The sequence below is a fragment of the Ictalurus furcatus genome, chromosome 9, assembly GCF_023375685.1.
Source record: "Ictalurus furcatus strain D&B chromosome 9, Billie_1.0, whole genome shotgun sequence".
In the NCBI taxonomy this organism is placed as follows: Eukaryota; Metazoa; Chordata; class Actinopteri; order Siluriformes; family Ictaluridae; genus Ictalurus; species Ictalurus furcatus.
This window is the reverse complement of record NC_071263.1, coordinates 11,026,486-11,170,664: the sequence shown is the minus strand read 5'-3', so window position 1 is coordinate 11,170,664 and position 144,179 is coordinate 11,026,486. Positions and strand designations below refer to the sequence as shown.

Sequence of the window (144,179 nt, the reverse complement as noted above, 5' to 3'; positions counted from 1 at the left end):
AGCTCTGTGATTGCATTTCAAAGTGGCACTGATGCAATATGAAATTGAAATATAATGCAATAGAAAATTACATTAAATTAATAAAAAATAATAACCCACTGATAAGCAACACCCTGGAATGTTCTCTATAACACCTTCACTTTTCATTTTTCTTACTGTTAAGGAATGTGAAACAGGAATTAGACCAATATTATTTTACAATCCTGACTAAACTTACAAAAAATTTTGATAAAAAAATAATCCATCCATAGTCTTTTTCTTTTGCTAAATAATACATAAAATTCCATTCCCTGCCAGAAATACATGATATTTGCGCTTGATGCATTTTATCTGTTTATGTTGTTATCAAAGTACTTTAAAAAAAAAAAAAATTAAAAAAAAGTATCATATATTTTAATTTGGGTATCTGTAGGTTCGGTGTAAGCCTGGTAAAGATATGGAGGTTTCATTGGCATGTTGTCTGCCATCCATGTGTGCCACATAAGGGCCAAAACTTAGCCATATAAATATTCCACATAAGTTCCAGGCAGAAGCGGATCACAATCTGTAAAAGTCTGTTTAAATTCATGCAGCAAACTACACATACAATCAAATGAAAAATTATTGGCACCAATCATGAGAATGGGCAGGAGAATGGGCAAAGATTGCACACAATGGGGCTGATTTATCAATCTTTTAGTAATGCTGTGTGTAACTATTTGTATACTACACTCCTGGGCAAAAAAAAAAAAAAAATGGGCAAGCCCAAAATGGCAAAATGTTAAGCTGTTAATGGCCTTAACAACAAATCATTGTTCAGGAAATTAGTAAGAATTAAACAAATATGGTAAATGGTTCACTTATATAGCTATATTTTATTTATTTTATAGCTTTTATCCAAAGCACTTTACACTGTGTCTCATTCATCCATTCACACACACACACTTACACACCAATGGTAGCAGAGCTGCCATGCAAGGCGCTAACTTGCCATCGGGAGCAAGTTGGGGTTCAGTGTCTTGCCCAAGGACTCTTCGGCATGTGGAGTCATGTGGGCCGGGAATTGAACCGCTAACCCTACAATTAGTGGACAACCCGCTCTACCACCTGAGATACAGTGGCACCATAGATAAAGTAACATAGTTTGGGATAGCTTTTCCCATTGATTTCTTTAAATGTTTAAGCCTTATAGGTAATCTTGTGGACAGCTTTTTATTTTATTGAATTTTTATTTTATTTTATTTTACTTTTGCTTTATTTTAATCACGTACACCCAGACATGTGTTAGTTTGAATTTTACATCAAACATTTTAATCATTATCATGATTTTACCTTTGCATACAAGAAGATCATATAAGTGAATTTCCCTGTTTTTAACTTTTCCCCAAACAGTTCACTGCAGCAAAAGTAAATGAGCAAATGGTGCTACAGGAGGTCTCAGGAGTCCATTTGTTTAATTCTTGCTCATTTTCTGACCAATGATTTGTCGTTAAGGCCATTTTGGGCTTGGCATATGTTTGTTATTATTTTTTTGCCCAGGAGTGTACAAACTGAACAAAAAATTTCCGCTGGATTTCCAAAGTTTTTAAAAGCACTGATTGCGAACCGTTGTCACGTCTCGTGACGGAGCGGAAGATAAGGCGGATGCAATCGCAGTTCAAACGAGAGTTTTATTTAAAGTAAGACAGGCAGACAAATCCAAATCGTAATCCAAAACGAAATCCAAAACATGCAAGGTCAGACGATCGGCAAACAGGCGTTAACTTGGGCAAGGTGGAGATCAAGGTCGTGGTATGGAAAACAGGGTCGATAAACAAAACATGAAACGTGGCATACAGTGAGGGACTGGTAGCGGAGAAACCAGTAAACTAAACTAACGAGCCTAAACATGAAACTGACTATGACTATGACTATGGAACGCATTAAACACATCTACTCTATACTAGTCTAATATTCCGCATTGAGTGTTGCGAGGCATGCGGTATATATGCTGACATGATTACCCTCGCAAGTGCTAACAGCTGAGGGTAATCCGGACACACGTGACATGACAACCAATGACAGGATGGGGAGGAGACATGACATAAACAATAACAAAAGCACATGTTGAAATGTCACTGCTGTCAACATTAGAAAAGCAGGTGCTCGCGCATTCACGCTCAGAGCACGCTGCTTCAAGGGCGAATCATGACAGAACCCCCCCCCCCCCGCCCCCCCTCAAAGGCACTCCTCCCGGAGTGCCCCGAGACATCCAACTTCTTTGGCGGCCCCGGCCCCCTGGGCAGAATGTCCCAAGCAGAGCCAGGCCACCGCACGGTGTTCTTGGCGGAGCAGGGAAACAAAGCACTGTACTCAGCAGAGCAGGGAAGCAGGACGACGTCCTCGGCGGAGCAGGGAAGCAGAGCGACGTCCTCGGCGGAGCAGGGAAGCAGAGCGACGTCCTCGGCTGAACAGGGGAACAGAGCGCTGTACTCAGCAAAGCAGGGAAGCAGGGCGACGTCCTCGTCGGAGCATGAAAGCGGAGCGACGTCCCCGGCTGAACAGGTAGGCAGAGCGACAACCACAGCCGGGCAGACAGGTTGAGTGAAGTCCTCGGCGGAGCATGAAGGCAGAGCGATGTCCTCGGCGGAGCAGGAAAGCAGAGCGACGACCACAGCTGGGCAGGCAGGCTGAGTGACTTCCTCGGCGGAGCATGAAGGCAGAGCGATGACCATAGCTGGGCAGGAAAGCGGAGTGACGTCCTCGTCGGAACAGGAAAGCGGAGCGACGTCCTCGTCGGAGCAGGAAAGCAGAGCGACGTCCTCGGCGGAGCAGGAAAGCGGAGCGATGTCCTCGGCTGCACAGGGAAACAGAGCACTGTACTCAGGAGTGCAGGAAAGTGAAGCGAAGTCCCCTGTAAGGCCAGGGAGAGGAGTATGGGTCTCCGTGAGGCCAGGGAGTGGAGTGTGGGTCTCCGTGAGGCCAGGGAGAGGAGCGTGGGTCTCCGTGAGGCCAGGGAGAGAAGCGTGGGTCTCCGTGAGGCCAGGAAGTGGAGTGTGGGTCTCCGTGAGACCAGGGAGAGGAGCGTAGCTCTCCTCGAAGCAGGAGGGGGGAACAATGTTCGCCATGGAGCAGGAAGGCTGAGCGACGACCTGAGCCGAGCAGGGAGGCTGAATGACGACCACAGCTGAACAGGAAGACTGAGCGACGACCTCAGCTGAACAGGAAGGCTGAGCGACGTCCACAGCTGAGCAGGGAGGCTGAGCGACTTCCACAGCTGAACAGGAAGGCTGAGCAATGTCCACAGCTGAACAGGGAGGCTGAGCGACATCCACAGCTGAACAGGGAGGCTGAGCGACGACCTCAGCTGAACAGGACCGGGTCAGTAGACTTGGGCGTGGGCTGCACTTGGTCAGCAGGTTTGGACTTGAGCATGACTTGGTTAGCAGGCTTGGACATGAGCATGACTCGGTCAGCAGGCTTGGACATGAGCATGACTTGGTCAGCAGCCTTGGACTTGAACGGAACTTGGTCAACAGGTTTGGACTTGAGCATGACTTGGTTAGCAGGCTTGGACATGAGCATGACTTGGTCAACTGGGTCAGGAGGCTTGGACGTGAACATGACTTGATCAGCAGGCTTGGACATGAGCATGACTTGGTCAACTGGGTCAGCAGGCTTCGACGTGAACGGAACTTGGTCAGCAGGTTTGGACTTGAGCATGACTTGGTTAGCAGGCTTGGACATGAGCATGACTTGGTTAGCAGGCTTGGACATGAGCATGACTTGGGCAGCAGGCTTGGACATGAGCATGACTTGGTCAACTGGGTCAGGAGGCTTGGACGTGAATGTAACTTGGTCAGCAGGCTTGGACATGAGTGGAACTTGGTTAACAGGTTTGGACTTGAGCATGACTTGGTTAGCAGGCTTGGACATGAGCATGACTCCTGGCCGTAGTGTCATTGGGGCTTTTCTGTGTGAACGTTTGTGCTGACGCCAGCTGCTCTTGAAGTATTCCTTGGAGCAGAAGAAAGCTTCCTGGAGGCCCAGCTTCTTGCAGGTGGGACATTGAAGCTGAGTCTCTTTCCCGCAGCCCTCGGTCATACATCTCGGAGAATTCTCCCCCGCATTGGCCGGAACCTGAAGCGGATCGCTGGTTACTGCCCTGTCCATCTCCTCATAATAGAGGTTGAATGGCGGGTCCGCCTGGGGCTGTCCATTGACTCTCCACCTCAGTAAATCAAGACCACAAAGTTGTCTGGGCTGTGAAAACTCCTCCATAAAAAGTTCTGAAAATTGTGAGACATCATGGAGGGCTGAGGACCCAGCACTCTCCAGCTGTTCCGCCCAGTCACGGGCCGGACCGCAAAACCGGGACACCATGAACCCGATCCACTGTCTCTTATTAGGTTTGGGATATGTCAGGCTGCAAAAATACACCTGGCAGCTAAACAGAAACTCCAGCGGGTAGCTCCCCAATCCCGCTGTCTCTGGCGGAAGCTCGACGTCGTACCTTTGAGGAAATTGCACGGACAAAAAACGCGGCCAGTAATCCGAGCGTTCCCTGATGAGGTATTGTCCAATTACTTCCATGGTTTCTGTAGCTTGACCTCTCTCTCGTCCTCGTGCTGCATCCATGGTGTGGCGGAATATTCTGTCACGTCTCGTGATGGAGCGGAAGATAAGGCGGATGCAATCGCAGTTCGAACGAGAGTTTTATTTAAAGTAAGACAGGCAGACAAATCTAAATCATAATCCAAAACAAAATCCAAAACATGCAAGGTCAGACGATCGGCAAACAGGTGTTAACTTGGGCAAGGCAGAGATCAAGGTCGTGGTACGGAAAACACGGTCGATAAACAAAACATGAAACGTGGCATACAGCGAGGGACTGGTAGCGGAGAAACCAGTAATCTAAAGTAACGAGCCTAAACATGAAACTGACTATGACTATGACTATGACTATGGAACGCATTAAACACATCTACTCTATTCTAGTCTAATATTCTGCATTGAGTGTTGCGAGGCATGCGGTATATATGCTGACATGATTACCCTCGCAAGTGCTAACAGCTGAGGGTAATCCGGACACACGTGACATGACAACCAATGACAGGACGGGGAGGAGATATGACATAAACAATAACAAAAGCACATGTTGAAATGTCACTGCTGTCAACATTGGAAAAGCAGGTGCTCGCGCATTCGCGCTCAGAGCACGCTGCTTCAAGGGGGAATCATGACAACCGTGTGTATGTTGATATACTAGGCATGTGCACGGCACAGCTGATTTGCATTTGAGATTACCCACAAACTCCATAAAAGGTAAAGCTCACTTCAGTAAAATGATGAGTAAATGGCAAAAAAAAGAAGAAGGTAGAACTGGAAGTTATTTTGACTCTGACAAAAACTATATTATTTAACACTGTAACAACCTTTTGAAAAGGCCAAAATCTGAAGCCGAATTACAGAAAAGGTTTATTAGATCTGAAATAAGCGAGGTGACAAAATGATTTGACATGAAAAAGGGAGGAAAATAAATGTATGTGCTTTACCCAGGTGATCATGGACATGAATAGCAAGAAACTGCTTTAAAAAAAATATTCAAATCAAAGTGTCTCGGCAACTCTTTGTCAGAAATCTCTCGCACACCCATGCCCAATGCTGTGTTGGAAAAGCAGGAGGTTATATGTCATAGGAAGTCAATGCTGGCACACAGCACACTTGGGAGTATACGGCAGCTTGAACCATACCAGATCAGTCACTTGTCTGTCACTTAGTGCTGGCTTAAAGTGTTGCACAGCATTAAAAGAAGATGCCGTGACAAATGGAACCAACTGACGCACCACCTGAGCCGTCACAGCCCATCCTCCTTTTATACAGTGACATTCATAATTGTATGACTTGTATTATTTGTCTTAATTTATGGATATTATGTTGGCTTGCTTTCTTTATTATCCCCCCCCCATATTTAATATCTTTACTTAATGCCTTCAATATGAAATGACTGAAACTTCACAAAAGTTTCTTTAAATTTGCGTGTAACTGAAATGCACAAGCTATTTTAACTTGACAATGTATTCTGTATATAAAACTACAGTGACTCATCACAAATTACAATTTGAAGCTGATCAACTGAGGTTTATATTAGTTAGTCTTCTTATGTGTACATTTTCACACACTCAGGAGCACGAATACGATATGGACGTTTTGCCAAAATGATGGGGTTTTCATGAATACCAAATTTCTTGTGTAAATCCTTATATAATTTATGAATTTAAAAAATGAGGTAAAATTCTTGACACATGTAGACAGCATTAATAATTACAAGCAACTTGTCATCCCTAAAGAAGTTATATATTTTTAATTGCTTCCTGTCCCCTTGTTCTCTGTTGTAGCTTGTGACTATGTACTTCCCTGGGGTATTAATCAGACATAAAATCCCCACGTCATCCATCATGCTGGGGGAAAAACAAGAATATTTCAACACAGAAATACAAATGGTTGTTAAATACAGCTGAATTACTATTGAGCACATTCAGGGAAATAATAGAATGTTTCAGAAGTCTGGAACAATTAGAAATGTGCCAGGAAGAGGACCCAGGAGCATACTGCCCTCACACACAGTGAGGAGGATGCTGAGAGAGACTATGAAGAACACAAAGATCACCATTTCAGAATTGCAGTTTTGTTGACTCTGGGGGTTTCATAGCCTCCACCGCCTTAACAACAAGCTGTTTGGAAGGGTTGCATGAAAGAGGCCCTTTCTAAAAGCAACACACAAAATGCAGCACTTCAAGCATCATTGAAGCTAAATTATGTGTTGTGGCCTTTTTGGCTATGTTTGCTATCTGGATGTTTGGAGAAAAAAGGGGAATGACATAAATAAAAGCACAGAACACTATAAAACATGACGATTTGTTGTGGGCTGTTTTGCAGCTAGTATCCCAGGGGCTGTATCCCTGAGGATGGCATCATGAATGTTTTATGCCATATGTGCACAATATGTAATGATCTGATAAGTTCATCACATATATAAGTTGTGTTGAAGTAGAACTATGCAACATTGATGTTAAGCGAAAATATCTTTAATTGCATGTGTTATTCATTGTGCTAATATTAGTCAAGGTTCCCGTAATTCCATACTTGATGGTATTTGTAGATACCCGAACAAGTCATCACAGCATGCACTGATCTAAAGGGAGACTGGATTTGTCATGAGAAAGTCCTAAATGGGTTTTCCAGAACTAAATTGTGAACTAAATTTGGTCCTGTATTGTACAACACAAGCCAACATAAACACAAACATTACATCACTGAGAACATGTGCATTTTATAACCAGTTTTTAAAATGTAAGTAAGTTATTCAATACTTAAGAAATTGTCAGGGAGAGCCATTGCTCCTCTGACTTGAGTGGAGTGGAGCCAGTTGAAGTGTTTTGAGCATATTACAAGGATGGCCTCTGGTCAGTTGTCCCACTGGACAGAGACCTCAGAGCAGACTCAGAACCCCACAGGACAGACTATATGTCTCAGTTGGTTTGCAAACAAGCTGGAATCTGTGGCTGGGGAAGAGAGAAGCCTGCGCTTACCATCTCAGCCCGATGCTACTGCAACCTCACCAGTAAAAGTGGAAGGAAAATAATGAATAATAAATGAATGAATGAATGAATGGAATTTTCACTCATCCTTAAATGTAAAGTCAGCAGGAAATGAAGGAAAATATGTAGTCATGGGCTGTACAATCACAATCTAAACACGAAATTTCAGTAGCCTGAGAATGTTATTTTCATGATTTATTAAAGAAGTTATACTGAAGTATAGAGTATCTTCTTCTCCAACCGCAAAAGCAGGTTGAGGTCTATTTCTCAAAGCATCATTTGTGACTTAGCTCGATAGCACAAGCTGAGATTCACCAAAAACCCCAAGCAAAAAGAAAGGGAAAGATGGCTGTATGTCAGCAGTATTTATTGCCCATACATGTGATTTTGTTTAAAGCTCTCAGCATGTGTACGCACAAGAAGGTAACTAGGTCATTTTCATCGCCCCCGGCAGTTAGTAGGGGCGAAACAGAACTGCCAAACTGAGGAACTAAAAGGAACAAGTACAGATCAAGTAAAAAGCTAGTCCTATAAAATATGATAACAGTGTCTCTAAATCTAAATATCAGCAAACTAAGGATTTTAATATTTATTATTTATAATATTTTTTTTTATTTATACTGAAGCAAAGTTGCTCTTTCTCCTGTTATAGTCAAGTTTTGTTAGATATTTACTCCATACAGTATACAGTATATAGGAGTGTATAGGTAAGGTGTAGCTTTATCTATCAATATTTATCTACAGTTGGTTCAGACAATATTCAGACCCCTTCATTCTTTGACTTTGTTGTATTATACAACAAATACAAAAAATAAACAGGATGTCCCAAAAGTCTCCATACATACTATACGGGAAACTAACACTTTTTATACTTAGTTTATATATATATATATATATATATATATATATATATATATATATATATATATATATATATATTTATTTTTTTCAGACAGCCTTTAATGCCTTTGACAAAAGAAGAACGTATTGAAATCATTCTCATGGAAGGATCGGGAGGCTGTCACAAAGTTGTGATGGACGACATCATGACAAGCTGTCACAAGGTTACAGGAAACAGCACTGTTGAAAAACCTATTAACAAATTCAAAAAGACTGCAAGTGTTGCGGAACAACAGAGAAGTGGACGTCCACAAACATCCACTGAAGAACCGCCAACGTGGTGCTGGCAAACATAGTCCCTATGTATGGAGACTTTTAGGACACCCTGTAGATCTCATTTTAAATGGATACTCTACACAATAATCCATAATGATGAAGCAAAAACATTTTTCTTGAAATATTTGCACATTTATTAAAAATCTAAAACAATCAATCTACACACGCAAAAAAAACCCATAATGACAAATCAAATTTCATTACTGATTAAAAATCAATAACTGAGATCTAATTTCGATAAGCATTCAGACCCTTTATCCAGTATTTTGTAAACACTTTGTAGATTGATAGCTAAAAATGACATTTATTCCAATTTAAATTAAATTTACAGGATGTCCCAAAAGTCTACATAGATAATGGAAGTTAACACTTTTTAGCAAAATGTCTTGTAAAATTTTTCACACTTAGTTTATATTATAAGATGCTTTTAGCAAAAGAGGAACGTATTGAAATCATTCTCATGGCTGTATCGGGAAGGTTGCAACGGAAATCTATTACATTTATAACACTTGGTTGTTAACACAAGTTCATCATGAGTGGGAGAGATGACTGTGAGTGTGTTTTTACAAAGAAATGGTAATTGTATAGACGATGTTTTGTAAGTAGTTACATTTGGCAAAAAAATGGTTAATTTCCATTATGTATGGAGACTTTTGGAACACCCTGTTTAACACCATAAAGTGTGCAAAAACTAAAGGGGTCTGAATGCTTTCTGAACCCACTGCCAACAGCCAATCATGTGGTAGCAGCACAATGCAGATACAGGTCAAAACCTTCAGTTAATGTTCACATCAAACATCAGACTGGCGAAATAATGCGATCTCTAATGTTTCCCGTGACATGGGGTTATTGGTGCCACACAGGCCGGTTTGACTTTTTTCCAAAACTTTTTACACAACAGTCTCTAGAGTCATGCAAAAAACAAAACATCCAGTGAGTGACAGTACTCCTTGAAAACAGAGGTCACAGAAGAATGACCAGGACCTGGAAAGTTGAAGATTGGAGAAATGTTGCCAGCACCGATTAATTTTGATTTCTCCTGCAATATGTGGATGTTCAGGTCAGAATTTGGCTTCAATAGCATGAACTCAATCTGCACTTCATCAACAGTTCAGGCTGCTGCTGGTGGTGGTGGTATACATTATGAGGCACATATTCAGCCTCGTAAATACCAATCTGACCAAACTGCAACGATTATGTGATACAATCATGTCAACATGGACCAGAATCTTAAAACATTTCCAACAACTTAGTGGCAACACGTTTCCATGCCACAAAGAACTGAGGCTGTTCTGAGAGTACACACACATGTACATAGGAGTAAATAATATTGCCATCATTCATACTAATTAATTTATGGAAACATGGAAAGTGACCATTTTTAAAAACAGCTGGACAGATACTGTTACATAAGAAAAAGGACCCGAGCATAGAAAGAGAAACGAGATCCAGCATTTGTAAAAAATGAAAAGACAGTTCAAATTTCTTTTAATTCTACAACAAAGTGAGTCATGGTTATTGAATTGTGCTGAATGAGTTATACACGTTATGCTCAGAGAGCACATTTCAATGAGCAAAACTCCTTTTTGCCACAAAACAGTAGCCTATTTGGCTTTAAATAAAATGTCTAACAGGATTTCTTTAAGGCATTTATTAAAGACACCATGACATACAAAATACTTTGCAACTAACAATTGCATTGAAAAGACACCACAAAAAACCCATTCATATATATATTACAAGGTGTACAGACAAAAAACAAACAAACAAACAAAAAAAGATTTCCCAGATTTGTTTTAGTGCTTTTGTTTAAATCACATACATTCTGGTGTGAGTGTGATAAATCTGCTTTATAGCATATAATTTTTCAAGAACATTCATTTAGAATGTCCAGCAATGCATTTAGCGCTGCTAGGCTTGTAACACATACTATGTGAAGACTGGGATTATTAATGGTTCATGAAGTTTCCCCTACTGGAATTAAATGTATATGCAGAACAGTCTTCAATATCTGTTCTGTTGTATAGCACCCTCTAAAGCATTCATCTGACAAGTTTATCTCCTTGCTTAATCCGTGCATATTGTAATATAACAGAAATTTGTGAAAGGCATCAAGCAGATAACTGATCGGATGCAGTCTTACTTGAACATCGCATTGAAGCCCCTGCCAATAATCATCCTTCGGACCTCGCTGGTGCCTGCGCCAATCTCGTAGAGCTTAGCATCTCGCAGGAAGCGGCCCATTGGATAATCATTAATGTAACCGTTTCCACCTGTAGGTCCAAACATGCTGTTAGAGTCACACAGATGTACTAGGTAAGCATAAACCAAATACCAATCCAATACAAGCCAGTCATTTTCAGTGTTTAAAACCTCTTACATGATTTATATATATTTTTAATTTTTTTTTTTATGAATTATAGATTTAATTCATTTGACAAGCATTAGTTAAGGGTAGATTCAAGGATATACATTGTATAACAAAGCTAAGTTAAACACTGCAATATCCCACATTTTTTTCCTGATCTAAACTGTGAATACAACACTTTAGAGTTGAAAAGTTTGTACATTCATTTAATATGTCTGAATACAATATTATGAATTTCATATCTTATCATCTTCTCATGAATACTATAATATTGTTAGATTTATGATATAATTCAGTCCCTCCAGGATTTTTGTGATTGCAGAAATTAATGCAAAATCAAGGAAACTCTGCAATGTTCAAAGGAGCTTGCCATTTCTCAAACTTATAGATTTTCTGCAGATTTAGGTGAAGACAAATCATATGACATCATCACAACACAAATTCAGCCAAAGCCCTCTCAAAGTGGCTCTAAAAATGTCTCATTTACCAACAACCATCACTGCAAAAAACACTGTAAAATTGCAATGTCGCTAATTCAAATAGTTTTCAGCAAAAAAAGAAAAAAAAAAAAAAAAAAAAAAAACTCTACAAGCTGAGTCACAAATTTTTTTTAAAAAAAGTTGCAGCAAAATCAAGCAATTCTGTCCACAACAATCACCTAAAAAAAGTCCTGTATGGAGTATTAGCATTTATACGTATGTATCACCCTCAACTGGATCGTAACCTTGATGTGGTGGAAGGGCTTGTGTGAGTCTGTGAACCTTGGAGCTATGTTGTCTGGAGGCTAGTACTCCTGGTAGGGTTTCCCTTGGCAAAACGGCTCTAGGCGAGGCTCCAGACGAATAACGACCTAAAGACCCCCATGATGGTGACTATTAAGACAGACAGAACCTCACCCAGAAAAGGGATACTGGGACCCACCCCTGGAGAAAGGCGATTTACATAACCCGGCCGGGCTCAGCCTGAAATGGCTGCATAGAGTTGCCTTGTGGGCCCACCCGTAAGGTGAAGGGTGGAGGTCGCATGCAATAAGGATTTGCAGCGGTAAGGATAGACCTAGATGGACTGGACCTTGGCGATGGAGACTGGCTTGTGGGATGTGGAATGTTACGTCACTGGTGGGGAAAGAGCCGGAGCTTATGGAGGAGGTGGAAAGGTACCGACTAGATATACTGGGTCTCACCTCCACAGGTAGCATTGGCTCTGGACCCAATCTTCTCGATTGGGGTGGTCTCTCTCCTACTCCAGAGTGAAGCTATGTGAGAGGCCCCAGGCAGGTGTGGGGATATTCAAGTCCCAGGCTGGGTGCCGCACAGGTGGAAATTGTCCCTGTAGATGAGAGGATCTCCTCTATGAGGCTTCGTGTTTCGGAGAAGACAACTTTGACTATTGTCTGCCAAAATGCGCTAAACAGCAGTTCAGAGTATCCGGCCTTCTTGGAGAAGGTAGGTATGGTCCTTGATAGGGTGCAGCCTACCAACTCTGTAGTCTTATTAGGAGACTTCAATGCGCACGTAGGGAATGATGGAGATATTTGGAGGGGGGTGATTGGGAGGAACGGCCTCTCCGATCTGAACCTGAGCGGTAAGTTGTTATTGGACTTCTGTGCTAATAATGGATTGTCCATAATAAACACCACGTACGAGCACGTGAATGCTAATAAGTGTACTTGGTACCAGAGCACCTTGGGCCGAAGGTCGATGATTGACTTTATAGTTTTATCATCAGACCTAAGGCCGTATGTTTTAGACACTCGGGTGAAGAGGGGGGCAGAGTTGTAAACTGATCACAACTTGGTGGTGAGTTGGAGCCGACGAAAGGGACAGATAGACCCAGGAAACACAAACAAGCAGTGGGGGGCTGTTTGACGGGGAACGTCTGACTGACGATGCAGTGAGGAAAGATTTCAACTCCCACCTCCAGACAAATTTCTCTTTTATCCCAAGTGAGGCCAAGGACATTGAATCTGAATGGACCTTATTCAAGACCTCAACGGTGGAGGCAGCCTCAACAAGCTGTCGCATGAAGGTGGTTGGTGCCTATCTAGGTGGCAACCCCAGAACCCGCTGGTTGACACTGGCAGTGAGGGAAGCTGTCAAGTCGAGAAGGAGGCCTTGCAAGTGATGCTCATTTATAGGTCTCCGGAGTCGATTGAAAGGTACTGGCTGGCCAAGAGAGCTGCAGCAGGGAAGGTCACCAAAGCGAAAGCTCAGGTATGGGAGGAGTTTGGAGAGGCCATGAAGAATTACTATTGGACGGCTTCAAAGCTGTTCTGGCAAACCATTCAGCGCCTTAGGAGGGGACAGCAGGACGGCGCCCAAGCTATTCTCAGCAAGGGTGGGGAAACACTCTCTACTACTGGGGAGATCATTGAGAGGTGGAAGGAACACTTTGAGGAACTTGCCCTCCATGCAGGAGGCAGTGCTGGATAGTTCTGGAGAGATCGGATCTATTGCTGTAGCTGAGGTTGCTACAATATATATATTGCTATAATATAGTCTGAAAGCTTACAAAAAAGTGTTTTAAAATTAAAACTTGAAGCAAATACAGCCCCTTTTTCACCATTCCTCTACATCCATGCCCCCAAAGTGTAACTATGACCAAATCAATACAAGCATTTAAATGCAAGCTTTAAATGCATTAAGCATTAATGTATTAAACCTTATCAACAATCACATATTGAAAGATACACACCCCTACTTCCATTTTTTTGCTGTGCAAACTGCAAAACACTCACCCAGGCACTGAATCCCATCCAAGGCAACCTGAGTCGCGTTCTCAGCAGAATAAAGGATTATCCCAGCACAGTCCTACAACAAAAATCAATACAGCTACTACAATGCTGTTGAAAGGCTGCATGCTTCAATTCAAAGAAGGGAAAATGATTTTAACAAACTCACCATGGCACTGAAGTGGCCTTTGTCACACGCACGGGCCACATTATACACGTACTGCCGACACGAAGTAAGTCGGGTGTACATGTCCGCCATCTTTCCTTGCATCAGCTAGCCAATTTTATTTGAATCAAAACAGAAGACATGCATTACTATCAAAGTCTGTAATCCAAAACCAGTGTGATCAAAACACGTTTTGCCTGCTCCAATACACTAGATTTAACTCCATTACTTTCAAAGCCCTTCATAAGTTGAATCAAGTGTTAAAGCCAGGAAACCATTGTGCAGTTCAGTGATCCCAAAGCACTTGGAAAGAAGAAAAAAAAAAAAACAGACTAAGCACTTTCACCTATACTGAGTGTATAAGCATACAGCTTTCTTTCCTTAAATTGAGTTGTTTGCACTGAAACTGCACCTTTCTTACAATAGTGTTCAATTTCTATGGGTTACATAGTTAAAGCAAGATGTTAATAATAAAAAAGTTTTTCTTTTTGAGGTTAAGGGATGATTCATCACCTGCTGTATATTGTAGACCTTCGTACAAGAGTACTGCACTTGGGTCAACAATTAACATTACAGATCAGTCAGTACAGGATTTTGCAGAGCTTTTTTTGTGATTATTGCAGACAAAAATTGACATTTTTTTTGTGCTTTTTTTTTTTGCAGAAAACTAGTGGAATTGTCGAAATTGCAATTGCACAAAATTGTTTTGCACGGTCTTTCGCAGTGATGTTTGTTAGTCAATGAGACCTTTTAGCTGTACTCATGTTGGACGCACGTGAATCCAAGAGGGATTTGGCTGAATGGGTGTTGTGATGTCACATGACGCATCTTGGCCCAAATTTGAGGAAAATCAGCAGTAATTTTGAAAAAGTGCAAGCTCCTCTGAATATTATGGAGTGTACTTGATTTGCATTAATGTCTGCGATCACAAAATCCTGGAGGGACTGAGATTTTAATATCAGATCGATTGATTTTTTTTTAACTTAAATTATTTAAAAAACAAAAACAAAACATTAACCAGAAATTGTTACAAGAACCAACCTGGAAGTGGCCGATCTTCTGCCCAAATGCTTCTCGGACATGCAGATAAGGAATAGCGTGGTCGAGCACAGCTTGCATAATGCTGCAGATGAAAATAAAATGTTTCAACGACCTATTCAACAAAACAGGAAGTCTATTTTAATAAAAAAATAGCCACTGGGTTTAAATTACCCAATAGGCCCAGCCGAGAGCACAAGCCTCTCCAGGTCAAGTCCACTCATCAGTACGTACACTCCTTTATTCAACGGTCCCAGCATGTTCTTCTCTAAAATTAGCAATGATCTTTAAAATAATGCGGAAAACCCCAACAGAAACAATTTGACTTTGCTTCCTTTATTTCTACACTGGCCCGCACAAACACAGACCTGGAACCTTGCAGTCTTCAAAGACGAGCTCACACGTGTTGGAGCCTCTCATTCCCAACTTATCCAGCTTCTGTGCAGTACTGAAACCAGGCATTCCCTTTAAGGAACAAAAAATGAATTAAATCAACACTGTTGTTAGTAGGGTTGCATGGTATACTGGTACTAATGTAGTACTGCGATACTAAAGATTCAAAATACCGCTGTATTTTTGAACAGCAGTATGATAAGTAATGTTGAATGTGTGGCTAAAACAAAACATCTCACAAAGGTTAGTGACACTTCATTTAACCTAAATTCTTCACTCTAATTTTTAAAGCTTTTCTGTTTGCTGTGTGTAAATACTAAAATTAGCAGAGTTTGCTAGTAAGCGAGCTCCTAATGTTGTGATTTTTTTTTAGAATTCGTTTCCCAATTCAGTTATTTATTCATAATGATGTGCTCATTATTAATACTCTGAGTACAATTAACATTTGCATGATTTCACTGATCTAAGGAACAATAGATGAAATATGTGGCACATTGAATTAGTTGCTTGCCAATTGTATGACTGTTCTTGAGTTTTCCCAATATCCAGTTATTCTTTCTCATTAATAACGTATTAAGAGGAAAATCTAGTTTGTCTGTTTTAATTTCTATCTGTGTATTTCTGTAAATTTGGTTCATTTTATAGATTTTGTAGAATTATGAATTAACCCAATATTGCGTGGTATCATGATACTACTTGGTATCATGATACTTCAGCTAGTATAGTATGGTAAGATATGTTGTTAGTGACTTAGTGGGTGTTGTTATTTTTATTGTTTTTTTTACAGGATGCAGCTGTGATTCAGCTGGAGGTAGAATAAGTTCAAAGTGACATGTACATCTCAAACCTTTTCTACAATAAAAGCGGAGATTCCACGTGCAACTGCATTTACATCTGTCTTCGCGTACACAATGAGAACGTCCGCATCGGGTCCGTTGGTAATCCAGAATTTAGTACCGTTCAACACATAGTGGTCACCTTAAAGAGCACAACAGATCAAAGCAAAAGGGAAGGGAAACATAACTCTTATGTTATGAGCCTTATAAACTCATAAGCCTTCCATGCGTACAAATGCAAAAGAGGTTTGTTTCAGAACTACACTGATGACATGTTTCTGAAATATTGTGGGGGAAATAATGATTGGACCCACCAAAATTTTTTCCAGTAAATATATTTCCAATGAGGTTATTCACATGATGGTTTCAATAAACTTTGATATTAACTCATGAAGTCCACACATTAAAGTCCATAAACGAAGTTATGTGTGTGTAATAAATCGTAATGACCCAGGAAAAAAATATTGAACATGCTAACTGACATTTATTTAATACTTAGTGAAGAAGCCTTTGTTTGTAATGACAGCTTCAAGACGCTTCCTATTCACGTGTGATTTTGGCCAATTCTTTTAATCATATCGTCTTTAAATCTTGTTCAATTGGATTCAAGTCAGGTGACTGACTGGGCCATTCTAACGCCTTAATATTTTTTCTCTGAAACCAATTGAGAGTTTCCTTTGCTGTATGTTTTGGATGGTTGTCCTGCTGGAAGGTCCACCCACGTCTCATCTACATCCTCTTGGTGGATGGCAGCAGATTCTTCTCAAAAATCTCCATTCATCATTCCTTCAATTGTATAAAGTCTGCCAGTACCATGCGATGAAAAACAGTCCCACACCATGATGCTTCCACCTCCGAACTTCATTGTTGGTATAGTGATTTTAGGGTGATGTGCAGTGCCATTTCTTCTCCAAACATGGTGTGTAGTATGACAGCCAAAAAGTTAAATTTTGCTCTCGTCTGACCAGACTACACTCTCCCTGTATTTCATAGACTTGTTCTAATGAGTCGTAGCAAACTTTAAATGAGCTTCGACATGCCTTTTCATTAGTAATGGAGTCTTGCAGGGTGAGCGTGAGCAGTGGAGTGCATTGCCTATTGTTGTCTCTGTGACGATGGCACCTGCTGCCTCCAAGTGTTTCTGGAGCTCTTTCTGAGTGGTCCTTGGCTCTTGGGCTACTCTTCTGACTTTTCTTCTGACTCCCTGGTCAGAAATCTTGTGAGGAGCTCCTGTGCGAAGCCAGTTGATGACATTGTGATGTTGCTTCCACTTGCAGATAATGGCCCCAATGGTGCTTACTGGAGGATTCAGAAGTTTTGAAATACGTCTATATCCGATTCCATCAATATGTTTCACAATAAGGTTGCGAAGGTCTTGGGAGAGCTCTGTGCTTTTACCCATCATGAGATGTTTCTTGGGTGACACCTTGGTAATGAAAAGCCTTTTTATAGACCATCAATTTACTAACTCAGCTGATATTAATTTGAACAGATCGGACATATAATTACTTACTAATTTCAGCTGGTTTCTTGCCGTACGTTGCCTTTGAGAACTGCTTTTTCTTAGTGTGTTCAATACTTTTTTTCCTGTGTCATTCCACTTTACGACACATAACTTTATTTATGGACCTTAATGTTGTGAATTATTTATGTTTGCGGATTTCTTGAGTTAATACTGATGTCTGGTGAAAATTTCATGTGAATAGCCTCATTGAAAATATATTTACTGAAAAAAACATTGACGTGTTCAATACTTATTTCCCCTCACTGTATACCATATCTAAGGGCAGGTAATGCCATGAGTGCAGGTAATATTTAATATTTAATCTCCAGCCATATGACCATAAAGTGTGCCATAAAATAATATAATACAATAACCAGAGTCTAAATCAGATTACCAAAATGTATTACAAAACATTTTGGCCGGAGAATATCGGAAGCAAAAGGCCACAGCTCACCCTCTTTTCTTGCTGTCATTTTCATGGATACTACATCAGAGCCAGAGTTGGACTCACTCATGGCCAGGGCTCCTACATGTTCTCCTGTAATTAACTGGAAAATACATAATCATGTCCTTATCTGACTCTCAATAGCAAGGTACCATTTTAATAAAGAGAATTAATTTTATTAAAGCAGCAGCTGGGGTGATTACATTAATAAGGGATATGGTTGTCATTCAAGGTCAAGCTAGCAAGTAATCCAAGAAAAGCAACTAATTTGCTGTGATCTTCTCATTGTTTCTGAACATTATGTCAGCTCCAGAATATTGTCACCCTTGGTAAAAAAAAATGGGTCAAACTAAACAAGGGTATTTGGCCGCTGTGTAACCTCATATTTATACCCCAGTAACACAAGACATCATGGATGAACACTTAAGAGCTTCTAAACACTCAAGTGAACTTAAAGTAAAACATAAAGGGAACTTATATGGAAATGAAACTGTATTGAAATGGGAACATGCTTGGGTTACATTTTGGTCATAAGAATGTCTTTTTTGGAGTGCCAATAATTGTCACATAATTGAGTTGTTTTTTTTTTTTGATAAGCACCATTTTAAAATATTCTTACAATAAATATAACTTGAATAAAGCTAAAAATGTATCTTATATTTTCAGTGCGAGATAAAGTTAATTAACCTTTTTTTTTTAACTCATCATTAATCATTACAACAATTCTGGAGCCGACTGTAATTAAACTGATCCAGACTGAATAATACACTTGATGCAGTGTAATTTATGTAAAACAGATGCCTGGAAGCAAGTGACGAAGGGGTAAATGTGAGAAGGAGAACAGAAAAGAGGGGGGGGGAGAGAGAGAGAGAGAGAGAGAGAGAGAGAGAGAGAGAGAGATGGGTAGGAAAGAAGATCTCTATTTGTGGGACTGTAAGCAAGATTTAACCTCCTACCTTTGAGAGGTACTTCTCTTTCTGTTTATGGTTGCCATGGCGCACAAGCTGATTGACACAGAGGTTGGAATGTGCGCCGTAGCTGAGGCCTACAGCTCCTGACACCCGTGATATCTCCTCCATCACTATTACATGATCAAGATAGCCTAATCCTGTGCCACCATACTCCACTGCGATCAGAAAACATGGCTGAAGATGACGTTTCTTTGATGACTAAATTTAGAGGCTACTTCTATTTTTGTCAGATACACTCAGGTAGCTGACCAAAAAGATTATATATATATATATATATATATATATATATATATATATATATATATATATATATATATATATATATATATATATGAAAGTAATAATAATAAAAAATAAAAAAATTCTTGCCTGGAGCTGTGATCCCAAGCAATCCAAGTTCACCTGCCTCTTTCCAAAACTCCTTAAACAAAAATAAACACATAGGATATTTCTACATGTAAAACCCATTGTTTAATGATAAACGCTTAGAACTGTGGTTTCATGACATTTAACTGGGATTTGTGTCGGGACTTACTCTCATGCGTGGAAACTCATTTGCCTTGTCTATTTCGTCAGAATAGGGTGCAAGCTTTTCCTGACAGAACCGCTGAACCGTCTGTCTGAGCTGATGTAAAACATGAGTTCAGTCATGAGGTTTGTGCAGCAGCAATCACACAGCTCAAAAGTAACCATCAAAAACACAAATTCTGACCTTAAATAGCCTATACATGGTGGCAGGCAGCAGTAAGAACCCTTCACATGGTCAAATTACAATCATTTTGTACTACATGTAAGGGATAACCCACAGCTAGGTGTGTGTTACACAATTTTAATGCATAATGTAGAGGCAGAGAAGCCACCCTAGTTGCCTCCGCGTAGTGCATTAAAATCGTGTAAGGCACAACTAGCCGTGGATTAACTCAGCACTGACAAGATAAAACGGTCATTGATGTTTGCAGTGCAAAGTCCGACTGAAAGGATAAAAATAACGGTAGTTATTTTATATAGCCTACGGGTCATTAGATCTGGAATTCTGCCCACTCTAAATCATACAGAGATAAAGTAGTGTGATAAGATTACATTTATTTGAATGAATTATAATAAATAGTTATTAGAGAGAGAGAGAGAGAGAAAGAGAGATTGTGCGTGTGTGAATTACCTGCATCTGTGACGAGTCTCTACTAATAATGAAGCTGTGGGTTTAACTACTGTATGCAACTGCAGCTGTATGTCACTATGGTTACAACTGTTTATAGGCAGCTCATTAATTTAGAACAATTATTAAACTGACTTGAACCACCGTTTTTTTCATTTTAAAACCTACTGACACCGAAAAATCAGAAGGCAGAAAATATCACATTTAAAGCTTCCATTCCAATACCATAGAAAGACACAGCACATACCTCTACATCTACTATTTAACCTAGTTAGTAGAATAGTGGGGGGGGGGGGGCATTACTGCCATGTTTTAAAGAATTCTATGTTTACATACCTGAGGTCACTTTAATTACAATTAAGCACAAGCCTCAAGCTCTTCGTTCAACTGATCTATATCGATTTCTCTCAGTTTCATTGTTTTAACATGCGTTATTAGGGCATTTGAACAACTTAAACATAAAAAATTTGTCCACTCTCACCTGTACAGAGTGTATAAGCATTTTTCATCTGCTTTGATTACAATGTGCAGGAGTGGTATCTGATTACAAACCAAACTGATTAAGCTTATCTGTTTTGCTGTATTTAACTGTCAAAAAACCATCAAACTGAGAGGAAATCATACTCCACTTTACATTCAGCTATACATCTTTAAGGCAGACTTGACAGAATTTCTGCAGCGTTTGTTAAACTGGTTACCAGTCCATACAGAATTTCACGCATTTCTTTTGTGATCGTTGCGCCCAAAAATGCTCGATTTTGTTGTGTTTTGTTCCCCAAAAACATTTGCAATGCTGTGTTTTTTTGTGCTTTTTTTGTGTTGGCAAATTGAAATTGCAAAAAATTATTTTGCACTTGTTTTATCTTTCGCAGTGATGTTCGTTGGAAAATCAGACATTTTAGCTGTACTTATGTTCGACACGTGAATCGAAGAGGGCTTTGGGTGAATGCATGTTGTATTGCCAAAATTGAGGGAAGATCAGCGGTAATTTTGAAAAACTGCAAGCTTCTCCGAATATTGCGGAGTTTGCTCGATTTTGCGTTCATTTCTGCAATCGCAAAATCCTGGAGGGACTGCATTACCCGATCTTCGCAGCCAGAAAGTAACCTAATAAAAAACAAAATCTGACAGGTTTTTACAGTCTGTCTCACATTCATTATATGGCCAAAAGTCTGTGGATACCTGACCATCACACTCATATGTGGGACCCCAAACTCTTGCCACAAAGTTGGAGGCACACAATTGTATAGGATGTATTTGTATGCCATAACATTACAATTTCCCTTCACTGGAACTAATTTCCCTTACTGAACACATTTAGGATGAACTGGAACGCCGCACCTCAGGCCTCCTCGCTCGACCTCACTAATGCTTTCGTGCCTGAAATCCCCACAGAGATGCTCCAAAATCTAGTGGAAAGCCTTCCCAGAGGTGTGGAGGTTATTCTAACAGTAAAAGAGGAGACTAAATCTGGAATGGGATGTACATATGAGCAAGATGTTTGGGTGTTCACAAACATTTGGCCATATATTATACATAAACCCGACATATGTCATGGCCTTTACACGCAAGTATTAAAACCTAGCAGAGTTTCAAAAACAACTGTACAAGCACATAATTCAAAGATTGAAGCAAATCTCTAGTGTTAATTATGTCATTATAGATGCATTTTCATTATGCAGCCAGTTTACTCCAATGGGTCTGAAGGTTAAAAGTTATTTCAGCCAATCAGAAACGGTGTTCCGACCACGCCCCCTGTGGGGGAAAAGGCGAATCTGTAGAAACTTGACACTCCCACCACAGGGGGCGTACTACTTACCCCTACTACTTAGTATGGTCGTGTGGATGTTTAGACATAGACTATCGTGTTTAAAGCACCGATGATGATAATTGACATAACCAGAAGTACATGTAGTAAACTATTCGTGTTTTCATGGCTGTATTCCTTCGACACACTACATTAACGAGTACTGTACAAGGTCAGGAGTGACGTCTCATGTCGACCCTGGCTAAAGCTAAGCTACCCGGTGACTGCTAAACTAGTAGTGTTTATTGGAGAGATGGCATGGCGGTTACTAGCATACTTTCCAACAAGGGGAAAAATAACATTAGTACCAAGCCGGATATGAAGCAGTGACTTGACACTGAGTGGTGAACCCTTTAAAGACTGTTATGTCTGTTTGTTTTTATTAATACTGAGAGACAAGTGCAGTCTCAAACTACACGCATTTTCTGTGCAGACTTGTAGAGATGTTGCACAGTTAGCTAGCTAGCGAACTTCCATTAAACTCATCGATATAACGACTGCTTCTCAGTAAATAAAACTCCGACATCATTCTGTTTAATGCACCTGAATCTGCTCATCTGTAAGTCCGTTTACGACGTCGTCCAGGGGAACAGCACCGGCACATCCCCGCCGCGACACACTAACACCGCCCAACCTCTGGGCGAGCCGCAACAGTCCTCTGGCTGCAAACATTTTAATGCCAAAAACCGCAATGTTAATAAGAGATTTTTTAAAAAAAAAAAAATAAAGTGTCGGTACAAACACACCGACGACTTATTTAACTGCACACGGAGAGGTCACTTCTTCTTCGGTTATAATGTGAACACTTGACACTTCACTGCCATCTACTGGACAGGAGCGATTCATTCAGCACGGGGGTTGTTTCGCGAAGTTCAAAATGTGGACCTGTACTCCAGCCTCGTTTATGTAAACTAGGGAACTGGACTGGTCACGTGGGTGTTGATTTGAGGTGAAATCAAAATCAAACTGATTTGAAATTGAACCCTTGAAATATGCCTTGCCGCCCCAGCTTTGACATTCACAGACATAATCCAGTAAATCCACATGAGGAACTATGAAGTAAAGAAGCACTGCATATCTGCTTAGCCATACAGTATTTAACTCTAGTCCCCTTTCTGCCACATGACTAAAAGCCTGGATGCAAATAATACACACATGGGTTGACACCTTAATATATTTTGGCAATTATAATTAATGTTATTATTACTAGTACAACTATTGTTGTACTATTGTTTTGTGAGGGAAGCATGGTGCCAAAGGAAGCATTGCTGTCTCACAGCTCCAGGGTCCCTGGTTCTGTTCCTACCCATGTGGAGTTTCTGTGCATCTCTTCTGTGTGTCCAAGTGGGTTCCTTCCAGGTTCTCTGGTTTCCTCCCACTACCTAAAACATGCTGATGGGCAGATTGACTACTCATAAATTGCTCCTAGGTGTAAATGTGTGTGCATGATGTCCCATACAGGCTGTATTATTCCCACCTCAGGCCCATAGTTCCAGGATAGGCTCTGTATCCACTGCAACCCTGAAGATAAATGAATGCACTCTAAATGAATGATTGAACGTATTTTATAAGATTCTATATGAATCGAGGTCATGGTCACAAACATGGGTGGGCCAGATTGGATGGTGCTACCCTTGAAAAACAAGCTGTCTATCCTGTATATGGTGGTAGTAGTAGTGTTTTTGTTAGTAGAAGCTCAGTGTTTAAGATGTTGGACTACTGATTGGAAGGTTGTGAGTTCAAATCACAGCACTGTTAAGCTGCCACTGTTGGGCTCTTGAGCAAGGCTCTTATACAACTGCTCAGTTGTATTAATGAGATATATGTTGCTCTGGATAAGGGTGTATGTCGTAATAGCAGTAGTGTTGTTGTTCGTAATAGTGTTTTTGTTGGTAGCAGTAGAAGTAGTAACAGTAGTGTTTTTCTTGGTGTTGTTGGTAGTAGTATTAGTAATAGCAGTGTTGTTGCTGGTAGTAGTAGTAGTAATAGTAGTGTTGTTGTTGGTAGTAGTTATAGTAGTAATAGTAGTGATACTGTTGGTACTAGTAGTAATAGTAGTGTTGTTGGTAATAGTAGTGTTGTTGTTATTGTTGGTAGTATAGTAGTAATATTAGTGATATTGTTGGTAGTAGAAGTAGTAATAGTAGTGTTATTGTTGGTAGTGGTAGTAATAGTAGTGTTGTTGTTGGTAGTAGTAGTTGTTATTGTTGACAGTAGTAGTAATACTAGTGTTGTTGTTATTGTTGGTAGAAGTAGTAGTAGAAGTGGTAGTAGTAGTAATAGTAGTGTTATTGTTGGTAGTAGAAGTAGTAATAGTAGTCTTATTGTTGGTATTAGTAGTGTTGTTTTTATTGATGATAGTAGTAGTATTAGTAATAGTAGTGTTGTTGGTAGTAGTAGCAATAGTAGTGTTATTGTTGGTAGTAGTAGTAATAGTAGTGTTGTTATTGTTGGTAGTAATAGTAATAGTAGTGTTGTTGGTAGTAGTAGTAGCAGTAGAAGTGTTATTGTTGGTAGTAGTAGTAATAGTAGTGTTGTTATTGTTGGTAGTAATAGTAGTGTTGTTGGTAGTAGAAGTAGTAATAGTAGTGTTGTTATTGTTGATAGTAGTAGTAATAGTAGTGTTGTTGTTGGTGGTAGTATTAGTAATAGTAGTGTTGTTGGTAATAGTAGTAATAGTAGTGTTGCAGTTGGTAGTAGAAGTAGTAATAGTAGTGTTATTATTGGTAGTAATAGTAGTGTTATTGTTGGTAGTGGTAGTAATAGTAGTGTTGTAGTTGGTAGTAGAAGTAGTAATAGTAGTGTTATTGTTGGTAGTGGTAGTAATAGTAGTGTTGTTATTGGTAGTAGTAGTTGTTATTGTTGACAGTAGTAGTAATACTAGTGTTGTTATTGTTGGTAGAAGTAGTAGTTGTTATTGTTGACAGTAGTAGTATTAGTAATAGTAGTGTTGTTGTTGGTAGTAGTAGTAATAGTAGTGTTGTTGGTAGTAGTAGTAGCAATAGTAGTGTTATTGTTTCTAGTAGTAGTAATAGTAGTGTTGTTATTGTTGGTAGTAATAGTAGTGTTGTTGTTGGTAGTAGAACTAGTAATAGTAGTGTTGTTGTTATTGTTGGTAATAGTATTGTTATTGTTGATAGTAGTAGTAATAGTAGTGTTGTTGGTGGTGGTAATATTAGTAATAGTAGTGTTGTAGTTGGTAGTAGAAGTAGTAATAGTAGTGTTATTGAATAGTAGTGTTGCTATTGTTGGTAGTAATAGTAGTTTTGTAGTTGGTAGTAGAAGTAGTAATAGTAGTGTTATTGTTGGTAGTGGTAGTAATAGTAGTGTTGTTGTTGGTAGTAGTAATTGTTATTGTCGACAGTAGTAGTAATACTAGTGTTGTTGTTATTGTTGATAGAAGTAGTAGTTGTTATTGTTGACAGTAGTAGTGTTAGTAATAGTAGTGTTGTTGGTAGTTGTAGTAATAGTAGTGTTGTTGGTAGTAGTAGTAATAGTAGTGTTGTTATTGTTGGTAGTAATAGTAGTGTTGTTGTTATTGTTGGTAGTAGTGTTGTTATTGTTGATAGTAGTAGTAATAGTAGTGTTGTTTTTGGTGGTAGTATTAGTAATAGTAGTGTTGTTGGTAATAGTAGTAATAGTAGTGTTGTAGTTGGTAGTAGAAGTAGTAATAGTAGTGTTATTGTTGGTAGTGGTAGTAATAGTAGTGTTGTTATTGTTGGTAGTAATAGTAGTGTTGTTATTGTTGGTAGAAGTAGTAGTTGTTATTGTTGACAGTAGTAGTATTAGTAATAGTAGTGTTGTTTGTAGTAGTAGTTGTTATTGTTGATAGTAGTAGTAATAGTAGTGTTGTTGGTAGTAGTAGTTATTGTTGATAGTAGTAATAATAGTAGTGTTGTTATTGTTGGTAGTAATAGTAGTGTTGTTGGTAGTAGAAGTAGTAATAGTAGTGTTGTTATTGTTGGTAGTAGTGTTGTTGTTGGTATAGTAGTATTAGTAATAGTAGTGTTGTTGTCGGTAGTAGAACTAGTAATAGTAGTAGTTGTTATTGTTGACAGTAGTAATAATAGTAGTGTTGTTGGTAGTAGAAGTAATAATAGTAGTGTTGTTGTTGGTTGTAGAAGTAGTAATAGTAGTGTTGTTATTGTTGGTAGTTATTGTTGATAGTAATAGTAATAGTAGTGTTGCTGTTGGTAGTAGTAGTTTTAGTAATAGTAGTGTTGTTGTTGGTAGTAGAAGTAGTAGTTGTTATTGTTGACAGTAGTAGCATTAGTAATAGTAGTGTTGTTGTTGGTAGTAGAAGTAATAATAGTAGTGTTGTTGGTAGTAGAATATTAACAGTAGTGTTGTTGTTGGTAGTAGAAGTAGTAATAGTAGTGTTGTTGTTGGTAGTAGTAGTAGTAATAGTAGTGTTGTTGTTATTGTTGGTAGAAGTAGTAGTTGTTATTGTTGACAGTAGTAGTAATAGTAGTGTTGTTATTGTTGGGAGAAGTAGTAGTTGTTATTGTTGATAGTAGTAGTAACAGTAGTGTTATTGTTGGTAGAAGTAGTAGTTGTTATTGTTGGTAGTAGAAGTAGTAATAGTAGTGTTATTGTTGGTAGAAGTAGTAGTTGTTATTGATGGTAGTAGAAGTAGTAATAGTAGTGTTATTGTTGGTAGAAGTAGTAATAGTAGTGTTATTGTTGGTAGAAGTAGTAGTTGTTATTGTTGACAGTAGTAGTCATAGTAGTGTTGTTATTGCTGGTAGTAGTAGTGGTGGGGGTGTGATTGCTGGTGGTGGCTCACTGGTAGAGGGAAACCTCAGTAAGTGAGATTCAATAGGCTAAGCGCGCAGGTGCTAACGAGGAAATGAGTGAAACAAACGCAGAATCAGGAAGCAGAAGAACAGAGAGATTGAAACGCGGAAGATCCCGTTTGGCCAAGTGAACCGCGCTGAGGTTAAGAGTGTCACAGGGCTTCCCCACTGCTACTGCACTGAGCATCCTGGCAAACGTGACCAACTGGACTACAACTCAAGACTCTGTACTATCACTGTGACGGACTTGACTTTAAAATCCGATGATTAATGTGTGGAAAACTGAATACCGATCGATCCATCGCGGTGTAAAAGTGCAGCACCATCTCGGATCAAGGGACGACGATTTTCCTCTTTAAAAAAAAACAGTCCATTATCGATGCCAAAAGAGAGGCGGAGGTCTCTGAAGGAGGCGTTGACCTGTAGCTCCTCTCCCCTCAGCAGTGGGAAAGAGCGCCAGGGCCACTGCTCGTCCTCGCAGGTCTGTGATGAGTGGCTGCCGATGGCGAGCGCGCGCCCGGTGCCGCAGCTGACCTTGACGGCGGAGGAAGGCAGCGGCGCGCGGGAGCTCGTGTACGAGGAGGCGGAGGCGCTGAACGGAGGCGCACCGCTCCGCCGCAAACTCTCCACCTCGTCCGTGTCGTCCACCGGCTCGTCCGTGGGGTTAGAGGAGTCCGAAGACGACATACTGAGCGACAACGAAACGAAGAGCAAAGGCATTGTTACTTTGGAGCATTTGGGAGACGGGGGAGAGGTGGGTTACCACGAGTCGTGTTGTGTGACTGTACATTCACGTGAAACTGAAGGTTTTCAGCCATCCGGGTATTTTGAATCTCTAGTAGTACTTGTAGGTCAAAGAGATTGGACTTGCAGGGTAATGTTTAAAAGTGGCTTCGTTGTGAAAAAATGAAAGTTGAGCAGTCAGGTTTCTCTCTAGACAAGTTCCCTGCACTTAATGTACACACAGATATTTAGTCTGTGAATAAAAAGTTCAGACAGCCAGTCAGGTTTCTCTCTAGACAAGTTCCCTGCACTTATTGTACACACAGATATTTAGTCTGTGAATAAAAAGTTCAGACAGCCAGTCAGGTTTCTCTCTAGACAAGTTCCCTGCACTTATTGTACACACAGATATTTAGTCTGTGAATAAAAATAGATTGTTTTGTCAGTGAAAAGGCTACAGTTTGGTTTTCTTTAATATGCTTCAGCAATTCAAAGACAGCTATGATTAAATAATAATAATATTAATAAGCATACATGATCAAACTACACTTTCAGAAGTTCATTAACTGTAATTTTCTTTGTTGTTGTGGTTTCATCAAGGATACATCTTTTTTTACTGTACATTTAGTATGCATGTTTTACCTGGAAACTTGCATATACTATATCTTTAAAAAAAATAACTTAAGGTACATAATTGGACCATAATTACAGCATTGGGGGAAAAATTCTAAAAGTAATGTTTTAAAAGGTACATATTTGGAAATTAAGGACCGCTAATGTATCTTTTTCACTAAAAGCTAATTAAAGGTGCACCACATAGAAGAAGATGCACAATATGTATCCTTAATGGCACAACCCCAGCACTAAAAGTAAAAATTCAGTACCTTTATTTATCATAAATATATGATCAAGTTTTTTGTAACAAGAAGCCAAAGTCATGACGCTAATAGCACTTTAACGAATGCTTCATGTCTGCAATCTGCAAGGACAAAGTTGTAACCCGCAAAAGTGTGAAAACAGATAAGGACATAGCCTATTAGTTTGAAACCAATAGAAACATATTTAAATCTTTTCACCATGACTGTATGTTAAAACGTACAACTATGGTTGAATATTTATCAGATTATGATCGCGTTCTGGCCTTTCTAATAAACATTTTTTTACTTGTTTGTAACATATTTAGTAATATATTGCATAGAGGTATAGGAGCTGCATCACAAAAGCTAAAACTAAACACAATACAAGCTTTCTAGTACAAAACCTAGGTGGTCTGTGGTGCCCTATTTCGAATTTTAGAATAACATTTAATATATCCTCTGGAAATACCAAAGTAATATTTCATCTGAAGTGTGTGTTCCATTATCTGCCAAGCGTTGACCGTCGTTTTGGATAAATGTGCTGTTCTCAGAATCCCGTTGGTCGATCACGTCCATAGAAGGCATTAGCATTCAAAGAACTTTAAACACATGCAGAGTCTCAAAGTCTGGAAGGCATGTCTGCATAATGTCCAGCCTGATGCTCCGGAGGACTTCGAAGTTCATCACCTTCGGCTCGATGAGCTTATTTGTCAGTCCTTTCATTGTATGAAAGAGATAAACCCGCAGTGTTTCTTTACCAAGGGCATTCGAGTAGTTTGTTCTCAAATATCTTGAGGAATCTAGCAGTACACGCAAGCTGTGTAAGGAACCCCTGATCTTATCTTGGCATATTTGAAGAAAACAAACCTTTAGTACTGTGACATTTAAAGCCGAAGCCACATCATGCCGCAAATGTTTTCACTACCTCTTTAAAAAGGAACAACTTCAGGCCTGTTGAAATGCCACTCAGCTGATCATCACAGTGATTAGAATAAGTATGCTTCATATATTCCACACTTGGCTAAACAAAGAGTTCTTTATTTAGCTTGTTCTTGTTGTAGTGCACAGTTATACAGTAACGCAGAGTGAACGATTACTCTCGCGTCAGGTTTTTTTTTTCCATCTCAGAGCACGTCCATCCGGTTAATGAAAACAAAACGTCAGCCTCTCAGTTATTTTCAGTACAGTGACTATGTGCTGTCCACTGCAGTGGGTTAACATGTCAAACCAGAGTGTGATTTACTCACTGCCTGTGTGTGAGGTGGCATTTAGGGCAAACCCAGTGAGTTTACAGAGTGGCATGATCTTCTTAGGCCTCGTCTATGCATACACACACTCTACAAGACATGCAGACAAATATATATTTACTTTGAAACTTTGTTTGCTGCACAGAATCTCCTGAGAATTTTTAGGTAAGGTATTTCCTGGTGAGCACATGATGCAATATTTGCGGCAGACAAAGGTTTTTTTGTTTTAATACAAGCATGGCAGACACTTGGCTTCCCCACCCAAGATTTATAAGAGTTTAAGAGCTGACTTGGTCATGTTTGCATATAATATCCAATATGACCGTACAATTCAATATTTGACTTATGGGTGTGTTACAGATCTGTGCATTTACTGTTGTACATGGTCCAGCTTTTATGTTGTGCCAAAGCTTGATTGTTCTTATTGCTTATCGGTACATATGGGAGTTCTCCACTGATTCTGTACAAATCCTCATACAACTCCTGTCATGGAAAGTAGATATCATTTGAACAAATGGCTTACCTGATCATGTTTTGCCTTCAGTGTTCCTTATACCAAGATTCCTGAGGTTAATGTTGCACACCCATGTCTGTCGCCTTTATGAAGATGTGCAAGACGTTCGTAGCTACATGGGCAGTTATTTAGAAGCAATCATTTACAAGTCTTTCATAATAAGAGCAAATTTTGTGCTCAGCATTTCAGCTGTGACCTTTTAACATAAACACTTGTGTGTCAGAATACTTGTTTTGTGTCTCTATGTGGGGGAGTGTGTAGGAGTATGCACATGTTAGTGGAGGAAAATGGCATTTGAATTCAGGAAGGTTAATAGTTTCTAAATGTCGTCTGCAGTACGTTTCATATGTACTGTAATGATTAAAGCACGACAGGACATGCTGTTATAGGAACATAATTAAAACATAAACATTAAACAGAATTTTCCAATGACAGCATGTGAGAAAATATTTGATTCCTCTTGTATCACAGCAGCTTGTCAACATAAACAATATTTTATTTATTAACACATGACATCATTATGCCGTGAACAGTCGTTCCCTCACCAGCCTATCTTTTTTCTTTCTCTTAAAGCTAATAAGACAAATCCAGCTTGTCATGTAACCTAGAAACCAGAACAAGAGTTTTTTTTTTTTCCGATCCTGTACAAAGTAATAACAAGACTGTCCCAATACTGATACTGATACTTTGAGTCAAAAAGAGTCTGTAAAAAGAGGAAATTTCTACTTTGCAAACATGGATATCAAGAATTATATGTGAAAAACAGTTCAAGATTTCTGCTGTGACTTACTGAAAAAAACCACCAACATTATATGTTCAGTTATGCAACAGTTCTGAAAAGGTCAGACTGAAAACGCAGGCTAACACACTCAGTTGAATTCATAAACAATAATTAAACTAAAATACAGTTCCAGGGACCATTTAAAATGTCACATTTTGACCTCATTATTAGCGAGTGTAAAATAATTCCACTACAGCTTTTTTTCCTTTCAGCCGTATCACTTATGATACATGTTCGCTCTCATTCAGGTCACATTTCGTTTGATTAACATAAATAAATAAATGAATACACAGTATCAATAATTTATTTCAAGGATACATTTTTAAAAGGAAATTGTAAGTATTGACACTTAAGATTTAGTTTTAGATCTTAGATAGTACACACAGAGAGGCATGTAAATAAAGGAAATAAAAATTCAACCAAAAGACAGCTTGCTGATTAAAATCTGTGTATCTTTAAACAATTTAGAGATGAGACTATTATGAAAGATAGTAGATGTTAGATAATGGTCTTCTGTAGGTTTTTTTTTTTTTTTACAGACTAAAAATATTTGAAATGTCATCACTGGATATTTTGTCTTAAATGATTTTTCAGGTAGCATAAAAAGTATTACTTTTAACACGTGGATGCCTGCACTGGACCCTGTGCAGTGTTAATAACATGGTAAATATGAAATAATAACCTATTATTTAGTATTAACTATTAAGTTTATTAATAATAATAATAATAATAATAATAATGATAATAATAATAACAACAATAATAAACTTAATTTTTTTAGAGCACCTTTAAAAGCAGCTTCTCAAATGCTGTACACAAAATAAACAGTACACAGAAAAAGCAGTATCCAGTCATGTGATAAGTGGCACAAGTAGTTCAAATAAATACAACAGAACACTTTGTATATATTTGATTGATTTTGACTCAGTGCTCCTGCACGTTGGCTTTAAAATGGAATAAGTGCTATGAAGTTCAATTGCATAATGTTTGCTTTAATTTGAGGGTATTTAGATCTTTGCAAATGGCTTCTGTGAAAAAGTATAAGATGGCTGTTTTATAGGCCTGGCCAGCATTTATGAGCATTTATTGGTGTCTAGGCAATCATTAATTCTAAAGGATTTATGACTACCTACTTAATAAAACAGTTTTATTTAATAATATGTTAATTTGTATAATTATTGATGGCCCTCTAAATTGAACAGTGACCAGACTGTGAAATGGAATTATTTCCATGCCAACTGTCATACTGGCCGTGTTTACTGCAAAAATTATTTCTCTGTTGGCATTGGAAATTAGCAGGAACACAAACAACTGCGTGCTCAGCCGAGTTACCAAGTGATTCTGTGGCTCGAGAAGTCGAGTCATCTTCATAAATCACTGTCAATGCTGCACATGACACATGTGCATACAAATACAAATACAAATGATAATCTATCATCTTGGAGGCTTCGATGTGAAATATTGCTATAGGATGACCAACAGTGAAATCTTCCTAATATTTACTTTCTTTGTCTTTATATTTTATATTTACATTCTATGTGTTATAGATTGGGCAGCAAACATTTGCAGGTTAATCCTAAACAAATTAGTGCTTGAGCCAGCTTCTCAAGATGTTTGACAATTCAATATTAGATCCAAGTGTGATTTTCCATGGATAGGGTGCATAGTTGCATATTGACTGAGATATATGTGTGTACTCATATAGACATACGTATAATGACCTTTTTTTTGTTTCTTTTTAACTTTACTCAGTACTGTAACGTAGAAATAAGGACCTACATATCTACAAGAATTACATGCATTTATAGCACAGTACTGCTGAATTCATGAATCTGACTGTCAGAAGGTGTTGATTCATTTTCTACTGCAGCACAGCTTGGACTTGAATGTACTCATTCTAATAGTAGCAAATGTGTCTGTGTAATTGTTGATATGGTGAAACTTTCCAGTGTCTGATCTTATAACAGTCAGGAAGTTTTCCTTCAATGGAAAGTAAAAAGTAAAAGAATGTAAAGGTAAAGAGAATAAGGCTAGTGAAGAAACTACGGTGTATAGTTACTATAATATAAGTGTTAACCAGAAACTAACTTGATTCATAGCTGTTCCACAACATTAAATTGAACTATAAACAGAAACAAATGACCCATCGTTCTTAAATTAATAATAAATAAATAAATGTATTAAAAATAAAAAGTGTATTTGTTGGCAATTACTAAAAGTTTGGTACATTTACATTTACATTTATTCACTTAGCAGACGCTTTTATCCAAAGCGACTTACAAATGAGAAAGATACAAGCAAAGCGATATATCAAGCAGAGAACAATACAAGAAGTGCTACCATACAAGATCTATTAATTGAATTCCAGAAGAAGCAAAGTGCAGAGTAGAGGTGTAAGTGCATTTTTATTTTTTTATTTTTTTATTATGAGTTGGTTAGGTGTTCATGGAAGAGGTGGGTCTTTAGCTGTTTTTTGAAGATGGTGAGAGATTCTGCGGTCCGGATTGAGATTGGAAGTGCATTCCACCACTGAGGAACAGTTAGTGTGAAGGTTAGTTCACACTAGTTACAGAAGTAGTTACAGAAGTAGTTGGTAGTTACAGAATTACCAAGAAGCCAATTTGCTGTGGTATAACCCTTTGGTTCTGTTATTGGGAAAATAACAGAACCAAAGGGTTCTGTTATATAGTTGCAATCAAAATTATTCAACCTCCATTGCAAATCAGATTTATTATCAAAATTTACAGACTTTCAGCTGTTTACGATGAATAAATCAAACAAAAGCAATTGAAATAGTTCAACACAACGAATGCTTCAAGTGGTTTCCCCAAATTTAACTGAAAATTACTGAAAATGACTTCTCCACATTCAAACTTATTCAACCCCCTGAAAAGAATCCCTCACAACAGCACAAATATGCAAAACAGTTGTTGTCTCAAGCACACCTGACGTACTAAACGCAGAAGGTTTCCATGCCAGAACTCCAAGACGTACACCACTACTGACCCAAAAGGACAAGAAAAGTCAGCTCAAAATCATATAAATAAGCCACAGAAGTTTTGAGATTCTGTTCTGTGGAGCGATGAAACAATACTGGAACTTTTCGGCACGATGGGTCTGCAGTATGTCTGGAGGAAGAAGAATGAAGAAAGAACACTCTGTCCACAGTCAAGCATAGTGGTGGCTCAGTGATGCTCTGGGGTTGCTTTGCATCCTCTGGCACTGGAAACCTGCAGCGTGTGGAAGGCAAGATGGATTCATTGAAGTATCAGGAAATCATAGGAGAAAATATCATGCTGTCTGTGAGGAAGCTGAAACTTTGGCATCATTGGACCTTCCAACAGGACAATCCAACAGGACAAGCATACCTCAAATTCCACCAATGCTTGGTTGCAGAAGTAGCCCTGGAAGATTCTACAGGGCCATCACAGTCAACTGACTTGAACCCCATATGAAATCTCTGGTGGGATTTGAAGGTGGTTGCAGCACGCAAACCCAAGAATATTGCTGAATTGGAGGCCATTGCTCATGAGGAATGGGCTAGGATTCCTCAGGAACGCTGCCAGAACCTATGCATCTCGTTTGCAGCAGGTTATAACAGCAAACGGGTGCTCTACTAAATATGAAAGATGCTTGCCATGAAGGGGTTGAATAATTTTGAAACTGGAGAAATCATAATAAATTGTATTTTCAGTTGAATTTGGGGAAACCACTTGAAGCATTCATTGTGTTGAACTATTTCAACTGCTTTTGTTTGATTTGTTCATTGCAAATAGCTGAAAGTCTGTAAATTTTGACATTAAACCTGATTTGCAATGGGGGTTGAATAATTTCGATTGCAACTGTATATATTTTGTATTTTCCCCATTTTCTGCATCCCCAATTTGGGAACCTGCCAGTTCCCACCCACTAGCCAGCTCTATCCTCACATGATAGCGTGACATGTGCTAACATGTGCTAACATGTGCTTCCTCCAAGACACGTGAAGCCCACCAAACGGATCTTTTCGAACATCTGCTCATGCTGTTTCACAGGGCAGCGTAACATACTCAGATATAAGCCTTCTTCCACATACTGTACATGGCCTCATAGACACATGTGATTGGCTAGTGTCACTGTGATTGACGGGAGAGAGAGTATTCTAACCTTCTCGCCCAGAGACCACGGCCAATCCCTTGACCCTCGGATGGCATTGTCAGGATTCAAACTCATGACAATACAGGGTGTCACAGAAGTCTCCATACATACTGGTGGAGGAAATGAACACTTTGTAGCAAAATGTCTTATACATACTTAGTTATATTTATTTATTTATTTTTAAGAATGCCTTTGACAAAAGAAGACCGTATTGTAATCATTCTCATGGCTGGATCGGGAAGCTGTTGCAAGGTTGCGATGGACTTTAACAGGGAACATAGCAAACACATCAAACACAACACTGTTGCCAAACTTATTAACAAATAAAAAAAAAACTGGAAGTGTTGCAGACCAACCGAGAAGTGGACGTTCACGAACTTCCACTGACGAAGGAAGTATGGAGACTTTTGAGACACCCTGTAGAATGAACGATTTTCTCTCACACCACTCAGAAACGACTGATTATTTTTGTATGTGGTTTATTCCTTACTTGATCGAATGTCAGTACAGCCTTGTTGTTTATATACAGGAGCTGTGGTGCCCTACTGTTGATGCTTTTTCCTCAAGGAACCGTTCACATCAAGCTGAATAGTGTTTTTCCATCTGGAAGATCAATATTGATATGTTCTCCAGGCCATTCTGTTCTGCTGATATATAATGCAATTGAGAAGTTATTCAGCTTTGAGTGGGCTTTGTGTTGCACAACTTACATATCCAGACAGGTTTGCTGTCTGCATCAAAACGTGGCTAGATATAAATAAGCTTTTTTTGACGTTACAACATAATTCCTCTCCGACTTTCTTTATGAGAGGAATAACCAAAACGGCTTTTCAGTAGTCAAGCACTTTTACAATTAACCAAGAAGTTAACAGTAGTGTTTAATGTGTCTCAGCAGGCTAAACCCTGGTGGACGTTGAAGACCGTTGTCCATTGGCATGTTGTAGCCTCACAGAGAAAGCGGTTGTCTTGGGTTCAGTTAGCTGGCCATAAAGGTAGGATTGAACTGATTCATCCCAACATACATTCAGTGCTAAAGTATAAACAGTGAATTCTAGTGATCTAGTGTTTTTTATTAATGCAGGCAGCTTCAAAGCAGGAGAAGAGGGCACCATCCTGAAGAAGTACGCTGAGAATGAGAAGCTGTGTTTCGAGCGATTAAGTGGAGATGTGCTGGAACGATTTGTACCAACCTACCGCGGGACGGTTGAGAGAGATGGAGAGCTCTTCCTGCAGATGAGTGACCTACTGACCAATTTCAATGGGCCAAACGTCATGGACTGCAAGATTGGAGTGAGGTTAGTAATGAAACAGAAAGCATTTTCTTGTGTTTCAGCACTGAAATGTAGATTTATGGACTACAAACCTATTTAGTGCACTGTAATGTCAAAGGATGTGCTGGATACAGGATATAGTTGTGCTAATTGCTTCTTTAAAGACAGCAGATGGTCTGTTATGCAATAAACAACAGATTAGAAATCCATGTGGTCATTAAATGTCATGTACAAAAAGAGCTGCTGTGGTTAAAAACAAGGTGATGCAAATGTTTACGTATCAGTGCATCGTGACTGTTTGTGGACTGCCAAATGCTAGTGCTAACTGGCTGTTCTTTTAGTATACAGCAAGTTGTACATACTGTTTATCTATTTCAGACATACAGGTTAGAATCCGCCTCCAAATGAATCTAAATTTAAACTATGTGCTCAAATCTGATGTAGATAAGTTGCTATGCTAGTTAAAAGGTGCTGGTGTGTGCTTTTTATTAAACTGGAGAGCAGTGTTCACATTAGGGATGTAACCGAATATGAATGCGTTATTCGTAATGAAGTTACTGTCTGTTCAGGTTCACAGACGTATTAGGCTGTAGGCACGGTGGCTTAGAGGCACACCTCTACCCTGTGTGGGCTGAGTTTGCACGTTCTCCACGTGCTTCAGGGGTTTCCTTTGGGTACTCCGGTTACCTCCCCTAGTCCAAAGACACGCGTTGTAGGCTGATTGGTGTTTCTAAATTGTCCGTAGTGTGTGAATGTATGTGTGAATGTCTCCTGCAATGGGTTGGCACCCCCCTCCCAACCTTGTGAGCTCCCTGTGATAGGCTCCAGGCTCCACCACGACCCTGTGTAGGATAAGCAGGTTGTAAAATGGATGGATGGAAAAAAAAATAGTGGTATTAAAAAAAGACCCACACACATCTCTAATTGAGACCAGTTATGTACTCAAGTGATTTAGCTGAAGTTGGGGAACTATCAAAGCCAGAATTCACAGATCATGTTGACAGTGGTGTTTTTTTTTCTTCTGGTGTTTCAGCAGGCATAGTGGTAGGGTTTATATTTCACAAAAAAAATGTCTTATTTAGGCTACACCGACTTCCAATTTCAATCCATATACAGATACAGTTAATGTATATTTTGAGCACTAAACACATACAGATAGTGTCTCCTAACACTCCTAATTTACACACATTTAAGTAAGGATCACACATAGAGAGAAGGAGATTTGCCATAAATGATTTTATTTCCAAGCAATTGATGATTAAGTAAAAAATTAATCATGATGATTTATTTATTTATTTGTATTTGTATGCATATAAAACTATGTGAAATGAGTCACTGTGTGTGTGTGCATGTGTGCGTGTGTGCATGTGTGCGTGTGTGGTTAGCTTCAGCCTGTTTAAACACCTGTTTCAACTCTTGGGTCTGTTTCCTGTCGGAGCAGTTTGAGTAGAGCTAAAGCTCATGAAAAATGAAGCCACTCAAAATTAACAACATGAATTTCTGGCACAGAGCACTTTCTTTGTCTCTGCACGCATACACAAGCACACGTGGGGTGTCCCTTAGGGCTTCCTTCCCATACACTTTACACATGACCAACACATACACACTCAGACATGTACTCGGAGGAGTCCCCTGCTGAATTCCTCTTTTCACACAGGAAGTCACAACGAGAATGAAACTGAAAATTGCACTAACAAAAAACAAGAACATGAAAACAGCATTGTTTAAACAACTCCAACATGCACTGCTTTAATCTGATACTGAAATGTTCGTATTGATGCTTATTAAAATGTATAATGTAGTATTGAGGTATTACCTTATTTAAGGAAATGAGAGGCCAGTGATTTCCTGTGAATTCCACCTTATTGCACTCAGTAGTTCTGTACATTAAATTGTGTGACAGTCGAATGTACTGCATGACACAGTAGAATTATAATAGAGTCATTCAATCACTTGCTATCACTGAAAATGCCCTGATAAAATGGATACTAAAATTCCTAGCTTCAGAGAGTTGATTTCAATCCAGCAGGACCTTTAAAACCAGGCATGAAAGGGTTTTTGTCTGCTGTAAAAGGGTTCATCAGATTTCTCAGCAGGCATCATCAAGCTCTTCACAGCCCCTCTTTCATAGCGTGACTCAGGTTTCTTAATGTGTTCTCTCTTTTTCCATCAGAACATATCTGGAGGAAGAGCTGGTGCGAGCCAGGGAGAAGCCCAAGCTGCGCAGGGATTTGTATAACAAAATGCTGGAGGTGGACAGCGAGGCTCCCACAGCCGAAGAACACAAGCAGCAGGCTGTGACCAAGCTACGTTACATGCAGTGGAGGGAGACTATCAGCTCCACCAGCACTCTGGGCTTCCGCATCGAGGGCATCAAGGTACCTGCGCAGGCAAAAAAACAAACATTTGATGAGGGAGTGCACTTAGTATTAGTGGAAACAGGATACAGCATATGAATTATTCATTGTTATCTCAGGTACATGTACAGTAAATGTCAACATAAAGGTTATCCACAAATATTGACTTGCAGTAATTGCCCGTACCTCATCCAGCTCATATGAAGAAGGCCATAATTCTGTATTTACTGCATATAACACATACTGTGTATATAGTGGCCTGGGAAAACCCTTCACATGGTAAAATGTTCACATTTCCTACTGAAACTGACAACGTTTTTCTTTTACATGTGTCTCAACCATAGGTACAGTAGAATTTTCAAATACCCCCAAAAGTAAAAAAGGACAATTGCATTTAAAGATTCTGACTGAGGCACAGGAGCATAAAGGGACGTTTTGCCATAGATATCTTTAGCCAGAGTGACAGTTTTTATCACCACGTTCGTTAAATTGTCTCCTTATCCCAAATCATCTTTGAAGGAAGGTACCCTAGATTAAAAAGTACATTACCACATCATTTAGGTGCTCAATATATTTATGGTTTCTTGAAGTTTGAAGTGTCAAAGTACTGTAAGCAGAAACCCCCTATTTTGGCCAAAACCTATGTTTAATTTTTTGTTTGGATGTTTGCCAGAATTCAGCCACAGCAGTATCCGATGAGTTTTCTCAGGATGTCATACATATATAGTTTGCTTTCTGATTCCTGATTATTTATGTATGTATGTATTTATTTATTTCATTAACAGAAAGCAGATGGAACCTGCCGCACAGACTTTAAGAAGACTCACTTAAGGGAAGAAGTCACACAGGTGTTCAAGGACTTTGTCAACGGGAATGGAAAAATAATTGTGCGTAAAAAGAACCAGATCGACCGGTTTGGTTAGCTTTGCACACAGCCGTAGTGCAATTCTGACTAATATTCTCACTACTATTTAAGGAGAAAAGGTGTACTTAAAATATACAGCTAGTATTAAGACAGAATTATGATTATCCCAGATGTAACATTTTATCTTGGATTTGTTTGACTTGAGGTGAGGATTGATGAGGAAGATCTCCCATTATTTCATTTTTCGTTAAGGACTCACTGGCAGGACCAGACTTAGATTCCTAACACATATGTTTTTACTGTAGTTACTGAATAATGTATACAAGTTAGTGAATAAAAGGTTTTTATTAAGAAATTAATTAAATTATTTGACTTTGGGTGAGGAGGGGGTTGGGGGAGAGGAGGGGAGGGGAGGGGAGGGTGGGGCACAGTAGCTTAGTGGTTAGCATGTTTTCCTCGCACCACCAGAGGCTTGAATCCCGCCTTCGCCTTGTGTGCGCAGAGTTTGCATGTTCTCCCCGTGCTTCGGGTGTTTCTTCTGGTTTCCTCCCCCAGTCCAAAGACATGGGTGGTATGCTGATTGCTATTTCCAGATTGTCCGTAGGGTGTGTGATTGTGCCCTGCAATAGGTTGGCACCCTATCCAGGGTGTCCCTTGCCTTGTGCCCCAGGTTCCCTGGGACAGGCTCCAGGCTCCCTGTGACCCTGTGTAATATAAGCTGTATTGAAAATTGATGGATGGACTTTAAGCGGTTAAAATTTAAATTACAATAATGTAGAATTAAAAGTGTTGAACTGGAATGAATTATTTGTATGTTTTAAAAGGAGCTTAAAGGGAACTAGACGAGGAAACTAGGTAGGACCACAAACAATGCAATGAAATGGTGAAATGCAGGGCTGGACAAAATTAGAACAGCAGAAATTTACCATCACTCAAAGAAATATAACATTAAAAAACGGGTTGTATTTGTGTTTTTTCTATGCTACAATTACTGTATGGCCACAGACTAACCTTTGTATTTACCATATAGTGTAGTGTATAATGCTGTGTTTCTCCCTCCCATCTGTCTGTTACAGAGCTCCTACATTAGGAGGCTGGAGGATATCAAACAGACCCTGAAGGCTTCAGACTTCTTCATGAAACATGAGGTAAATACCAGCACTTTTGTACTTATTTTTACTATGTTTTTTTTTTTTCTCTTTGTGCCTGTGTGTTGCTCGAACTCGTGGCAGACAATATTTTCTTTCCTTCTTTTCAAATGACGCAATTGTAATTGAGTAGATTGCACTGTCAAGGGACACACACATCTTCAATTACATGTTCTGGAACATTTCATTTCCCAGGTCATTGGGAGTTCAATGCTGTTTATCCACGACCACACGGAGCGAGCTGAAGTTTGGCTCATCGATTTTGGTAAGACCACGGCTCTCCCTGATGGACAGAGGCTGGATCACGATAAACCCTGGCATGAGGGCAACCGAGAAGATGGATACTTATGGGGCCTTGACAACCTGTTGCACACCCTCAACTCACTGCCAGCACAGTGCTCGTAATGAACTTAAACACGGACCCTTTTACATCGTGCCATGGGGAAATATGTGATAATCCTTTCATTTGCAGTATAAAATCACTTCTGCTCTCGTGACGCTCTAGCTTCTGGGCTGTTTTTCACCCAGCATTTCTCTCATGAGTAACTGTCCAAGAGAGCATAATTTAATTCAGTGCCTCATGTCCCTAGCTAATAAACTTGGAGAATTTACAGAACACACTGACATCAATTAGTACCCCGTGTTTGTCAGCAGCCTCAATTTAAATAACCATACAACCATAGTGAAGACAGTTATTACGCAACTGCACTCTCAGTATACAATTTACCATGTACTATTACTGAAAGTTCATTACCAACAATTTATCAGGAAAAAAGAAGCGAATTGCATTACTAAATGCTTAGATATGAGCATTTATGATGTGTTTTATGATGATTAGTCAATGCTAATGTGTACAAGACAGATATATACTGTACTATTCCTAACAGAGGATAAAAAACACATTTAAGGCAGAGTCTATTATGTGTCCAGAGCATAAGCAAGAAATTATCACAAGACATCCACCCACACCTGGGGGTGGCTCACCAGATTTAGCTGCCACACTCACTTGCTTTCTCTTTAGCCTTATCTTAAGTGCTGTGATCATGCTTTGTTTCTCACTTCAAGGTGTTGGGGAATGACTCACTTGTTTGTGCTGTGCCTTTGCTTTTAGTGCAAACGAAGACTTGCCGATTCAGTGATTACTGGTGTAATAGCAAACGTGCATTGGTTTAATGCAGGTTATGACTCATGAGCAAAGTGAACCAACACTCTTGGAAATAGGAAAGCACAGCAGGAACCGTAGTCATCTGTTCCACAGTGCAGTTGTGTGTATTGCGAAATGGCTGTGCAGAATAACTACATACATGTGCCATTAATGAAACGACTGCAGTCATCATTTTCAGTACCTATTATTATGTGTGGCCCCTCTGATTGTATTTGCACCACAAGGGCAGAACTACTTTCCAAGCTGTTTTCCTCTCCTTGTTCTTTCAAATTAGGCAGCGTTCGCAATTAAAGCTCTATGTTTGTAACCAGAATGTTGAGTTACAATCCCAGGACTGCCAGAGAGCAGCTGTTGGACACTTGAGCAAGGCACTTAACCTTCAACTCCTGGTTGTTTTACATGTAAGCCACTTGGTTAAAAGCGTGCGGCCCAAAATGAAATCACCAATCTGCAGAAATTGTAAGGCACTTTACCGTGTCTCTCTTATGTGTTTTTTTCCCCACTTAAGCTTTTTGTTCTCTGTCACCTCCTGTGTTATTTCTTAATGTGGGACTGTCCACTAATATCCATTCCCTTTGTTGAAACTTTAAAATCGTGTATGGGTTTACGAGGGTCTGTGGGTTTTAAGCATGTTTAAACCCCTGATCATTTTTAGAGACTTTCCTACTTGAATATCACTAGTATGCAATTAATCAGTGTATATACTAACTGCTATGTTTCTGATTATTTTTAGAGCTTGTCTTGTGGCAAAAAGTGGGATTTTAACAGAGATTTTTCTTGTGGATTGGTTAAAGGCTTTATTGTATTTTTCATGGTGTTAAGCATTAAGTGTAAGGACATGGGCTGCAGTTTGCATATCTATCTTTCTTTAAAAGTATTTTCCATGTCAGATCGGACAAATTTTTACCTTCAAACACTATTGTTTTTAGGGACAAGGTGACAGTATTTGTTGTCACTGGATGAACACATGTGAGATGTTCTCATAATAAATATCTTTAAAATTAATGCTTATTTTGTTTCCCTTTTCCAAGATGAGTCTACTGTAGGTCTAGCATTCCGATATGGTATTTTGATTTAGTAATTTAGTTAATTCCTACACTGGAATTGTAGGATGATGAGTGAATGAACAAGTGAATGAAGTGACGAGTAAAAAGCAAAATCGATGTAATTCTCAGGAAGGAAATTATTATTTAGGCATGGCCTGTAATAGGAAAGAAATCAACGTATCATTGTGGATTGTTTCATGTAGCCGCTTGAGGCACAGTATTAATGTTCATGCATGCATCAAATTCATGGTCAGAACTATAATCAAATATGTTTATTTTATTTGAGGTTTGGTATTACTCAAATAAATCTCCAACACTACTATATATCTAGTAGAAATAGCATTTTCCCCAGATTCAAAATCAACAGGCATTTCAACAAAATCATTGCTCCCCCTTGTGGTTATTGAAGATGATACAGCTCCCTGCATAAACAGTAGGTATTTATTTATGCAGCCCATTGGCAGTGATAAAGTCTCAATAATCAAAAAAGTTCAAGAAACAAATACTACACATGAGGTTAAATAATATATAGCTACATATTTGTAATTGTTAGTCCAGAGTAAAATATTAATTTAGATATAAATTAATATACATAATCACTTCTTTTTTTCTCTCTCTTCAGGTTAAAAGAAGCTTGTTCTATGCATCAGTTCAAAAGTACTTGTATTTTCAATAACAGAGAAAATGAGAATGACAAAGTATGGAAAACTCCACTTGGCAAATATAAAAAAGGTCAAGGTCAGGTTCAATGTGTAATCTGAGGTTGTGCTAACAAGAAAAACAACTTTAAATGGCAGTTCAAAATGTCAAATGCAACAAAACAACAAGTCTAATAAGTAGTTAACCCCACACTTAGCTGTCTTAGCTATAATCCCTAACCAATAAAAGATAAACATAAAAACGTTACATGGCTATATCATATTATTAATTTGTAATGAAATATAAAACCAGAATGCATTAAGTGTTGAAATCTATTGCTGGCAGAAACATCTCACACTGTCCTGGAGCAAGTCCTTACAGATGTTTCCCCACTTGTTCACTGACACAACCATACAATGTAACACCAACACTTTGTTTAACAAACTTCCAACAAATCCAGACAAAACAAAAGAACAAAACATGGCATCCAGTCAAAATACATAGGGATTTGGCACTGGTTCCAAGTTTGATGATTCCCATTAAAGGTATTTTTTCATTTTAAAGTTGATTAAACAGCTCAGTATGATTCTAGTGTTTCCATTTATACTGGATTCAGGATTTATTTATTTATTTATTTATTTATTTTTACACCTTCTTGGTAGGATTTGGAATGAACCATTCTTAAGCTTTCTTGCCATTTTTTGTAGTTATTTTCACAGTCTAATTGAAGTCTTACCTACCAAATTAAAATTTTTACTGTTCTTCTAACAAAATCATGAAATCCTGGATTAGTGTATTTATTTTACATAAGCTGCTATTGCTTGAGAATCTTAATATCTGGCTTTGGCCGTGCCGTGTCTGTTATAATAAAAAGCACTTATTCCAGAGCCTTCTAAGAGATCCTTGAATCTGTATCTAATGCTGGTTCATCAAAATATATTCATCAAAATATTTTTCACAGTGTTAGATTCAGTGTAAATATGTAAAGGACGTGCTATCAGCTTTATTACCTACAGAAAGCTCCCTGCTTGAAAACGTTTTCTCATATTTCGTACGACTTTTATATCTACAATAGCAACCTCATTTCTCCTCTCCAGCAGCACACAGTTCTTCCTTCTAGCAAACGCTTAGTAATCTCAGTTATAGCAAATTTCACCAAAAAAACATACATAATCACAAAAAACTAAAATAATAATTTTAAAAAATTATATATATATATATATATATATATATATATATATATATATATATATATATAAATCACAAAAGATCCAAGCAGAGGCAAGCCAGAGGGGCTCTCAACCTCTAACTCCACTCAGAAAATTCTTTACAACCCGATTAGAATGGCCTCCCCTTTGAAAGAAACTAATTTAGTGCACTCCTGTCCTGTATAACTGGATGCTACATACTGTATAACTGAGACACCAGTGACAAGACATAAAAGTAAACTTTTCCAAAATACTAGCTACTGCTCCAGCCAGCTAGGTAGCGCCGTCTTTTTCACAGGTATTCATTTCCACGAATACTGATATGAATAGAGGTGACGTAAAGCGGCTAGTGGTTTGGAGACAGAAGGAAACAAGTCGATTTAGTATTCTGATTTCTCCAAGTATTATAGGTTGTCCATCAGGACCATGACTCTCGTCGTACACACATACTGCCTCTAAATGTGTGGCGCCAATATTAAAACCAGTATTAACAGCTTAGAACATTCAGACTGCTTGCAAAAGCAGTGCAGCCCTGATTTCTTCTGCATGCTCTACACACCACTAAGGGTGCCATAAAGATGGGGAATATGTGGATGATTCCAAAACCCCCTGAGTAGACAGGGGACACAAGGGCAGCCTAGTGAATGCAGTGCATTAACTTATCAAGGGCCTTAAAACCCACCCAGGAAAAGAAAGCAGAATCTACCATTATGGAAAGCAATTTAAATCTAAACAAAAACTGCATACATGGGAATGGGAAAATAGCGAAGTTCAGGTTACTGTTTCGCATAAACTGAAAAAATGCCCAAGTTCTCACTTAGCTCATGATTAAAGGAAAAACTCGAAATAACTTACAGTAGATATTGCAACCTTTGCGATAGACCTGCTGTTCTGTAACACTCGCTCTATGATGCCACACAGAGACAGATTTGTGAAAAAAATCCATGTAAGACTTGCTGAGCACACATTTTATGTATTTTGTTTGATCAAAGATGTCACCATTCAGAGCGTAAGTAACACTCTGAATGTGCATTCAAGTCCTCCTGGGAAGATCGTATGTATGAGTTGGGAAGTCGTAATTATGGTCAGGTGCGTTCACTGACTGGTCACTTTGGTCGGAGCAAGATGGCGGTGTACCTTCTCTTAATTAACTACAAACAAATACAGCAAGGTTTTTTTTTTAACTCTACTTCTAGAAATTGGAAAAAGAACAAAGAATGAGCATCATTTGCTTTTTTTTATCATTACATATTATATCGTAATTGTACAATGCTGTCATAGTTTGTGCAGGTAATTAGCTTGTTTTACTTTAAATAAAAAAGCCTGGCAATAATTTGATGCATATACCAAACACGTAATAACTCATCTCAGAAATCAGCTTCTGAGACGAGTAAACAGTCAATTTCAATAAATTTACCATCAACTACAGGCGTTGGCTCCATTGATTCCACCATGTTTTCTTACTGACACAGTCCTAGCTCAAAGAAAATCCTGAGTTTCCCACTTCCATGTGTGTTCAACTCGTAAATGCGATCTTTCCAACATGAACTGAAAGCATCATAATACCCTCCAGTGATGTTTTAACTTTTCTGTGAAATATACACAAGGTACTTCTGATGAATTACCCATTCATACAATATTGATGCCATAATACTTGTTCACACAAAAAATAAAAATGGAATGGTCTTGACTTTTGTTTTCTGCTACTTTGGACCCACAATGAGTGTCGCTGGCCTCCCTATTTACATAGTTCTAGGCGAGGCAACCTGAATGAAGTGAGCTACGTTGTTTTTCAGTATTATATCTGGCTTTAATTCAGCATCTGAAAGTGCTACACAGGAGTAACACTAAGATCTTCGGATAGTGAAAAGCCTGAGTCTCTGTCCCTTGTGGGTTTCTCTGGCTTGGTATGCCTCCTGACATCTTCATGTCCATAGCTGGCGTGACGCTTGATCAATGGTTTGTGGGTAACGGAGAAAGCCAGGCCCAGTGCTGTTAGAGAGGAGCTAGCTGCAGAACTACTGCTTGGTTTTGGAGACCTGGCAACTACTAGGGGTAGACTCTCAGCTTCATAGCTCTGCTCATCATACGCATAATTTACATTGCCACAAGGGAAGCTCTGGAGCTTAGCCAAATCCATGACAGCAGCAAGTGAGCCCCCTACAGCCCCAGTCGGCCCTTTTCGTGTATTGAGACGCGAAGACCCTGGAGGACTGGAGCTCATCTGAGAGGGAGCTGGTGATGAATTTGAGCATGGTGACACATTAGCTTCAGTTCCAGAGTCGTTATGCTCCGAGGTTGATGTAAAATGAGACGGCGTAGTGTTGGTACAGGACAAAGGCATGGATTGGGTGTGGGACAGGGCCGTCCTCCCAAAGCTCTCCAGAATCCATGAACCATACGTGGGGTTCCAAAGATTCTTGGTGTTGTTCTTTAGCTTTTGGCTTCCTGAGGAGGAACTAGATCTGGAGCATGGTTGGTGCTCTGGGACCTGCAACCAGGAACTCGAGCAGGCTCCAGGAGCAGAAGGTGGCTCAGCCCAAAAAGGCTCCAAAGCTTCCCGTATGGCCACCTCCTGAGGCATTCGGGGTTTCTGGACCTGAGGGAGTGGAGTAAAGCTTGCAGGCTGCACAGGCACATCCAGTGATCGGCTCACTAGAAGAGGACTCATGCTGCCAGATGCTACTGGACGAATCACAGTCCTGCTCTCTTCATCCACAGTTGGCCCATACTCCACTGGAAGGGGGGTATTTATAACATCGGGGTCCTGAACCACATTAGCAGGTGAGAAGGAAAGGAGGAAAAACACATGTGGTTAGGGTGCCTGGCTAAAACCAGATATAATTCTTTATTCATAGTCATATTTTAACGATACCTGAGTACAATAGTTGATCCTCTCTAAAATAGCTGAGAAGTTTGGTCGATGTTCTGGGCAGTGTTGCCAACACTGTGTCATAATCCGGTAACTACAACATAAAACAATATTTGGCGATGAACAAATCTAAGTCTGTATGTAAACCAAACCATTTTTGGCAGAGAACTTAAAAAACATCCAGCAGTAACTCATGTGAGATCAAGCTTAAAGGTTCTTTAAATATAGAGCATTACTATACAACACAGGGTTTACCTTCCACAAAAGGTTCTAAATAAAATCTTTGTTGAAAGCTACAACCATTAATTGTCCAAAGAACCCTCTTTTCTAAATGTGTGTCTTAAAGCCTGAATCAATACTGCAGGACAAGCCCTAAATCTACATACATGAATACATTTATTGTTATTATTCACACTCCTCCACTATTGTTGTAGTAAAGACTGTCTAGTCGCAGTGATTCCTGACTCGGGGTTTAAAACTTGAAACTGCTACTTACACTGGTCCTGGGCAGCTCTTAGGTGGGTCCATGCGTCCTCCACTCGTCACAAACTCCAGCACCTCCTGATTGGTCTTACAAGGGTAAGGCATGTATCCCAGGGAGAAAATCTCCCACAGCAGTACACCAAATGACCTACAGAGGGAGACATATGATACAATTAAACAGAAACTTCCCTCATGGACGGTCAGTTTCAATAATAATAATAATTAAAAAAAAAAAAAGGGGTTCAGAGAGGGTATCAAACCATTTCAACAAAATAAACTAGTAGCTTAATGAAATGTAACACAATGAACAAACAAACAAACAAAAAAACACATTACCATGTATCAGTCTTGCAAGTGAAAACGCCCTCTAGGAAGGCTTCAGGCGGCATCCATTTCACTGGCAGCATGGCACGACCACCCTTCCTGTAGTAACTGGCCCTGCAGTCAAATAAGAAACACTCAAATAATTGTGTCTTTGCGATTTTCAGCCAGAAATTTCTCACACACCAGTGAGCTCTCCCCAGTGCCGTGATGGAAAAGTGGGAGGGTGTCATAGGGATTCACGCAGCACACTAGGGAGCACTGTATATGGCACATTGCAGCTTGAGACATTCCAGATCAGTCACTTATCATTCACTTAGTGCTGGCTCTAACAAAATGGTGTACAGCATTAAAAGAAGATGGTGTACAAACGGAAACTGTCTTATTTTATGGCTTTATGTCGGTTTGCTTTCTTTAACATGTTTCACATTTAATATCTGTTTAGTTAAATGTCGTTAGTATGAAACAACTAGGTTTCACAAAATATGCATTAAATGTGTGTGTGTGTGTAACCGAAAAACACGAGGAGTTTAAACTTGACAGTGTGATCTGTATACAAAAGTGCAGTTAAACCAAATTTCTTGTGTAAATGCTTCTATGAACTACTGACAAATAAATCTGTTTGTTTGTTGCTTGACAAACGAGGCCCATTGGTTTATATTTTACTATATATAGAATAGCATTTAGCAGTTTAATCAGCAGTTAATCAGAGTATTGACTGTTGGTGCTTACAAATATAGTTTTCCATGGACCTCAAGTTAGGTGCTAGTACATCAACCTTTATCAAATGATGAAAGCAGACAGTAATGGCACCTGTATATGTCACGAGCCATTCCAAAATCTCCAATTTTGGCCACTCTCTCTGGACCAGGACAAGTCAACAGGCAGTTCCGTGCAGCAATGTCTCTGAAACAAAATGACATATTAAAGCATCCTCATGTCTGATTTGCTAATCTCCAGACTAAGCAACTAAGTGACTAACCAGACTAAGCAAACGTTTTGAATAGATTCACGCTTAAGAGGCTACACACTCACTTAATTTACTAGTAGTATGTAATTCAATGGAATTATTTTCTCTTAGTTTATATGGTAAATAGTGAGGATTGCACCGAGGCCATTCATTAGAGTTCACAAAAGTTATTGCGATATTTCTGCAGGGTTTAACTACCTATGAATGAAGTGGTTTTCCTCCAGGTATCGGCAACCGAATGCGATGTCTCTGGCCATGTGCAGCAGCTCCAGCATAGTCAGAGAGGAGGGCTGATTCTGTGGGAGCCGAACTGTCAGATTACTGTCTCATCACACTGTCAGCTTACAGTACAAATCACATTGACTCAAGACACACACTCTACCCCACAGTACACATAGGCTGTTATAAACCTGACACGTCCTATGCTTATAAATTTGCACTTGCACATAAGTGTGAATTAGAACATGCATCCATGCAGTCACAGTACCAGTCACAGTACAAGACAGAATGCACAGCTAAACACATGTATACACACTGTACAATACATAAACTCGAGGCACTCACAGTTCTGGGACGGTTCTGTCTCAGAAAGCTTTTCATGTCTCCTCCAGTCATGAGCTCCAGAAGAATAAATCTGGGCAGGATCTGAAGACTGACTCCAATACAGCGCACTATGTTCTGATGGTTGAACTTACTGCAAACACACACATACACACACATACGCACACACACGCATATCTTTGTTAAACATAGGTGTGTAAAAATGATTGGCACCCTTTTAGTCAATACTTTGTGCTACTTCCCTTTGGCAAGGTAGCAGCTCTGAGTCTTCTCCTATAATGCCTGATGAGGTTGGAGAATACATGGCAAGGGATCTGAGACCATTCCTCCATACAGAATCTCTCCAGAGCCTTCAAATTTCGAGGTACATGCTGGTGGACTCTCCTCTTCAGTACATCCCACAGGTGTGTTTCTATGGGTTTCAAGTCAAGGGACTGGGATGGCCATGGCCGGACCTTGATTTTGTGGTCAGTAATGATGTTAGATTTTGATGTATGTTTTGGACCACTGTCCGCTCGAATATCCAACCATGGCCCATTTTAAGCTTTCTGGCAGAGGCAGTCAGGTTTTCATTTAATATCTGTTGATATATGTCCATGATGCCATGTATCCTAACAAAATGTCCAGGTCCTCTGGTCCTCAGAAAAACAGCCCCAAAACATTAAAGAGCCACCACCATATTTAACCGTGGGCATGAGGTACTTCCATATGTCTAATTCTCTGTGTGTGCCAAAATTATCTCTGGTGTTTATCACAAAAAAGCTCTATTTTGGTTTCAGCTGACCATAGAACCCGATCCCATTTGAAGTTCCAGTAGTGTCTGGCAAACTGAAGACGCTTGAGTTTGTTTTTGGATGAGAGTAGAGGATTTTTCCTTAAAACTCTTCCAAACAACTTGTGGTGATGTAGGTGACTTCAGATTGTAGTTTTGGAGACTTTCTGACCCCAAGACGCAACTAACTTCTTCAATTCTCCAGCTGTGATCTCCAGCTGTGATCTCCAGCAATTCTCCAGCTGTGGAGATTTTTTGGCCACTCGAACTATCCTCTTCACAGTGCATTGACGATGTAGACACACGTCCTCTTCCAGGTTGATTCATAACATTTCCAGTTGACTGGAACTTCTTAATTATTGCCCTGATAGTGGAATTTTTCTTATAGCTACTTCCCATTTTGTGAAGCTCAACAACCTTTTGCTGCACATCACAGCTATATTCCTTGGTCTTACCCTTTGTTATGTATGAGTAAGGGAATTTAGCCAATGTGTTACCTCATAGTTATACCCCTATGAAACAGGAAGTCACGGTTGAACAGTTTCCTGTACCTAGTCACCCAGGTGTACTAAAAAATGTAAAATATCAATGGGTATATACTTCAAATATATTTTTCTCATATGAATTCATAGTGGTGCAAATAATTGTTGCACACCTATATTATATTTTATATATATTTTCTTTTTTGTGGATAAACTGGTGTTGACATCCATGTGGGCAGAGTATTTTTGTGAATTCTTTGAACAAAAGATCAAAAAGTTAAACAATAAAGACAATTTTTCACAATAATAGTGGAGGGCACTGTATATATATATATATATATATATATATATATATATATATATATATATATATATATATATCACATTTGCCATAATTAGTAGCACCCTTAGAAACAAAATATGAACAACTAAAATAAATTCCCATTTATTTAAACCAAACTCTTAGGAACTCTTAAGCAGTCATCTATGCCTTCATGCTGCACTCAGATGATAATATGAGGTGACACAGAGGCCAGACTAGAGATAGAGAACAGAGAATACAAAAATAAATCAGACAAAATTGTGCAGCCATTCATAAGTCAGGCAATGGCTGTAATAAACATGTCAGGAAAAAGATGCAGTTGTATTGTGCTCCTATGCACAATGAGGAGGAGGTCAGAGATTTAAAAAAAAAAAAAAAAAAAAAGGATCACAGTTGGAGATCTGTAGATGTGAGCATTTTGGGGTCACCACGTCTCCAAATCTATAATTAGGCATCACCTCCATATGGGAAAAAAAAAACCTATTTAAAAACTGTGCCAAAAGAAAGCATTTCTTTCGTCTTAACCACATTAGATGCTACTGGAACTTTGAAGTGAAACAAATTCTATGATCAAGAATATAGTTTTTGAGGAAAAACACTCAGGGATGGTTTGGTTTAAAAGGAGGATGGATAAACAAAAATAACCTAATTCTCATTGTTATGTATGAAGGATGATCTGTAGCGATGTGGGTCTGTTTTTCCTTCAAAATCCCTGAGAACATTGTTAGGATACATGGAATCATAAACTGCATGTAATACCAGGAGATTTAAAATGAAAATATAAATGCTCCTGCCAAAAAGTTACAACTGCATTGTGGCTAGATCTTCCAGGTGGACAATAATCCAAAACATACAATCCAAATACATACAAAAAAGGCGAAGAACCAAGCATTTGACATGTCTATGCCAGTATCCTGACATAAACCCCACTGAAACCCTGTACTGAGAGCTGAAGAAGTGAGTCCCCAAGAGATGACTGAGGCCCCTGGAGGATTCTCTACTGAGGATCTTAGATTCCTGCTCTGTATTCTCCAATCTCATCAAGCATTATAGAATAAGATGTAGTGATGTCATTTTGGCAAAGGGAGGCTACACAAAGTACTAAAGGCAGGTTTTCCAATAGTTGTGCGATATAACCTTTTTTTTCCTTTTCTTTTCTTTTACCCATCTTTACAAAGGATGCCAATAATTCTGGAGCTAACTGTATATTATAATAGCTTGTAGCAAAAGTAATTTTAAATGCTTTATATAAATATCCATTTCACTGCATTTATGCTGTGATTTGCTCAATGTGCTGATTGTAATAATATGTCGCCTCCGTTATAAAACCCCCACAATCAGACGCCTAATAATTAACACGGCACAAGCGAGTTTCTTTTCCTGGACACATGGTGAAATGATCACATTGCCCCCACTCCCCAAGTTACAACCATGCCCCAAAGCCTAGGATAATCCATTTTGTCAAATTATCATTTCGATCTAAAAGAACGAGTAGTTCCTTACACATCTTTGGAGCAGCATGAACCACCAGTGTGTAATTACGCTATATGGCCAAAAGTATGGACACCTGACCATTACACCAATATGCGCTTCTTGAACATTCCAAAGTTGGTTCCCTATTTGCTGCTATAACAGCCTCCAATCTTCTAGGAAGGATTTCCACTAGAATTTAGAGTGTGGTTTTGGGGATTTTCACTCATTCAGCCACAAGAGCATTAGTGAGCTCAGGCACTGAAATCGACTGAAAAGACCTGCCACACTGTCTGCGTTCCAATTCATCCCAAAGATGTTCAGTGGAGTTGAGGTCAGGGCTCTGTGCAGACCACTCGAGTTCTTCCAAACACACTTTGGCAAACCATGTCTCCATGGACCTCATTTTCTGGGGCAGTGTCATGCTGGAACATGTTTGGGCTCGACCCCTTAAAAGGGTTCCACTAAAGGATAATCTTAACACTACAGCATGTAAAGAGGTCCTATACAATTGTGTGTTTCCAACTTTGCGGCAATATTCTAAGAAAGGCCCAGATACGGATGTGATGGCTGTGTCCACATACTTTTGGCCATATAGTGTATCTAAGGCCACTAGTTAACTGTGCCATACCTACTGTAAATTATATTATATATTTTTTTTGTTTGAACATAAATGTGTGTCGGCAGTGTGTGTGTACACAACCACCCTGCAATGGTAAAAATCTGTCCACTGCTTTTTTTTTATTCCCCATCAATCATAAACAGTGTCTAGTTCGCGTTTTCTTTCCAATGTGACGTCATGTTGGAACAGGCCCCGCCCACGACTGGTGACGGACTCTGCCCTATTATGAGTGAGCTGCACACAGTCCGTCATGTTATCCGTGCTGGAGCAGCTACAATGATTAGAAGAATGTCTCAGCTTCGTAAGCTTTGTAAGTGTTTTGTTGTTGGCTGTAAGAGTGAACATACGAGTCTTCATGTACTCCCAGCATCAGAGACACTGAAGACGCAGTGGAGAAGTTTTATTTTTGAAGGAAATGTGAACCAAAAAATAGCTACATTTGTATAGGTTTGTTTGAATCATTTTACACCAGACTGCTTTGTGAACGAGGGTCAATACAAAGCAGGCTTTGCTGAAAAGTTTATTCTCAAGCATGGATCAATATCAACTGTTCGTGATCGAGCCTCATATCCAGAAGACGAAAGCACTGCACTTTATATTTTGTGAATGTTTGCAAATCGCCTTCCCGAAAGTACTTGTTAGCAAATTCCATGGCCAATGCAGCCAACATTACAATTGTCTCTTAGTGTATTCAAGGAGACCTTGCAGGAGATGTTGTCATTTTTATTTTTAACCCAAAAACACTTACTGACTACGTTTACATGGACAGCAATAATCAAATTATTGACCTTATTCTGAATAAGACAATACCCTGATTAAGGTATTTACATGAGTCGCTTTTAGAGTATTCCTTTCACGTTCCGGTTTTACATGTTATAGAACATAGATCGAGTAACGGCACACGTCATTACGTCACCACACCACGCCGTCTGACTTTCCCTCCAGAATTTCACGCATCAACATACAGTTCGTCTTCGTTATGATACCGTATACAGTTTTGGGTGTCTCATTTTTAATTTTACAAAAGCTTCAAGTGCAGTTAATTATTTGTCATGCTATATGTGCAAATAGACGACTGCTTGAAGCCATGGGCTGAGTCCGAAACCGCATACTTACCGAAATACATGTATTTATATACTGTAGTAGGTAAGTATGCGGTTTCGGACGCAGCCGTGCTCTCTTGTTTGCAGTCAAACGGTTGAGCACTGCCGTGTGTGTATGTGTCCTGTCCCAAATGTGGTGAAAACTCCCACACGACGTTAATAGTGTGATTAAGGTGTGTACATGCCTATAATGCACTTCCATAATGCGACTAAAACAGGAATACTCCACATGTCTTAATTCCATGTATTAATTTGTGTTTACTTCGAGTATGACTTTAGTTGGATTAAGGTCATCAATAATCACTGTTTACATGCTAGTTTCTTAATCAGAGTATCATCTTAACCGGGTTAATATTGGAATGTTGTTGTCCATATAAACGTACTGATTGTCTGTATAATTCATACATATAAGGCTGAACACTGGTATTTATGGTGTCAGTCATAATGGTTCTCCTGATTTGTTGTTGCCATGGCATTCGAAGCAGGAGCTGTAAAGGCATAGCCTTCTTCTGGAAATGTGGCAGCAGCTCATTTGCATTTAAAGAGACACACACGAAAACAGCATGTTTTTGCTTCCGCCCAAAAAGAGGCATTTACAGCATGGTATAATAAATGATCCGTGGGGTATTTTGAGTTGAAACTTCACAGACACATTCTGGGGACAGCTGAGAGTTATATTACATCTTGTAAAAAGGGGCAGAACAGGTCTCCTTTAAAGCATATGGTAGGAGCTCTAAATTAGGAGGCTTGATTCAAAGCTCTGATAAATTTCAGTAGGCTTTGGCATATTGTTCCTCCTACATGTCTAAAGTTTGGAAATAAAAGAACAGCTGTGTGTGTAGAACATAGTGGGTGTATAAACTGGACCTGAACTACTAACAGCTGTGAACTGTGCAAGCGAAACAAACATTTAAAGGAAACAAAATATTATTTCCGCTTCAGATTATTTTACTAAAATGGTCTGGAATATCAGTCTCTTTTGTCTGATTACCACATGTGTAACCATAGAAGCTTTATTTGTTTCTCTAACAGTGTGTCTATAGAAGCATACCTCATAATTAGTGCCTCCATGAGGAAATCCATCTCATCTTGCTCAGAACAGATTTCCGGAAGAGTCTATCATACAGGCACGGAAAGAAAGACAGACTTAATAAAGAGCTTTCAAATGCGGACACCACTCTGAACACAAAAACAGTGATACTGACCTTGATAGCAACCTGCATAGCAGTGTTGTCTCCGTTCATACCCAGAACCTGACCTTCATACACTTCCCCGAAAGCACCGTGCCCTAAAGCCCTGCAACCAAAATGTCCTTTATTGAAAATAATGTCTGAAGCGTACAATGTGACATTAACCTGGTTCCAGTTAGCAACCAGAACGATTAAAGGAAAAATCCACCCTGAATAACATTTTAAACTTGATCGTTCATTGTTGTCCAAGATTCATTTTGTAATCAAGTGCTAAGTTGATTTTTTTTGTTGTTTGTTTAAACATCTTTCATCGACATGTTGGTCTAAATTTTCACTTTGTTGAATAGTTTCCTACCTTAACCACAATGCCATTCAACTACCTGACAATGCTTTCACCACTGGGATTTAGGAGACAGATGCAACAGCTCTTTATTTCCTCAGCATTCTCACCTCCTCACCTGTACACTCTGCTCAAAAAGATAAGGTTCCGAACATCAACTTTCAGGCTTATACTGCAATCAGCACCATCATGGATGTCATCTCATAGATCTCTAACTTGCCAAGTCGGGTCTCTGCTGTAAACAATATTTGTTGTCTTCACTACTTCTACAGTGGATTTCTCAGTAATATGACATAGATCATCACTGGAACATGGCGAATGAAAAAAGAAGGTCTTGCTCTATTGATTTTTTTTGGCGCTAACAGTGAAACGTGACCATGATTCCTTATGCTTGAGTTCCCTTATGAGCCCCTTAGGAGAGAGAGTCCCTAACCCTAACACTAGATAATTCAATGAACTCATAAGTTCTAACAAAAATAAAGAAAATACAACACCAACCGACAAATTAATACCAAAATCACTAAACACACCACAAATATTCTAATGTAAACACATTTAATATGTGTTCCAGGGTGGACTTTCCTTTAAAGATTCTATGTACAACCCTACATCAGAGAGTTTTCTCCTTTTATCAAAGATTACAAATAAAGCTCCTTTAGAAAGCTTTAAGTGTAATTGTAATATTATGTTTGCTTGCTAAAGATAAGTTTTAACAGATTATCCTGGATATGTTTTTAACCAATTAGTCTATAAGGCAGAAGCACCTGAGGAGGGTGATGTTCTTGCGTGGAACCTCATTCAGTTCACACAATGATGCAGCTTTGCCAGCAAAGCAATAGTTGGGGTTGTAGTCAGTCATGATGATGGAAGAGCGAATCTTGCTCAGCTTGTGTTCGGGGCTCTGCAAACATACCCGGACTGCATGGAGGTGGTTCTTCTTGCGGTAGTACACTGCAGGAGCACAGAGCACAAGGTTAACAAAATGGGAGGTGCACATAACAGTAGACTCATACTACACACCATTTACAGCTCAATCTTGTTCACCATACAAATGAGAGAAATTTATCCTTAACCTTCCTGTAAGGATTGTGGAGGTTATGAAGATACTTCAGTTACAGTCCCTTCCAAAACTAATGAAATGTCAAGGCCAATTCATTTGTTTGTGCTATACACCAAAGACATTTGGGTTTGAGATCAAAAGATAGATATGAGACAAGAGTTTAGGATTTCAGCTCCTGGAATTTACATCTAGATGTGTTAAACAACATAAAATATAGAACCTTTTGTATCAGACCACCCAATTTTTAAGTGGACAAAAGTATAGGTACAGATAAGTCTTGAAGTAAATTAAAGTAAATAACACTTAATATTTGCTTGCATAAGCCGGGGACTCACTGATATCAACAAATTGTTGGGTTCTTCTTTTGTGATGCTTTTCCAGGCTTTTACTGCAGCTTCTTTCAGTTGTTGTTTTAGGGGGTTTCTCCCTTCAATCTCCTCTTCAGGAGGTGAAATGCTGCTCAGTTGGGTTAAGGTCTGAATATTGACTTGGCCAGTCTAAAAATCTTTCACTTTTTCCCACTGATAAAGTCCTTTGCTGTGTTGACAGTTTGTTTTTGTATCATTGTCTGATTCATTTGGATGCATTTTTCTGTAACTTGGCAGGCAAAATGTTCCTGTAAACTTCTGAATTCATTCTGCTGCTACCATCATGCGTTACATTGTCAAAAAGAAGTCGTGCAAACAAAAGCCATGACACTACCTCCACCATGTTTTGGATCATGAGCAGATCCTTTCTTTCTCCACATTTTGGCCGTTCCATCACTTTGGTAGATGTTAATCTTTGTTCCAGAACCTTTGTAGCTCATCTCTGTATTTATTTGTGAATTCCAAAATAGCTTTCTGATTCTTACTGCTGCTGATGAGTTTGCATATTGTGGTATGGCCTCTATATTTCTGCTCTCTAAGTTTTCTTTGAATGGTGGATTGTGATACCTTCACCCCTGCCGTGTGGAGGTTGTTGGTGGTGTCACTAACTGTTGTTTTTGGGTTTTTCTTCACAGCTCGTACAATGATTGTGTAATCAGTTGTTGTTGTTTTCCTTGGCCGACCCATTCGGTGTCTGTTGCTCAGTACACCGGTGGTTTCTTTCTTTACCAGAACAATCCAAATTGGCTACACCAAAAGCCTCTGATTGAGTTTCTCACTTTTCTCAGCTTCAAAATGGCTTGCTTTTCTCCCATAGACAGCTCTCTGATCTTCATGTTGGCTTATCCTTTTTAACAACAAATGCAGTCTACACAGGTGAAACTGAAGGCTAAAACCAAGAGTAGATGTTCAGAGCTATTTATTGTTTAAACAATCAATCTAACAGGATACACCCAGGTAACAAGAAACATCCATCAACTATATCTTCCAATATTTTTGATTGCCTACAAATTGGGTGGTCTGATACAAAATGTACTTTTTCTATGTTGTTTAACACATCTATATAGAAATACTTGAAATTTCTAAACTCTCTTCATATTACTCTTTTGAGCTCAAACCCAAATGTCTTCAGTCTACAGCAAAAACAAATGAATTGGTTTTGCCATTCCAAGAGTTTCAGTGGGGACTGTATCTTACAACATGATACATCATCGAAAAGTGAAATATATATCATATGGAATATGAGATGATCACTATTACCACAACAATAAGCATGAAATTCAGAAGGCCTTAGGTCACACACAAAATACTGAATCATTAGTTAACAGTGCAGCCAAAACCCCACTGCCATTTCAATTCCTTCTTATATAATACAGACCAATGCATTTGCTTTCAATATATCTTTTAGCATTTCTTTGAAAGCCTAATGGCCTAAGTTGTGACTAGCACTCCTTCAGGTTCAACTTCCAGGCTAACTTTTTCACTTATGTCCAGAGCTGAAAATAAAACTAACAGGCAGTGTCTGCAGAAGAAGCAGTGTCTCAAAGAAGCAGAGATTCTAAGTACACTTAACTTTTTCCTAAAATAATTCTCAAATGGCCCAAAACTCCTCTAATGGAGTAAACTGTGTCTGGGTTGGTGAGGTGCTTGCCATCTGCACTGCCAGCTGAGCAGGTAGCACTCACCCTCAGGAATGGGAGTCCACGTTCCCACTGCAGGTTGGTAGTCTGCCTGTGGGGGGGGCACTGCGTGGAGGTGAGGGGTTCCCTTTGCCATCAGGCGTGAAGTGAAGCCGGCAGGAAGTTGAACAAGGGAGGGGAGCGGGACAAGAGAGGGGAAGGAGTAAAAGAGGAAGGGGAGTTGCCCAAGAACAGACTACCAACCTGCATTAGGGAGAGCTCATGGGAAAAGACAAAAGTTAACCACCAATAGAGCTCAGGAGTTATCACCAACTGATATGTGCATTAAGATTCCCAGTCTAGCAGTAGTAAATCAATGAGACTGGACTTCTGGATTGTCCCTAAAACTAGTTGTATTTTTGTCCAAAGAAGTTTACCTTAAGATCTGTGACACGTTACTAAGTTCTAATACCTAACTAAAATGGCACCAACACTACCAACACTCGACAACCTAATACACATCTCACACCTCAATTCACAAGAGTTTGGAGAAAAATACTGAAACAGATACCTTGCATGTGATAAAACATGCTTAATGAATCATGGAATTTAAAAGGTTTAATGTTATTTTGTCAGGACTTATTATAGAGAGTTTTTATTTTTCTTATACTGATTTAAAAGAACATGTGGCGCAGCATTCTGCAGTTACTGCACAAATCAAATACACTGATCAGGCATAACATTAAAACTACTGGCATTGATTTTCTTGTTACAATGGCATCTTACAAGGGGTGGGATATATTAGGCAGCAAGAGAAAAGTCAGGTCTCAAAGTTGATGTGTTGGAAGAAGGGAAAATGGGCAGGCTTGAAAACTGGGTAAGAACATCTCCAAGTCTTGTGGGATGTTCCCTGTATGCAGTGGTTAGTACCTACCAAAAGAGGCCCAAGAATGGACAACCGGTGAACCGGTGATAGAGTCATGGGTGCCCAAGGCTCATTGATATGCCTGGAAAGTGAAGCCTGGCCCTGATCCCACAGAAGAGCTATAGTAAATTGCTGAAAAAGTTAATGATGGCTATGACAGAAAGATGTCAGAACACACAGTGCATCGCAGCTTGTTGTGTATGGGGCTGCGTAGCCATAGACCAGTCAGAGTGCCCATGCTGACCCTGTCCACCGCTGAAAGCACCTACAACTGGAAGAACGTAAGCCGGCGGAGGCAGTGTGACGAGTGGGCAACGTTCTGCTGAGAAACCTTGGGTCCTGGAATAAATGTGGATGCTACTTTGAAATATACCACCTACCTAACCATTGTTGCAGACCAAGCTCACCCTTTCATGGCAACAGTATTACCTAATGGAAGTGGTTCAATCTGATCAAGCATCTGTGGGATGTGCTGGACAAAAAAGTCCAATTCATTAAGGTCCCACCTTACAACTTACAGGACTTAAAGGATCTGCTGCTAACGTCTGGTGCCAGATACCACAGCACAACTTCGGAGGTCTTGTAGAGACCATGCCTTGACGGGTCAGAACTGTTTTGGTGGCACAATATTAGGCAAGTGGTTTTACTTTTATGGCTGGTCGGTGTATATGCAACAGTCAAAAACATTTTGTATGAATAGTTCATACTCTGCACCATCAAGGACTTACAATGATATCATTGGCCTAAAATGAGGTTATATCACACATACAGTATGAATAAAAAGCTTGGACACATCTGGTTGACATATGTTTGTCATGATCTCATTGAAATGCCTTTCAAAAACATAATTAGTGAATGTGATGCTGTGGCAGTGGGGGACAACTATGGGTTGTGGGATGAAGGAGGAACAGAGAGACAGTGGGTAAGAAGTGAGTGTCCACATCTTTGTGTGATTAACTGTTTGCTATTATATATCCTGTGTGTCTTGCAGTGAACAGATGAACACCGGAAACAGAGAGAAGGTGCATCACTGAGCAAAATAAGTGACAGTGTCTGGCTGGATACAGGTTTTCCTTTCATTTTCTTTTTTATGAGAACAGCTGCACTGAAAAGTATGTAGGAAAAAAGCACAATGAAGACTATACTCTATACTGCCTGCCTCCAACATCCACAACTCTGTCAGAACTATAAGGATGTCACTGATACCTTTGTATAATTGCACTGTATTTATTTCCAAAACAAATGAATAACTTGCACAAGTGCTAAGCATATCTGGGAACTTATTCAGGATTGTTGGGGAAAAGCATCGCAGCTTGCTACCTTATGAAGCCTTTTGAGAGAATGCCAAGAGTGTGTAAAGTTGTCATGAAGAGTACTCAATAAATTACAGATTATAAAAGTTTCCATTTATTTTAGGCAGTGCATAATTCACTATGAATCATTTAATCATTTTAATGTCCTCACTTCTATTGTAAAAAATTGGAAATAGTAAAGATAAAATTCTTCTATGTGTTTCCAATATTTTTTGATTAAGTAGTCAGAAGCACCCTGACAGTTTGTGGAGTTTGTTTTCCATTCCAATCAAGCAGGAACTACAACTGTAAGTTGTATGAAGGTATCAAATATATATATATATATATATATATATATATATATATATATATATATATATATATATATATATATATATATATATATATATATATACACATATACATACATACACACACACACACACACATATACATACCCTCCACTAATATTGGTAAATATGAGCAAAGAAGGCTGTGAAAAAATTGTCTTTATTGTTTAACCTTTTGATCTTTTGTTAAAAAAAAACAAAAACACAAAAATACTCTGCTCTCATGGATATCAAGTAATTGCAAACATAACACAGGTTTATAAAAAAAAATATTTGTTAAATACAAGTGTGCTACAATTATTGGCACTCTTTTAGTCAACACTTTGTGCTACCTCTCTTTGCCAAGATAACAACCCTGAGTATAATCATTCTCATTCTTCTATAATGCCTAATGAGGTTGAAGAATACATGGCAAGGGATCTAAACATTTATATTATATATATATTATATATATATATATATATAAAGCACACAAAACTAAGTTAGCTTTTGTGACCAACTTGAATAGCCCACAGATATGCCAAATCCTGTGTTTAGGAATAGGGAAAAAACACAGTACTCATCATAAAGAGGTCAGGATATAGCAGGTCTAATTTGTTTGATATACAGTATTGATGCAAATATTGTTGCTGTTATTTTTGTCTATATTTAGACAAATATGGTCTCTTTCAGTCAGCAAGAAAACAAGAATTAATGGTCCAAGAGCTTTACTTTTGGAAGAGCTCTTAATTACATTTACACTATAAAAAGGGTTCATACCTGTTTATTTACATAATGCTTATATATTAATGCTGACATCACATTTATGTGAACAGCACAGAGATATATGATATATTCCCTGACCATCCTGGGCTAGAAATTGTTTTTTAAAGCCCTAGGATTTTAGGTATTAAATAGCACCAATAATAAAAGCATTGATAAAATAGCATTGAGAAAAGCTATAACTAATTTGCCCTCAGTCATACACTAGTATAATACAAAATAATGGATTGATTAACAGCAGTTACAATTATTGATTCTGTACTCACTGCTTTGAGCAGTAAGGTTCAACACTGCTGTCATATCAGTGCTGGTTTCAGCCACAAAATGGCCGATAAGGACTCTCTATCCCAGCAGCCCTGCAAGTCACATGACCTGGCCATGTGCCTCACTGATTACTCTCATCTGTCTTGTGTTTTACTAATTAGTAACTCTATTTAAGTTCTGGTTTCTCTGTGTTTCATTGCCAGGCTTTTGTTGCAATGCACCTCAGTTGTCTCAGGAATGTAGTATACTTTTTTGTTTGCGTGAGCCATGTTTTTGTTTTCTTTAATAAAACCTTGTACTTGCATCTGCCACCCGGAATCTGACAACAGCCTAATTAGTAAATAAAATTATTTTGACACATTGTTAATAAAAACACTATTAAAATACAAAGCTCTGTCAATAATTGCCTCAATAAAGGGTATGCAGTTGGCTCTTAAAAAGTCTTTTGTAATTACTGAAATGCGTAATGGGTTTTCTCTGTAAAGTTTCAAAAATAAAATGATCGCCACATTTTATGAGGAAATTTATGGTCTAAATTATTTTATGATGTAGAAAAAAACAAAACAATTTTATACCACTTATCCTACACAGGATTGCATGGAGCCTAACTCAGGGAACTTGGGGCATGGGGCATGAGGCATGGAACGCCCTGGACACAACTGCACACCAATGACAATCTGGAAATCCCAATCAGCCTACAACACATGTCTGTGAACTGGGGAAGGAAACTGGAGTACCCAGAGGAAACCCCTGTAGCACGGGGAGAAGAAGCAAACTCAGCGCACACAGGGTGGTGGCAGGTATCTAACCCCCAGCCTTGGAGGTGCAAGCCACCGTGCCCCCTCATGAATCCAAAAGGCTCATTTTATGAGTTATCCTGGCAATGCTTTACATTACAATTCCCTTAACAATCCTTTTTAACTAGCATTATTTGCTCTATTAGTTGACGTTAACAAACCATGAACTTCAGCATCAATAAAGTACTGTAAAATTTGTTTCATTGTTAACATATTGACTTCTGTTAATGAATCTGATCAATGTTTAAAAATATGTATAAAAACATGTCACTAAATGTTGATAACTTACTGGTCTTCAGGTAAGTTTTTATATAATTATAATCATAAATATATATAGTATACCTTTGTCTAAATTTCACCAGCTAACACATACAAACTGCATTAAGGTATTAATTATATTGGTCATTTTGGGCTTTAATTTACTAATTGTTTGTATGAACACTGTTTAATACAGTTGTTTAATTGCTTAATTGGTTAAATAGTTCATATGAACATTAGTATTGTTAATCTTAATATTATGTATGTTGTATTAGTGTTTTAGTTCATGGTTTGCTCATGTTAACTAATGTGTTATGTGTTAAATAATGTATATATTTTGAGTGTGTTGTAAAAAGGTTAAAACATTTCGTCCACTTTGCATGAAACGTTGAGGCTCACTTAATGACAGCTTCTTCACAATGCACCTCACTGAGTCACAGTTTGAAATGCCACTATGCCACGTTTGTACACATGGTCACACAGCTATTGTGCTACTATGTACTTATTTTTGTTTTAAAAGCCTTTTTTGCATGACCTTTACAGGTCATTATTTAAATGTATCTCAGTATAGTCTGAGATCATTTTATTTTGGAGGTCATTTTGATCTTTTGAGCATATGAACTAGCATGTAAAGTCGTTAAAGAGAAAACCCATTCTTAATTTTTAATGGGTGTCAGGGTTCGCGCACAGCTATTGTCAAGTGTTGAATACCACACATCTTTCATTCTTTCTTTCCTTTTTTTTAGTTCTATTTCTATTACCATCTGACTTGGCACTCCAAATCTAGCAATCCTAAAGCTGACATAAAAATAAAAATGTAAAAATATTGTAACATCTGATTCCTCTATAGATGACTTATTCCTCTTGAGGAATCATTACATAATTAGTGTAGAGAAAGCAGATGGGTGGAGGGGCAGAAAGAGTCAGAGGCGGTGGAAGGTGGAGGGGACGGAGTTGAGGCACAACTGGAAGAGTCTCTTACTGAGAGTGAGGCAAGCACAGGTCAACACAACACCCGTCACCACAGCGGACGCCACCACTGCCACTATCAGAGACAAGGATGGGTGTCCAGCGACCATGGAACCCTGTGTTTCTGCTGAGGGATTAAGTATGGAGAAAGAGATAGATCAAAGAAAGTGAGAAAGTTCACAGTAAATCTTCCATAATCAAGAACAAAAGTCTGAACATTTAGCAGATTTTTTCTAAAAAAAAAAAAAAAAGATATTGTCCCTGCAAATAAATGCATTAATAATGTACCATACATGTCAATTTAAGACAATAGATATATTACAGCTGAATTATTTCTATTAAAATTACATGAATCTGTATATCATCTTCACAGTATATAGTGACAATTATATTATGGATTCTACACATTTATACCACAATGCTGTTTCTCAAATCCGAAGGTGTGGATGAATTCCCTCTAACAGCACAGCTCTGACAGTATTACTGGCTGTAATTCAAATGATTAATATTAAATTGCTTGTTCTAATGTGTTATCATTTCTATAACAACAGCTCATTTACATAATCTAAGGCTAATAATAAACAGTTTATGGAGAAGTATTATGTAACAAAGAAAAATATATAAACATTAATATGCTGAAGCTTTCTGTAAATAGACGTTTATTTAACATTTATGGAAGTTGTCCGTGCTTTGTAACAGTCAGAGGTAAAGCTGTAACTTCAGTCGTAAGAGAGTCTGCCCATGGATATCACACAACATTAAATGTAACTATAAAAGACTAAAAAGCATTGATCATTTTTTTGTAAATCACAGTGGTATAAGAGGAATAAAACCCTTTAGGACACATTGTTATAGGAAAATAATCCACTTTATGGTTGTAACGGCATTACACCTCTCTACTGTGGATTATTTTCCTAGAACAGCACATCCTATCATATAATTTTTTCCCCCCTCACATATTATGTATCCGTTGTAGGTAATATACAAATTGCATTGCTTTTGGGGAAAAATGGTCTGTCATGCTTATTTACCTATACAGCTGACACTGTCTGGAGAAAGAATCTCGTCGTTATGACACAGGCAAATGATGAACCTGCTATCTTTATCACGTTTGCAGCTCTGAGTCTGACAGTGGCTGCAGTTCAGGTGCACTTCAATTTCAGCTTCCCCATGACTCTCCATGGCTGAAGGCAGAACAGAGACACAGAGCAACACCTCAAACTGTCAAAATACTTTTGTGATATTATATTGCATAGGTGTTATTATTTGGCGTTCAGTATGACAGATATGTCACGTCACAAGGTGCACACAGGAGAGTTATTATCATTACCAGTTACCATATTTCAGCAAAATTTCCAAGCCAACTACCTCTCAAAAGCCACACAAATGACCTGAAACTATCCCAAAAAAAATTCAGTCACTGGAAAAAGGAGACACATTCTTTGTCTTTTTGTCATCCTTTTCTTGGAAACAAATTCACCATGGTGCACACACATTTCTGAGAATCCACTCCACAATTCCCCTTTCCCTCTCCCAATCTTTGTAATATATCTTACAATAGAAATGGTTTTGTACATCATAGACACTGCCTGCACTTTGCTTTTGTTTGCAGAAGCGTATTAAATTTCAGATTGGTTGCTATAAATCAAGATCTTGGTGGCCATGGAGAATTTTTAAACAAGACCAGTTCTGAGTAAACAACACAATCCTGGCAACCCCGTCATTAACTATACAGTCCTCTGCTCCTCCCTTGAGCATGGGGAAGCATGATTTGTGCCCATATGGGCCTCTAATAGTGCTTGTTATAGTTCCCATTTTTGACTACTAGGAGAAAAAGCTAAGCAACTCTAAGGAGCAAAATGGGGCAGTGAGCATGCTTCCCCATGAAAGGCGAACAAATCTACAGAACACTGGCTTATATCTGTCAAACAGCCTTTAAAAAAATCGTTGGTCACTCAGTCTAAAAAAACGAGGATTAACGTTTGTTGATAGGCTGATATATAAAGTCCCCTCAGAATGTATTGGAACAGCAAGCCCATATACAGCTCTCTGGTCTTCGTGTTGGTTTATCCTTTTTAACAACAAATGCAGTCTTCACAGGGCTCAAACCAAGAACAGACATTCAGAGCTATTATTAATTGTTTAAAGAATCAATCTAACAGGTCACACCTGGGCAACACCTGTCCAATGTTTCTGATCACATGAAAGATAGTTCAAAGAAAAGGTGCCATGTTCTAAGTTGTTTAACACATCTAGATGTAAATATCAGGAAATGAATGCTGAAATTGAGATCTATTGTCTCATTCATCCATTCATGTCAAATCCAACTGTCTTCAGTACATAACAAAAACAAAACAATTACCCAGCCATTCCAACACTCTTGGAGGGGACTGTAAATAATGAAGTTCTGCCCCATCTGCAGCTATGGATGAGCCACCACTGTATTAGTATATTTATATATTTCATACCATAATTGTCTAACCATAATAAAAAAAATTAAGACAATTACCTTGATATGAAAATTTAATACTGGTACATACCAAGCACCAAATGTTTAAACATTCTGAATGATAATGATATGATATTAGACTAGAAATGATCACATTCTGTATACACAGCATTCATAATAAAGGAGTAAGCTGCACATTATGTTCAGATTTACCCTGAAATGGCCACAAAATTGTGATTTACCACAGCAGTAAAAGTGAAAAAATATTTGTCAAAATGAGATTAATGAGAATGTGAGGGAGTGACAGAGGAGAAACAGCTGGGCTTGGTGCTATATGAGAGAAGGTGATATAAGATATAAGATGACATGAAGTAGATGAGGAAGATAGGGAGAAAAAAATACTGAGAGAAAGAGAGATGGAGAGAGAGAGAAAATGTGAGTATGGATGTGATAGGAGGTGATAGTGAGTGAGAGTATGTGTGATATTAAAGAGTTGCCAGAAATACAACCCCAATTCCGAAAACGTTGGAACAGTATGGAAAAGAAAAAAAAAAACAGAAAAAAAAAAACCAAAGGAGTCATTTGAAAATTCAATTCACCCTGTAATATATTGAAAATGTCTGGGTTACGCATGTAACCCTATTCCCTGAGAAGGGAATGAGACGTTGTGTTAGCTGAATGCTGTGGGAAGCTCACTCACGCGTGACCGGTATCTGAAGCTTGTGTAACATCATGCCTATTTATAGGCCTGCCGTGATCAGGTGACATGGCAATTAAGCACGTTGCGTGATATATAAACGACACCTGTGAACCATGCTGTCAGCCTCTATTATCTGAAGCGAAGATGCAATTCACAGTCATGCCCCAGTATGACAAAGCTACGCAATGTCAAATTCCCTTTTCTGGGAACAGGGTGACATGCGTAACCCAGACGTTCCCTTTCACAGGGAACTTTACATTGCGTTAGCTGAACGCTGCGTGAATGAGAATACCCAGTCCGTCATACTGAGTGTACGGCTTGTTCAAAAAGGCCCGAGGGTAACTGCAAGACACTTGAGCCTGGGCCGGAATGTATATCCAGGCTGTAAAATCAAATGAATATGTGCAGTGTAGACCACCCCGCCACAGTACACACATCCTGTAAGGATACCCCTTTGGACAAAGCCTTCGAGGAGGTGACCCCCCTAGTGGAATGAACCCATATACCCAGAGGCATAGCAAGACCGCACGCTATCATGAGTGATAGAGATAGCTTCCACTATCCAATTAGAAATGCGCTGTTTCAACACAGCATCACCTTTGCCATCGCCGCCAAAGACGAACAGCAGCTGCTCTGACTTACGCCACTGGCCGGAGCGGTGAATGTAAGTACAGAGATCCCTTACTGGACACAGACGGCAATTTCTCTTGTTCTGGTATGAGGAACAGAGGAGGGCAGAAAGCCTGCAACACTACTGGCTGGGCAGCAGATGTAGGCACTTTAGGAATATAATCCGGCCTAGGATACAGGAAGGCCTTGGCTAATCCAGGTTTAAAGTCAAGGCAGGAAGGGGCAACAGAGAGCTTGTAGATCTCCTACTGGCTTGAGAGATGTCAGGGACAGCAGAAGAGCTGCCTTTAGAATCAGGAGCTCTCAGAGGCTGACACTATGGGCTCAAATGCGGCAGCTGACAGACCTTCCAGGACCACATCTGCATCTGTTAGAGGATGTTGCCTCACAGAGGCTCCATCAATAGGGGCGTGGCTGGACAAAATTGCAGCCACGTAGACCCTGATTGTAGGAGGAGCCAACCCCGCTGAGAAACGTCCTTGTAAGAACTCCAGGACTGTAGCTATTGCACAGTTCGCTGGGTCTAGCTGACATTCCTCACACCACAAGACAAAAGTCGCCACTTGAGCGCATACAATTTTGTCATGGATGGCATTCTAGCATTCTACATTCTAGAATCGATGAGCTGGTGCCCCTCAGGGCCAGACCCACAGTTTCCATAGTTCCGGCCGTGGGTGATAAATCAGCCCTCCGGCTTGAGACAGTAGATCCCAGAGAATGGAAATCTCCCAAGGAGTGCCGTCTAGCAGGGATGTTGTCTCTGAGAACCATATTTGAACTGGCCAATAAAGTGCTACTAGCAGCAGACATAGACTGTCTTGGTGAACTCTCGCTAGAACTTGTGGGAACAGAGCGATCGGGGGAAAAGCATATAGATGTGACCTTGGCCACATGTGCACCATGGCGTCCAGCCCTAATGGTGCAGGAGGAGTAAGGGCAAACCACAGCGGGCAGTGGTTTGCCACTCCCGCTTGACCAAACCTCCAACATATGGACTCCACCACTTGTGGATGGAGCCACCAATCCCTGGGCCTCAGCCCCTGCCTCAACAGGATGTCTGTCCCCACATTCCAGTTGCCCAGAATGTACATTGCACTCACTGACAAAACTTTCCTTCTGCCCAGAGAAGAATTAGTTGCGCCTGCCTGAACAGGGGGTGTGAATATAATCCTCCCTGGTGGTCGATATATGAGATCACTGCTGTGTTGTCTGTAAACACATGGTGACCTCTAAATTGAGGAAGAAAGAATTTCAGTGCTAGAAATATGGCCCGCATTTCTAGGCAATATATATGCCACTCCAGATGAGGGAAACTCTAGAGACCGTGAGCTGGACAGCCATCTAAGACCGCGCCCCAGCCTGTGAGGGAGGTATCTGTCATTACTGTCTTGTGCTAAGGAGACACCCCTAGAGTGTGACCCAAGACTAGAAACCGGGGACACTTATAAATTCTCAGAGCACGTAGGCATCGCCGCGTGACACTGATTACTCTCAGAGGTTTCATCCTCGGACGAAACCCCCAACTGAAACGGTCTCTTGTGCAATAGGCCCAACGATATGATATTTGCTGCTGCTGCCATAAGCTCCAACAGTCTCTCATAGAGACTGGAGGGAATGCCAAGATCCAGCTTTATCTTGTTCAACGTTGATAGGATTGACCTTACGTATGTTGGGGAGATTAATGCCTTCGTCGTAGTAGAATCCTTATAACCCCTAGAAAAGTTGTCTACTGCACTGGAGAAAGCATACTTTTCTGAGGTTCAACCTGAACCCCAAGCTCTTCCTGTGGGTGAGAACAACATCTCGATGTTGAACCTCAAGTTCCCTGGATCGTGCTAGAATTAACCAATCATCCAGGTAGTTTACTACATGTATGGGGGGGTCGAGCTCTGAACTGGACCCAGTAACCTTTTTCTACGGTAGACAGAACCCATGGAGGCACATTTGGCAGTAGTTTCCACGCTGCTGGATGGTCTTTTAGTGATGTTAACTTTTCCACATTCTATTGGAGGGAAAGCATCAGATTTTTGTTGCCCTGTCACAGCTCGCTGACCAGAGAATGCTGAAAACTTGGGACAGCCTTGGCTAGGTGAGGCCCTACAGTAGCACTGGGGGCTAACTGCCATAACAACCTCATGTCCCCTGATACATCCCTCCTCAGTCCCTCAGGACCGCTCCTCTTTTGTCTGCTTGGCCTTTATGACCATTCTCAGATCAGGCCCAGTAGCAGGCGCGACTGTGGCTGCCCGGTTCCCCTGGCTGTCTGCAGGGGTTGGCAGGCTGCCTTACTTGCTTTCTGTTCCTCCCTCGCACTAGCGCTGGCCCGGGCTCCACTCGTGGATGTCCGGATGAACTCGACACAACAGGGAAGGAACTGGCTGAATGCCGCCGTATGTCGAGCTCACTCAGCAGGTCTGCTTGGTAGGCCTGCAACACTGACATTGTCTGCCGTGACCCACAAGCAAGACCCACTACTGCATAGGCCTCGGCCACCAATGCCATGGATGGCAAGGCCGACCCCCCTAAATTACCTGCCGTCGATGGAGAGTGGTAGCTTGCGAGCACCTCCTCCACCTTCAGCATAGCTAAATAGCCATGCCGTTCATTCCCCACGATGGCTCCCCAATCCAACATCACGGGGTTATAAATACGGCTTATGCATGGCTTTTCCCCAGAAGCCTGATATTTTGACATGCACTTGTGGAAAAAATGGCAAGTTTTCTGCAGTGTGAGGGATTTATTTCACTGGGGAGAAAAAAGCTCATCCAGCCTTAGTAATCACTTCAAGCAGCTCTTTATATACTTCTCTCAGTTTTTAGCACAACCTTCTGGCTCCTCGGAGTCAGAGAGGAATTATTATTTTTTATTTTTGTGTGTGTGTGTTTTTTTTTTGGCTTTCCATAGCAGAAGAAGGAGTCGCGACGCAAGCTCCAAAATCCAAGAGCTAGAGCAGTGCTCGTCTCCGGCTCCTCTTCCAGATCCATTTTTGGAGGCTCCTTATATACTATGATTAGATGATTGCCTCAACTGTTTCACATCACCTTCTTATTTATACTGGTCACATCGCTATTAGTCCTAAATTGCACCTGTCCCAACATTTTTGGAATGTGTTGCATGCATCAATTTCAAAATAAACGTATATGTTAAAAAAACTACGTAGTTGATTAGGTACAACATCAAATACCTTGTCTTTATACACTTTCTGTTTACAAATCACTCCTCGTTTTTATTAGAATTTTCCTTACTGTCCCAACTTTTTCGGAATTGGGGCTGGAGCTTTTCTTGGTGCCCCTTCATATAAGTTAATGTAAAATTTTGTGAAAGCCAATGTATAGTAACAATGTAAGGCAGGTTTAAAAATAAATAAATAAATAAATTCTAAATATAAATCTACAATGCTATAAAAATGTATTTATGACAACCAACCACACTGTAGTAAATCACTAAATAACTCTGACCTTCCAGACATTGTAGCAGATACTGTGATGCTAGGGTCAATTTACATGAGGCTTTTTGTTATTACACACTGTACACAAAATATCATGTTTTCTTGTCCCCATGCCATTTTCTGTGTGTGTGTGTGTGTGTGTGTGTGTGTGTCTGTTTGTGTGACTGTGTGTGTGTGTGTGTGTGTGTGTGAGAGAGAGAGAGAGAGAGAGAGAGTATATGTGTGTTTCCAGCACCTGCCAGAGGATGCAGAAATAGCTCTCCTGAAGGGTGGACAAAAGAAATGCCATCCTGTCCATCTGCTGCGAGGTCATCAGCACTGGACACATCACCACCTTAATAGAAAAGTGAAGCGTGAAAGCATCTCAAAAACAAGGCCACCTTAACATAAATGTATTTCAAAGCCTTTCTCTGATATGGAATCTTTCTTTTTGCTTTGAGATGAATAGCAGATAGATGTGTGGGAAGTGCTGGCATATTCTGATGAGTCATATAATGGCTGATGGCATAAAACAAAGACGTCATAGTATTCGTAACTGACTTAAAAACAAACAAAGATACAAATCATATTTGCAAAGACACCTATTTAATGTACATTTTGAGACGATAAGTTCATCCAAGTTGTGAGAATCACATACCTACAGTAAATTCAGTATCAATATTATATTTCATGTCACATTCATACAACAGGCATTTGAAATTTGCAATTCAGAGACCATTGGTTTTGTCTGGGTTTTATTTGGGTTTTAGTTCTGTTAGTTAAGCATTGTGTTGTTTCCTGGTTGCAGTCATTGACACAGAACTTATATTAAATCACTCTGTTTATGTATTAATATTTAACGCATATTTAACACCCTGTAGCATTAACATCAAACAAGGTATCATTTGTTTGTCTATGATATACTAATAATGCTAATTTCCACCAATGTGGCTTTGGAATTTTCATGTCTTTTTTGCAAGAAATAGCTTATTCTGTACACATCTGTCTTTTCATTAAAACCACTTGGTAATCAAATGGGATATCAGCCATTTTACTGCCTTTCACACTACCGATTTATTCTGACATGAAAGTCTTTACTTAATAAGAATTTCATTTACACATTATCTTCGTTACTAAACTTGCATTTTCTCATCAGTCCTGAGCTTTTAAATTTGTGCTTCATGCAGAGCACTTTGTTGGTGGTCCTAACAAATGGTCATATTAGAAAATGATTGCAAAAACTTTTATGTCGCTGCACCTTCTAAAATGCAAAAGATGTCCTTTAGACTCCAGAAACTACAGTAAACCCAATATTGTTTGTAACACAGTAAACTCCAATACAGTGCATCCGGAAAGTATTCTCAGCGCTTCACTTTTCCCACATTTTGTTATGTTAAGCCTTATTCCAGAATGGATTAAATTCCTTGTTTTCCCCAAAATTCTACAAACAATACCCCATAATGACAACATGAAAGAAGTTTGTTTGAAATCTTTGCAAATTTATTAAAAATAAAAACCAAAAAAGCACATGTACATAAGTATTCACAGCCTTTGCCATGACACTCAAAATTGAGCTCAGGTGCATCCTGTTTCTACTGATCATCCTTGAGATGTTACTACAACTTGACTGGAGTCCACCTGTGGTAAATTCAGTTGATTGGACATGATTTGGAAAGGCACACACTTGTCTATATAAGGTCCCACAGTTAACAATGCATGTCAGAGCACAAACCAAGCCATGAAGTCCAAGGAATTGTCTGTAGACCTCTGAGACAGGATTGTATCGAGGCACAGATCTGGGGAAGGGTACAGAAACATTTCTGCAGCATTGAAGGTCCCAATGAGCACAGTGGCATCCATCATCCGTAAATGGAAGAAGTCTGGAACCAGCAGGACTCTTCCTAGAGCTGGCCGCCCGGCCAAACTGAGCGATCGGGGAGAAGAGCCTTAGTCGTGGAGGTGAACAAAAACCCGATGCTCACTCTGACAGAGCTCCAGCGTGTCTCTGTGGAGATAGGAGAACCTTCCAGAAGAACAACCATCTCTGCAGAACTCCATCAATCAAGCCTGTATGGTAGATTGGCCAGACGGAAGCCACTCCTCAGTAAAAGGCACATGGCAGCCCACCTGGAGTTTGCTAAAAGGCACCTGAAGGACTCCCAGACCATGAGAAACGAAAGATTGAACTCTTTGTCCTGAATGGCAAGTGTCATGTCTGGAGGAAACCAGGCTCCAGACATCATCTGGCCAATACCATCCCTACGGTGAAGCATGGTGGTGGCAGCATCATGCTGTGGGGATGTTTTTCAGCAGCAGGAACTGGGAGACTAGTCAGGATGGAGGGAAAGATGAATGCAGCAATGTACAGAGACATCCTTGATGAAAACCTGCTCCAGAGCGCTCTGGACCTCAGACTGGGGCGAAGGTTCATCTTCCAACAGAACAACGACCCTAAGCACACATCCAAGATAACAAAGGAGTGGCTACAGGACAACTTTGTGAATGTCCTTGAGTGGCCCAGCCAGAGCCCAGATTTGAACCCAACTGAACATCTCTGGAGAGATCTGAAAATGGCTGTGCACCGACACTCCCCATTGAGAGGTCCTGCAAAGAAGAATAGGAGAAGCTGCCCAAAAATAGGTGTGCCAAGCTTGTAGCATCATACTCAAAAAGACTTGAGGCTGTAATTGGTACCAAAGGTGCTTCAACAAAGTATTGAGCAAAGGCTGTGAATACTTATGTACATGTGCTTTTTTGTTTTTTATTTTTAATAGATTTGCAAAGATTTCAAACTAACTTCTTTCACGTTGTCATTATGGGGTATTGTTTATAGAATTTTGAGGAAAATAAGGGATTTAATCCATTTTGGAATAAGGCTGTAACATAACAAAATGTGGAAAAAGTGACGCGCTGTGAATACTTTCCGGATGCACTGTATTTACCATGTAGAGGTCTTTACACAGGCAGTTACACATACATTATCACAAAATATGTCAGTGTGCAAATCAGTATGTGATTAGTGATATTGTGTCTAAATCGATACACTAACCTCTGTATCCTCCACCACCTCCTCCAGCAGTGCAGGAACCTCCTCCTCCTCCAAACCCTCCAAAAGTCGCCCAGCCAAGTTTAGACAGGGCCTGGGGGCAAGGTGAGCCACCTTCTGCCCCTTCAAACAGAGATTTTCCTGCCCACACATGAGTAGAGGAGTCTTTCCAACCACCTCCCCCTCCTTTAGAAACACACACACACACACACACACACACACACACACACACAGACACACACACACCATTCCACTGAATGACTACCTTTTCTAAACCACTTGACAAGTCCATCGGTTAGTGAATTCAGTTGATGTTGCAGTAACTGGTCAACAAATACCCTCTTCTCAAAATAAACTATAAGGGACTGTGCCTAAATACATTCCTAAACTTCAGACTGATGGATTGCTCATCATGCTGCAGATCTCAAGCGGTGATTTGGTAATTTCATATAATTAAAAGTTTAAAAGCATCTTCTACGAACCCACAGGAAATGGAAACAAAAATATCTTCCAAGTAAAAAATGTTTTCAACAGCACAGACAAAACAACTTTGCTTCTGAAATCTGACATATATCTGAGAAATGTCACACCTAACGAGATTGCAGAAAAGCGTTCCAAGTTTAAAGTGTGGTTTTTAAAATTCCTAGTAATTTACTGGTCACTTCAACAAGTTTAAGTGAAATAACTATTGATTTTCTGCTGGAAAGTGGTAATTGGAAACGTTCAGCCTGTCTAGGAGGTAAAAAGTTAGATGAAGACCTGCAGCTCCAGTTCTGCCATTGACCCCAGAGGCCAACGTGTCGTTCTCATACTGTTCTAGAGGGATCTGTTCCAAACTGCTCTCAGGTTGCTCCAGATACGCCTTCCCTCCGCCACCTGCTGCTATCAGCAGAGGCACCGGCTCCCCGTTCTCCATCTGCACCAGGACCCCCCCCACCGGAAAAAAAAGAGTTGATTTTCATCAAAGAACAACATAAACCACTGTTATCATCCCAGACCTTCCCCGACTTCCAGCTGTGGCCCAGTTCTGATGACTTCAAATCCTTTCAATATGTCCCAAGAATGCTGTAGACATGCATATTATGTTAAAGACTGCGGTCCACATGGTTTCCTTTACACACCGTCACCACTCTAAAGGGATGTGCTCATGATAGGAGAGAGTAGAGTGGAAAGAAAAAGTATGAAGCTTACGTGGAAAATGAATGTGGCGCCCCCACCACCGCCTCCACCCCCAGCCCATTCCGTATCAGCTCCATCACCTTCGAACCGGTCCTCAATCACAGATGACTCACCTAAGCAGACCTTGTGAGTCAGAGGGTTCCTCTGCAAGAAAAAACAAAAACAAAAAACCCAAGGAAGACAGATGAGAGTGGAGAGATGAGAATGTCAAGGACAATCCAAATTTGTACCAATAATACCTATAATATAAGGAGTGAGGGACACTATATTTACCTTTCAAACATAAATATTCTCCACTTTAAACAACCATGCTGCCATTTAAACCAACAGAGACCTTGAAACAGCAGAGTATTACAGTGTCTGGATTATATATTTGCTACTACGTCTGCTATAGTTTTGCAGCTATGCTCACCCCTGGGCAAGCATCTTCCCCCTGGTGACCAATCAGGAGGTATAGGATGTCTCCTTTCTCCAGTGTGAAGATGGCTGAAATGATGACACCATGCGAGCGTTTGTTATGGTTTTTTGCCCCTTTGCCTCCTGCAGCTCCATATGCGGAGATCCTGAGAAGGAGGTTGCCAGGGTGTTTATAAACTAGAGCAAACTTTTCACATTCACATTTTTAGCATTCTAATATATTTGCACTGTGATTAGCACGTTTGCCTCACACCTCCAGGGTTGGAGGTTCGATTCCCGCTGTCACACCGTGTGTGCAGATTTTGCATGTTCTCCCCATGCTTCGGGGGTTTCCTCTGGGTACTCCGGTTTCCTCCCCCAATCCATAGACATGCGTTGTATGTTGATTGGCATGTCCAAATTGTCCGTAGTGCATGTGAATGTGTGTGCGATTGTGCCCTGCAATGGATTGGCACCCCATCCAGAGTGTCCCCCACATTGTGTCCCAAATCCCCTGGGATAGGCTCCAGGCTCCCCGAGGCCCCTGTGTATGATAATCTAATTTGGGCATACAGCTTTAAAAATCTTGACAGACTCTCTCTCTGCTATTCTCCTACACTCATGTCTGCTACATCTATTATTCAGCAATATTTACAGACAGAAAAAATCAGCAAGCAGTAATGTGTATACTATCTTGGGGGAATCCAAACATTTGTGATTAATTTCAGCTGTGGCTTACGGCACTTAAACGTAATTATGCAACCCATGTTAAAATGCCTTGAAACTAATGAATGAGTAAGTGGAAATCAGCTGTATTAGTCACCTGCCAGTTTTTCAAATGACAACACTCTTTTTTAACAGGGGGTTCAACTCACAGTGTTTAAAGCTCAATGGCTAATTATTAAGAGCAAAGAACCAGCCATCTGTCTTTCTTTCGAGCTAGTTTCTCACTCTTCCTCAGCCTTTCTGGCATGTCTTAGTACACAGTGCTAGCCAGGCAATTATAGCAAATCACTTCAAAGGCTTCTCAGTGTAGAAACCATCTTACATAGAGAGCAGAAACAGATTCCTCTATGCCTTACAATCTGTGAGACTTGTCTAGTACTTCTAGTGTGTGTGTGTGTGTGTGTGTGTAAACAGAAAACAGCATGAATAGGCAAAGGGGCATGGCTCTGTTTGGAACTTCCAAAACATTCACAAAACCTGTTTACTGTAACAATTCCTCTTAAGCTTACAGCGAGTAAGCACTCACTGACTATATGGTGTGTAGATGAGGGAGTAACAAAAGGTACAAAAAAAGTCTACAAGTGTGCATCAGGACCAAGATCTCATGGGACCCAAAAAAAAAATCACCGGAACGAGTGGCTTTTACTCCCACACTGGCAGGAGTGGGTGGTAGTACATAGGATGATAAGAAACCACATTGGTTAACATTGGAGAGTACTGGGAGAGGTCCAATGCTTGCATCCCTTTATCCTCAGTAACTGCTTTATCCTGGTCAGGGTCACTGTGGTTTACTCATTTTGAAGGCGGCAAAATGAATTGAATTGCAATCGCAGTTTTGATCGGGTGAGATAATATAACCACAAAAGGCTGCAATTTAATTGACTTAATGTATAGATACATTTGTGAAAGTGACAACCTATTCTCTATGTTGTGTATTCTACTCATGCTCCATGCACATGTAAGCCTCATAATAAAACAGATGACCAATCAGTATCTGTTTAGGCAATGTGTGTGGTGCATGATCAGATGGCTATAAAGTGTGAACCAGTTTGAAGTGTTAGCTAGCTGGTAATTATGACATGGTTGCAAAGGGACAAGCAAACGCCGAATTGGTGCAAAAAAAGAAATAAAACGCAACATCTGTTGTTTGGATTTCTGTTAAGTGACGTTGATCAGAATGAGGTACTTAATAAAATATGCAAATTCCAAGTTGCCATGTCACACCAGCACAACTAATTTGTTCCAACATCTGAATCAGCACCAACAACAGTATGACAAATGTATAATGGCTGCAAAAATAAATGTAAGAATGGGCAGGATTGCTCAAATTTTCTGTGGTAGTGGCTGGGATTGGTCCGAATTCTTTTGGATCCAGGTAGGAGTGGGGTTACAAACCACATACATCGGTGCAGGAATCTTTTTTTTTTTTTGTATCTGACAGTAATGAAGGTGATCACTAAATTGTGGTATATATTGTGGTAACTTGACATGTGAAGAGATGTGCAAATTAAATGCATTCATTTGTTCAAACAGGCAAAGTTCAACTGAATGGCATATTTGATTTATCTTCACATGAAAATATTTTCGGAAATTAATCCAATCTTCACAATGACTTCTTCTGAAGTTTTTTTCCACAGCAGCCTTTAAGGGACTTTGATGAACACTTACTTGTATCTGTTGGTAGCAGGCACCTTCCACATCTGAACACCTCTGAGAGGGCCTTCTTTTCCCACCAGCACACTAACGTTGGTGTTGCGATAGGCACTGTCACACTGTGCTTGAGTAGGGCCCCGAGGTCCACTGGCACCACATGAGGTGAACCACCATGTCATCTGGGACACCTCTGAAAAAGCAACATTAACTGTCTCCTTCTTTGTGGTTCACGTGCGCCTCATTTGTATATACTGTAACAAGTTTATGGCTCAAAAAGTGAACTAGGTTTAAGAATGTTAAACAATCAAAGACGATTAAATGTACTATGAATTTGTCATACAAGCAGAGTAAAACACTGTACCTGAGGCAGAAGGTTCAGGAAGAGGACTCAGGAAGTCTAACTGGCTGATGGAGTCCAAATCATGTTGACGGCCAAGAAGCAGAGCTTTTAGATCTGATTAGATCAGAGAGACAGTGAAAGACCCAGAACAAAACTAAACAGGTTGTAGCATTTGGGTCAATTTTTTCCGACCTTCAAGACCACAAATTTTCCATGATCACAAATAATGCACCATCGCAAAAGCATAAAATAAGATTTCTGAAGTGCATTGGCCTGAAGATAAAATATAAATTATATAAGAGATAATGGAGAAGAGGTTATTCCTGTCAGCTCAGACCAGTCTGGTCATTCTTCTCTGATCTCTCTCATTAACACTGACTACTTTTACATGGACAGCAATAATCTAATTATTGACATTATTCTGAATAAGACAATATCCTGATTAAGGTGTTTACATGACTTGCTTTTAGAATATTCCTTTCATATTCCTGTTGTACATGTTATGGAACATAGTCCCCTCCACGCCACGCCACACTGTCCGACGTTCCCTCCAGAATTTCACGTATCAACATACAGTTCGTCTTCGTTATGATACCATATACAGTTTTGGGTGTTTAATTTTTAATTTTATTAACGCTTCAAATGCAGTTAATTATTTGTCATGCTATACGTGCAAACAGATGACTGCTTGAAGCCATGGACTGCGTCCCAAACAGCATACTTACCTACTACATAGTAGCCAAAATACATGTCTCACCTACTACATAGCAGGTAAGTACGTGTTTTCAGATGCAGCCTTGCTCTCGTTTGCCGTTGAATGGTTGAGCACTGCTGTGTGTGTACGTGTCCTGTCACGAAATATGGTGAAAACTCCCACACAATATTAATAGTGTGATTACGGTGTGTACATGTCTATAATGCAATTTGATAATGTGACTAAAACAGGAATACTCTACATGTCTTAATTCCATTTGTGTTTACTTCGAGTCCGATTAAGGTAATCAATAATCGCTGTTTACATGCTAGTTTCTTAATCAGAGTATTGTCTTAATAGGGTTAATATCGGAATGTTGTTGTCCATGTAAACATACTGAATGTGTTTCAGCCTGCACACCCTCCACAAACAGGATGTCATTTTGGTTTTCACACCATACTGTGTAAAGTGAAGCTCTTGAACTGTATCTGCATGATTTTTTTCCCATTGTGCTGCTGCCACATGATTGAGTGATTAGATAAGTGCATGAATGTGCAGGTGTACAGTGTTCCTAATAAAGTGGACGGTGGGCGTACATTAATGCTGGTCAAAAACAAATGATGCACAGAATGGAAATTTACAGCAGTGCGTAGGATTACATTCGATTCCTCCATGTCTGAGCATAACTATCTAATGCACAAACAGCAATTTGCTCTTGGCAGGGGTGTAACAGTTATGTAGCACGTGTGTGGGTGGAAAAAAGGTCACCTGTGTCAAAACATGTTGCACTTAAAGAAATATCATCCAGCGCAATGTCCGCTTCTGAGTCAGCAGCCCACTGGGCATGCACTTTCAGATGGAACCTACAGTCAAAACAAATAAAACAAATAAAGCTAACAGATTAAAACCAAAGCCAAGCATTTAATGTTTGGTAATATTGAGGTGTTTATGCACAAGTCATCACATAATTCTGTTCAAAATGTGTGCAGAGTATTCAATTTGTTTAATTTATTTCAGTGTTTGCCAAACAAAAAAAAAAAAATCATCATTTCCTTCACCTATTTAGGAGGTCAGTGATCTGTAAAGTGACATCTTGCCAGTTGTCCTTCCAATGTCCAGCCCTCTCCCACACTAAAGGGGTCACTGAAGAACCATTCTCTACCACCGACAGACGCACAGTGCCATTAAAATCCCCATACAGATACAGGGAGAAGTGCAACTACACAGAAAACAGTAGAAATGGATCAACAATATAGAAGGATAAATGAACCTCAGAACATTCCCAGGATGTACCATCTGAAAAACACAGTTTAGAGTAATGACCTCAGACTTGTCAAACATAGCCATTAGTGTCCTGAAATATGAGAGCATACCCAGCATAGGTTTCAACCATAAAATGGTTGAAAGAGCCACACAGGAAATATCTAAAAGCTGACCTTGTGTACAAATCATGAATGTAATTTGAAGGAAAACTGAAAATTGGTCTAAATGGCACTTTAAATGCATCACACTGGAAGCCTTGAATAAGTTAAATTTCATTCTTACTGGTGAGAAAGATAGCCATTCAGAATTTTCACCTGACAATCCTGCTTAGACAGAGTCACAGGAAGAGCTGGGCTGTAAATTGATGCTTCATTTCCATTAGCAATTCCTCTGACCTTCAAGAACAAGAAGTGTCCTAAGGAGAGAACAGAAAAGAGCAGGCAAGAAATAGAAAGTTATTTATTTGCAAAGATTGTATATACAGTATGCATGAATTACACACTTGTGTTACATGTAAACGCTGGAAGGTTTTAATATACTGTATTTCTAAAACAGAGAACTGAGTATAAACTTGAATTTGTAGGGTCCTAAAGACCACCCTCTAGTTTTATGCAATATAACAATAGTAGCTTTTATTAGTGCACGTTAAAGAAAATGAAGTAAAATGAAACAGCATTTAAATGTTAAAAAGTACAACATTCTATAGCTGAAACAGTATTATACAACAGTTAGTTCCAGTCCACTAATTTGATTGTTTGAGTGGCATTCCAAATGTGCTTACAGTCATGCGAAAATATAAGCACACCCCAGGGAAATTGTTGGCTTTTTTTTTGACATACTTGGACAAGCAAACATTTGATCCTCTTTGAAACAGTGTCTAATAATAAAGGTGATATTTTGTAGTAATTTTCACATTTTAAATAAACAAAAACAGATCAGTCACGTAGAAAATGTAAGTACACCGCTACATTTATCACACCATCAAAACCATAGAATTAGAATCAGGTGTTCAAAATTGGGAGCCAGTTATTAGAAGCTGCTTAGGGAATGCAGGTGGAATCTCTCTTATTTACGCCCCTCTCATATCTATTGTCTGGTGTTCCCTTTGTTATTGAGATGTGTGGTGTCATCATGCCAAGACCTAAAGAGTTCCATAAAGCCGTCAGAAAAAAGGTTGTGGATGCCTATGGGTCTGGCAAGGGATTTAAAAAGACCTCCAAATTATTTGAAATACATCATTCCGCTAAAAGAAAAATAATCTACAAATGGTGCAAATTTCAAATGACTGCCATTTTGTCCACGACTGACAATCCCAGCAAATTCAGCCCAATAGCAGACCGTCTGATTCAAAAAGAAGTCTCCAAGAACCCCAAAATTTCATCACAGGATCTGCTAGTAAGTCTCGCAAATGTTGGTGTCAAAGTGGATTCGTCTACAATCAGAAAGAGATTGCACAAATTTGACCAGCATTGGAGGCGTGCCATGAAAAAGCCTTTGTAAGACTACAGTTTGCCAATGAGAATATAGGCAAAGACCAGTCCTTTTTTAAATAATGTGCTCTGGACAGATGAATCAAAGATAGAGTTGTTTGGCCACAGTAACAGCAGACATGTTTGGAAGTGACCAAAGACAGCTGTTCAGGAGAAGCCCCTCATACCAACTGTGAAGCACGATGGTGGAAATGTTATGGTTTGGCATTGCTTCACTGCCTCAATTACTGGACAGCTTGCATTCATTAAGTCAACTATGAATTCTGCATAATATCAAAGAGTGCTTGAAGATAATGTGTGGCCATCTGTCCCAAAGTTGAAGTTAAACTCAAAGTGGACCTTTTAATAAGATAATGATCCTAAGCACACTAGCAAATCCACCAAGGAATGACTAAAAAGAAGACCTGGAAAGTTATGGAATGGCCTAGTCAAAGCCCGAACTTGAATCCTACTGAAATGTTTTGGGGGGGATTTGAAATGGGTAGTGCATGCAAGAAAACCCTCAAACATCTTGCAACTGAAAGAATATTGCATGGAAGGGTGGTCAAAAATTCCAGCAAGCCTGGTGGACAATTATGTAAAACACCTACAAGAAGTTATTTCTGCTAAAGGTGCAATACTAGCTTCTGATTCCAAGGGTGTACTTACTTTTTCCACAGAAGAATATCACATCTACTGATATTTCTTTTGAATAAATGATTGAAAAAGCTCATTTTCCTTGTGGTTTTATTCAAGTTTATCAACCTTATTAATAGGCACTGTTTCAAAGATGACCAAATGTTTGCTTGTCCAAATATGCCAAAAAAGCCAACAATTTCCATGGGGTGTACTTAGTTTTTCACATGACTGCATATTTCCTAAATGGTAAATGGTCTGCACTTATATAACACTTTTTTTTAACCTTAGCAGTTCCAAAGCGTTTTACACTGGTTCTCATTCACCCATTCACACACACACACACACACCAATGGTAGCAGAGCTGTCATGCAAGGCTCTAACTTGCCATCGGGAGTAACTTGGGGCTCAATGTCTTGCCCAAGGACACTTCAGCATGTGGAGTCACGTGGGCCAGGAATCGACCCACCAACCCTACGATTAGTGGACAACCCGCTCTACCACCTGAGCTACAGCCGCCCGCATAACTGCATTGGAACATGTCACTGTGTGTATTTCACTTCCTAGTTTGAAACCATTATTACAGTAGTGTTAGGGATATCCTCAGCGTACATGGCAAATGATACTTAATTACGGAATATACCATTTGACTTAAAATATGAAAAATATTAAATTCTTGTCAGAAGAACATGAAAAGGAAGAAGGGACGCCAATCTTACCAGAAGCACCTTTAACGGGAATCTACAAAATGGAACTGTATGTCTTATGTAGTGTTCTCAAGAACAGCGTTGGAAGACATTTGAAATTCAGCTCCATATCTGCTTGTGCGTGTTTTTAAAGTCATCTGTTACAGTTGGGACCCAAACTCCTCAGTATCTTCAATAAATATTAGCGTACTGGCACACATGGCTATGTTTGTTTGGGAGCATGGGCAGCTATTCAGTAAAAATGTACTCATCTTTATTTTTACTAAACAGTAAAGTATTCACATGCTGCCACTGTTTGAAAGTTCATTTAAATTTAAGTAGTATTTCCCTACTTGTGTCATTCAATTCACCTTACAATAATGTGAAACTCTTTAATTGATGGGAAGGTGACACACAAACGCTGTGCCAGGATATGGATAGTCCTGAGTTTGTATTTGTTGCTGAGCCACAATGGTCAGGGAGTGGAGACTGTTTCTGCTATATCCCATGCATGGATTTAGCTAGTTAGCGAATTTTTACAAGCTGAATTATTTGTCTTTGTTAATACAAAATGAATACATTTTAAATAAATGCTTAAAATAGTAAAGGTTTAAATACTTGATTATTTAATGTATATTATTAAGATTGGGTCCCCATTGCTTTGCAAAAGAGAAATATATTGTTTTGAAAAATGAATTAACATAAATATAAAACTTTTTGCAGTGCAAACATTATGGTCCCCATTTTTAACTGACTGAACACCATCATGCTGATAAGCTGTTATGTTAATTGTGTCTGCAAGTACTCAACTTCATGTTTTACCTGCCTGTTTACACATTTAAAAAAATGTTTTTGGGAGGAGGACAGTGTTTCGCATGATTTTTGCAGAATGTCTCGTCTATTACATTTTACAGTATTTTAAAAACATAAGTCATGAGGAATAAATTACCTTAGAGTTTCCCAGCTGAAATTCAAAACCATTTCCAGATTTTTCAAAACCAGAGAGAACCATATAACTAACCACATAACTAACTAAGATTATAATTAGATAATTGGGAAGAATGTACAATTTTCTATACATACACCACATTTTACAGAAAGGCAAATGTTGATCATTCCAAGGATGCATAGCACTCAGCTGGAATTACACAGCTGGATACCAGTCAGCCATAAACTAAACAGCTGTGCTCCTTTAGCCTGCCAACATAAAGATGCGTCTTATTTAAGCTCTCCCAGCCTTCTCTTAAATCACTAAGACTATGTCCAAAGAACAGTTCAGTGATTGAGAATTCTGTTTGGTATCTACACAGCATGCAAGTAAAATGTGCCATTAGTTATTTTAAAAGCACAATGCATTTGTTGGGAAAGTTCCATCGGTGGAATTTATGACTGAAAATAGTCATAAATGACTAGTCATATATAACCTTTCCATTTTACATGCAACCTGAGAAATGCAAACTCTTTTGTGACCTTCTATAACCTTCCATGCAAGCAAGAACAACAGCATCCAAAAAGAGCAATTCTTTACACACACATGTCTTGCAAGAGTTGAGAGACTGTGATATTATGGATATAAAATATTGTGACAGAAGTCATCCTTTACTCATGACATAATCAAGTGCAGTTTTGTCTTTAGTAGCCTTTTGAGCCAGGCTAACCTGATTGCAATTATTGGTGTGCTTAACCCCTTAATCCTGTTTAAAATATAAGAGATTAACATTTTGACATTAACACCATTTATAGGCCAGTGTAAATGGGCATCAACACTTGTTATGCATGATGACAACAATAAAGCCTACAATAGATGCTGTCAGGGACAAGCCTGTAATTTCTCAAAGTAGTTATTTTTCAAACTCTCTGGGATAAAAGACATGAAGCTCTGAAAAATCAGCAGTACTTTAAATATCTGAATTTTGGTAAGGGTATAACTGATCAGTTATATAGGTTATAATTGGGTTCCTTATAATATAATGAAATTAATATATTTATACAAGAAAAAATATTGTAACCCCAACTGTTCTCTGCATTGAGGTTATGTTTTCACCTTGAGTGTTTTGGAGTGTTGTTCCTAAAAGGTCAGTACTTCTGGATAGTTGTTCTCCACTGGCCAGGTTCCAAGAAGACTGTGTATTAGAGACTGTCCACCCACAGGAGCCTAACTCAAATGAACAGTATGACCCCAATGGCAAATTATCTGTGAATACAAGCAACATATAGTTTTAAGAATATGACAAAGTTCTAGACATTAACAGTAACCAGTCATGCAATCAAACAGATTTACTATCAATTGTCCATGAACCAAATGTTCTAAAAAAAAAAAAAAAAAGCATTTTGTTCTAAAGATAAAGAGATGTTGAACTGTTTCACTCATGACATGGTCTCACTGTATAGACATGGTCATGCTCCTGCTTTAACCATAACAGCATGGAGAGGTAATTAACTCTAATCTCCCATGAGTCACTAGTCTAGCACTGCTACTTCAATAAACAAGTTAACTGCAAAAATTCATCTTTACTTTGAGTCTGTTGATATGCCATCCTCTGCTGTTGAACGGTGTGCAAAAACAAAACAAAAGCTATGATCATTAACCTGAAATTTACCAAAAGTGCATTGTATACACTATCCCCACAATCTTTCTGTGGATCTAATGTGAGGCTGGTAAAGGTTTCAGTAACTTACGCTCACCTACTGCCCTACAACACCAAAAGACATTATGCAAATTTGGTGCAGTTACAATTTTAAGCTTAGAAGAGATGAACTTGGGGGAACTAAAGAACGTGCTTATATCTCACTGTTCATTCTTGGAAGCCGAGCTCTCTCTCAGAGGAGCAAAAAATCCCCCCGCCAATCCAACCCCCACTCCCTCCCTTTATGTAAGTGCTTTTTGCTAATAAAAGAATTTTTTAATAGCTCTGGCAGGGTATTCTTAATAAAAAAAAATTTAGAGGGATTACTCTCTCTAAATCTCTTAAATTTATTCAGTCATCAAAATTCAGAAAAGAAAAAAAAATCACCATTAAAATTATTAATACCTAGTGCACAGTAACTGTTATTGGAGCATTGTAGACTCTGGAGAGTGTTAACGTTTTACATGCAAGTTAAAAAGTTAAACAGGTGGAAAGCAAATGAGCAACAGATGCACATGTCAGACTGCTATGAAGATTAACTAAAACACACCTAAACAGTTAAGCTAAATCCCTATATGGATATCTGGTAAAAGAAAAAAAAAAAAAAAGATAGGAAAAAAAAAAAACTGTCCAAGCCTTGACAGGACAAATTAGGGGTAGGTATTTATTGCGGTAACAACTAAGGTGTATCTAAGGAAGGATATGTGGATATTTGGGAATTGAATTCCTCCAGTTTCAGCTTTTCTTTTTTCATTGAAGAATGTGAGCACATTTTGGATGTAATGAGAATTGTTCCTATTCAGAGGGAGAGTAAATCAAACTGTCAACACTATAAACTTTTACCCAACAATTTAGCATATCTCTGGGGTCCATGAAAAAATACCAAATATTTTATATCTTTGAATGCTATCCTTTATTTGTCCTTTCACATGAATGCAGGGTTTGCACAGTGACTTAGCGTTTAGCACGTTTGTCTTGCACCTCCAGGGGTTGGAGGTTTGATTCCTCTGGTAATCTGGTTTCCTCTCCCAGTCCAAAGGCATATGTTGTAGGCTTATTGGCATTTCCAAGTTGTCCGTAGTGTATGAATGGGTCTGTGAGTGTGTGTGAGATTGTGCCCAGCAATGGGTTGGCACTGCATCCAGGGTGTCCCCCGCCTCGTGCCCTGAGTCCCCTTTGATCAGTTCGAAACTAAAGTCATCCATGGCCAGAAGGTCAAGAGAGTGTAATTGGCCTTGCTTTCTGAGAAGAACAGGCATCTCTCGCTCTTCCATGTGCAACTTGGTAACACTAGATATCCTGCTAGCTCATGTACAGTACTATGCAAAAGTCTTAGGCACATGCAAAGAAATGTTATAAAGAAAATATGCCTTCAAAAATAATTAAATTAAATATTTGTAGGTAAAAACAATCCACAATTAAAAGCAGTTAACAGTAATAAAGTAAACAAAGTCAATATTAAGTGTAAGAACCCTTTCCTGTTTAAAAATGCATCAGTCAACTCAGGTACACTTTGTGCAGTTTTATAAGGAAATTAGCTGGTAAGTTTTTCTGAGCATCTTGGAGAATCTGCCAGAGTTCTTCTGGAGGCTTTGACTATCATATGATTCTGTTTTTGCAGATAAACCAGTGCAAACTTCATTATGATTTTGTTCAGAAAAGTGGTATTTTATGTAATATGTTGCCTTCTTTACTGCCACACAAACTTTTTCCTGTAACAGTTAATTTTTTTATGGAAAAGTAATGTTTGGAATCTAAAAAAAATTTTACTGACTCAATATTGCAGAAGTCATAAAATAAACATTTACGACGCGGTTTGTATTTTTTAAAACAAAATTAGGGTGCCTAAGACTTTTGCACAGTACTGTATATGGAAGGGGGATGTTAGTGATCTCCTCCAAATGCATTCAACTGTCCTGTGATGTTGCATGAAAAGATTCTGGGGCTTCACAGAGGAAACATGGCTTAGCTAATAGCCTCCCAGTTTGGTAGCTGTTACAAGATAGGGAAGAACTAATTGCCAATGACAAAATAAATAAAAGAAAAACAAAAAAATTCTAAATAAATTATGTAATTAAATAAATTAAAGAAACACACTTAACTTCTAGTGACAGGAGTCACACAGCAATGTTGACATTTTACCAGATCTTCCTCCCCAGACCCCTACTACTTTATTAAGGCAGATAAATTTTATTACTTGCTAGATATATTTATTTCCTTCTGTGTGAGTGCTATATTTAGATTGCATCTAAATTATGAACTGTCTTGACTGAGTGCTTGCTATGTTTTTGGCTAATGGCAAAGAGCAGTGGCAAGAAACCATTAGCAAGAAAGAACAGGTTCAAAATTCACACGTGCAATGAAAAGGTAAATTATAATCAAATATTTTTAAATTCCTACACGTTTTAACTTGCTAATTCATATGAGCCACACTAAGATCAACTGATAATATCTACTGTCATTTGCACTGCATACATGCAGATGTTTGAATGCATGAGGTCAAAGAACTACGTACATTTTTTTAGTCCAGACTTCTTGCTTCATATGCATAAATGCATATAACAGGGTACTTTGACAATGCAGGCAAAGCATTCTCAGGATACATAATTCACCAACCTATTACAGCCCAAACTTTAATATAGCTAATGTATGTGGGGCACAGCTTGCTAGTAACTCAACAAGAACACTCCGAGTGTTCCATAACCTTTAAGTGTGCTTTCTCACTGAAATGCAAACTGCCCAGAGTGATCTTGTATATTTCATAAAGGAGTAATCATTTTATGCTGGCTATCAAATAAATGACAATAAATTACAAAGTTGTGTTTTTAGGGTGAGCTGGAACTTTTGGGGTAGCAGTTAAATTAGAGAACTTGGATTTTACAGTCTACAGGTTAAATTTGACTTATATGACAGTTTGTTCTGGTCAGCTAATGTGTGATTTTTTTTTTTGTTATGTAAAAAAAAATTAAACTGAGATAAATCATATCAGATTTTTTCAAACTTTAATGTGATATTACAACCATCCATCCATCCATTTTCCATACCGCTTATCCTACACATGGTCGCAGGGAGCCTGGTGCCTATTCCAGGAAACTCGGGGCAGAAGGTAGGGGGCAACCTGGACAGGGTGCCAACTCATCACAGGGCACAATTGCACACATTCACACACTATGGACAATATGGAAATGCTAATCAGCTTACAGTATATGGGGGAGGAACCTGGAGGAAACCCCCAGAACATTGGGAGAACATGCACATACAGGGTGAAGACAAGATTCAAACCCTCAAAGCCAGAGGTGCAAGGCAAATGTGCTAACCCCTAAGCCACTGTGCACCCCCATATAACAACCAAACTGGTTGCATAAATGTGCACACTAATGGGCATTTGACTGAGTTCAAATTAACCAATCACATTCATCAAATTAACCAATTACATTCAATAATCACAACTCATGTTCAAAAGTAATTATCATAAACCTATCATCAATTAAAGTGACTCTGATTAACCCTAAATAAAGATCAGCTGTTCCTTTAGGATTTTGTTGACATCTTGGTTTCAGGACTGCTGAAGCAATGGTCCACAAAGATCTTATAAAGCATGTACGAGCTCTCCTTGTCGAAAGGTATCGAACAGGAGAGGGGTACAAAACATTTGCAAAACATTACATGCACCATGGGACACATGGACACCATCATCAACAAGTGGAGCAAATGGGGCTCCACAGTAACATCACCAAGATCACAGGAAGTCACAGGAAGTCATCACATCACAGGAAGTCCCTCCAAAAATCTAATCAAAATCAAGATTTGCTAAGTTAGTAGCCTCTTACCCAAAAGTTGCTGTATTAAAAGTAAAATGTCATTTTATAAAGTACTAGTTATGGGGTGTGCACACTTATGCAACCAAGTTATTGTAAGTATTTTTTTCCTCCCTAAAAATGTTCCTATTTGTTTTTCACTTGAATTTTGTTGGTTGCTATATCTGACACATCATCAGAGACACAAAATAGAGAAGAATACTCAGACACTCTGAGCAGATAACAGTAGAGATTTTTTTTATGTTTAAATGACCTAATAAAAAGCCATTAATAACAAGAAATTTGGCCTACATAACAGAACATACTGAATCTATTAGTGATTATTTCCCCACTGAGGTAAGAAGAACAGAGTTCAGAGATCAACAAAGCATGACAATAAGGCTGGTGCTTAAATGTGGAGAGTGATTTTTATCCCAGGTGACACAGAGAGACAGAAACAGATGATGCTGATAATCAAAGAGATAACTCTACTACTGAAAACTTAATACTACTCTACTACTACTACTACTACTACTACTAATAATAATAATAATAACAATGTGAACACTAATGTTGTTTTTTCATGTGGAGTATTTTTGGAGGTTGTAGTTTTCATATCTATATAGAATAAAATGTCAACATTTTGACCATGTGAAGGGTTTCCCAGGCCACCACACACATAGTCCAGTTTCTAACTTGCTCCTTATCATGTAAGGATACAGATCAAGGACATCCTAGATAGATCTTTTCAAAATGATGGTATAAATGCAAAGGCTACGGTATGGTTTACATGGATTTAATTCTGGCACTCTTGTACATTGATTTGCTACACCTCAGGGTACAGAACAGATGTCACACAATGATATATTGTCCCAATCCTCCACTGACCTATGAAAGCTTTCAAAAGCACTGTCCAACTCACCACAAATGAATCCTTCATCTTCGCCTAGAGGGCAATCACTGTGGAAATCACACACTTTGCTTTTATCTATACAGCCGCCCAAATCACAGCGAACAGCTGAGTTCTCCCCACAGTCTGGAGCCATCTCTTCCAAATCTCTGCTTTCTGTGGAGATGTAAAGGGAGACAGAGAAGGTTTCAGCAAAGGAAACAGATACATGAATTAAAACACATAGACTAATAGACACATAGACCTCAGATGCAGAGGAAAGTAACCAATAACTCCTTAGGTTTAGATCTTAGAGGATCAGAAACATTAAGTGTATATTTGTCTCAACTGGAAACCAGCTGCCAAAGCATAGGGAATGCAAAGACTATAGCTGCAGTGTAATAACTTACTTCGCATTTTATTTAACAGATCATAAAACACTCACCCATGTTACATTCCTTCAGCTCCAATGAATCGATGGCCAACAGTCCAAGATCGTGACCACTACAAGACGTGTAGTGCACTGTTACCTGGAAGGGCTCATTCATTTTCCCAATCGATGCCTCCAATACTTCCCAAGATGCCCTGGGCCATAAAAGATTAAAAACATGTGCATATGTGAATGCAAATGTGATTATATTATTTTTTTATGTTATTTTTTTATTCAACCATTAAATGACTTAATAAATAGTATTGGACTGTTGTCTTGTCAATTACTGATTATGCATTCAACAAAGACATGTTATCATCATCAGTACATAAATACTGGATTCCTGGGTGATTTGTGAACCTGTTGATCATTAGAAAGTGTACTGGCAAACGGTCCAGATCTTTTTATGTGTTTTTCTGTCTCAAACCACTTGCACCTTACAGCTTACTTATTTACAACTACAACAGCTTTCACATATCTTTGTGAATTAGTGTGTAATTAAATGTATGGCATTGTAAAATGTTTTAAATGCATTAAAATGTTATAGGATGCTTTGTCTTCTAGGTATTTCCATGATTTTCCTTACCACCAGTTTGGCACACAAAGATTGTCCAACATTGAATAATCCAGACAAAGAAGTGTTGACTTCAATGTGTTGAAAAACAATGTACTCCTGAAAATATGACAATTTATATAAATTTACCTTTAGTATTACTTTACCTTCAGAGTCACTTCTGGACTATAACTCAGCTTAACCTTTTTCATAATGTTTGGACTTCAGTTTGTGTATCCACTAAATCTGATTTGTGTGATGGAGCACTGTACGGTCTTAGGCTCTGGGCCATACAAACCCCAAGTGATGTCTCTAGTACTAAACAGACAGTGTGTATAAGAGTATTGGCTCCATTATGATCGTACTGCCTTTTTCCAAATTGCATTGCGTCACAGCCCATTTCAAGCCATCTGTCAAAGCCAATTACAAAGACATATTGGTAGATACTTTTAGAAACAAAATGCATTTATTCATCTTGGTCTAGCTTCGGCCAGCATAAGGAAATCAATACTGAGCACATTTCCATAACAAGACTTTCAGATGACATTCGTTTGATTTATTTACAGAACACTGGTTCTGCTACTAAACAAAGCATGTCAGTGTTCTGTTCATTTGTGCAACCTGTTCTCTCATACATCAATCCCTTTGTAAAGGTCTAACAATCAAATCAACAACAGCGATGGAAAGCCAGTGACAGAGCAAGAGCCGAACTAGTGTTGGGTGGTCAGAGCAAAGTGAGACTTAATGCCAGATAATCTAAATGTGCAAATGCTAAAGCTTACATATATACTTTATACTTTCATTCATTAGTCATTATCAGGATTGACCAAACCATTCCCTAAAACTAAAATAAAACATACAACTGTATTAATCACTGGAAATATATTCTAGTACAACATGAGTGAAGTATGAAGTATGATACAAATCTTATGTGAAATACTCATAGTGAAGGCCATAGCTGATAACTGAAAACTTAAAAGGAAAAAAAAAACCTTAACCAACATGTTCCCAGATAATAACCAACAAGCACACACTGAACTTCAAGGTGCTAGTTTGTGTTATATTTGGTCCAAAAATCAATTATTGAACAAGTATGTAAAAAAAAAAAAAAAAAATCAGTGTTCAAAACTGTCTCCTTACCTAACCCTGATTCGCAACTTTAAGCTTATAATAATGGTTTATAATTTGTCGGATTTCACGGGAAATGTCAGTTTGACATCATTTGGCCTTTCTGTTCACATCCATAAACAGAAAGAAGAAGACCCGGCTACTATATCGTGTGTGTGGGTGTTGAAGATGGTGAAGTGGTTGTAGCTTGTCCTTACAAGAGTTGCTTAGAATTTAAACTTGTCACCTATATGGCGGCTTTTAATCTGGATAGTTCTAAACGCAATCACCGTTGACATCTGGGGAATCAGCTGTTGTCAAAACCAAGAAGCCTCGAACTGCGTAGAACCTGCAGTCAAAAAGGGAAAGCGAGAGAGCCCGTGCTAAAACGAGAATAAATATCAGCATGGCTTTTGAGAGGTGGTGACAACTCAGAGATCTGAAGGGATTGAAGGCTGACACAGAGATGGCTTTTTTTCTGCTGAACAGGTCAGACATTTCAACGGCTCAATAGGTAGCTCAATAGCTGACATTATCCCACTTGTTCGCTTGTTTCAACTAGGTATCAAGATTCCTATGTTGTTGTTTTTTTGCTATGGTCAGTGTAGTAAATTGCACTTATTTTCTGCTAGCTGTGAGAGAGTGCAGCTCACCTTTACTCCAAGGAAACTGTATCCATATTGGAGCTAATATACAACCCATACGAACACCTCAAACCATTGAATTCATCCATGCAGAGGAGCAGTGCCAAGGCACAACCCATGTAAAAAAATTAACTTGCAGTTTTATGTTTCAAAAGTTCAAGTTTAAGCTCTCAAAAATTTGAAAACAGACATGTATCTCAGATACTTGTGTGTGCACTAAGAGTTTCTGTGGCCAACTTACAAATCAGTACAAATCTCTCCAAAATCAGTTCCAAATTCCCTCAGAACAGCTAATCTGTTCTGAGGGAACACACACACTCTTCACCCTCCTGCCGTCTGGAAAAAGGTACTGAAGCATTCGGGCCCTCACGGCCAGACTGTGTAACAGCTTCTTCCCCCAAAGCCATCAGGTTCCACAATACTCAGAGACTAGACTGACACACACACACACACACACACTGTCTGAACTGAACACCACCCCACTCCCGTTGCAATATTACCACATTCCTGCATTGACTCTGTTGCATTTTTGCTGCTACTGTATTTATAAAAAATATAGTATTTAATGTCTTGTCACTATTATACACTTTACCTGTCTGCTACCACAATAACTGCTATGTCCATGTTTGGTATAAGCTAATCTGCTGAAGACTAAGTCATAGCATGTTATGTTTACATTTAGACCATTTTTAAAATATATATTGCTATTCTTTGGCACCTATCTTTTGCATTACCCGTTATATTGGACAATTCCATAGAAAAACTGTGTAAACCTTTCCTGGAAAATCAAACTGTGATGACAGTGGGTTATGGCAAAGCTTACCTCCACTTTATTTTTACCTTTCTGGCAATTCAGGGTGGTTGAAAAAGCTGAACTATTGCTCACAAAGTCTGCATTAGATGCAAGAGCATGGAAACTAATCTACATTGGCTACACATCCAGTGAAATATCTTCATACTAACCAGCCATGCTTATCAACTATAATAATTTTCACATGTCCAAGATTTTCTATTGTAGGAAAAAAAAAGCATATGTATGCTTACTCTATGTTCAAGTTTTAAAGAAACATGTTAGTATTCCCTCAAATTCTTAAGTTTTGCAAAATGAGAATGGTGCTCTCTGTGAAATAACACAGCGATCAAAACACAATTTACTGTTGAAAGACACACACAAATACTTAATTCATTACTTTAAGTGACATTCACAGAAAAACCAATGGCACAGGCAATTTTTTTTTTTTTTTTTTTTTTTTTTTTTTAGAAAACTGGTTTCATAAAAGACAGCTGTGGGTTCATAAAGGACTGACTATCTGATGTCACTTTTGAGTCTAGTTCTTCTTTAGGTTTTTTCTCATGTTGTCTCAGAGTTTTTCTGTTTTTCTATCACTGTAGCCTGTGGCTTGGTCAGATCAAAATCTTGATTTCTGTAAAGCTGCTTTATAACAATGACTGTTGCTAAAAGTGCCACAATTTAATTGAATAAAAATGTAATTAAACTACTATGACAGTAATTCTTTTATTGTGCAGCCCAAAGGCAATATAGCTTCAGGTTATTCTTTAAACCACTGTGTAAAACCATAAAAATTGACTCTAACCTAATGCCAGCTTTTCCCCTGCTGACAGAAGTCAGTGAGCTGATGACAGAAGAATCTGTGAGTTTTATGGAGACAGACAAGTTTCCTGTTCTCGGTTCTGGCTGGAAGCAAGCCAAATGAAGCCGACACTGTGGGCCACTGCTTAGCACTACAGGACTTGCAATGTGGAATGTACAACTCCCAGAAGCCCACAGGGCAGAGCCAGGCCTCAAAACCAGGTAGTGACCTTTGGGAAAGAAAGCAGAGGAGTGGATTCTTAAACACTTATAAGTGCAAATAGCATTTTTTCCAATCAAAACAGTAACTGGCAGAAAAACTGACAGAAATTGCAAAAGCCTATAAATGCTTTTGCAAAACAGATATTTATGAAAACCACCCACAATTTATCACAAAACTTTTTGGAAAGAATAAGTAAGCTGAATTGTTTTTACTACTGTATATAAACTCAGTTAATGAAAAGTAGAATAAAAACAGCTATGGTAAACGTTGGTAAGATACAGTATCCTCTCATGTCTGTCTCAGAATAAGATCTTTATTGAGTGTAATAGTAATATTCTTGAATTAATGCTATTTAGACATGTATTTTAAAGAAGATACCTTTAGAATCTCCAATAGAGTGATCTGTGATTGGTTGGACACTCTGTTGACCAGCCCAGTGTTGCTGAGGTGATGTGACATACCAGTCTCCGCGAGCACTGTGATTGGATATGCTCCAGGAACAAGGAGATTCAAAATCGCAGGAGGTAATGGCTGTGGGTGGAAAAAAAGAGCTACATTAAAGAGAACACAATCCACACACTCTTTCACACATATGTTTTATCAGGGTGGTTGAAAAAGCTGAACTATTGCACAAAGAATGTCTGTGTTAGATGTAAGAGCATGGAAATTAATCTACATTGGCTACACATCCAGTGAAATATCTTCACACTGACCAGCCATGCTTATCAACTATAATATTGTCACATGTCCAAGATTTTCTGTTGTAGAAAAAAAAAAGCATATGTATGCTTATTCTATTTCCGGGTTTTAAAGAAAAATGTTAGTATTCCCTCAAATGCTTCAGTTTTGCAAAATGAGAATGGTGCTCTCTGTGAAATAACAGCAATCAAATTACAATTTATGGTTTGAAGACACACACAAAGACCTAATTCATGACTTTAAAAACATGTCATTCACAGAAAATCCAATGGCACAGGCAACGTTTCGAGAAGACTGTGGGTTCATAAAAGACAGCTTTTAACTATTTTGACATTAATGTGATTTTGCGGAAATGTGCCAGCCAACAAAAACAGTACCTGATTTGAATTGATGTTTCTATACAGTATCTCACAAAAGTGAGTACACCCCTCAGATTTTTGTAAATATTTGATTATATCTTTTAATGTGACAATACTGAAGAAATTACACTTTTCTACAATGTAAAGTAGTGAGTGTACAGCTTGTATAACAGTGTAAATTTGCTGTCCCCTCAAAATAACTCAACACACAGCCAGTAATGTCTAAACCGCTGGCAACAAAAGTGAACCCTGTTGAGTAAATCGTATTGAGCAAGCCGGTGGCGATGGTGGCAAGGAAAAACTCCCTAAGATGATATGAGGAAGAAACCTTGAGAGTAACTGGGCTTGCTGAAATTTTTGATCCCTCTTCCATGCAATATTCTTTCAGTTGCAAGATGTTTGAGGGTTTTCTTGGATGTACTGACTGTTTCAAATCCCCCCACAACATTTCAATGGGATTCAAATCTGGGCTTTGACTAGGCCATTCCATAACTCTCAATTTCTTCTTTCTGAGCCATTCCTTGGTGGATTTGCTAGTGTGCTTAGGATCATTATCCTGTTTAAATGTCCACTTTCGGTTCAACTTCAACTTCCGGACAGATGGCCTCACATTATCTCCAAGCACTCTTTGATATGATGCAGAACTCATAGTTGAATCGATGAATGTAAGCTTTCCAATCCCTGAGGCAGTGAAGCAACTCCAAACCATAACATTTCCACCACTGTACTACACAGTTGGTATGAGGTGCTTCTCCTGAACAGCTGTCTCTGGCCACTGCAAAACATGTCTGCTGTTACTGTGGCCAAACAACTCTATCTTTGATTCATCTGTCCAAAGCAGATTATTCCAAAAGGCCTGGTCTTTGCCTATATGTTCATTGGCAAACTGTAGTCTTGCAAAGGCTTTTTCCTGGCGCGCCTCCCATACAGGTCAAATTTGTGCAATCTTTTTCTGATTGTAGAAGCATGCACTTTGACACCAACAGTTGCAAGACTTACTAACAGATACTGTCATGAAATTTTGCAGTTCTAGACTCTAGAGTTCTCTTTTTGCATCAGACAGTCTGCTCTATGGCTGAATTTGCTGGGATGGTCAGTCCTGGGCAAAATGGCATTGAAATCTGCACCACTTGTAGATGATTTTCCTTACACTGGAATTATATATTTCAAATAATTTGGAGAGCCTTTTAAATCCCTTGCCAGACTCATAGGCATCCACAACCTTTCTTCCTGAAGGCCTTAAAGAACTCTTTAGATCTTGGCATGATGACACCACACACCTCAATAACAAAGGGAACACCAGACACTAGATACGAGAGGGGTATAAATAAGACAGGTTCCACCTGCACTCCCTAAGCAGGTTCTAATCACTGGCATCCAGCCTTCAACACCTGATTCTGTCACGTAATGGAGGCACAGATGGAAGCAAGTGCAGGTACGGCAGGTCAATAATATAACGCCCAATTTAATAATATAAAGTCCAAAGGATCAGGCAGAAATCAATACACAGACAAGGAAGGGTCAATTGATCAGGCAAACAGTCCAAACTAGGCAAGGCAAAGAGACAAGGTCAGGAACATGAACAAAGTGAAAACCAGATAAACAAATACGGTATCAAGGCTTGGTAATGACAGAGACAGAAGGCAACTGAGCATATACTTCGCAATTTGCTCTGTGTGTGTGAAAATCTCTTAAGAGGAGTGTGTCGGTGTGCATGTGATTGAGAACAGATGTCTCTAATCAGAACTCTGGAGAAGGTGTTCGTCCTTGTGTGTGGGGAAGTGTAGTTGTCATCGGTTATGGTTGTAGTTAGTGGAGTATTCTGGGAAATGGAGTCGCTGGCTTACAGTGACATGACAGATTCAAATTTTATAGATTCGAAGGTATGATAAATGTAGGGATGTACTTACTTTTTTACTCCATGTGACTGAGCTGTTTTGTTTTTTTTTTTCATTTAAAATGTGAAAATTACTACAAAATGTCAATTTTATGTTTCATTTGATAGTGTATCATCTTTATTAATAGCCACTGTTTCAAAGAGGATCAACTGTTTGCTTGTTCAAATATGTCAAAAAAGCCAAGAATTTTTTTTCCACATGACTGCATTTCTCATTAGCGCTTGAATATAAAACAAACATAAGATAAGTGAACCAACAGATACAATATATAGCCAAAGGTTTGTGGACACCTGACCCATACATCCATCCATCCATCTTCAACCTTTGTACCTTCAAGTCTTTGTACTGGGGGAGGAAACCGGAGCACCCGGAGGAAACCCCCACAGCACAGGGAGAACATGCAAACTCCACATACACATGGCCCCGGCAGTAATCGAACTCCAGACCCTGGAGGCGTGAGGCGAACGTGCTAACCACTAAGCCACCGTGCACCCCAGACCCATACAGTATGTGCTTTTTGAACATCCCTTTCCTTTTATAATAACCTCCATTTTTTTCTGGGAAGGCTTTCCACTAGTTTTTGGATCATGACTGTGGGGATTTATGTTCATTCCGCCACAAGAGCATTAGTGAGGTCAGGCACTCATGTCAAGCATGGAGGCCTAAGGCACAGATGGTGTTCTAATTCTTCCCAAAGGTGTTCAGTGGGGTTGAGGTCAGGGCTCTGTGTAGACCACTTGAGTTATTTCACTCCAACCTTGGCAAATCATGTCTTTTTAAACCTCACTATGTACACAGGGGCATTGTCTTGCTGGAACATGTTTGGGCCTCTTAGTTCCAGTGAAGGGAAGTTGTAATGCTACAGCATAGAAAGACATTCAAAACAATTGCATGCTTCCACCTTTGTAGCAACAGTTTGAGGCTCACATATGGATGTGATGCTCACACTATGAGTCCTCACAAACTTGTGAAAACTCATAGTGTATTTCAATCTGTGGAAAATAATGCAAATCAATGCAAAAAATTTGAGCTTTTTAGTGGGTCTTTGTATTATTCTAGCATTTCCAATGTTCTGTAATGCGATATTTAAACTAACAGATCAAATAAATGCAGAATAGCCAGTCAGTGTTTTACATACTACTAATGAGCTGCAAGAATAGTCACAAAAATCCTAACCCTAACCCAAGGAAATTTACCATTTTCAGGAAAAAATAAGGTAATTTTGAAATTGATGGCAGTAAGACATCTCAAAAAAGTTGGGACAGAGCCATGTTTACCACTGTGTAGCATCCCCTCTTCTTTTAACAACAGTCTGTATACGTCTGGGAACTGAGGAGACCAGTTGCTGGAGTTTTGGGAGAGGAATGTTGTCCCATTTGTGTCTGATACAGGATACTAGATGCTCAACAGTCCTGGGTCTTCGTTGTCGTATTTTTCATTTCATGATGCACCAAATGTTTTCAATTGGTGAAAGGTCTGGACTGCAGGCAGGCCAATTCAGCACCCAGACTCTTCTACTACAAAGCCATGCGGTTGTAATAGATGCAATATGTAGCTTAGCATTGTCTTGCTGAAATATACCAGGCCGTCCCTGAAAAAGACGTCATCTGGATGAAAGCATATGTTGCTCTAAAACCTGTATATACCTTTCAGCATTGATGGTGCCTTTCCAGATGTGCAAGCTGCCCATTCCATAGGCACTAATGTACCCCCGTACCATCAGAGATGCAGGCTTTTGAACTGAGTGCTGATAAACAGCCGGATGGTCCCTCTCCTCTTTGTCCGGAGGATGTGGCGTCCATGGTTTCCAAAAAGAATTAAAAATTTAGATTCGCCAGACCACAGAACCGTTTTTCACTTTGCCTCAGTCCATTTTAAATGAGCTTTGGCCCAGAGAAAACGGCGGCGTTTCTGGATCATGTTGACATATCGTTTGTTCTTTGCTTGATAGAGCTTTAACCAGCATTTGTGGATGGCGCGGTGAACTGTGTTCACAGACAATGAGTTCTGGAGGTGTTTCTGAGCCCATGCAGTGATTTCCATTATCATGCCTATTTTTAATGCAGTGCAGCCTGAGGGCCCGAAGATCACAGGCATGCAGTACTGATTTTCGCCCTTGTCCCTTGTGTACAGAGATCTCCCCAGATTCTCAAAATCTTTTGATGATATTATGTACTGTAGAGGATGAGATATTCATAGTCTTCGCAATTTTACGTTGAGGAACATTATTCTGAAATTGTTCCACAAATTGTAGATGCAGTTTTTTGCAGATTGGTGAACCTCTGCCCATCTTTACTTCTGAGAGACTCTGCCTCTCTAAGATACTCTTTGTATACCAAATCATGTTACTGACCTGTTGCCAATTAACCTAGTTAGTTGCAAAATGTTCCTCCAGCTGTTTCTTTTTAGTAACACTTACTTTTCCAGCTTTTTGTTGCCCCTGTCCCAACTTTTTTAAGACGTGTTGCTGCCATCAAATTCAAAATGACCTTATTTATTTTCTTAAAATGGTACATTTCCTCCGTTTAAACATTTTATATCTTTTCTATGTTATATTGTGAATAACCTATGGGTTTATGAGGTTTGCAAAACATTGCATTCTGTTTTTATTTACATTTTACACACAGAGACTGAACCTTTTTGGAACTGGGGTTGTACATACACTGGATGAAGAACTGTGATATTTCAACTATTTGTACTATTTCCCTTTGCTTAATCCTGACCATATAATTCATTGTCTTTATTTCTCAATTTAAACCAGGTTCCTACTGCAGAAGTGGAAAAGAGGCCAGTGCTTTACCTTGGCTTGTTTCTGCTGGACTTGAGTGATGAGGATTTAACTGCATTGGAAAACTTGCCTCTACAGTTCTATCCAAGAGAGCATGACTGATCCTGATCACTGTGGAGAGAGATACAGAGAGAGATAGAGCCATATAATAGTTGAAACATGAGCACTACTCAATTTAACAATTTAAAGCCTTTTATTTTTACTTGAAAAAGGCCCATTGATCCACTGGCGTTCAATAAAGGAATGACAGCTAAAGCAAATCAATGTCTGATGTGAAGAGTTTAGAGAATGCAAGGACCTTTACTGAGTCTGATCTGTGAATTAAAAGCACAGATGTCTGACACGTGCAAAAAAATTTTTGCTCCTGTTCACCAAGGACGACACTCTGCTTGGAAGTCAAGTTCATCGTGACTACAAGACTACAAGGATGGGAAGGTCTCAAAAGAATGGCAGAATTCTCCACATCTATGATTGGTCACGTTCAGCACCCGTGTGGATTGAAGACAGTTCATTCCACACATCTAGTTACTGCGATGCATACATAACCAAATTAGTGCATCCAATACAGTATGTTTTGAAGGTCACTTGTAAGAAGCAGCATATTTACAGAAGGTTTCTCCTGATAAAATCAGCTGCAAGTGCTGTACCACAGACCTATTAAGGCATTAGAGCACCACTAAGCACACTGCATAAGGCAAGAGTCTTCAATTGGCAAAGGGCCTGAGTGGCTACAGGTTTCTATTCCAGTCAAATAGGAATCAAAACTAATAAGCATTCAAAGACCAAGATGTAATGAATCACACAAAGAGAATCAGATGTCTGCCTACTTTGTTGCAACAGAAAAAATGTGCACTCACAATGGCCGTTTGTAAGTAATATCTTTCACATACGATCTGCTAATGTCTTATTCACCATATGTTGTGGATAAGCACTCACACAAGCACAAGCACAAATGACTGTTGCCATCTCAACTCCTCATGTCCTTACAAGATAATAAATTACAACATTAAAAATCAAAAACTAATCTATGCCTTTTTGGTCAATAATAGGAACAGATGTGTTGGCTATTGGGACTCCCTCCACAACACAATTTGTGTGTTAGTGACTCTTAGTGTTTGCCCATTAGAAGTCCTTACAGATGCAAAAGCTACGCTGTGTGTCTTTATTTTCAGCACTCCTTAATGATATTGCACTAAATATCATTACTCACTTAAATAATATTATAGAAAGAGAGGTAAAGTGATAAAGACCCAAGTCCACTCCAGATCACCACTCAGATACACACACACACACACACACACACACACACACCTTTGTTTTTGGGAGGTGGTAGGAAACCAGATAGCCTGGACAAAACTCACATGGCCTCATTGAGAAGCTGTGAAACTGCACAGAGAGTAACCTGAGCATAGGAAACCTGGAGCTGTGAGGTGGCAATGCTATTCAAGCTTTTCAAGCATTATTGTGATTTACGTGTGTGTAAGCACATATAGCATACAGTTGTGCTTGAAAATTTGTGAACCATTTAGAATTGTCTAGATTTCTGCATAAATATGATATAAAACATCATCAGATTTTCATCAGAAGTCCTAAAAGTACAGAACAGCTTCAACTCTGGGATGTTGGTGGGTTTCCTCACTTGAACTGCTTACTTCAGGTCCTTCCACAACATTTCTATTGGATTAATGTCAGGACTTTGACTTGGTCATTCCTAAACATTAACTTTATTCTTCTCCAACCATTCACACCGTACAATGACTTTGCTTAGGGTCGTTGTCTTGCTGCATGACCCACTTTCTCTTGAGATGATGTCTTAGGTCATATTTATGTCAGAAAAAAATTCTAAACTGTCAATCACCATAGTATATCAGCTAATTTCACATATCTGCAATAACAACAAATTTGTTCAGTCTGGAATTTATTTAGCTTTGTTACCCATTTTATAACTCTCTTAATTAATGAATGTTCTGTCCATAATCAAATGCAAGACATCACCAGGAAATTACTCTTGTGCTGGCACAGAAATATACTCATTTGGCTTTAACTGTATCATGATGCACCCTAACCTCTTGGCCTTGAAGCACATCTCTGCTTTCCAAGTTTTACAAGCTTTACAATTAACTTACAAAACTCTTAGTTGTTTGTCTGTGCAGTCAGTTGTTTTTGTATATTTGGTAACTTTTTTGCTTGAACATTCTTTTGCCTGTTTGTTTGCTTTTATTTATTCCTCAGGAATTTTAAGATTCTGAATCATCCAGACTCTAGGCAATAAAAGAAAATTAATATATTATTTTAATACCTTTTGGGGCCTTTAATATTTGTAAGTATAACATTTTCCAAGATCAACTGTTTGATCTTACACAACTGGCTATTTGTTGGTGCACTTTACAAAAGAAAGTCTACTTATTTGAGAATTTGAAGATAACAAGCACACAAACAGCACATAGCTTTCTGCCAGTAAAAAGTCAGTGGCTGATTAGTAGAACCGGGAGAATTCCCTGTAGGCGTTAAATTTAGACATACAGTGCTTGTTGCAGCATAGGCTGTGGGCAGCTGCACTCTGAGCCACATGCTCACACACACACACACACACACACACACACACACACACACACACACACACACAGGAAGCCCATCGATCGCGCCCCTGCTTCCCAATACAGAAGGCAATGGATGCGGCCCTCTGTGATCTCTAATTGTTCGAATCTTTCCAGGCCGGTCACATGACAAATGACAAATATACAGGTTTACTGTTAGGCCAGACAGTTCACTGAGCCATTAATCAATATGGACAGAAAAAAAAAGAAAAGAAGGAGCAGAAAAGGTCAGCTTTAAAAAAAAAAAAAGAAAGACATTAGAGGAAGCCGCAAGAAAATGCGCCAAACTTTCAGACTTATTTGCGACAGCAACAAGCCTAGATAATAGCAATGCAGCTACTGAGATAGGTGTCTATAGCATTGTATAATGCTAGCTACTTTAGCAATGACTTTTGTGCAATCATTCCAGTGCAAATAATATAAATGCAAATTACCTACAGTGAAAAAGTCACAGAAGATATTCTACTGCTTTAAATCATCAGAACCTTATAGCTTGACAAATTTCTAGCTAGATAGCTATCTTTCATTCAGCTTCAGTTTGGTGCTTAGTCATTTTAACATCAAGGTATTTTCAAAGCATCTCTGGGATATTTATGAATAACTGTTTTGTTAGATTCAAAATTCTTATGTGGACATCTAATTGTGGCAGATAGTTGATGTTTTTGTATTCCTTATTCATATTTGCATTGCTAGTGGCCTACAGGGGGAACCACATTGTTTAAAGATTAGCATGTTTGCCTCGCACTTCCGTTGTTGGTAATTCGAATTCTGCCTTCGCCTGTGTGTGTGCGGAGTTTGCATGTTCTCTACGTTCTTTGGGGGTTTCCTCTGGGTACTCCAGTTTCCTCCCCCAGTCCAAAGACATGCGCTATAGGCTGATTGGCATCCAAATTGTCCGTAGTGTGTGAATGTGTGTGCAATTGTCCTCTGCGATGGGTTTGCTACCCCATCCAGGGCATCCCCGCCTTGTGCCCTGAGTCCCTTGGGATAGGCTCCAGGCTCCCACTCGACCCTGAGTAGGATAAGCATGTATGGACAATGGATGGATGGATGGATAGTGGCCTGTGGTGTATGTTTATTTATAGAGTAGTAAATGTTAAAACAACAGTTCGGTTGAAAGGAAATAAGGTGGAAATAAAGTAAGAGTTGCAAGTTTAAGCATGAAAATTTAAGTCAGACTTGTCTAAATCAAAATATAATGTTAAGAATGATTTCATTTGAAATTAGCCATAGTCTTTTAGATTTATTTTAGGCCTGTTAATTTTTATTTATTTTTTGCATATATTTATTTAATTTGTTTTATAGTTGGTACCAACTGTGCAATATCTTTGAAAATAAATAGTCAAAAGAGTTTAAACTGTGGATTTGTCATTGCTGACATACCACGTCTACATAACATGTGATGCTCAGCACATTTTATGTGAGCCAATAAAAAGGCTAACACATCCACTGGCCGGATGACTTTCCAAATGCAGCTTGTTTGTTCATGTCATAAAAATGTCTATTTAAGTGAAAGCAGATGAGACTTAATCATTTGGTTTTGATAATATTAGCTGGACTCAGGTGAAGCCTTTGGCTGTATACTGGCTCCAACAAAAACACTGTGGTACAGAGTGATTTTTACTGTCATGGAGGTGGAAGCAGGGAGGTCAGATATTAATCAAGACAAACAAAGTTGATATTCATAAATATGGGAGTATTTGGGTGCTTATACGGAGCTGAATGAGACATTTACTGCATTTATTCATTCATTTTCAGTGAAGTCAAAGCGACAGTAGTTTAAATTGCTTTAAATTTCTTTAAGTCTGTTAAGAAAATAATGCGGGTAGGTGCAAACAAAAATAATAACTGAGGACATGGGTAACATTGGTAAAAATTTCTGCAGAAGTATAAGGGGTTAGTTAGAATTCCTTTGGGAGAACAGGATTGGTCAGAATTCCTTCTGGCATACTGCTTGGATACTGCTTCCTAATCTGGTATACTGCTTGGTTAATGTAAGATGGTTATCCACTACTGGTAGAGGAAGGAATGTGTAAGGACATGGTAAATGGTCTGCACTTATATAGCGCTTTTTTAACCTTAGCGGTTCTATAAAGCGCTATACACTGATTTTCAGCCACCCATTCACACAGACACTACACACCAATGGAAGCAGAGCTGCCATGCATGGAACTAACTTGCCAGTGGGAGAAACTTGCGGTTCAGTGTCTTGCCCAAGCATGTGGAGACGGGACTCGAACCGCCAACCCTAGGATTAGTGGACAACCCACTTGAGCCACAGCCGCCATGATGTCATGAAGTCATGATAACAACACTATATATAAGAAAATGTCAAAGAGCAAGAATTTAAAATGGCATGTGGATTTTAACTGGCATAGTGTACTCTACGTCATGTGATTTTAAGTGCGCTCCAGTCTAATTTGAAAGCCTGGAAATTTTGTGAAAATACAGAAGACTACTGTGGTAAACATTCTAATTGATTTCATGTTGTTTCTATTCCCGAACCATTCCAAATATGCAACTGCACTCTCCCATTTCAGTACTCATGAAAACTCTTCAATGTCAGTAAAAAAAAAAAAAAAAGGGTCATTGAAGGAGAACTTTAGATTTGCTGCGTCTTTTTCCAAAATTTGTGATGCAGTTTGTGGAGTTTTTTTTTTTTCTTTTTTTCTTTTTAGAAAACTACTGAATTAGCAAAACTGCAATTGCACAAAATTGTTTTGCACGGTCTTTCGCAGAGATGTTTGTTGGTAAATGAGACCTTTTAAAGATACCCATGTTTGATGCACAGGACCTGAAGGGAGCTTTGGCTAAATGCACATTGTGATGATGTCACAAAACGTCTTGGCCAAAATCTGCTGTAATTTTCAAAAAAAATTGCAAGCTCCTGCAAATATTGTGGAGTTTCATTTATTTTGCGTTAATTTCTGCTATTGCAAAATCCTCAAGGGGCTGCCTTAGGGTGGACATACAGTGATTTTAATCTATGAGAAAATGCAATATTTTCAACCAAATAAATTAGTTTACTGCACATCACAATGTTGTGTGTCTGGTTTGCAGCCAAAGCAGCCCTGTAGAGACTACTGGGTAACCCGAATACAGTACAGCAATTTGAAAACACAACTAACTTTCCAGTCAATTGAGCAAAGCCTAAGGGTTTGTTCAGGCACAGAAAATGTTGTGCTTAAGACTAATTGTTCTTGAGTGACTGTCTGTGGTTTTTCCTATTTTGCCTGCTGGCCTAATTTTTTCCCCAATTAGACTGTTCAAGGCAGACAGACATCAGTGTGATGTTATTTAATTACACACGCTTAGTGCCACTGTTTCATTTTCCTTCTTTAGACATGATTGCAGTATTTCTGCAATGTGGAGAAAATAATATATCATTTAAAATTTAAAAATCAGTCACCCAGGCTCATAGTGGTACTTTATCTGTATAAGACCACCACATCGCTGTTGAATTTTTTTTATTTGATTGGTCAGAAGGTGTTTATTAATTTTCTATAATAGCAGTTTTGACAACAGTGATGGCTGTAATTCAAATGATTTAAAGGTTTATATTAATGTGCTTATTAATGACATTTATTTAACATTTATGGAACAAGTCTCCAGTGTCAGTAAGTTTTCCACTATGGGAGAGACTTTCCATTTTCTCTGTAACATGAAAAGTTTTGTCTTACTAACTTCAAGGGAGAGGAAAAAAGAGGCTGGTAAAGGAATGACTGGTTATATTTGCAATAATGAACGTGACGTACAGCGTAACTACAAATGGTTAAAAAGTACAATGTGAATTTCATTAATAAAAAAAAATTGAAGTCAGTGGCAAATTCACTATAGTATAAAAGGCAAACCACTGTGTTAACAAACACTTCAGAACATGCTGTAATAAGTAGATAATCCACTGCAGCGTCATAACACACTCTTACCACACTCATACCACACAGTCTTAGCTTGTTTTCCTATAACAGCATGCCCCAGTATGTTTTATTCCTTACAGAAACAATTTCATGAGAAAAGTCTTATCTCAATTTCACAGTATGGGTCAAAACAAATTACAGAAAGTATAACATCTCAACCATAAAAAGAAGAAAATAGCAGTATTTCATGGTTTACTGTCTATCCGGAGCTTTAGGCTATGAATTGAAAACTTTAAATCCGTCCACTAATGAAAGGAAGTCAATCTTTGGTGGTAAGAATAGACTTAATGATGTGGATGATACTAACGGAAATAGACATGTGACAGATTTGGAAACAAAAATTTACTAGCACATTAAAGTCTGGACTAAATAGAGCCGATGCCAAAATAGACTGACATTTCAACCCCCATTGAGCATCCTGTGACAACACAGCATGTGACATGCCTTCAAATACACAATATAAATTATGATTAGCCAAAAAAAAGGGAACATTTAACAGTTGTCTGTTATGTTTGACAAGTTTAAGATGAACTGAACCCCCATCCCAAACCCAAATCATTGGTATAATGTCCCAAAAAATTGAAACATGATCCACAATCTTTTTTCCAAGATGAAAACTAATCAGTACCTAATTAATAATGCACCTTCCTGCTCAAAAAATATAATGAAATCTAATGGCATTATCCTTAATAAATAACACAAGAGACAGAAATGTGAGAACCTACGGAGCCCCTAAAGGGACATGGTGGTGGAAAAAAATTGGGATGGGATAAAAATATATTTTTTTAAACTTTTGCATTTCCCCAAGAAACTTTTGTGCTCCCTTGCAAAACCTGTTATGAGTTCGGTCAAACAATCCCTGTTTATTTTCCTGCTGGTAGTGGTTCAGACAGCTCCATAGGTTCACAATGGAGCAGTTCATAAAGTTTTATTTTGAACTTGGACTCAAATATAAAGAAATGCGGTCTGTGCTTAGTTCGAGGCACGGTTTTGACGTAAATGAAAGACACCTGAAAAGGATATTACGCGAAAGAGCATTTTCAATTAAAAAATTACTCAAGTGATGCTGTGAAGATACAAGACTCGCTAGCCGTCTCAGGTCCAGGAGATCTCTTATGGATCCGGAAGAGGAGCCGGAGATGAGTGCTGCTCTATCTCTTGCTCTGTCTTCCGGGTCCGGCTCTCTGCTGGATTTTGGAGCTTGCATTACAACTCCTCTTTCCGCTATGGAAAGCCGAAAAAAAACAAACACAAAAATAATAGTAATAATTTCTCTCTGACACCGAGGAGCCAGAAGGATGTGCTAAAAACTGAGAGAAGCATATAAAGAGCTGCTTGAAGTGATTACTAAGGCTGGATGAGCTTTTTTCCCCCCAGTGAAAGTAAATCCCTCACACTACAGAAACTCCCCTTTCTTCCAGAAGTGCATGACAAAATAACAGACTTCTGGGGGAAAACCATGCATAAGCCATATTTATAACCCCACGATGACGGACGATTCGGCCATTGTGGGGAATGAACGGCATGGCTATTTAACTATGCTGAAGGTGGAGGAGGCGCTTGCGAGCTACCTCTCTCCATCGACGGCAGGTAATTTGGGGGGGCCGGCTTTGCCATCCAAGTCACTGTGTAAGGCCACCATGGCATTGATGGGCAAGGCCTATGCAGTAGTAGTCTTGCTTGAGGGTCACTGCAGACAGTGACAGTGCTGCAGGCCTACCAAGCAGACCTGTTGAGTGCGCTCAACATTTGGCAGCATTCAGCCAGTTCCTTCCCTGTTGTGTCGAGTTCACCCGGGCACCCACGAGTGGAGCCTGGGCCAGTGCTAGTGCGAGGGAGACACAGAAGGCGAGTATGGCAGGCCGCCAACCAAGGGAACCGGGCGGCCACAGTTGCTGCCTGCTACTAGGCCTGATCTGAGAATGGTCATAAAGGACAAGCAGACAAAGAGGAGCGGTTCTGAGGGGCCGTGGAGGGACGTATAATCGGACATGAGGTTGTTAGGGCAGTTAGCCCCTAGTGCTACTGTAGGGCCTCACCTAGCCAAGGCTGTCCCAAGTTTTCAGTGTTCTCTGGTCAGCGAGCTGTGACAGGGCAACAAAAATCTGATGCTTTCCCTCCAATAGAATGTGGAATAGTTAACGTCACTAAAAGACCGTCTTGCAGAATGGAAACTACTGCCAAATGTGTCTCCATGGGTTCTGTCTATCATAGAAAAGGGTTACCGGGTCCAATTTAGAGCTCGATCCCCCTGGTTCAGAGGTGTGCTCACCACAGTATTCAGCACAGACCAGAGCCTGATTTTAGCACAGAAATTAAGATCCCTCTTGGACAAAGGGGCCATAGAACATGTACTCCGTTCCCCGAGGGAAGGAGGGTTTTACAGCCGTTATTTCCTGGTCCGCAAAAAATAGAGGAGTATGTGGCCAATTTTAGATCTGCATCATCTGAACTGTACTCTTCGGACATACAGGTTCAAGATGCTGACGCCCAAACTTATCGTGCCACAGGTTCAGTTTGAGGACTCGTTTGTGACGATAGATCTAAAAGGTGCATATTTCCACATAGAAATATCACTAGCTTTTAAAGTGCATGGATGTCATTCTGGCTCCATTGTGACTCCAGGGCATCCGTATACTAAACTACCTGGACGACTGGTTAATTCTAGCACAATCCAGGGAACTGGTGATTCAATATCGAGATGTTGTTCTTGCCCACATGAAGAGCTTGCGGCTCAGGTTGAACTTCAGAAAAGTATACTTTTTCCAGTGCAGTGGACAACTTTTCTAGGGGTTATAAGAATTCTACTACGATGAGGGCGTTTCTATCCCCAACATGCATTGGGTCAATCCTATCAGCATTGAGCAAGATAAAGCTGGATCTTGGCATCCCCTCCAGTCTCTATGGGAGACTATTGGAGCTTATGGCTACAGCAGCCTACGTCATACCACTGGGCTTTTTGCACAGGAGGCCGTTTCACTGGTGGGTGAGAAGTTGGGGTTTCGTCCAAGGATGAAACCTCTGAGAGTAATCAGTGTCATGCAGCAATGCCTATGTGCTCTGAGAATTTGAGTGTCCCCGGTTTCTAGCCTTGAGTCACACTCTATGGGTGTCTCCTTAGGGCAAGACGGTAAAGACAGACACCTCCCTCACGGGCTGGAGTGCAGTCTTATACAGCTGTCCAGCTAACGGTCTCTGGAGCGGCCCTCATCTGAAGCGGCATATAACTTGCCTAGAAATATGGGCCATATTTCTAGCACTGAAATTCCTTCTTCCTCAATTGAGAGGTCACCATGTGTTTATAGACAACACAGCGGTGGTCTCATATATTGACCACCAGGGAGGATTATGTCCGTGCCCCCTGTTCAGGCAGGGACAACTAATTCTTCTCTAGGCAGAGGGAAAGTTTTGTCAGTGAGTGCAATGTACATTCTGGGCAACTGGCATGTTTGGGGAGACATCCTGTTGAGGCAGGGGCTGAGGGCCAGGGATTGGTGGGTCCATCCACAAGTGGTGGAGTCCATATGGCGGAGGTTTGGCCAAGTGGGACTGCATGTGTTTGCCTCCGAGGGGACAACACAATGCCCGCTGTGGTTCGCCCGCTGTGGTTCGCCCTCACTCCTCCCGCACAATTAGGGCTAGTCGCCATGGTGCACATGTAGCCGAGGTCACATCTGTACGCTTTTCCCCTGATCGCTCTGCTCCCACAAGTTCTAGCGAGACTTCGCCAAGACAGCCTACATCTGCTGCTAGTAGCACCTTATTGGCCAGCTCGAATATGGTTCTCAGAGATAATACCCCTGCTAGATGGCACTCCTTGGGAGATTCCCATCTGCAGGGATCCACCGTAGACCCAGTAAACTGCGCAATAGCTACAGTCCTGGAGTTCTTACAAGAACGTTTCTCAGTGGGGTGGGCTCCTTCTACAATCAGGGTTTACGTGGCCGCCATTTTGGCCAGCCACGCCCCTGTTTATGGAGCTTCTGTGGGGCAACATCCTCGAACTTCGAGGTTTATGCGTGGTGTCAGGTGGCTGAGGCCCATCTGCAGGCCGCACATACCTTCCTGGGACCTTCCTGTGGTCCTGGAAGGTCTGTCAGGTGCCCCATTTGAGCCCTAAGAGTGGATCTACTGTCTCAAGCCAGAGGGCTGATTTATCACCCTCGGCCGGAACTATGGAAACTGTGGATCTGGCCCCTGAAGGGCACCAGCTCATAGATTCTGGTCTCACAAGTGAGGTTGTAGAGACCATGTTAAACCCTACAGCACCATCCACGAGGATATTGTATGCGCTCAAGTGGCGGCTTTTTGTCTTCTGTTGTGAGGAACGCCAGCTAGACCCAGTGAACTGCGCAATAGCTACAGTGCTGGATTTCTTACAAGGACGTTTCTCAGTCGGGTCGGCTCCTTCTATAATCAGGGTTTACGTGGCCGCCATTTCGGCCAGCCATGCCCCTGTTGATGGAGCCTCTGTGGGGAAACATTCTCTAACTTCGAGGTTTATGCATGGTGTCAGGCGGCTGAGGCCCATCTGCAGGCCGTGCATACCTTCCTGGGACCTTTCTGTGATCCTGGAAGGTCTGTCAGGTGCCCCATTTGAGCCCTTAGAGTCAGCCTCCTGAGAAGCTTCTGACTCTAAAGGTAGCTCTCTTCTCTTCTTCTCAGCTCTCTTCTGCTGGCCCTGACATCTCTCATCCAAGTAGGAGATCTACAAGCTCTCTCAGTTGCCCCTTCCTGCCTTGACTTTAACCCTGGATTAGCCAAGGCCTTCCTGTATCCTAGGCTGGCTTATATTCCTAAAGTGCCTGCATCTGCTGCCCAGCCTGTGGTGTTGCAGGCTTTCTGCCCTCCTCTGTTCCTCACACCGGAACAAGAGAGAATGCACCTGTTGTGTCCAGTAAGGGCTCTCTGTACTTACATCCACCGCTCCAGCCAGTGGTGTAAGTCGGAGCAGCTGCTGGTCTGCTTGGCGGCAACTGTAGAGGTGATGCTGTGTCAAAGCAGCACTTCTCTAATTGGATAGTGGAAGCAATCTCTGGTCTGCGTGGTCTCGCTACACCTCTGGGCATAAGGGCTCATTCCACTAGTGGGGTCGCCTCCTCAAAGGTTTTGTCCAACGGGGTATTCTTACAGGATGGGTGTGCTGCTGCAGGGTGGTCTATGCCACACACATTCATTCGATATTACAGCCTGGATATTCATTCCGCCACGGGCTCGAGTGTCTTGCAGTGACTTCGGGCTTGGGTCTTTTTGAACAGGCCGTACACTCGGTATGACGGACTGGGTATTCTCATTCCCATAGTGTTATGCTAAATGCAACATCTCGTTCCCTTCTCAGGGAACAGGGTCACATGCGTAACCCAGATGTTTTTTTCTATAGCAAAATAGCCTCTGACTCATACTCATAGCTTCTACTCACCAACAGAAACAGCAATCCTCACAGGAAGGCACCCGCGTCTCAACATGTACTGTGGCTAGCTACATTAACTAGTAGCTGTTCTTAATGATTATAGTAGCTATTGTTTTAAATGAACAATTTTCTGTTTGGAATAATATTAATGAATAAATTGAGCTTCATTCAGTGACGTACATCAGAACTCGTAAATCAATGCTATTGGTCACCCTTTACTTCTGTCTCTGTGTTTTACAAAATCTTAACCACTGAAAAGTAATTAGAAATGAGCATTTAAGTGCTTTTATTATTTTTTTAAAAATCTTTTCGGGGCGCGCCCCCTCCAAGGTTCACTCCTACGCCCTTGAATCACACACACACTCAACAGACAATTTAAAGATGCCAATTAGCCTACGTCTCTGGGCGAGGAAACCGAAGTACCCAAAGGAGAACATGCTAACTACACACACACAAAGCAAAGGCGGGAATTGAACCACAACCTCAGGGGTGCAAGGCAAACATGCTAACCACTAAGTCATTGGCAACTGCAGCATAATAAGCTAAAGTCAAACATCATGTTGCTTACCAGTACGAAGAGTAAGTCACTTGTTTATGAAAATTGAGTTTTAGACATGATGTTTTTGTTTTCCTCATAATTAAATGTATCTTAATATCATTTGTAAAAACAGGTCTTGCTGTCTTTATAACAGAAGTGTTAAGATTTCATTTTAAGGGTTTTCACTTTTTAAACCTTGCAAATGCAGTTCATGGTGTGCATTATTATCAAAGCAGATCAAACAGTAAGCTATGAAGTTTGCCTGGGATTTTGTTGAGGCTCTTCATGTGCCTTCAATATGAAGTTGTCAGAGGAGAAACTCAGGCTCAGCTTTAAGCATAAGGATTAATCTGAGGAGTCTGAATTATTCATATTGCTTAGTCTATAAGAAAAATAGTTGCACAACACATATGTTATAACTCCTGCCCTATCTTCAGGAAGGAGACCAGCAACAGATTTGCAGTGTACCCTCGCACAAGTCTAAATCAAGGTTTTCTATTTATATTTATTTACTGGCATGTTACGACTACATTACTTTGATCATTTTTCAATTATTGTCATTTATTATATTTTAGCCATTTTCTGTTACATACTTTTTTCTGTCAATGCTATTATTTAGTCATTATAATTATTAGCCTATTTTACAATGTTATTTTTGACTACCTTTTATTTCTTTATTTCTGTTTCCCCCCCACTTTTCTAGCTGCATTTAAAACGTATAAAATGTCTCAGACCTTCAGTTTTACTTTACAGTTTCAAATAATAGTAAAAAATAATAATTCCTTTAATGGGGGGATGTGCTACTTTTGGTAGACATTAAGGAAATTCCAGGTTAACATACAATACAGGAAATTATTCTTCAGGATATGTTTTTTCTTCTCTTTCCAAACGCCGTCTTCACATACTTGGCAAGACTTTATAATAGGAAATCATTGTGACTGTTACAGGATTAATTAATTGCAATAAGCATGGATATAATACAGTTAAAGTGCAGATGCCTGGGAATGTTGAGACAATGAAGCACTGTTTAGGAAAAGTGTGAGTGGGGCCTCCTCACTGGTGCACTAGGAATGCATAAATGATTTTATAAGTATATTATGATCAAAATGCAAGGGTGTCATGATGGCAGAGCAGGTAGAGTTATCCTTTCTGTTCATTATGAGAGAGGTGTGAGTTTACTAAATCTACAGTCCCGTCCAAGAGATTCTTCCAGGCTGATAATGACCTAGAAGTTGAACTGTCATGTTAGCAGTCTCTGAATAAGAGTTTAATTCGACCTTTGCTATCCTGCAGGAACCCCTGACTGGCTCTAAACGATCAATGCCATGCCACTCTAAAGATGGTGGCAGTCAATAGGTAGGGCTATGCAACTCAAAACATTAATTGCCTTTTTGCATAACACCTGTTATGATAGAATTTACGGTGCTAGTGTGCAAAGATTTTTTTATAGTCTTAAAGGAGGATTTGTCACTTGTGGACAGCCACCATCTAATCCTCAGGCCAACTTTTCATCTACCTCTCCTCTTCATGGGCATTATTTACAGACCTGTTGCCGCAGAAATTCTGTGCTGCTGCTACCTCGACATCACCATACGCCTTCCTCTGGTTCTATAAGGTCACATTCCCAGCAGCGTGAGTGTGGCAGTCATTTCCAAAGAATTTTTTATTTATTTATTATTACTTCCCTGAGAGAATTCTTAAACTGCTTCATCATCAGCTACATTAACAAGATTTTGGCTACAGTCTGTAGGAACAAAGAGTAGAAATGGACCAATCAAAAGTAGAAGCAATCACTTCCTGTCCAATCCCACTCCTAAACCACCAAAGAGCTGCAGAGATTCCTGGGGTTTGCAAACTTCTACCTGCATTTTTATTTGAGTTGTCAGTTCCATAGCAGCACCCCTAACATCACTTCTAAATGGAAAAAACAAAATCCTTAAGTGGTCTGAAGCAGTCAATTGTGCTTTTCAACTCCTCAAAACTTGGTTTTACCAACACTTCCATACTCCACCACCCTGACAAGTTACTGTTTATAGTGGAGGTCCACACATCCTAGAATGTGGTAGGAGCTGTCTAGCCACAATGCCATGGTAACACTGACAAAATACACCCATGTGCTTTCTTTTCTAGAAATCTATTGCTGGAACCAGGAGTTGCTCGCCATCGAAGCTGCCCTGGAGCAATGGAGACACTAGTCATTCCTGATTCTCATAGATCACCATAACCTGGAATATGTAAAATCAGCTGTATTTCCAAGCAAGGTGGCCACACTTCCTCACCTGTTTTCACATCACCTTTCCATCTAAACCTGGATCGACTTCTTCCTGAAACAATCCTATCCAAATCATGCCTTGCAACACCAGTCCATTGGGAAATCATGCAAGACATCAAAGGAGCCCAACAGGAAAACCCAAACCCACAAGATTGCCCCAGTGCATGAGGAATAAGGTCCGACAGTCGGTCCACAACTCGCTGAGTTCTGGACATCCTGGTATCCAATGGTATCCAATGTAAGACCCCAGTGGTAGCTGGGGGTCAGCGAGTTGTGGACCAATTGTTGGATCTCAGTGGTAGCTCAGTGGTTAAGATTTTGGGCTACTGATCAGAAGGTCGTGAGTTCAAATCCCAGCATTGCCAAGCTGCCACTGCTGGGCCCTTGAGCAATTACAAAATGTAAGTCATGGATAAGGGCATCTGCCAAATGCCATTAATGTAAATGTAAGCAGAGGTTAGTGGAAAACAAAGTCTGGTGGCAGTTTCTGGCCCAGTTTCTGGCTTTCAACAAAGTCTGTAGAAAACTTTGTTAAAACTTGTTCAGTATGTGCCCAGTCTTGCAGCTCATGCCAACTGCTTGAAACTCTACCCATCCCATGATGACCCTGGTCCACATAGCCCTCAGTTTCATCACAGAACACAGAACAAAATACATTAACCATCATTGTCTGTTTTTCCAAAGCCTGTTGCACTGTGTCTCTCCCCAAGATCCCCACTGCCATGGAAACAGCCAAAGCCATCTTTAAAAAAGTATTTAGATATTATGGGCTGCCTGAGGACATGGAATCAAATCAGGGAGTGCAGTTCACCTCGTGAAGGTGGCACGCTTTCTGTCTTAACATAACTGTCAGTCTGTCCTCAGGTTACCACTCCCAGTCCATTTTTGGATTGGGGACACAATGTATATTAAATGGTAAATGGCGCACTTATATAGCGCTTTTATCCAAAGTGCTTTACACTGTGTCTCATTCATCCATTCACACACACACACTCACACACCAGTGGTAGCAGAGCTGCCTCGCAAGGCGCTAGCTTGCCATCAGGGTTCAGTGTCTTGCCCAAGGACACTTCAGCATGTGGAGTCACATAGGCCAGGAATCGAACCGCCAACTCTACAATTAGTGGACAACCCGCTCTACCACCTGAGCCACAGCTGCCCCGGCTTTTTTATTAAAACTCTTTGCCATGGATCTTCACCATGTTCTCGAGTCCTCTTTGTTACAAAAGTTTTGATAATGGTATACTTTTTATTTGGTTAAAGTTAAAGCAGTAGTCATATAGAAAAAGACCTATTGTTACATCAAAACACCAATATATGAGAGTGAGTCAAATGAAAAACTTAAACATAATAAACATAAGACTTGAATTGATTTTTTTTTCTAGAGGAATCCAGGCATTCATTAAGTGAAACACTTGCATTGAATGAAATTGAGACAATGTAAAAAAAATAAAAAAATTTAATTAAGGATTTCATTTGACTTACATGACACATAGAAGCTTACTTGTGATACAATGTTTTCCACAACTTCAGTCTGTGGATTTTTGTGTTCCATTACTTTCCATTATTTTTGCTACTTTGTGGTTACTAAAAACATGGCAACAAATAGCCGGATGCTCGGTTCAGCATCTTCCCCCTCCTTATTCTCTAAATACATACAGTGCTATGGGCTGACTTGCTCGATTAGCCATGAAACAGAAAAAATGATGCCATGTGGAATTATATCTCCAAACAGAACAACTTTTAGGAATAAAGTGTTATTCACCCAGAATCCTGATGCACAGTGAGATAGTGATATAGTAAGATAGTGACAATGAATGTGACATTACTTTATAATCCTCAATAAAATAATAATTTTAGTTTGATTATAATGTTGAAAAACAGTGAGGCACAAGATGCTAATGCAGGGTAATGCATTGTTAGTATTAATACTATTGCTTCCACACACCTGGATATATTACAGGGCATCAAACACACACCCATTTGCACACTCATTCACACCTTCAAGCAATATAGCTTAGCCAATCTAACTAATGGCGTGTTTTTGGGAGGTGGAGAACCTGGAGCAAACCCATGCAGACACAGGAAGTGCATGCACAAATGCCAAGAAAGAATGCATATGTATATTTCCGTTCTCTTCTGTGGATAATTACATAGAAGGAGTTTTTCCCCCAAGCTGAAAAACACAAATAACTACTGAATTAGTGGGTTAATGTTTTTCTTTTGTTCTCCTGTCAATCAGTGAAAATCCTCTATATAATATTCCCCTAGTAGACATAGACAGCTCTGTCCATTAAGGCATCATATAGATGGTGTCGCAGAATCTCCCCCCTTTATGTTTATATCTCCAATTTGATCGGATGCCAAATTTCCACCCACCAGCCAACTCTCCTCTATCACATGGCAGCTTCCAACGAGAGAGGGTGAAGGCTTGTGTGTGCTGACTCCGATATATGTGAAGCTAGCCAACTGCCTTTTTTTTTTTTAAAGAAGTGCTGCCCTTGCTGTGTCAGAGATGCATATTACACTCAGAGAAATGCACTGCCCTCTAACTGCCCTCTTCTACATACATGAGCTCACAGACCCCTGCAATTGGCTGGTGCCTCTGTGATTGACAGGGGAAAGACGAATGCCATCCCTCCCACACAGAGAGCACAGACAGTTATGCTCCCTTGTTTCCTGGCCATGGATGTCTGTTGCCTTGTCAGGATACTCCCTACAATAGGGCAAACGCTTTTCTGTTGTGGGAGCAGTGGAATTTGTGTTTTGACAAAAAAAAGGCTAAAACTGTTATGGTAGGAGAAGAGAAGTTTGTACAAGTAAGGCCACAGTTATTAAAACTCATGCACAGGGAGTTAATCAAAATGTTATGTAATGTAATTCATATAGATGACTTTTGAGTTGTTAAGTAAGAGTTTCTACAGCCATCTCCTATACATGTCCTCCCAATGCCGCATGCACAAACTAACACACGCTGTCATTCACATCTTGATGTTTCCTATAACAGACAAAATCCTGATATATCCTTATTTTTAAGCAGCTTGAAACTCTTCATAGTATACTTTATTTAAATTAATCTTGTTTTGAACATAAAGACAAAGATGAATCTCATTTATAATGATAGAACTGATCATGAAATCGTATGGAAATAAAAGTTAGAGTAAAATTTTAAAAATTCAATCGTCCACATTATGTGAAAGATAATCTGTCAAAGCTCGAAGCTGTCAAATGATGAGTACTTGACATTAATATTACATGCACTCACCCTTTATTAGGAACACCTGTATACCTGCACATTTATGCAGTTATCCAATCAGCCAATCATGTGGCAGCAGGTCAAGAGCTTCAGTTAATCTTCACATCAAACATCAGAACAGGGGGAAAATGTGATCTCTGTGACATTAACCATGACCTGGTTGTTGGTACCAGATGGGCTGGTTTGAGTATACTGCTGATCTCCTGAGATTTTCACACACAATAGTCTCTAGAGTTTACACAGAATGGTGTGAAAAACAAAAAAAACATCCTGTCTGCAGGTTTAAACACTGTTGAACAACCAAACTGGTTTGAGCTGAAAGGAAATCTACAGTAACTCAAATAAGCAATTTTTTTTTACCCGTGGTGAGCAGAAAAGCACCTCAGAATGCACAACATATCAAATCTTGAGGTGGATGAGCTACAATAGCAGAAGATCCCATCAGGTCCCACTCCAGTCAGCCAAGAACATGAACCTGAGGCTATCATGGGCACAGACTCACCAAAATTGGACAATTGAAGAATGGAAAAGACCAGGTGATTTTTTTTTCTAATCTTCAGCAGTCCAGTTTTGCATGTTCTCCCTGTGTCCACATGGGTTTCTTCTGGGTTCTCCCGTTTCCTCCCAAGAATTAATAGCTCGGAATGTCTATTCTTGATTTGAGCCCTGGGTTTCACCTGTGACGACTGCATTTGTTGATAAAATAGATAAACCAACATAAAGACCAGAGAGCTGTCTATGGGAGAAAAGCAAGCCACTGGTGTACTAACAACCAGACAATGAACAGGTCAGCCAAGGAATACAACAGCAGTTGATGACAGAAACATTGTGAGCACTGTTAAGAAAAACCCCAAAACAACAATCAGTGGCATCACCATCAACTTTCACAGGGCAGGGGTGAAGGTATCACAATGCACCATTTGAAGCAGATTTCGAGAGAAGAAATATGCCATACTTCTTATAGGCCATACCACAAGATGCAAACCACTTGTCTGCCGTATAAATCAGAAAGCCAGACTGAAATTCACAAAGAAATAAGAGATGAGCCAAAAAGTTCTGGAACCAAGATTAACCTCTGTGGAAAAAGAAAGGATTTACTCATGATCCAAAACACAAGAGCTCATCGGTCAAGCATAGTGTAGGTAGTGTCATGGCTTGGGCTTGCCTGGCTACATTTGGAACAGGCTTAATAATCTTTGTTGATGATACAACTTATGATGATAACCGCAGAAAGAATTCAGAAGTCTACAAAAAACATGCTGTCTGTCAGTTTACAGAGAAATGCATCCAATGTTATTGGGAGGAACTTCATCATGCATCTAGACAATGACCAAAAACACACTGGCAACACAACAAAGGACTTGGGGGGGGTTGGGCTTTGGAAGGTTTTATTCTGGCCAAGCCAAGCACCAGACCTTTAATCGATTTGAGCTTGTATTTCACCGACTGAAGAAGAGACTGAAGAGAGAACCCCCCCCCCAAAATAAGGAACAATTGAATAAGCTGTGGTACAAACATGGAAAAGCATCACACTTTACTTAAAGACTATCTGTTCCAGTAGTTTTGCTCACCTTAAAATTGGGTTGTCTGCCTCCAAAGGTGCCATGTCATGTGCCATGTTGGGCAGTGGTAGCTCAGCATTAGGCAGTGGTGGCTCAGCAGTTAAGACATTGGGCTACTGATCAGAAGGTTATGATCTGCCACTGTTGCACCCTTGAGCAAGGCCCTCAACCCTCAACTGCTCAGATGTATAAATGAGATAAAGGTACGTCCCTCTGGATAAGGGTGTCTGCCAAATGGCATACATGTAATGAAAGTTGTTTAACACATCTAGATGTAACTATCAGGTAATGAAATTCTGATCAATCATCTCATATTCATCTTTTGATCTCAGACCCAAATGTCTCCAGTGTATAGCCACAATGAAAGAGTTGGCCTTAATGTTCCAATAATTTTGGAAGGGACCATAGAAGTTAATGGGTAGCAAGTCATGCCTCTTTTCTGTTTTCAGTGGTTGCCACGCAGAACCATCGTTTGTGGGCCCAGACTTGCAGATGCAATGAAACCAATTGACTATATTGAATTTTCAGTAAAAGAATAGCTTTAATAAAACAAACATGTGGGGCTAAACATATTGCAGGAGTAGCTGCAGTACACAGTGATTAAAACTGAAAATCAACACACAAACCTAAACTGCAGTGTGTATAAGTTTAGCCAAAGGCGATCTTTTCTCATAACTTGCTACAGAGGAATATTATTTAACATAGCATTTTTATCATAACTCACTCACATCATTATCAACATTACTGCCAAATGTTGCTTTCCTGACGTTGATAATGACGTGATTGAATTATTTGCAAGCATTGTGTCAACTATGCTGAGCAACATTGATGAAATGGTTTAACTGTTAGTAACTGCTGTTACCAACAATTATTCTTCAGTCTTGGGCAAAACAGGTGACCCTGACCTGACCTTCAACAATCCTGCCAAAGTAAAAAAATCAGTGTTTTATTTGTATAGCACTTTTAACAATGGACATTGTCTCAAAGCAGTTTTACAGAAACATATAAACACAGGATATGAGTGTGTGTGAATTAATCCCTATTGAGCAAGCCGGTGTCGAGGAAAAACTCCCTAAGATGATATAAGGAAGAAACCTTGAGAGGAACCAGACTCAGAAGGGAACCCATCCTCATCTGGGTAAATATGTTCAGAAGGTATGTAAACAGCTCGTGTCCTTTAGGTATAAACTGGAAACACCAACAGCAATATTTTAAAAAATGCTACATGAACCACTGTAGTACAAATGCATTTTTCCATCAGGAACCTCGTTTCCGTGTCATCAGTGATATCCATCCACCTGTTACACATGACTTTTCAATGCCCTTTTGTTGCAGAGGGGCTACTAATGCATATCTGTTCTGATCTTTTTGGTTTCATTATGAACATATTTTCCAGATTTACACAAAATTGTCAAAACAAGAACAAAACACAGCAGAGGTGACTGGGGAAAGGAGTTTAAACATGTGTGGTTGGTTGGTTGGGGTGTGTGTGTGTGGGGGGGGGGGGGTACCCATATCAAGAACTTTAATAGCAAAGCTTTTTCAAAGTGTTTTTCACCAGCTAGCTAGACCCAGTGATATCCACTCCTGCATCCCTAAAAGCTACATCTTTGATGTAGCTGGTACAGGACTCAGCTGCATACGATCAAGAGATTAAAGCACAGCTGACCCAAGTCCAAGTTCTCACTCCCTGCTAGATTTAAGGAGTCATTTTATTCGTTTTTGGAATGACGCATACTACCGAGGACATATTGCGCTTCTCACGAAATATCTTCTGAGTCAGAAAAATACATTGGTAGTTGCTATTAATAATTACTATGATGTTAATAATAACATAATGAGTAATTACATTAATAATAATAATTACATACATGATGCTATTAAGAGTTACTATGAATGATACTGTATTTGTGTTATATCCACCACCATATGTAATTACATTTTAGGAAAAATGTCAAAGTAAAGGATTACTTGTCAGGGTTGGGTTTTGAACATACTGTACAAAAGATGCAGGTCTGCTTTCAATGCTTACTCATATATCATTTAGAAGTACACTGCACTGTTTCCTTCAGTATTACTTCTTACACAAAATATGCTTATAATATCAAACAAAGGGCTTCCTAATACAATATTCAAAGCACAAATAACATATATCTTCTTGCTGTAATGCCTCATGGAACAATTTGGAAATAAAAGAAACCTTAAACTCATGGTGGAAAAAATACATTCTGATTCATGAGCCACAGCCATGGTCTCTGACCTGACACTGTCATTACATTCAAGTATGTTTCTAGTGGGCTTTAGTGCTACTTAGTGAAGATTTGGTTTCTAACAACTCACTCCTGTGGACCATGTGGAGACTCTATCTCTATATCTATATAAATACCTCTAACCAAAAGCCATGTAAATGTAATTTTATTTTGAAATGGCTTTTGGTTGGATATGTTGATATAGATATATGGGTATAGAGATAGATTTCAAGTTACATTTAGATTTACAGCATTTGGAAGATTCAGTTATCCAGAGCAACTTACAGAATTCTATTACACCGATCAGCCATAACATTAAAACCACTGAGAGGTGATGTGAATATCATTGATTATCTCATTACAATGGCACCGGTCAAGGGGTGGGATATATTAGGCAGCAAGTGAACAGTCCGTTCTCAAAGTTGACGTGTTGGAAGCAGGAAAAATGGACAAATGTAAGGATCTGATAAAACTTGGTCAGAGCTCCAAAACAGCAGGTCTTGTGGGGTGTTCCCGGTATGCAGTGATTAGTACCTAGCAAAAGTGGTCCAAGGAAGGACAACGGTGAACTGGTGACAGGATGGGCTGGGCAAATAAGGACTTGGTGCCAGATACCCAAGCACACCTTCAGAGGTCTTGTGGAGTTTGTGCCTTGATGGGTAAGACAGTCTACACAATATTAAGCAGGTGGTTTTAATGTTATGTCTGATCAGTGTATAGTCTCTATTAAACAGTGTCCACACGGTAATACCAACAGGCCAGGATCTAAGAATACTGTTAGATGGGAGTTAGCAGGCGAAGACAGAGTACAGGTTGGATTTTCTTTTCTGATTTATAGTGTTAAGTGCATAATGAAGAGATAGATCTCCAGTCTTTAATTAGCCAGTGACAGCCAGTGACTCAGTATTTCAGACTGCCAGTGGAAGTTCATTCCACCAGCTGGGTGGAATGGCAGAGAAGAATCTTGATGCATGTCTTCTTGTAACTTGACAGATGGTGGGTCAATTCAAGCCGTGCTAGTGGCTCAAAAGGAAGATAACACCACACCTAAATCAGCATTGCAACACTACATTAAAAGCTTTTTCATGTGTAGTAAATCTGACAGATGCATGGATGGACAGATGAAGCATGCAACAGGATTGGCAGATATTTTTAAAAAATGCCATTCATGTCTTTTGTGCTGTTTGTAAACAGATTGGCAGCTCTTCTTAATACTCTGGTCTGTTCTCTGTACAACATCCCCACATCAACCACCTCATCATCTCAAGAATGTCTCAGAGCTGTCAATATTATTCCTCCTGAGTAACATTAACTCAAGTTTTAGTTGTCCCCTGGCTCTTGACATCTGCTTATTCAATCTCACTAAAAGCAAACGAAAACAAAGAACTATGAACTGTACCATAAAAACAGGACTTGAATGGTTTTCAGGAATTTTCTGTTTAAAAAAAAAAAAACGTATTGAAGATATGTACTGAATGGGATTGCACTGGGACCTACAAAAATAAAAAAACAGCCAAGAGCTACAGTGCAGTTGTAGGTGTGACCTGTGTGGCCTGTGTATTTCTGACATGGCTGGGTAAATATTTTAGTTTTTAAAAATATAATGATTTAGTCTGTGTAATCTTTAAGATTTCTCAACCTGTTGTCTTTACTTTCTTTGGCAGGGTCAAGGTGTTCTAGAAACCCCCTTCAATCAGTTAATTTCTTGTTTGTGCTTTAAGTTATCTTGTACCTATTTTTGAGACATGGACTTCAAAGTACCAGTGTTTAAACAAGCAGAAATAATAATAATAAAAAAATTTTTGTCACGTATTTCCCCTGACGCCGAGCACTGCATGCTGCAGCTCTCAACTCTATGGAACCTACTTGTGCATTTTGTTTTGCTTCATGTCTTGTCTCTGTTAATGTCTTGCCATCGGTATTCTCCCTAGTGTGTCATGATTACTTTCACCTGTTTTCCGTTTACCCCTTGATTAGTCTATATATTTAAGCGCTCATGTTTCTTTGTTCATTGCAAAGTATACACTCAGTGTCACATACCTGGTGATACCAAGCCTTATGTTCTCTAGTTCCTGTGTTTATGGTTACGACTACGTTTCCGGTTCCTGGTTTATGCCTTTGTCTTTTGCCCAAGTATCTCTGTTTGTACATTGATTCTGCCTGTTTCCTGTCTCTGATTCTGCTCTACGTTTTGGATTTGTTTGCCTGTTCTAAAATAAAGACTCTTAACCTGCAACTATCTCTGTCCCAGCTGCCTGACACTTTTGGACTGGGCTTTAAGCAAATGTCTCAGCTCACTATCCTCCAGGCTGTGAAAGAAGTGTTTTCGTGGAATGATCATGTATGATCTGATACATTATTTGAAAACAAGAATAATGCAGTTAATTCAAGTCTACAAACAATGCTCAAGTGGGCATTACTGTGGTGCTTATGTCAGGTACAGTCAGGTCCATAAATATTTGGACACTGACCAAATTATTGCTCTTTCAGCTGTCTACCACAGTATATTATAGTTGAAATAAAATAAATGAAGGTAAATTTGAGCTCCAAGTGCAGACTTTATGCTTTAATTTAAGAGTATTTACATCCAGTCCAGATGAGGTGAATGGTGTAGGAATTACAGCATTTTTTTTATGCAAGACCCACCCCCCCCCCCCCCCACACTTTTTTTTTTAAATGACCAAAAGTAACTGGATAAACTAACAATTATAAATTAAACTGTAATTTTTAATACTTTCAAATCATCTATACATGCCTATACCATGCGTTGAGATGGTATGCTTAGTATCATGAGCAGTTCCTTCCCTTCTCCGTACTTTTCTCTTCTTATAATTCTGCCACAAGATGATCTTTGTCTATTTTTCATCTATCCATAAGATGTTGTTTCAGAACTTGTAGGGGTTTTTGTTGAATGTTTTTGCTATCTATCTGCTGGGTTTGTTTTGTTTGTTTGTTTGCTTTTCCAGCCAAATGATGGCTTGCTTCACTGGCAGCTCTTTGGACATTAAACTGAGTGTTAACACCAACAGATTTCAAATACAAATGCCCCTAAAGAAATCAACACTAGACTGTTTATCCGCTTTCTTGTAGGTGAAATAATGATGGAATAGCACAGACCTGGCCATGGAACGTCAAATGAGTCGTCCAATTACTTATGGTCCTTTAAACAGTGTGTGTTTATTTAAATAATGAATATTGTCATATCGTTTGCAATATTAAATTAAAAACAATACATTAGGTGCATGGTTTTAAATCAGCACCAGTATGAAAGAAGATAGTGCTCATACTTTTATCATCATTATTCTTCAGTCACAGATGTTATAGAAGAAACATTCCACTGAGCTCATTGCTTTGTTTTGGGGATTTCTTGACTTTATTTGAATAATGATTAATAATAATAATAATAATAATAATAATAATAATAATGAGCAGATTAGGTTTATACACAGCTAGTCCTTAGAAGTCAACAAGACAGGCTGAAATGTGGCAAAGGCAGGTTGTAATGTTCAACAGACTGTCAAAATATGTCTAATTCTCATTAAATTGATCAATACTCAAGGTTTTATACAAACTACACCAAGTCCATTAAAGTTTTACAAAATCCAAGTTTTCCAAAAATCACACATTCACTCATAAAACACTCACCTGTTAAAATAAACAACATTAATGTCAGTGAAGTTTGTCCAGCTGCATATTCCATGGCTGCTTCGTAAAGAATCCTGGAAATAAAGTGCTAGTCTTTAGCCTCTTTTAGTTCCTTATGATTAAAAAAAATAAAATAAACAACTTTCAGAGCAGCTCTGTTCTCACAACTCTCTGCTCTCATTCATAATAATACTGATGCTGCGGCAGCGTGCGCGCGACTGACACTGACTGCTACTCGGCCCTGTTTATCACTGAGGCTTTCCCCGTCACACTTGGTCCTAGTGCCGCTGGATATACACACACGCAGGGTTTGAAATTTTTAACAAGAAAAGAAGTTGAACCATCTGATGTTTGTGAGCTTTAGGAGCTTTAGGAAGTCTTCATTTTCTGACTGAAGATGACTTAACCATTGTGCATCAAGTAAAAAAAAAGTTACACATAGGTCCATAAAGGACAAAAATGTCTATGTCCAAAAACTGTCATAAAAATATTATATATTAATTTTTTTCCACCTTCACTGATGTATTTTTTATTCTTATTTTTTTTTTACCAGCGTCAGTTCTAATCATAATTACCAAACATTCATTCATTCATTTTCAGAATTGTAACCCTTTAAATTCTGGTGTGTTTACATAATACCACAGATATCTTTTATGAAAGAAAAAAGAAAAATAGTAATTATTTTCCATATACTAAATGCTAAGCAGAATTTTTTTTTCTTTGATTATTACAGTCTTTGATATGTCAATGATTAAAACAACATTCATTTTGATGCATTCATATTTTTAATGCCGTGTCAGATTTAAAAAACAACAACAACAACAACAATAAATAAATAAATAAATAAATAAATAAATAAATAAATAAACAACTACCACTCAGGTCCATAAAGGACAAAAATGTCTATGTGAAAAAACTATAATAGAAATTTTTTTTTTCCACTTCACTGACTTTTTTTTTTTTACCAGCATCAGTTCTGATCATAACTACCAAACTATTCATTCATTTTCAGAATTTTAACCCTTTAAATGCCAGTTTCTTTACATAATGCAAAAATCTTCAAAACCCAGTAACCTTCTTTGACTCATATACATGGGTGGGATTTGTGATTTCCAGTATAATTTCTTTCTTTCAAACTGTTCACACACATAAAACATTCAGTACACACATGCAAACCACAACTCTGATATCCGTACAAACACCCACACAATTACAGCTGCATCATTTATTCAGTTGGTCTGCGGCGCTCTATAATACAGCAGAATCAGAAAAAATGGATATTTAACGTATGTATTTTCCTTTTATGTTGTTTGCATTAACATAGACAAAATGTTTTTAAAAAATGAAATAAATAAAAAATTTAAATGAAAAAGACAAAAATGTCCATAAGGACGCATAAGGGTTAAACATGCTGCCTAAGGGATTAGCATTTTAAAGGAATAGTCCATCCTGAATCACTGAATGCATAAATCCAGAATCCTGAATGATTCTGGTGTTAATTTGTTGTTGGGAGCTGTGTTTTTGTTATTCCCCTGAGAACTTAGCGGTTGTCTGTAGTGTTGACATCACATGGGGACATTGCCAGCACACTTAATATGATGTTTGTCACAGCTCAGTCCGATCAGAACTCAAATTCCCAAGATACAACACCCACTTCTCATGCACGCATGCGCTCACCATCCCCGGAGTTCTGATCAGACACACCTGGCACCAATCACACACACACTCACCGCTAGTACTTAGGGAAGTCATTCACCCAAAATCTACACGAAGTATACGCTCAGTCACTCGTTTCTCTGCGTTACCAAGCCGGTCTAGTTTGTTTGTTTTCTCATGATCCTCGACCTTTGTTTCCGGTTTCGACTACGCGCTCTGTCTGACCCCGTTTGTGTTGTTCGCCCGATCGCTTGACCCTTGCCTGTCCTACGACTACGTTTCTTGAACTTCCCGATACGACGCTCTACACCTGCCGCCCGGTCCTGCTTCCGTGCCGATTCGAGGTTCGTGACAGAATACTTCGCCTTCCAATGGAAACAGCGGGAGATCCCCGTTGGCCGCAAGCCATCGAGGGACATGGCTGGATGATTAGGGACCATGATCACCGTCTCGCCAACCTGACTGAGCAGGTAGCTCGGCTAAACCAAACCGCGCAGCTTTCTACGGCGCCGACCACACGCTTACCTCCCACTCCAGCGCCGGAGAGGTATGATGGAGATCCGGCACGCTGTCGAGGTTTTTTACTCTAGTGCTCCCTGTTTTTTTCCACGTACCCAGACATGACGGAGAATCGGAAGATAATCCACTTCCTGGAACTTTTAACCGGGAGAGCTCTCCTCTGGGCCACCGCGGAATGGGAACAGGAAGGGAACGGTATCAGCACGTATGTTCAGCTGACATGACGCTTCCGCACGGTATTCGATCATTCTCCAGATAACCGGGAGACTGGGGAGGAATTATTGTCCTGGATGCAGGGATCACGTTGGGTGGCGGATTACGCTCTTGACTTTCGTACTGTGGCCGCTAGGAGCGGATGGAATCACCCCGCTCTAAAGGCTATGTTTCGCCGGGGATTAAATGCCGACATCGTAACGGAGCTGGCGTGCCACGATGATCAGCTGACTCTCGACTCACTCATCAACGTAGCTATACGCCTGGATCGTCTACTACGGAGCCGCCGCTCCATACGCGGTGAGGCGGAAGCACCAGCATCTGAGAGCCCTAGTGAACCCATGCAGCTGGGACAGACTCGGGTGAGCATGCAGGAGAGAGAACGATGGTGCCGTGAACATTGTTGCTTCTACTGCAGCGAGAAGGGCCACTTTGTGTAACAATGCCCTCTCAAACAGTGCTCTACCTGAGGGGAAACCAAAACTGCCAAACAACCTCAGCCAGGGGTGAGTTTAGCACCCATTTTCCAGTACTCAGTTCAGTCGGCGTTCGTATTACCCGTTATATTAGAATACTCAAGCGTTTCCTGTATTTTAGAGGTGCTGATCGACTCTGGAGCGGTGGGGAACTTCATTGACCAAGAGACCATACTTCAGTATAACATCCCTGTTCGTCCTCTCAGCACCCCCTGCCGTGTCCAAGCCATTGATGGAGCCCCCATTGGAGATGGCTTAATCACCCACTGCACCGAACCTATTAACCTCCGCACCAGTGCTCTTCATCAGGGCAAAAATTACGTTCCATGTCATTGTGACGGCCCGGCATCCAGTGGTTCTCGGTCTTCCTTGGCTCGAACATCACAATCCACAAATTTCATGGAATCAAAGTGAGATCACTCGCTGGTCAGCTCACTGCATCAATCACTGTCTTCAAGTCCCTGTGATCTTCGCGTCCACATCCATTGAGAGCCCGGACAAGGCAGACAACGTTCTGATCCCCAGTGTTTACCACGACCTCATGGATGTATTCAGTAAGAAGAAGGCTAGTGGACTACCTCCTCATCGAGATTACGACTGCGCAATTGATTTGTTCCCAGGCACTACACCACCACGAGGGAGAGTCTATCCGTTAACGGTAACTGAGCAAAAAGCCATGGAAGAGTACATTCAGGAAGCATTGCACCAAGGTTATATATGACCATCTACTTCTCCAGCATCTGTGGGGTTTTTCTTCGTGGAGAAGAAGGGAGGAGGTTTACGACCATGCATCGACTACCGAGGACTAAACCAGTATTGCGTGAAGTACCGTTAAACACTACCTCTAGTACCAGCCGCTCTGGAACAATTGCGCACTGCCACCATCTTCTGGACTTACGCAGTGCATACAACTTGGTCCGGATTCGAGAGGGAGATGAATGGAAGACTGGGTTCAGCACAACTTCAGGCCACTATGAGTATCAGGTCATGCCGTATGGGCTTTCTAACGCTCCCTCGGTCTTCCAATGTCTAATTAACGACGTGTTACGTGACATGCTGGGACGCCATGTGATCGCCTACATCGACATTCTGATATATTCTGACTCCCGGGAGGAACATGTTCACCACGTCCGCCAGGTTCTACATCGACTGCTCCGTCATCAGTTATATGTTAAAGCTGAGAAATGCGAATTTCATAAAACCACCATTGTGTTTCTGGGATACGTCATCAGCCCTGAGGGGATCTCCATGGACCAAGAAAAGGTCCAGGCAGTAGTAAACTGGCCCACACCCACGACAATCAAGGAACTACAGAGGTTTCTGGGGTTTGCGAACTTCTACAGAAGGTTTATCAGAAACTTCAGTGCCATCGCCAACCCCCTCACGTCCCTGCTAAAGGGGAGACCCAAACGTCTGTCGTGGAATTCAACTGCCCAATCTGCCTTCGGCAAGCTCAAGAAAGCCTTCACTACTGCACCCATCATCAAACATCCGGACCCATCCAGACCGTTTATAGTGGAGGTGGATGCGTCAGAGACCGGGGTAGGAGCCGTTCTATCCCAACGATTTGGAGAGAAGCCAAAGCTCCATCTGGTGGCGTTCTTCTCGTGAAAGCTTTCCCCCGCTGAGAGAAACTACGATGTGGGAAATCGTGAACTCTTGGCAGTCAAGTTAGCGCTGGAGGACTGGAGACACTGGTTAGAGGGGGCTACACATCCCTTTTGTCATCTTCACAGACCATAAGAACCTGGAGTACCTCCGCACTGCGAAGCGACTCACACCCCGCCAGGCCCGATGGGCCCTATTCTTCACCAGGTTTAACTTCACATTATCCTACAGACCTGGGTCCAAGAACACAAAAGCTGATGCTCTGTCTCGTCTCGACCACACAGAACGTGTCAACGAGCATGAAGAGTACATCATCCATCCTTCATGTATCATCAGTGCGCTAGAGTGGGATCTGGACCAGGAGCTAGAGCAGATTCCCCAGTCACAAGTACCCGTAAAGTGTCCTCCGAACAAACTATTTGTACCCGAAGAGTACCGCCAAGAACTCATCATCTGGGCACACACGGTACTCGGCACAGGGCATCCAGGGGCACAGCGCACACACCATCTCCTAAAAGAGAAGTACTGGTGGTCCAATATGGAGGGAGATATACACAAGGTGGTGATGTCCTGCTCATCTTGCGCATAGAATAAGGTACCTCGGACACTCCCAGCTGGGAGGCTCAAGCCCTTACCCATACCCGAACGCCCATGGTCACACACATCCGTAGACTTCATAACAGATTTGCCAAGATCCCAAGGAAATACCACAGTTCTAGTCACAGTGGACCGGTTTTCCAAGTCCGTACGTTTCATTCCATTACCTGCTCTCCCCACTGCCTTCGTGACAGCCGAACTTCTATTCCAGCATGTGTTCAGATATTTCGGCATTCCGGAGGAGGTTGTCAGTGACAGGGGCCCGCAGTTTACTTCCAGAGTGTGGTCCAGCTTCATGACCAAGATGGGAGTAACAGTGAATCTCCCCTCTGGATATCACCCACAAGTCAATGGACAAGTTGAACGAATCAATCAGGAACTGGGGCGATTCCTCCGTACTTTCTGTGCCAATAACCCAGAGGATTGGAGCAAGCTTTTGCCATGGGCTGAGTATGCCCAGAACTCACTACGTCATTCGGCTACCAATCTCACTCCTTTCCAGTGCGTGCTAGGTTACCAACCTCCACTGTTCCCGTGGAATGCAACTCCCACCGCAGCTCCTGCCGTTGACCACTGGTTTGAACATGGCGAGCGTGTCTGGGCTGACACCCACCGACGCCTGAAAGAGACCACAGCCATGTACAAGCGCAAAGCAGATCGCCTCCGCAAAGAACACCCTAATTACCAACCAGGCGATCGGGTGTGGTTGTCCACAAAGGACTTAAGACAAGCTCATAGTTTTTTTTTTTTTTTTTTTTTTTACAGCTAACACCAAGATACACTGGACCATTCAAGATCCTCAAGCGAGTCAATGAAGTAACCTACCGTCTGGAACTGCCACGACACAGCTGCATCTCCCCCTCATTCCACGTATCACGTCTCAAACCTGTTATCAACGGTCCATTAGCCACTGAAGTACCAGCTGAAACTCCTCCGACCCCTCTGGAAATTGAAGGACAACCGGCTTACTGTGTCAAGAACATCCTCAAATCTAGACACAGGAGAGGCAAGCTGGAGTATTTGGTCGAGTGGGAGGGTTATGGACCTGAGGAACAATGCTGGGTTCCCAAGCAGGATATACTGGATCCACAGCTTACTAAAGACTTTCACGCAACTTATCCTTCTCTCCCTGGTCCACGACCCCGGGGGAGGCCAAGAAAGAACTCGGCTCCCGGAGTGAGCCCTTTTGGGGGGGGGGGGGGGGGGTTCTGTCACAGCTCAGTCCGATCAGAACTCAAATTCCCAAGATGCAACACCCACTTCTCATGCACGCATGCGCTCACCATCCCTGGAGTTCTGATCAGACACACCTGGCACCAATCACACACACACACACACACTCACTCACTCTCACCGCTAGTACTTAGGGAAGTCATTCACCCAGAATTTACGCGAAGTATACGCTCAGTCACTCATTTCTCTGCGTTACCAAGCCGTTCTAGTTTGTTTGTTTTCTCGTGATGCTCGACCTTTGTTTCCGGTTTCGACTACACTCTCTGTCTGACCCCGTTTGTGTTGTTCGCCCGATCGCTTGACCCTTGCCTGTCCTACGACTACGTTTCTTGAACTTCCCGATACGACGCTCGACACCTGCCGCCCACTCCTGCTTCCGTGCCGATTCGAGGTTCGTGACAATGTTTTTATAGGCGAAAAGATTTCAATAGTCTCAAACGTAATGGACAACGGCAAGGGTGGCACCACTAATCTAAAAGTGTTGGGGCAAAATCTTTGTCTGAGAGAAGTACATCTGTTATTTGTCTCAAAAACTTACAGACTAACTAGGTATTTTGCTTTTAGCACTATATGGAGCCAGGATCTGATTATAATACAATCACAGGGCACAACACACCTTTTAATGAACGTCAGAATAGTTCGTTTCGACCCCACACGCTTCATTTTGCATAACATGTTTTAAAAATCTAAGACATGTTTACGTTCTGCAATAGGCTGTTTGTAGCTGTAGTAACGGTCTGTTTCACTAAACATTTTTCCAGCAAGCCTTACTTACTTTATTTGAAGAATGTCATTTGAGGAATGTTACTTTGATCAATTAATAAAGAATATGTGCATACTGTATGTCATTAAAAGTTAGTGATACTAATTTTATATATATATATATATATATATATATATATATATATATATATATATATATATATATATAATATAATATAATTATAATATACACACTAATAACAATTCAACACATGATTATTAGTAAGCGCCATTAAGCACCAAAGCACGATTAACCATTTATCGCTCATAGAAGATCGCCTTTAGTAGAAATGTCGCACCCCCTAGCTGAACTGGAAGTTTTGATTGGTTTTTCAACCGACTCAGACCTGTCTGCTATTGCCTGAAGTGCTGGGTCACCACCCCAGTAGTAGTAGGTCAAATTCCAGCTTGCCCCCGTTGCTCCGGCGGCCCTGGACAATGGTTTCAACAGGTAGATAGCACTACAATGTTATAAATCCTATTGCTGTTATCAAGATATCTTTAGCTCTTCCATTTAAGCAACCTGCATAATTAGCTATGAAAAATATGTTAATCTAAAAAAGATAATTAATATGCCTAGGAAAACAGCAAGATTGTAAAGCTTTGAAGCAACAGAAAATAGTTTTTAAGCCCAGTCACAATACTTTGTATTAAGTAACATTTTTGTTTTCACATTTTTTGTGTAATATCAGGTCTTTTTTATTTATTTATTTAAAAAAATAAATTGTTGGGGTACGAGAGTTTCATTGTTGAAAATTTTTCATTTTTTATCAAATGATAACTTTTTATTTTTTTAAAAACTGTCATATTTGGTTCTGTTTTATTTTATATGCTACCTAGACAATGTCTACGTATAGGAAATAGGGAGCAAGACGCAAGGCAGCACACTATTGTGTTTTAATTGTTTTATCCAAAATGATTAGTGGGCAACAATGTATTCAAATGTATTTTTTTAAATACATCAGTTAAAAATAACTATAAATGTAAAAATAAACATTAATTAGATCATAGCCTAAATACATACTTATGTTATTAGACTATGTGTTTTTTTTTTTTTTTTGTTTTTTTTTTTTTTTTAATAGTAGTTATATAAACCCATGCAGCTGAAGGTGGGGGGAAAAAATAACAATATAGCAAATAAATTAACAGAAAACATCCAGCTTCTGATATTCTAGACCTAGCAGGTAATGTTCGTGTTTCAGGTAGGCGAGGTATACCAGCTGTTCATATTGCGAGATAAAAAAAACCCACTCAGTGCGGAAAAGGTGAGTCAGCAGCAACAGGAGTCAATTAGCCTTGCTATTGATCACATTTCAGTTCTTAAGATGAAGTGCCAGACATACTGTACAGAAATTGCAAATGTTTAGTCACCTTAACATTTTTAGTATCTGACAAAAAGAACGTGCAAGGACATTTTGTCAAATGACACGTACAGCTGGTGCTGAGTTAGGAAATAACAAGTGATATATTTCAATGCAGGTTTTATTTTTAAAACAAATTTTAACCATAACCAATGGTCATATTGTCATAACAATTCATAGCATTCAGTTTCCATTTTACCACTTTGCAAATTATGTGTAAAGACACTCACCATTTAAAAGAGCTGGTTTTAGCATCGCCTTCAGTGTCAAGTTTGACTAATGATTAAAATTCTTTGCACATTGCGTTTAAGAGCACTCCCTGATATAAACAAAACACAGAAAAAAATGTTCCTTTAATGTGAATGAACTGTTACATTGATTGACTAGTTATGCGACACCAAAAACCGTGTGTGCAAAAACCGTTTCCATGTATTTTTTGAAAGCTTCATAATCAGTTTGTATTGGAAGGCAAAGGCAAGAATTTGCCTCTGGAAATAATTTATATTCTAAATGGAAAAAACTCAATTTGTGGGTTATGTGGCAAACTCCAGATCACCTGAAGTGTAATCGCACTGTACTCTCCTTCTGAAAGACACCAAAATGTACAAGTAGTAACTTGCTGAAAAGTTACAAATACTGTAGTGGGTCTTAAATTACCACTTGCCATTACTGGTCTCAGTTTTTAAAACATTTTAGAGCATTTTGAGGTTCTTCCAAATAATGTACATAGAATAGTTACAAGAAACAGGGTACTGCTTTGTCCAATGACTATGGTTAATCTGTGCGTGTCCACTTCAGTTGGTTGTTCATGACAAAACTACAGTGGTATATATGGTATCCATATCTGGTATCTATAGGTCTGGATTATTTTTGTACCAATAAGTCTGAAATGTACAGTACTTTCATACAATCATTATCCAATGGTCATTATTTGGTGTTGGTTGATCATATTGAAAAGCTGCTTTTTCTAATAAAAAACACCCCTTTTTCCTATTAGACATTTTTTTTTTTGAATCATTACAAAAATTCAGTCACAGCATATTCACACAATGTTTGTCAATATTGGTTTGTCTGATATACTGTACATTAACAAAGTTAACTGTGAAGACTCCATATTGTCAAATGTTACTCTAAATTCTCAATACTCATCTAAAGCCGTCAGGAAAATGTTATTACTATGACAGTCTTATGCAAAAGTTTGTGCAACCCTGGTCAAAATAAGTTAACAGATCATTCAGGGAACACAGCAAATATTAATGCAGAATTACTATTTAACTTATATGTCAGCAAACATGGGCAAGGTAAATTGTTCTCTGACCCAACTCAGACAGGGAATTCCAACTTAATCGACCATTCCTTTGCAAACTTCCTAGTTGAATGTTGCCCCCTCCCCCTAAGTTCCAAAGACAGCAGAATGCTAGAGTATTGTCATACACACTGACTTGTGTACTGCCCCAAAAGTAAATTTTTCTCCATATCTAAAGGACAAGGACTAACAAAAATCAAGGGTGTAATTATACTTTAAAGTTTAATATACCAAACAACAATTTTCCTTTTTCAGAAGTAGGTCACTGAAGATCTTATGCTCTGCATCAAAACTAAAGAAAATTTTTTCTTTTACCCATCATGAGATGTTTCTTGTATGACACCTTGGTAATGAAAAGCTTTTTTTTATAGACCATCACACTACTAACCCAGCTGATATTAATTTGCACAGACGGGGTATAATTCCTTACAGATTTCAGCTGGTTTCTTGCCTTATCTTGCCTTGGAGAACTGCTTTTTCCTAGCATGTTCAATACTTTGTTCCTTTGTCGTTCCACTTCATTTATTAATCTTTATTTATTACTTTAATGTTGTGAAGTCTTTATATTTCCGGATTTCTTGAGTTAATACTGATGTCTGGTGAAAATTTCATGTGAATAGCCTCACTGGAAATATATTTACTGAAAAAAATGTTGATGTGTCTTAACTGGGCGTAGGTTTGCATATGGACGGTAGGGACATGTCCCTACCAATATTTTGGGAGGGCAGAATTGTCCCTACCAATATTTTGGGAGGGCAGAATTGTCCCTACCAATATTTTGGGAGGGCAGAATTGTCCCTACCAATATTTGCGCGAACTCGTTCGCATTATCTTTGGAGTGAAGTCATGTAAATTCCATAGCATACTCTCCCAGAAGCTCCAGGATTCAGGCATGCTAGCATTTGATTGGCTGAAAGGGAGGGGCTATCTGAAGGCTCACCTTACATGCAAATATCGAACTGCCAGTGTAGAGTACAGACACAGAATTTAGTCTTTCAGATGACTTTACTCCCTTTCCTCTATTGCCTGCACGGCACAGCATACATAAAGTATTTTTCCCATGCCAACACGTTTTGTACTTTGTAGATATCATGCCACCAAAAAAAGGACGAGACATCAGGAGCTTTTTCCCCGCCCAAAGCGTAATTAATAGGTAGGAAACTAACTGTCCAGCAGCCACGTTGATTTAAAATGAAAACCTGTTAGCGACCAAATTTCACCAGCCTTGCACCGCGGAAAGTAATGTCAACTGATGTTAGTTAACCGTGTTAGCTAGCGTTAACTAGCAAGCTAACCCTGGCTTCTGGTATTGGTCCCTGCCAATATTGAGACCAAACCTAAGACTTGTTCGACATATTGTGAAATAACCTCGCAAACCTTTGATGTTTTTGTACACATTTCACATCATGCTTTTATGTTCATTGTATTATCTTTTTTCATTCATATATGTGTTGTAAGGTTACATACAGAAATTACCAAAAAGAAGCCTGCATTTTGCAACCATCTGGGAACAGAAACCCACTAAAATTCACATCACTGAAAATAATCTTTTGTCAAACGTGATCATGCATAAGAGCATAAAAAGAAAACATTCTGTACTTCATGTTGCAGTAATTTATTTAGGCTTTTTGAGTACAGAGATATATTGTATGTCTTTAAATATGAGCTAGTGGAGTACATTATCTGAGGTATGTGAGTATTTTGATGGTCAAACTAATGGATGCCATAATTACAAAAATTATTGGCATGCTGCCATATGAAACAAAAAAAGTGAATAATATCATCATCTGTAATTAGGACAAAACTTAGGCTACTATTGGCACAAGTAAGGCAGGATTAACACAACTGAACTGAACTGAACTGGGCATGGGATTTGTGTATTACTGGAAGCCTATTTCCTAGAGTTAGTGATATTTTTTATTTTTATTTTGGTAAAACAGTAAAAATCACAATCCACTATTATCACCATTACCACCAAACAAAAAGCTCTATGGCCCAAATAATTGTCAATATCATGACATACATTTAATTGATAATATTTGCATATATACAGGTTGATGATGTGTGTGTGTATATATATCCATCCATTCATGCATTTTCTGTACTGCTTATCCTACACAGGGTCGTGGGGAGCCTGGAGCCTATCCCAAGGGACTTGGGGCACAAGGGGAGGTGACACCGTGGACAGGGTGCCAACTCATTGCAGGGCACAATAGCACACACAAATTATGGACAGTTTAGAGATGTCAATTAGCCTACAATGCATGTCTTTGGATTGGGGGAGGAAACCGAAGTACCCAATAGCAATAAATATATATATATTGTATATATGGGGGCGTAACGGCTTAGTGGTTTGTATGTTTGCCTCACACCTCCGGGGTTGGGGGTTCGACTCCCCCTCATATACGTTACTTTTTCATCTTGCCGAGAAAACAGACAAAAACCTCTGTCCTGAAAACTCAAGTCTTGAGACTGTGTCCCATAAAACTATATATATATATATATATATATATATATATATATATATATATATATATATATATATATATATTTTTATACATACATACATACATATATAAAACCTGGCGATGTCCAAACCGATATGGCTTTCATTATATTTCTCTTGCTCATGCTCCAAGGTAGGCTTGCATACCATTAGGGGTCTAAGCCAGGGGACCCTTACTAGAGGCATGCCCTGGCCGAGATTCAAACACTCAACTTTTGGTCATTGTAGGTCAATGAGCAACAATGCTACCAATGCAGCTGCAGTTGCAGTTACAGGAATTCTGAAGGATGGGGGTGCAGCAGTGCCCTCAGCACCCCTACTTTCTGTGTCCTTGCATCTTTCTTTTTTATTATACTAGGAAAAGAAAAATACTGATATACCACTATCATAGAAAACTATCAAATAAAGATCCAGTTAGTTTAATATTGTAATTCTTTCATTTATTCCTTTTTAGTAACTGCTTTATCCTGGTCAGGGTTGCTCTGGATACAGAGCCTCGCCTGAGAACACTGGGCACCAGGCAGGAAAACAGACTTGATGCTCTGCCAGTTCATAACAGTTAGAGCCTTCACTGATTTTCAAATAAAATATAGCAATTTAAGCTATAATCTAATAATACGTAATAATTACATAAATGAGAATGTCATTTTGATTTAACCAGACATTTAAATGAGGTAGACAACAATATAAAGATAAATCAGTTGATAAAAAGGCAGGAAGATTAAGAATCTAGGAAACAGAAAAGCAGATTATTTTAAGACTGGCCATTAAATTTGACAGGATCCAGGTAACATCCTTTGTACAAAATACTGTTGACTGGTTGGACAGTGTCAATGGTGCCCGGTTCTCTCCGGAGCTTGGGTTACTATGGTGTTTTGCATGTTCTCCCCCTGTGCGTATGGGTTTAGCCACTGGTTTTTATTTGATGAATCAATCAATGAAAATGACTGGTTGATGTTTCCATGGCTCTTCAGTTATTGGTTAATGGTAATCACAATGTTCCATGGTATTGTGTGGTGAAGTAAAGTCCACTTTATGACAATTTGCCACTACTGACATATGACAGAGGATCCTGTTAAACATACTTTGAGTGTGGGTCCTTCAGCATTACAGTGATTTGACCACCATCTGACTGCATCCTGTCTATTTCGCAGGATGATTGTCAGTTCAATAAGCAAATTGATACCATGTCTTTAACTTGCCTACAGACTTAAATCTTAGTTTTTTGTATCATTAAACACAAATCACACTCCCTCAACTCCTCTTGATACTAAAATGGGGAGGGGACATTCCCAAACATTCAGTCTCCTATGAAAGTGAGTCCTTAGGCAGTGCAGTCCACATGTTTTGAAGATTTAATGCCTTAATTAGAACAGCATGACCTGTCTGCAAGTTACTGACAAAACAGACCCATTGTTTAGGCTACATGTTTTCCTAGGCGCCTATGCTGTGTGATCAAATGTACACACATAGAAGAGTAAACCAGTTCTGTAGAACACATTTTCCACTTGCTTTAACCCATTCATGTACACATTTCAAAACACTGTGCCCAACACTTATTCTGCTCTTTTTGCTAATATATGGCTCAGCATCCTAACGAACAATAACAGTCTTCACCTAAATAACTTAAATAAATAATTTAAATAATTAACTGTATTAAGCTTTGAGTTCTAGTTATGGTTTATGAGTTGGCTAACTACAGAGCTAGACACCTAGCTAGCAACCTTGCAAGGACCTAGACACCTTGCAAGTGGACAACTGGACTTGGTAAATTTTGTCAGTCTCAAATGAAATTCAGCTGGCACCATCTGACAATCAACCATGATTTGATTATGAGAGAGGCAGAAACCTTTTGTCTGCTATGAAATAATCAATTGTTTGAGTTTATTTTCATTTTAAAGAAATACATTTTCATTCATTCATTCATTTGTTCATTCATTCCTTCATGCATGCATTTGTTCAAGTGAACTAAAAATACAATTGTACTTATAAAGAAAGAACAAACAACTAATTTCTATTCTAGATCACGCAATTCTTCACCAGTGTTTGAAAAAATCTTCTGAATGTCTCATACTTCAGACATGGTTGATGATACTTCAGGAGGTTGAAGACCTCCTCCTCATCTTCCTCAGCCTCTATCAACACACTGGAATGGCACTTAGAATGGCTGCTGTAATATCATAAATTAAATATAAGTGTTTTCCAAAAAGTGTTTGGAGTTTTTGTGCCAATAGTTAACGGAAAGAACACATGAACTTTAGTTATTGAGAAACCTACAGTATGTCAGGCTGACACAAAGGTGTGTGTGCAATCATTAAAAAAAAACAGCAACTGTACATCTAAAAGAGGCATTACCTAACATTTAAACTCAAACCTTTTGTTTTCCACAGTGTATTTATCTGTAAATAGCCTGGTACTGCTCCCTTGTGAGAGTCCATGCTGTTCTTCCAATCTAATTTTTTGTTTTGTTTTACCAAAGAGCAGAACTGGAGGTCTATAATTAGCATTAAACAGCAGGCTTGTAATTACAGCCTCTACAGCTGGTGCAACTTTTCTCAAATGTTTACACACATATTCCTAAACAAGATTATGCAATTATTGATATTGTTGATACTATTATGAGAAAAAAAACAAATGACAGTCGGGGGATTAAAACTGCAGACACATGACTCAAATGCACTATGACCATTCTGACCTAATGGTACACAATTTCCCAACATGTCTGTGACAAAACACCAGAAATGCATAACATGTTTTCATTGAAAGAAAAAGCAATTGAAGGAAGATCTGAGGGACAGTTTAAATTTAATTTAATTGATTATTTGCCATGGATGGATGGATGGATGGATGGATGATTATTTGCTTATATTGTTCCATATGAAAAGCTAATCAGACCTTTCTGGCTCTCTGTCCTGCGGACAGCTGAAATAAAATCTTCACCACACAAAAGGTTTTGCACTGTGTAAATAAAAGGTTTCAAGCAATTCATTGTTTTTATTTTACATAAGAGAGAATTAACCAGAAGGAAACCGGAGTACCTGGAGGAAACCCCCGAAGCACAGGGAGACATGCAAACTCTGCAAAAAAATCTCTGACACAGATTTATCGAGATCAAGTCAAATCATTCTGAAACTTGGTTGCAGACCACTGCTCGCAAATGTGGTTATGTAACTAGAAGTACACACTGCTTGACCATGTGTAAAAACATTACATTTTGCCCCAAATTAGGTTGGTCCCCACACTCCCTTAATCAGAAACTTGCTTTTTTATATATAATCAGTATAAGCAATTAAATCAGGTTTTGCTGAGAAACGTAATCATGTTCTCTTAAATCTGACCGATCACATGTTCCCTTTTTTCAGTGTAGGTCAGGTCAGAGGAGCAGTGTGTCTTTTACCCCTATACTCTGCTCATTCCCTATACCCACCTGAGCAAAAAATCCCATTAAACCAAAACCCCTTTAAAAAAGGAATAGTGTTGAAATTTCTGCTTTAGTTAGTAAAAAAGGTACAGAACAGGGTTTAATCATGTGGGGTCTGGTCCATTTTTTTGGTTTTGTAGCCAAGCATCAGTGTTTTCAATTTAATGTGAGCAGCTACAGGAAGCCTGTGGAGGAGTGCCAGCAATTGGATGATGCAGACAGAGTTGAGAGATTGATAATAAGTAATGCAGCTGCATTCTGGATCAGTTCAAGGGCTCTGATAGCATGCAGTGGAAGAGTTGCTCTGAACTACTGCAGTCTGAACTACTGCAATGCAGTTTTAACATGAAAAGGGACTGAATAAGTGCCTGATTGGTTTCAGTGGAAGTAAACAAACCTGAGTGATCTGTGTGCAGTGAAATAGCCAAATTCTCCTGGTGTTTTAAAGGAGAAACTGACATGACCAAATCAGGTTAGGAAAATGAGAAGTTGGTTTTCCAGAAGTACAGGGTGTCCCAAAAGTCTCCATACATACAGGGCTATGTATGCCAGCACCACGTTGCTGTGCCTTTGTCAGTGGATGTTCATGGACCTCCAGTATTTAGAATTTGTTCATTTGTTTGGCAGCAGTGTTGTGTGCAATGTGCTTCTCATGTTACCTGTTAAAGTCCAAAGCAAACTTGCGACAGCTTCCCGATCCAACCATGAGATTGATTTCAAAACGTTCTTCTTTTGTCAAAGCCATTCTTGAAGGCTACCTGAAAAATTATATAATATAAGTATGAAAAATCCTGGAAGATATTTTGCTAAAAAAAAAGTGTTCATTTCCCCCATGTATGGAGACTTTTGGGACAGTAGAACAAAATTTTGTGTTAACAGTTGGTGTGCTCCCTGGGTTCTCCAGGGAGATGACAAGATCTTGTTGTGGGAACATATGGGGTTTCTAGCTGTTTGGTCTTGCTAGGAGTCAGTCTCAGGTGATGAGCTGGTCTATGATTAAATGTCCACCAAACATACTGAAATACAAGTCAGAACATGAATGTCTGATGGAGGGAAAGTGTGGCCAGTGTACTGGCTATGCAATATTCAGTGGACATGCA

General features: G+C 39.6%; 3 protein-coding genes across 7 annotated transcripts; 1 reads left to right on the top strand and 2 right to left on the bottom strand.

Moving 5' to 3' along the window:
* Positions 1–10,371: 10,371 nt before the first annotated feature.
* ivd (isovaleryl-CoA dehydrogenase) lies at positions 10,372–23,141 on the bottom strand. 2 transcript variants are annotated; one of them, XM_053632784.1, is made up of 12 exons: positions 22,694–23,141; positions 19,723–19,812; positions 19,557–19,608; positions 19,173–19,342; positions 18,226–18,319; positions 16,279–16,409; positions 15,407–15,503; positions 15,213–15,306; positions 15,042–15,123; positions 14,004–14,108; positions 13,841–13,913; positions 10,372–11,008 (listed from the first exon to the last, which is right to left on the bottom strand). In XM_053632784.1, exons 1-12 carry the CDS (start codon positions 22,820–22,822, stop codon positions 10,875–10,877), a joined length of 1,251 nt encoding a protein of 416 aa, XP_053488759.1. In that variant the 5' UTR covers positions 22,823–23,141; the 3' UTR covers positions 10,372–10,874. The 2 variants fall into 2 exon arrangements, with proteins under 2 accessions (XP_053488759.1, XP_053488760.1); XM_053632785.1 differs by lacking the exon at positions 22,694–23,141 and adding an exon at positions 20,347–20,628.
* Positions 23,142–26,629: 3,488 nt separating this feature from the next.
* Positions 26,630–43,016, top strand: itpka (inositol-trisphosphate 3-kinase A). Of its 2 annotated transcripts, none has more exons than XM_053632782.1 (7): positions 26,630–27,700; positions 36,098–36,197; positions 36,287–36,500; positions 38,650–38,854; positions 39,619–39,720; positions 40,775–40,846; positions 41,042–43,016. In XM_053632782.1, the coding sequence occupies exons 1-7, from the start codon at positions 27,326–27,328 to the stop codon at positions 41,249–41,251; spliced, it is 1,278 nt and encodes a 425-aa protein (XP_053488757.1). In that variant the 5' UTR covers positions 26,630–27,325; the 3' UTR covers positions 41,252–43,016. The 2 variants fall into 2 exon arrangements, with proteins under 2 accessions (XP_053488757.1, XP_053488758.1); XM_053632783.1 differs by having other exon boundaries at positions 26,631–27,700; positions 36,101–36,197.
* Positions 43,017–45,880: 2,864 nt separating this feature from the next.
* ltk (leukocyte receptor tyrosine kinase) lies at positions 45,881–127,790 on the bottom strand. 3 transcript variants are annotated; one of them, XM_053632193.1, is made up of 30 exons: positions 127,422–127,790; positions 106,754–106,886; positions 101,988–102,086; positions 96,610–96,762; positions 96,013–96,238; positions 92,129–92,268; positions 91,717–91,860; positions 86,415–86,564; positions 81,894–81,994; positions 81,375–81,535; positions 81,085–81,179; positions 79,644–79,736; positions 79,298–79,472; positions 76,920–77,070; positions 76,520–76,651; positions 76,088–76,244; positions 75,332–75,514; positions 72,539–72,637; positions 66,108–66,260; positions 65,090–65,203; positions 57,177–57,363; positions 56,088–56,178; positions 55,934–55,998; positions 50,115–50,244; positions 49,749–49,846; positions 49,394–49,486; positions 48,596–48,697; positions 48,273–48,407; positions 47,780–47,870; positions 45,881–47,671 (listed from the first exon to the last, which is right to left on the bottom strand). In XM_053632193.1, exons 2-30 carry the CDS (start codon positions 106,791–106,793, stop codon positions 46,736–46,738), a joined length of 4,494 nt encoding a protein of 1,497 aa, XP_053488168.1. In that variant the 5' UTR covers positions 106,794–106,886; positions 127,422–127,790; the 3' UTR covers positions 45,881–46,735. The 3 variants fall into 3 exon arrangements, with proteins under 3 accessions (XP_053488168.1, XP_053488166.1, XP_053488167.1); XM_053632191.1 differs by lacking the exon at positions 106,754–106,886 and having other exon boundaries at positions 127,422–127,789; XM_053632192.1 differs by lacking the exon at positions 106,754–106,886 and having other exon boundaries at positions 65,090–65,200; positions 127,422–127,789.
* Between the last annotated feature and the right edge of the window lie 16,389 nt (positions 127,791–144,179).

What these genes read in the sequence shown, in the direction of transcription:
- ltk (XM_053632191.1), bottom strand. Translation starts at nt 127,476, where the DNA reads ATGGAATATGCAGCTGGACAAACTTCACTGACATTAATGTTGTTTATT. An exon ending in AGATGAAGGATTCATTTGTG is followed by an intron (nt 86,565 to 91,716) that starts GTGAGTTGGACA and finishes TTGTATTCACAG; the next exon opens with ATAATTTGCCATTGGGGTCA. An exon ending in ATCACTGACCTCCTAAATAG is followed by an intron (nt 81,180 to 81,374) that starts GTGAAGGAAATG and finishes TTTTGACTGTAG; the next exon opens with GTTCCATCTGAAAGTGCATG.
- ivd (XM_053632784.1), bottom strand. Translation starts at nt 22,822, where the DNA reads ATGTTTGCAGCCAGAGGACTGTTGCGGCTCGCCCAGAGGTTGGGCGGT. An exon ending in AGAAGATCGGCCACTTCCAG is followed by an intron (nt 14,109 to 15,041) that starts GTTGGTTCTTGT and finishes AAAATTGGCTAG; the next exon opens with CTGATGCAAGGAAAGATGGC. An exon ending in AAGGCCACTTCAGTGCCATG is followed by an intron (nt 13,914 to 14,003) that starts GTGAGTTTGTTA and finishes TTTTTGTTGTAG; the next exon opens with GACTGTGCTGGGATAATCCT.
- itpka (XM_053632782.1), top strand. Translation starts at nt 27,326, where the DNA reads ATGCCAAAAGAGAGGCGGAGGTCTCTGAAGGAGGCGTTGACCTGTAGC. An exon ending in TCCGCATCGAGGGCATCAAG is followed by an intron (nt 38,855 to 39,618) that starts GTACCTGCGCAG and finishes TTTCATTAACAG; the next exon opens with AAAGCAGATGGAACCTGCCG. An exon ending in ACGGGAATGGAAAAATAATT is followed by an intron (nt 39,721 to 40,774) that starts GTGCGTAAAAAG and finishes TGTCTGTTACAG; the next exon opens with AGCTCCTACATTAGGAGGCT.